Raw genomic sequence first — 124,872 nt, 5'->3', positions numbered from 1 at the left:
CGATTAATCGCATTGAAAAACCTGTATTAGTTTTCTTCGTATCAAATATGTTATTTAATTTGCATCTGTGTAATTCTATGATCACATGAAATTGTCACAGTGCCTATTTATCATTTTTTGAGGCGTGCTGGGTTGCTGTCAGAACTTTACCAACTAGAAGAGTTAGAAAATCTGACAGCACTTGAAGGCATCTTCAAAGTTAGGAGTTTGTCTGCAGAGTCTGCCCTCCGTGCACATCTTGTTTTCTTTTTCTTCTTTGGCAAAACAAACAAATGCAAATTGAATTTTAAGTAATTAACATCCTACACTAGTACAAGGATTGAACTTGACAGTAAACGTCCTGTTAATTAAGCAGTAACTGATTAGAAGTGTCAAAAACTGTCACTAGAATAAAGTCATAATAGATTATCTGCAAATAGTCATATTTAATACAAACATTACTTTGCTCAGTTGTACTACAGTACATTGTGGAAAAGTTTGCAGAAATTGCACAGTATTTGAGATTTAATGGCGAGGTAGCTTTAAAGTCGTTAACCACATCAGCAATAATAATCCTTGTTGATTCAATTATTTCCCCAAAAATATGAATCAAGAAGGGGGCCACATACATTTACTGTACAGAGGGAACTACTTTACTTACATCTTGGGGCATATTGACAGTTATTTATGCGCAGATGATTTTTTGGCCAGAGAGATGAACCAGCTGAAATTGAAAATTGTGGTTCGGTCATCTGGTCACAGCCCCCACAATTATCTGCAAACATTGACCACATCACTGAGTAAATGAATGAGAGACATAAGTATTGGTTAAGTAAACACAACGCCATGTGTTGTTTTTTCTTAAATAATGATGGTTCTGTGCCTGAGATTTTAAAATTAATGTCACAGTGGCTCCGTGTTTTAGATTTATTCCATAATAGTTGATTTTAAAGATGAGTGGGAAACTGGAAAAACACATGTCGGAAAACCAAAGGCTGGATTCCAGACATCTCCCGGGTCAGACCGCCATTTTGGAATATCCAACAAAAATAGTTAAATCATTATTAACTTGTATAATTAAGTAACTTTGACAGGTGATCTATGACTTTACTTCTTCACCAGAGTTTGAAGACAGCCCCTGAGCCATTATGTTTACATGAGGTGCTGTTTCCGAGCACAACGAGAGCTGCACAGACTTGTAGAGTGGTGGGGTCCGTTGCTGCTGGGTGCATCTGTAAACATGAGCTACTCATCACTCAAGTCCTCAGGATCATGGGCAGAGTTTTCTTATGAAACAAGATGTTTCGTGTGTTGATGGTGTTTGGCATGGGAAAGAAACCCGTCTGACGAGGAAAACCAGAGCCGTTTGTAACTGCTACTTTTCCTCTCTGGTTTCGTAGGATTTGAAGATGGTTGCGGCTGGTTGGTGACGGACATGTTTGGATTACTGACTGACCCACATATAAAAGTACATGTCCTGGCTTGGGCCACATGCCACCAAAGGGCTCCAAAATAAAACCTCAGACACATGTGCAGATTGTTGTTGGTTTCATTATAAATGTTCCCTTTTCTAATGAAATTGCACAAACTCTCCCCAACTTTAACATTGAGCAACTTCTTAGTATTGTTTGAGCAATCTGGATTAGTAGGATGGCAGCTGAGTGTGTGTCCTGGATTGTTTGTAGACTTTTGCAGGCAGTCTGGAGTTGTACTCAGTGAGGTAACAGTACCGCAAGGCGTGTTTAGACATGATGTCTGAGGATCCATCACAGTGACACCTGCACTATTATACTAAAGCTACACCTGTAAGAGTTTCCCAGTGATGTCTGTGAATAACACCCCTGCTATATTTTAAGGCTAAAGGGGAACTCAACTGATTTTTTTTTACACATCGCACAGTCTGTATACAGGTCAGACGGAGTGCCACTGTTGTCTGAAGCCGTACGTGGCTCCAGAGCAGAATCTGTGACATGGCTTCTGGTAATGTCACTTGAGTCATATGGTTGGGTGAGGCTGCGGACTATTGGCTTGAATCAAATATCTGACGTGTGTGCAGCTGCTCCTTGTTTTTGCCTGAGGCACTGCAGTGACTGGAGGTGACATTAGCAGTTATAGAGAATGAGGTTGTGACATAAGCCGTGAGTGTGCAAAGAAATGCATTGTGGGATTTTTTATGACACAGAGGCTAAGGTAGAACACAACTGGATCAATGTTTTTCCATCCGAATCATCATATTGTCTATCAAGTTGAATTATGCATAATGTACCCTCATGGAAACAAGGAAGATGTGTGTTTATGCTGTATGGATACTAATCACAGTTTAGCCAGTATAAATATTGACAACCCAGCAACCCCATAAATGTGGCAGGTGCCAAGAACGCAATGGCATCATTATAAACAGTTACAAAATGTTTTTTCAGCTTTTGGTATCAAGAACAGCATCTTAATGTGTGTTTAAATGACTGAACAATGAGTATTTTAGTTTTTACTACCCAGGACTTTAAATGTGCTTCCTTTGTGTGAGTGTATAAGGCACAATCAGAACTCAAGCATATACAATTAGTTGACCAACTGAAACACAATCAACAGCAAATTTAAAAGTCTATTAATCATTTTAGTCTATTATAAAACATAAATGTTCCATTGTATTTTTTTTTCTCACTAAGTGTGAGGATTTCTCCTCTTCTCTTTTTTAAAACGCTATAAAGGGATTTTTTTTTTTTGGTTTTGGACTCTTGGCCAGACAAAACACACAATTTAAAAACATTGGCTTTGGCCATTGGAATTTTAACTATACTATACCAAAAATATACCCAACCCAACAGATGAATCTATCATGAAAATAATATGTACTGTAGCTGCAGCCCCGCTTGAAACCTGGTTAGAGTGGATATATATTAGGATATGTCCTTGTTCACGTCTTGTTATTCCAGTTGCTTGATCACTTGCTTGCCAGCAGCAGCTTTATAACTCAAAGAAAGTAGGTTTAGCTCTCACCCTCCACCTGTCAGAAGTTTCACTGATGGTGGGAGCAGAGCTACGGGGCACAAGGAAGAGGGGGGAGGAAACAAATCGATGACAGATAGCAGGAGACTGAAAAACAGACAGTTAATCAGGTGGTACGCTCCTGTTGTTGATTTTGGACTGAAACTTGGCAGAGGGGCCCTGATGTTCGTCAGTGACGCTGTGAGGTGCAGGTTCGAATTACAGGATTAGGTGTATTTGGTAAATATGTGTTATGAATCCTGGGATAGTGAGGTAGCATAACAAGTGGTGTTTAGGGTTGGGGGATGGGAAAAGGGGGTCGGTGACGTTTTTTTGGGGGGGAGGGTAGGATTGTTTTTTTTTCCAGGCCTGTTGTCCCAAACTCTTGCTGAGTGTGATTCACTTTTATGCCTGGAGCCAGCCTCCAGGTGAAAAAGCAGTCATAAAATAGATTGGGCTGCTGACAGGATGTGATTTTTACTGGCACTTGTCCTCACTGTTGCTTCGTTCTTCTTTAACTCTCGTCTCTTGTTTTGTCCTTATTTGCTTCCCTGTGCTAAACCAAGCAACCAGGCTCATCTGTCATTGAACAATTAAACCCTTTGTTGAGAGAAGTGTTTTTTTAAAACCACTGACTGTAGCAGTTTCTCTGGGTTTGAAAGTACAGTTTATTGATCTATTCAGCTCAGATCTTTAGTGCTGGTGAATGAAAACTTGTCTGGGGTTAATTTTCAACGACCTTCCCCCTAAATGTTAAACCTCCTTCCCACCGAGAACCAGTTTGATGAATACCTGAACTGCTGCTCCTTCTCAGAGCTAGTCTCGACCTGTTTCATTAAGTCTACTATCTTGGGCAGATAAACTGTATACTTCAGTCACACAAGCATGTCCGATATCTTGTGGTATGCGTAAGCAGATTGCAAGGTGCTGATACCATCGAGAGGCCGTCTGCCTGTCATCATCCCTCTCTGGCTCCTCTCCAGACCGTCAGAAATGCAGCTGAGCTCAAACCTGCGTCCACATTCCTCTCAGTAAACAGGAACCCTGTCATTTTCAAGTGGCAACCATATCAGAAGACGGACATGGTGTTTGTAACTCATCCAACACCTCACATGGCTTTGACAGTGTTTTACTCTTGCTCAAACAGCATGGTTAGATGGTACATGGTACATAGTGTACATTCCTAGCTCTGTAGCCCCTGTGGCTCAATCACCAGCTCTGGCCAGTGGTTACAGTGTTACTGATGGTATGGTCCACATACATCCAGCCAGTGTGGAAATATGCGGGAGGAAAGTGACATATTTGAAGTATGCAGCAACTGGCCCATCTCACTCAAAATTCCCTGAAGTTTTTGCAAGCCATGAAGACAAAGCGTGTCTTTTGTTTCAGCCCAGATGGTGATGTAAAGCCTATGAGTATATGATTGTGGGAGAGAGAGAAAAGATACAGAGATACAGAAAGTTAAGAGTGGAGAGAATGCCAGAAAATGTCACGGTTGGCATTTATAGTGGTAGCTATTGCGAGGGATGGCAGAGGAGATTAGATGTTGCCAAGGCCGCTGGACCAAGCGGCATGCTCAAGTCCACGCCGAATTAGCCCCTGATGCCTTCAAGCTGTTCTCAACACCGTGCTATCAGCTCCTTCATATCCCTCTCTCAGCAGCTCCCAGAGACTTGAGGAACCACAGCGCTGAGGCCTCGCTATAGAAGAATTTGGGGCACTCGATCCGGCAGGTGGGCGACTCTTATAAAAGTGACGCACAATAAAAGTGAACTCGATTCTGCCCTATAGCTGCCTTCGGATTTCACAGAGATCAGATATGGATTAAAGTGCCTTCAGGTCCAGGTGGTTCCGAAGGTGGAGGAGGATTAGCCAATCAGTGACCACAATGTGAAGACCATAACTGAGCAAAAGGGGCAGAGTGAAGCAAGAGGTAGAATCGGAGCTCGCTGAGGAAAAAAGTGGTTCTGTAATGTTTTAAAGCGGCCTTTCTCCCTGGACGACTTCCGCAGATTAGCTTCAGCGAATCAGATTCTCATGGCTTCCTCTGGCCCAATGTCCCCTCTTCTTCTTCTTCTTCATGGCCCCTGTGACACGAGAGTTTCCTTGATGGGTACACTCATTCTTCGATTCGCCCGATCAGCCCGGGATGCCGCGCACAAAAAGCCTCAGCCATTAGGCGCATTGATACTGGGTGACAGCCATGATAGATTCAGAGACTGTGGGGGTGGGAGGGAAGGAGCAGGAGCGCCTTTCCTTTGTTAATTCCCCAAGTTCTCCGATTCACATGGGGGAGATCAACTCCTTCTATCTACCCACAGTCTCTGGCACGGTTCCTGTGCAACGCTTTGGCTCTAACTGTGCTGAACACTGCAGGAGAACATTTAAACATTTGACTATCCAAATGATATTGATTTCATATAGGCCCGCACGGGGCTCTGTGCTGAGTTGAGTTTGGAATTCCCGAAAGAAAAAGCAAAACAGATTTTTATGGAGTTTTAACATTGCAGGGGATGTTGTCTGCGTTCAATCAGGGACGCAGTGGTCTGCCAGTGCAGAGGAGGCTTACACTGACTCTCTGGGGACTTTCAATTGATAAATGAGAGGGTTTTTTTTTTTTTTTTTTTGGTTTTGGCATCTTTCTACTTTGAGGAGGAGATCTTTGAGATATGTCATCCCAGTGTGGTTTTGAGCACTCTACCTATAAACACATTTACTCTGCTTTTCTTTTAAAGAAAGACAGCTATTTTCTCACTGGACACACTCTGGTGGGATTAAACTAAGTACATTTACTCAAGTAGGGTTTGGATGAACTTGAACTTTATCAGAGCATTTCTATTACCTGCTACTTTATACTTAATATACTGTATCATATATCACATTTACCCTTATGGGTGATGATGCTTTCACCTGCAGAATTCCACATGAAGTACCAAAAACATTTTTACAGGTAATCTTTTTCATTTTCTTTGCTCGTTAACTTGGTAAACAGATGTGGCATGGGTCAGAATTTCAAAGTGAAATTTAGGAACAGATCATTTACCATGAATTTATTTTCTTCTCTCTGAAGTCTGGTGTATGTTGTTTGAAGTCTGAAGTCTGCACTCGTCTGTTTATCTAACATCTTTAGTTACATTATAGAGCATTTTCCATCATGACCACTACAAAAACTTCATCTTGAAGTAATTTGAACAAGTTACATTTTCCAGTGTGGTTTAACAGTTTGACCTTGTTTTAATAGAAGTCACCTGGTGTCATGAAATTTCAAAAATCAGGCGGCATCTCCTTGATCTAGACTGGCGATGCTTTATTTTAAATTTGCAAATGTATCTTCAAAAAGCTGAAGCAGTCAGAATTTTTTTTTTAGGACAATTAATAATTACTTAGAGATTTTTTGCAGTGCAAAACAAAACAGCGTCCATCATAACCCCCTTCTGTACTTTAAGCTAATAATACTTCTGTACTAATATTTTCACACTGCAGTGTTTATACTTTTCCTTCAGCAGGGGGTCTGATGATTTCTTCCAGCCACTACACAGCTGACAGAGTCGACCAACAGGCAAAGCTCTTAGAAAACAATTCACATTAACAAGCTCATGTGTTTACACACGGAGAGAGAGTGAGTAAAGGAAATGCAGGAGAGGAGAACAGTCGGTCCATTGTGTCCGTCCACATGCATCGTTTTATATCAGCACATGGTTTGCCTGAAGAAACAAGCAGCAAACTATTAAGAACAAAACAATCAGTCAAATCTTGGTATAAACCAAAGGAGATGGCTCTTTATAGAGATTCTGACCCAGTGGTCTGGTTTCTTGGAGGACTGACACAGAGGGGTCTTTAAGCTCCTCTGGCACCCGGCTCTGAATGGGACTCATTCTGCCAGTAATGAGAGCTGGGTTTTTTTTTTTTTTTTGGAAAGCCGGAGTTCCGACACTGGTGTGGTCTGATGTGAAGGTGACACTCTCCTCATCTGCTGATTCACAGGCTGGTGACAGCTGTAGCCACAGGTGACAGGAGGTGGCAGGTTCATGGGAAACAAGGGGGGGGGGGGGAGACAGGAAAAAAAAACATACAAGATCAATTTAGGAAGACAAAAGAGTCCGTGACAAGGACATTCACTCCATTGTAGCATTTATCAAGGCCTGGGTTTTATAAGACTGTTGCAATGTAGTCTTCGCAATAACACGTCTGATTCTTCCTTCACTGTTTCTCAAGTGAGCACCATGAGCTTGCATTTAGATGAAAACCTCAAACACATCATGTCAGAGCTCTTCTTATTCCCATAGGGTCAGATAAAGTATTTCCTTTCTTTCTTTAAACAGTCATCTTGACCTAATATGTACAAATATTAAAGGGGAACGAAGCAGGTTTGTCGCTTTTTTGCTGTTTTGGTCGCTTTTTTTTTCTCTACGGTGCTCCCCCTACAGTTGTGCATATTTTCACTGTCATAAAAACAAGTAATTGAACCATCACAATTACTCCGCAGCTGTTTAATTAAGATTCGATTTTTGCATAGTTCCTCTTTAAATTGAGTTTGAGTTCCTTTCCGTTTAGTTTTTGCCTGTATCTGTATAGCGTTGCATATAGTGTGGTTTCATCAGTGACCTTGCCAAAGTGAAACCTACAGGCTTGTTTTTAAGGAAATGCCACATATCAAAATAAACGCAGTATGCACTCAGGGGAACATTTGTATAAAAACACTACATTTCATCATCATGTTTTTCATTGGTGGGCTTTCTGATGAGGAACAAACAAAACAAAAAAAAAGATGTTAAGCAATCGTCAGCAGTGAGAGATTGCTACATCTTCAAATCTCTCTTTTGTTTCATGGTCTCAAATGAAGAAAAAAACAATGCAGGCATGCTAAGACATGATGTGTGACATTATAGAGGACAGGGATTGAGACACTTATAACCTGTTAGGTGTGCATCTGTCTGCTTTCAGCCTGAGGTCATGTCACGCAGTCAGTCGGAGTGGAGCAGGTTTCCAGAGAGCTCTGATGTAAATGGCTTCCCGGTCGCTCCTGAAATGTCACTCTTTATTCAATTCAATTCAATTCAAAAAAAACTTTATTCATCCCCAAGGGGCTTTAGTTTGGTACACCTCAAATATACACACATGCTGAATGAAGGATTGTGAGTAAATTTTAAAAAAGCGTCTGAAGAAATTAAAGTTGATAGATACGGCCTCATCTGTTGCTACACTGAATAAGTTTGAGTCGATGCTGAAAGGCCACGTCCACATGAAGGGATTATTTTAAGGTCTGAGCAGGTGGCGCTGAATGCAGAGAAAAAGTCTTAATATTTAGGAACCTGGAGGGAGTTGAAAGCGGGCGATGTGCTGACTGAGTGGAACACGGAGGCCGTCGCTGCCAGATCAGCTGCGGGATCAGCTGAGGGATCATGGGAGCTGAGCACGGAGGCTGTGCTCTGTGATCTTATTATTGTGCTTTGTGTTAGTCGGCACTCTAGTCCAGTCCTCGCCCGCCTGGCTCAGTCTAGTTAAGTAGCTCATCGTCCGAAACAGACACACACACACATACATATACAAACACGCCTTCAGCACTGTAGGGTTGAATCAGCAAGCTGTCTGGCCGGTTTGTTTATCTGACACACACAAAAACTTGCACGTCTAGAGCACTAGGTCTAGATCCCTCCCATATAATCGAGGGTGGCACACTTCATTCACACTCCCAGGGTCATATTCCCCCACAGTGTGCACTGTACAGACACACTCCAGGAGGTCAAAGGTCATGGGGTCGTATGTGGAACTGTATCAGATTTGCACAACATCAGAAAACACCAAACAAAGCACCCACCGCCTTTATTGTGATGAAATGACTTATATTCACATTAACCTGTGCCATATAGGGAGCAGAGAAGCTTTAAGAGAATATGCTGAATATGCCCTCATGTGAAGGAGTTCATGTTATTGTGCTGGCAGACACCTGTAGAAACACAAGAGATTCCATCACGATGAGACACGCATCGATGCAGGTGAATCACAATCAGGTGAAAGAGTTGCAGCAGGTGACGCAGCCGCAAGCACGAACACACACACACACACACACAGACAAACACACTCCCACACAAAGGAGGCACGAGCAGAGCGTTAGCCGCACCGTGTGCTGCTGATCACCTGATTCTCTAAGACTAAACGACTAACTCCAAACCACAAATTATGCAACATACCATGTTATGGTAATAGAAGATGATGTAAATTATACCTTTAAATGGCTTTTAACTGCCTTTTATGTGTTTGAAATAAAATGCAGGTTGTATTTCAGAAGTGAGAGGATCCTTATTCATAGCAGGATCAAACATGCTCTCACGTGTCTGACACCATGCACCGCCCCGACTACAAGTAAAAAGCTATAAGCAGCTTTGAGCTCGAGCCATTTCAACCAGAATGATCAAAATCCCAGGACATGTCTGCAAACAAAGCCGGCGATTCAGAGCGGTGGGTCTCGCTCCGCACCTCAACCCTGTCCCGCTCTGCTCTCGCCAAGCCTCAGATCCACCAGCAGCCTGGGGAATTGTACGTCTCACAAAGGGCCCCATTGTTACAATGCTGAGGTAACACCATAATTGTTACAATCTTCTCCATTCAGGTGAAAAACACGCCCACTTTTGACTCCCACTGGCATTTTGGGAGCATTTGCGGCTTCCAGTGATGTTGCATTAATCAGATATTAAGGGGAGGGAAAACGTGGGTGGCTCACACACCTGAGGCCTGAACGAGCTTTCTGTTTGTTTTTTTGCTGTAACAAGCCGAAGTCCAGACCACAAGCCGTGTAGAGGTGGAGTGACAGATTTAATAACATCCTGATATTTCCACAAGGCAGATCATTGACCTGTAGCAAAAGAACAGCCTAGTTGGAAAGGTGTAATCATTCCTTGCTGCTAATGAGAAGTCATTTTCCTCCTGGGGTATAGACTTGGCCAGAGAAGGATACATAAATAAACGTGCTGAAAAGAGTACATCTATATTCTCTTCATTTATTTACTTATTTATTTCATTCCTTCCCTTGACTGTGTCTTATCACGGGCCTTTGGATTTAATGATAGCGAGGTCAGCCCCCCCCCCCCCCCCCCCCCCCTTCTCCCCACGCGCCTGACACATCCCGGAGAGATAAATCACTGCTATAGGCCTGTGGCAGGGAGGGGCCACCGAGGAGGAAACAGTATAGAGGCCTGGGTGGTTCCAGCTGGTCGGCAGCCAACTCGCAGTTGAGTCTGATGAAGGCCCTGTGAGGAGCTTCCCTGCCTTTCATCCGTTTAGGAAACATCTGGAATCATCTGCCGGTCGAATGAAAAGTGTGCACGCGTGTGTCTGTGTCTGTGTCTGTATGTGTATGTGTATGTATGAGTGTGTGTGTGTCTTCCAGGAGGTTTGCCAGGAATGTTATCATTGTGTAAAGATTAACCTCGTTGTCCAGAAAATAAATTGAGGAAACTCACTGGTGAATTGCCAGTGGATGTTTGGGCTTCGACATCATCTCCAGTGAGCGAAATTCCTGATGAACATCAACAAGTATTACGATCAGTCTCCTCCTCACCCATTCATTCAGGGGCATGCCTCTGCACAACAGTGTCACTGAGAGGAAAACAGAACGTGCACACTTAATCATGCTGTTTTCTATAGCTTTTTTCACCTGTCAAAGACTGAGCAGCGAAGAGCGGTTAACAAGTGCGTGCTGCCGCTGCTCAACAGACTGGATATTGTATCCATGTGAGCAGGTGAGCAGACAAAGCCTGTGGTGGTGCGGCATGTTTCTCCATGCCCGAGCTAAGACATCACGTCTGGATTGTGTTGACAGAAGACAGACAGAGGCAGGGTCAGGAGTCACACCTGTCGATAAAACACCTCTTTCTCTGCGCACGGGTTGTCCTCACCTCCAAACACTGAATACACACACACACACACACACACACACACAGGGGTAGGCCCCCACCTGACCGACTTTACCTACAGTCTGCACACAAAAAAAGTCATATCCTTAACCCTTTGATTTACAGGCTGTTAACTGATGTGATAATGTCTAGAAATAGCCAAGAAATAGCAATTAATTGCGTAGTAATGTCAAGAAATATCGGTCAATTGCAAAAAATTCCCCCAAAATTCAAAGCATGAAAAGCATGTGTAATATTTTGCCTTTATGAAAAACATGACAATACTCTGAAATTGACTGATATTTCTAGGCTATCTCTTGACTTTTTCACGTAATTAACGGCCTGTAAATTAAAGAGTTACCATCCTTATCATCAGGGCTGTAACAAGCAGAATAAATGGCACATGGTGTTCACGTCAAGAAACTCAGGAATATAATAACGATAACTTTAATTATAGTACCTTTCAAAGTTGCTTTACAGTGAACAACAACAACAACAAAAATAATATGTCATGAAAATGATGAGGTATATTCAAAGTGTTACAGTGTTTTGCACACCAAAAAACATCATGTAAAAATATCATGGGAACATCTCTTCCTCTGTTTCCCTTGTTTTTCATGCATACAGTGTGTAAATGCCCTAAAAGATAACAGACGCTACTTTCAGACATCACAATCTAAATGTTTTTGCTGCTGAATTTTCCTGCGCTGTGTTTTTTAGTCACAGACTAGGTGTGTAGGGAAGAGCATTGCTGTGTTTGGACCGGGGAGAGGATGTTCAGGTCTGGCTGCTATGACACCAGGGGATGTGATTTTTGGGAGTATTGTGGAGGATGTTTTGCCTCCTGTGTGGTGACCCCTGACCCCCACCATCCTCCCCCCAACCTGCCTGACCTCTGGCTCTGTCCTATTGTAGCTCTTATCAAATAGCTGAATGTTGAACATACATTCAGTCCACTGGCCAGAACTGGCCGGGGCTGCTCCACCTAACATCAGAGCAGCCAGTTATTGTTTTGTGAGTCACTGTGCTGTATCTGTTCAATCAGCCTATATGTAGCCGGCTTCCGCTACCTCAACTCCCCCTCCTTTCCCCTCTCTCCAAATCATCACCTGTATGTCTTCCTGCTCCTCTGTCCTGTAAGTATTCGAGCTCCTGTGCACGGGTGTTTTGTCTGAGCTGTTTCACTCTCTCGCCTGCTAAGACAACATGGTGTCGTCCTGAGGGTGCAGCGTGGCCCCTGCTGATCACACTCTGCTGAGTTGCGCTCGTACCGCGTCTCATCTTCGCTAACGCACACTGACATGGCCCTTTGAAGTCATTAGGAGCAGCGTGGACCTGGGACCGGCCCAACAAAAGCAATCTGATCCTCGGCTGATGTGTCCAAGCACGCCTGCGGGCCCCGACAATGGACTAGGACAGCAGGGGCCCCCCTTTGCAACTTCTGTGTGTACCTAAGAATGGACCTGCACGTTGTTGGTGTAGAACTGGACATGTGAAAGATCTAACGGGGGAAGATGTTGTTATGTGACTGGAGAATGGCAGAGACAATGCAACTCTTTTGTGAGACTGCTTATGATTGTCGATTATTTATCCAGGTCAGAAACAAGAAAAAATGTTTATTTATGTATCAAATAATCACAATTTATGTCTTTAGTGTGAGCAGTAGGGTTTATTTCCCCCGTAGTTCGCATAGTAAAATAAGATTAATATGTCAGATTAGAGGCACCAAATTTCTTTATAAATATTAATACATCAGGGGCATACATTTCATCTGAATCCACCACTTCAGTTTGTATCATGACAGAAAATAAGAAAAAGTTGTCCGCAACATATGAAGTTTTGCCATGGCAAACATTTGCAACTTTTGTGAATTCAGCATCAAACTTCTTTTTTCCTTTATTGACAAGCAGATGTCTCAACTTACTGTAGCCTCCAATCTGCCCTGGACATAGGCTACAGTAAAGTCTTTGAGCAGCTCAAAGGATGTAGTATAACCTCTTCTCTTGTTATTACAACCAACTGAAGCTCTTGTAAAGCAGCAGTGACCTCCACCAGTCGCTCCTGGCTAGAAACCACATCCCGTTGCCCCCTTTATTCAAAAATAGCATGTGGCTAGAATACTCATTCACTTTGGTGGCCACTGGCACTGTAAAAAATATTATACCATTCGTATATTAAGAAAAAAATTCTTTATTAAGAATAAATTTGAAGATGCTGATACATTTTCAATTCATATGAATAATAAGAGGAGTTGTTCCAACATGCTACAAGAGATATTAGAGATACGAGATTTGGGGTGATGTTGTTTCAGGTTGTGGGTCCAAAGAAAATATTAATAACTCTGGTAAGGGATTCAATTTTTCTTAAGATGTGAAATATAAAGTTCAAACCACCTCTCCACTCCAAAAATGTTCAAACAGTCTCTCACATGGTCCAAAACAAACCAAAACAATTTACTCTTGAAAGTCGTTTGCATTCACAACTCATAAATCATTTTGATTCATATTTGCATAGCGTCACCTCAAGATGGTTCATATTTCAAAGCTAATATTTGAAATATGAGTCATCTTGAGGTAACGCTTTATTACTTTATTTTGGTGGGGATCAAAAGGTTGTCGTTGTTGTTTTTTTATCTTAAGGACAAAGTATTTTTTGAGTGAGGATACTCAGGTACAGTAACTGCCACGGTGTCCTGCATCTGCCCCATGTCACAAAATCTCTGCACATACACTTGTAAACATTATGCAAAGCTAACTGCAAGTATTTGCATACCGAGAAGGAGGAGCCTTGAGTCGCATGGCCAAACATAATGTTTGTTATCATGTCTTTTCCAGTCTTAGGCTCAAACCCTGGTGGATGTCTTGTTCTGGACTCAAGGTCTTGTGTACATCACTTCCCTTTTGGAGAGTATCAAGAAAATGACGCTCATTCTGTATTCTGTATGACTGTTTGTGCTCAAGGGCATACAAGAGCTTGTCTGTACAGCAAGAGGAGAGACTGCTCATCAGACTTTCAAGGCCTCCAGTACGTATTCAAAATTTGATATGAGTCCATGTTTCAATGATTAAACACCACTGGATAGGGTGAAGAGAGGATTCTGGAGGAGAAAGAATGAATTTCTCAACCATAATCAACATAGGCCAGAAGATATCTCTGTCTCTCTCTGTAATCTATCATCATTACACAATTAACATCTTTTTTCGCATGAGTGACACTGCATTCTTTAAGATTTCAAACCTGTAATTTATAAATAAACTATTTATCCTCCGTTCACATTTAGTAAACCATTGAAGCTGTGTGGTGTCTGTGATTGGCAGCTTGAAAACATGAGACTCCAGCTAAAGCTCTGGCCAGAAGACTGTATTTACTCTTACCCTGAATTATTCTGCAGGACACGGAGCACTTAAACCTGCTTCTTATATCTCCACCTCAAATGTGCCGGTGACTCCGGCCAAAAAGACCATATAGAGGATCTATGGCTTCCATTGCAAAACTTAAACACTGCCTCACTGTGCTCAGTTTCATGTCAGCTTCTCTCGTTGTTGTGTTGAGTGATGCCATGCCTTGGCACCACTCAACACCCCTGTCCTGAAGGGCAATTTTATTTCACACCTGCATAAAACACTTCCTTGTTTGTCTTCAAAGTTTACACCAATCACAGTGTGCAAATTACACACACCATCTACTGAAACAAAGCCCAAGAATTACCTCAGCGCAGAGCAACGCAGCATGTCCCATCCACTACATCTGGTTCACTTTAGCTTCAGCATCAACAAGTGCTTCCATTTCCACAGTGCTGCTGCTGCTGCATGCTTTCCCTTTCTCTCTCACACACATACACGCACACACACACGTACACGGAGGACATATGAATCATGGCGGATGATGTGCTACAAAGCTTTGCAGATCGCTCTGAAAGCACAGCACCCAATGTATATTTCATGAAGCATTAGACGCCGTATTATTCATGCCGGTCTCCTCTGCTGTTTTGTTTGGGAGACAGAGAGCTGAACAATAGATTCATGGCATAGTGATGGAGGATTAGAATACCTCGAGTCCATAAAAGCCCACAAGAACTCATTATTCACTGGAGCAGTCCATTCATAATTGTATTAAGTGATTTTCTCTAGAAGAATCCATGTTAATCATTCTCAAGAATTTCTTTACATAGAAAAATGACTCATGTTTTGGATGCGGGCAGAGCAGAGGTGGAGGGAACGGGAGGTTGGAAACAGTGGGTGTAGTTGTAGACTCTGAAAGATGCTGGGGCTTGATAAAAAACTTTTTTTTTGTAATGGAGGCAGTCCACGAGATTGAAAAAAAAAAAACATGAAGTTTCCTCCAGAGGCCATGATGTGTTGGATAATCATCTCTCAACATCAAAAACTCACTTTTGACTAACCGTTACTCAGACGCCGTGTATGTTCAGAAGAAAAGAACACATTCACTGAACCACCTTAACTCTGACCTAACCCCATCTATAAACCGGCTTCCACTACAGGCTCCCTGTCCCGGAACAACACTCCCTTTGTCCCCCCCCCCCCCCCCCCCCCCTGTGTGAGGAGTGGAAAACGAAGGAGACCGTGGTCCAATGCTGTAAATCATTTGGAACAGACGGGGTCACAGGTTTTGGTTGTAGTTTATTACAGCTAAGCTTACTGAGTATCAGCCCCATGAGCACTCTCGTCCAGAGCAGCTGCTGAACTGAATGCAGGTAGCTTGGCAGGCAGCAGGCGCTCGCTCCCGTGACATGTCAAAGGTATTTATTTGGACACACAAAATAGTTCCCTGTGGAGAATTTACAGCAAACTGGACTGCCACACTTCTCATACATTCCAGTGGATGAGTTGCTGATGACAAATCGTGCTCAGGGCACATTTTTTGGGGGGGAATATTTACATTTTCACATTTACACATATTTGTACTACTTAAAGCAGAAGTAAGCGATATATTTGTGTTAATATAAGTCTTAAATAGTTATATCTTCCGACAGCAATCACTTACATAGAGTGTTTGGACCGAAACACGGGTCTCTCAGTCACTCTGCTCTGCTCTGAGCCGAGGAGAAAACTTTTCTCGTATCCTACAGTTTTTATCCAATGAGGAGAGAGAACGGCATGCAGGGCTGTGTGTGCAGCCAAGGGATGCGCGTGAATGTGGTGACGTAGGGACGAGGACTGTTATGGTGCGTTCAAGGCAGCCCGTAACTCGTGTTTTTCCGACCTGTGAAGTCATACCAGTGCGATCTGGTAGGAGTTCACGGGTCGGACGTTACGAGTGGCCGTTATAGTGACTTTCACAGGTAAAACAGGTCGGAAAAACACGAGTGGGTTGCCTGGAACGCTACAAAATCGTAAGTTGTGACATGAAGCTGTAATTTACGGTTTCAAAAGCCTGCCTGGAACGCAGCATTAGCCAAAACGACCGGATCGCGACCGGAAGCAGAATATTTGTGTTAATATAAGTCTTAAATAGTTATATCTTCTGACAGCAATCACTTATATAGAGTGTTTGGTCCAAAACACGAGTCTGTCAGTCACTCTGCTCTGCTGTAAGCCGAGGAGAAAACTTTCCTTGTATCCTACAACCTTTATCCAATGAGGAGAGAGAACGGCATAAAGGGGGGGTCCTCTCTGTGTGCAGCCAAGGCATGCTCGTGCATGTGGTGATGTAGGGACGAGGGCGGGGACTGCTAACTCCATTGGCTGACAAGAAGTTAGCCAAACGACCGGATCGCTTACTTCTGCTTTGACCATCTCTAAAGCAGCTAGATGTGATATTTCTATGACCACATGATCACTTGTAAGTGAAAATGTTTGCTCTTAGTAGTGAATCCAGAGAAAATGATGACCTGACAGAGCTTGACAGCTGAGCGTTTTCCCTCTTCTGGCCTGGCTGCAACTGTATTGTTTTTATTCAGTCTAACTGCTCTGATTGTGTTGTTTTCACCTGTTCCCACACAAAAAACAACTTTAGAAGCCAGCTGTATCCACCCAGCACCAACGGATAATAAACATGCTACTGCTGAGCATCCAGCAGCTGAAAAGCCAGAGAGCTTATTTACTTTTACACATTAGTGTCACCCGCAGGCTCATCTTCTTTCAAAGCATTCATTATTTAATTTTTTATCCTTGAATGGTTTTAATTTGCTGCACAAGTTCTCCCTATGTGTCCATACATGTCTCAGTAGTTTCTGGTAATTACGTTTTTATCAGTTTTTTCATGCCGGCATCATGAGATAAGGAGGAATCACAGCAATCAGTACATTCCAGTGGATGTCAAATTCTTACACTATCACATATAAAAACATTTGTTTGTTGCTCTCAAATTCCCACATTTAAGTCACACTTTAGTTCCTGCTATAGCCTAGCTATATGAAACTGTGCATTACACTTTTGTGACATATGGCAGGTGTTTGTAAGGCATCTTAATCTTGATATAAAAAAAATAAAAAAAAGATGGACACCTGATGCAAAATGAGGGGGAAACATGAGATCCACAGTGGAAGGAGAAACATTAAGAAGCACAAGAGGCCGAGACAGAGAGGGAAATAATAAAAGCGAGCGGGGGAGACAAAGTGAGCAAATCCAATTTAGCCATATGTGATCCTATCTCCACAGCAACTCTTTTGTGTTTGCGGCGAGCAGTTTGTGAGCTTTGGCACCCACCGACTCGTCTCCCCCTGCTACAGCCCCTTCCCCAACTGCCATCCCTGCTGAAAGGACGAGCAGACAGACAGAAAGGGGACGCGATAAGGGGAAGAGATAAAATGCGAAGCGACGTGGGGAGAGAGGAGGAGAGCGGAGAGAGAAAGAAGGGAAGGGAGAGGAGAGGAGGAAAAATAAAGAACGAGAAGAGCGGAGCGGAGGGTAGGGAGGTGATGAAGTGAGTGGAGACTTGAGAGGGGAGTCGCAGGACATTCCTGAGCCAGCTGTGGGTTGGAGGGGGAATTCTCACTGAAAGTCTGACAAATAAAACAAGACACAGGCTATTTCAGTATTCCAGGCAAAAACCCCACTGGCACATCGCAGCGGAATGAGGGGGGAAAAGAGAGATCTTGGAAGGAAAAAGAGGCAGGCTAATGAGAGAACCAGCAGGCTGTACGGCCCGGTAAGGCAGGCCTGTAACCGCAGCAGTCCAGCGGTTAACCTTTCGCTGCCTCTCCCTCTCCTGGATCCAAAATGGAGGCAGAAAGTGACGGCAGCAGCAGCAGGAGCAGCAGCAGCAGCAGCATGAGGAACAGCGGTAGAGGTGGTGGTTGTTGGTTCCCCTCACAGCACACACATTCCTCTCGCACAGACAGGTGGTGGGGCTGTTTAATAAATACAGGATTTGATGGAGGGAGTCAGCGAAGGAGGCGGGCGGGGGCGTGAGGGGGGCAAAGGCCATGGTAGACTGTAAACAGCAGAGTTGGAGCAGCTACAATATGACTACTGCTCTTCGGGGGATACAGGACCTGGACTCTGCTCATAACTCCTTGTTAATGACTCACCCATTCGACTGCAGCGCCGTCGACTATCTAAACACTATTGTTCCTGTGGAATGACTGACTACAGATGGTTCACTTTATTAAGTGGTGCTCAAATATTAGCTACAGCCATAAGGTTCAAGGGTAAGTGCTTCAAATAGGGCATAAAAAAAAAAGATTTTCTCTTAATTCAGACCACACTTAGACCAGACCAAAACAGCATCTTTGGCACTACATTTTTTCAACTATTCAACAACCATACCCCTCCACATGAGTGCAGCTACTGATTCAATAAGCTCACTGTGGCTGCGATGAAAAGCAACCTCCTTAAAAGGTGTACAGAAAAGAAAAATGAATTTGCTTCCACTCTGGATCATAAAATTAGTGTAATAACTCATCTATCAGACGATGTAGCCCAAACTTTGTGAAAAATGCTATTTTCGAGTAAATCCGGGATGAAAGTGTGGTAGTTTTTGTCCGCATTGGATAATGCAGGCACACGGATTATACGTCACGCTGCTCACGATTCATCAGCCACTGATATTGGATCCGCCATCCGTCAATCAAACGTCTGAGACAACACACACACACCGAGCTCGGTCTCACCCCAAACACTGAATATCCCGCCCGCTCGATAACAACCAATCAAATTTGTTTTCCTTACTCGGGTAAACCCGTGCGGCAACTCGTGGAAACTCGTAGAAGGAGGCATGACAAACAGGACAAACGGCCATTTCTGAAGACCTTTAAACCTATTAGGCATTTAAAATGTAACACTTTGACAACTCTGCAATAAGTAAATCCTACCCACCCAACGACTAATAAAATGTAATCAATTTGAAATAGTAAAATATTTTCAGTTCATGAAGACACTGTAGGAAGGATGAGGACAGTGGATTAGGCGGGATGTGGACACATGAGGCCCAGACCACCACTGAATGTGATCAGATCTCAGAAGCGCCCTGAATGCATTTTGAGTGCATTCACATCTGTATAAAAGCTAACAACTTGTGATCGGATCGCCTGAGACGGACGTTAATACCAAGTCTGAGTGGGGTCCATAAGAGTGGCTGTTGCTATAGATGACACTAGCAAATTTCACTCTGGTTATTGCACTGCATTACATTTAGGTCTTACATAACACAAACGGCGGAGTGAGCTTCTACATGCTGTTTAAAGCAACCCTTCATGAAGAAGCGGCCTGTTTAAATGAAAGTTCTCCATTTCTTGTAAGTTAATATCACCTACGCCTTCAAGTCTCACAGTTACTCACTTTGAGAATCAGTCGGCGTTGTTTTCCAGTCGACTGATGCAAAAATAGCGTTTAATATTAATCATTCTGTGATCTAAATGCCAGGCAGCACAGTGAACCTGTGTTGAACTCACGACTGCTGCCAGGATGTCAGTTGGATAACCTGGACAGTTTCCTCAAGAGCCTGTAGGTGATGAATAACAGAAAGTGGAAATTTAAAAAAATGTAAAACATAATTAAAAAGACCACACAGTAGAAGAAAAGACATCTTAGCCAGGCATAATCAAACCCAAGTGTTTACAGTGCTGTAGTGCTGCATTGTGTTTATCTACCTTCGGTCTCTGTTTCATGCACATGCACGGACTTGCCTTTTCACCACAACTAACACAGAGCGTCAGTACGAGCGTTGGTGGAAGGGGCGGGGCTGACAGCCAGTCATAAAACATGAAAGACTGACTCACTTGGATGAACGCCACCACATATGTGACTGCACCTGTATGTCGATGACAGCTAGATTGACTTCTAAGAAACAAAACAATAATTTATGGCGGCAGATCAACGTGTACTGTTGCTGTGAGTGACACAGATCTGTGATTGATGTCATGCATTTCCTAGTTTTGGCCCAGACTTCAGACCAATCAGAGTGAATGGCACCGTTTCCTCTGAACTATTAGCAGCCTAAGCGCATTGAGGCTGTGTTGCGTTGCGTCACCACCGGTTGTTTGTCGCCTCGTCCTAACGTCCTACTCCCATCAGGGCCCCTGCGGCGATGGCAGCAGTGGTGGCTCTGAGGTATAGGAAGGTTGACACTTCCACCTCTGTCTTTTTAAGTGCTTTCTGTGTCGTGCAGCAGAAGGCCGGGGCTTTCCGCTGAGCAGCAGCACACCGCCGTAGCCGCCGAGGGACGGAGGATGGTGGCCATGTGTGTCAGCAGGCAGGCCACATCACTGCCAACCTCTCCACCAGAGTCCTTCTGATCTTCCCAACCAGCGTGCAAGCTTGACTTTTCCTTCCTCTCTAACCCCCCCACACACACTGCCTCCATCCCGTCCTTGCTGCCTCTTTACCACACAGATGAGATGGCAAGAGGGAAGAAGGATGATCATTTCATGTGTGGGGGGGGATCCCACATTCCCACATCCTGTAATTTTATCTTTTTGTCAAATGAGAAGACATAACTAATGGGAGCCCAAAACAGAAAAAGAAAAAGTTACAGCGGCAAAGAAGTCATCAGTAACAATGCTGCTATTTTGACAGCAGGCGCATGTGTGTGTGTGTGTGAGAGTGAAGAATAAAAGGAACACGCTGATAAACAGTTAATCAGTCCAGAGCAGTGTGCACACTTCCTCTACTCCAGACTGTGTGTCAAAAGCCACATCCTAGGGTTGAGTCACTCATTTTGGATGACAGTTGCTGGTAGACCGCTGCAACCGCATCCACTGTCCTCTTTTCCTCTGATTAGTACTCATCCCAAATCTCCCTTTCTCTCTCTCTCTCTCTCTCTTGCTTGGGTCAAAAGCACAAGAGACAAAAACACAGACAGCTCCACAGGCCCCCTTTCTTTTCTACAGCACGTCAGTTTGTGCGGTGATGTGTCCACTAAAGCGTTTTAAAAGAACATTATTGTGGATGGTGAACTTGCCTCATGGAAAACAGGCCCCGGAGCATCAGAGGAGTCCGGTCCCCGCTCCGTATCCCACATCACTGATGGAAATGATTAAGTATATTGGAGTGTAATTCCACCCCCCTCGGTCTGGCTCTTAAAATAGAGAAATAGAGAGGAGGGTGGCTGGCCCGGGCGGATGTCTGAATTCCTCTGATTGGAGCAGAGCAGCAACTTGTTATTAGGCTGATGTCGACCCGTGACCACAGCGGCAGGCCTGCCATGTGGGGGAGAGGGGCATGGCATCACTCACTCTAGAGGCCCCCCCTATCCTATGCAAGAGAAAAAACCCTTCATTGTAATTTTTTTTTTTTTGAGTGCGTTATTGATTTCAAAGACATTCTTTACATTCAAATGTAAACAAACGCACATATGCAAGCATGTACAGTCACTCAGATTACACAGATCATGAGCAGACTCCAACAACAGAGGAGGCACGGGCTTTTAACAGAGTCAGTGTTTTGGTTGGTTCAGTATTTCTAAACATGGATTTTACAGCACTGATTTATATGAAACACATGTGTCTGACGGCTCTTTCCACAACTGTGAGTGAGTGGCAGCGCTGTAACTAGCGCGATATTTATCATGCTAATAACCCACACACGTCTGGCACTGTGTAACCGCTCTGGTCTTTTGTGTTTCACTGAAGGCTGGTAGGAAATGAGGCATGAACGACTGAAAGATCTCAGAGGAAGCAGAGGTTGCGTTCTGCGCGTATACCACACAACCACCTGAAAGTCACAGCTTTCAGCTCTGTAATTTGGGCTGCTGCTAAAAGACAAGGCAATTGTTACAATAACACCAAAAAATGGTTGTTGGGAAGTGGGGAAAAAACGCGAAGAATTTACACTTCAGTACTTTTTTTTGTTTCTTTTTTTTTTTTTTTAAGTTGAGGCAGCTTTTGAGCTCAAGACATTGATCTGTCTCTATGAGGTAAACCACACAAGACTAAACAGTGACCACAGCCACATTTTCGGATGTTAAAACTCTTGTTTCGCGGACAAACAAACAGGATTATTCAACCGAGAGAAGGTGCTGAAAATAAGGATCTCATCAGGACCAACAGATGCACAAACTCAGGGTCGAGCTGAATTTGAATTGTGATGCTAGGCTACTTGTAAGAGTGTGAGAGCAACAGATGCAAGCAAACCACATAAGGCAGTGTTTTGTTTTTGAAGTGGCTTGGATTAGATCTTGAGGTTCATAAAGTTGAGTTATATCAATCTTGGTAATCGTTGTTCGTGCCATAAAATATTTCACTGATTTTGAAAGAACCTTGGCTCCAGAGGGCCTGGAAAAAAAATACATCACCACATATCATCTCACTTATAGAAAGAAGATCACAAGATGCAAGAAGTTAACTGCATAAAGTGCTTAATGAAAAAAATTACAGCCCCAAAAAAATATGGTGGCAGCATCCTGCATCACATGACAGGGGGATGTAGCTGTGAAGAAGCTGTCAACACAAGAGAGAAAAAGACTTTAACAGCTACTATATCATCTGATTTCATTTGAGAGTCCTGCAGTTGTTAAGTGTGGGTCTGTGAGCGCGTCACAAGTTCACGGCTGCAGCCACGGTTGTTACGCTGCCCTGAAGAGACCAACTTTGGCTGCTCTGTCAACGCTCCTGCAGCCTTATCACATGCCCCGACCGCAAAACTAGCAGCTGCCTTCCACCAAGTTCACACCACTAATTGGTGACATTAAAAAAAAGTTAAGTGTAAACTTTTTGTTGCTGAAAATAGCCACGTGGCCCGAGTCCGGAAGATGCTCGCTCAGATATGGAGGAAGAGCAGAAAATGACTCATGACCCTGAGATGCATTTCCGGTAAATTGGTGCAATCTGATATGACTAAGCTGTTATTCTATATATATATATATACTTATATAGAAAATCAACTTCACTATCTCAGCACTGCATGGATTTACATAATGTTTTGTGCTGCAGCAGGCCAACCCCTCCCTTGCACAGGCTTTCCACTTCAACTGAGATTATTTTTGATTTCCCAGAACTGAATAAATGTATTTGGACAGAGGCGTCATGTTAATTCTGGCTGCCGTCACAGATGTTGATTTTTCACTCTAACTTACCGTAACGCGAACTTCGAAATAACAGGTAACATTTCATCAGCGGGGGGAAAAGAGATGTGGAATTCAAATCCCCACCGTTGAAGCCAGGACCTAATAATAAAAAAGTCAACACTGTCAAACACAATTTTCTGAGATGTCAGATGAACTCAGTTTGACCAAGTGCACTTCTAGTGGGACGGTTTGATGATATTGTAGCAACGAGCTGCAATCACAGGGCTGTGTTTCTGACCTCTGTGCCGAGCAGCCAAGTCCCCCCCCCCCCACCCCGCCCCCTGCCAAGCAAGTGCAAGCAGATCCAGCTGGGTCCAAAGCCGACTCACAGCCCAGAATAGGACCTGCATTATGTGACAGATGTTTTTGATAGTTTAATTTTTTTTTCTTCCCTGCCAACCACGGCCCACGGCCCACTCTAAATTATACCCAAGAGGAAGACCTCTCCCTCCCGTCTCCCTTTTCACAAAATCCCCCTACCTCCATCCCAAATCCTGGCTCCAAAAAAAAAGTCAATTTAAGACAACTTCTCAGATTCATGGACTTGGCTCACCTCTATATACAGTACCCATCTACACGCCCTAGCTGGATCTTTCTTTCTTTTTTCTCCCAAGTCTCTAAAAAACACCCACCTCCCTGCTGCCTTTTCCCTCCCACTGACTGATCCTTAAGGAACAGCCAACAGTTAATCTGACAGGGAGCGTCGTCAGGGAACATCTTCTTTTTAATTATCAGGAAAAACTCAGACTGGCTTTTGGATAATGGATTCCAAATGGTGAGCTCGGGTAGGTGCGGGCGTAGGGAGTTGAAGGAGGTGGCCACAGTACAGAGGGAGCGCAAGATCAGGAGGAGGAAGAAGAAGAGGAGGAGAAGGAGGAGGAGTGAAGAGATATGACCCCTCTCAGGTTCTGACCTTTGGCTGCCCCTGCGATCATGTGCTTTGCAGCAGATTAAAACCAGATTGACTGTGTTAGCTCAGGAGATGACTGAGTGACAGAATAATCTCACTAACAGATTCGCATCACAGCTCAGTGAAGCTATCGTACCCCGCGGGGTCTATCTGTTTGAGCTCTTGATACCTCATGTGCTCCACAGATCACATGCACATGATATGACTGATAGTGCGGCACCTCTCCACGTGGATGGTTGGTAACACAGCGTGGATTGCTGGTCGCCTCTTCTCTGCCCCTTTACTCAGTCTAAGTCAGTCAGCCTCCCCTCAGCACCAAAAGCCCATCAGCATCTATCATCATAGAAATAGTTGAATGAGAGAGAACCATAATCTTTTATGTGCTGTCCTCCTCTCTATTCCCAGGACGCGCTGGGAGCTCGACAAAGACGGAGAGTTCTTACAGCCTCGAGGCTTAGCACTAGAGAAAAAATAATAGAATCACACAAAAAACAAAACACAACCTAATTATTATGGCTCCAAACACATCGCAAGTACACATACATTCACACACACGGACCACAGGACCACCCCTGAGAGCTGACCTGGCCGTGCCCCCTACCGCTCAGCGCTGGCGTGTGTCCAGAACAAACTGGGCCTCTCCGTGGGGAACGGCGGAGGCCTGAGGCCGTGCTGCTTAGCAGGCGCCGAGGGGGAGGCAGGCTGCCAGTGGTCAGTCCCCGCCGGAGCTTCTGGGAATGGTGTCACACTCGCACTAAACTCCCCCCTCCCCGTCTTCCTCCTCCTCCTCCTCCTCCTTCTCCTGCTCCTTCTCCTGTCCTGACACCAGCCAGCTCCTGGGTTCAGGACAGGGTGCAGAGGTCGAGAAAGAACAGCACTCCTACGAACCAGCAGCTGGACTCGCTGTCATGGATGAGCTCATTCTGGCCAACATCCAAACAAGAGGCGAGCCAGACCCCTGACGTCTGAGCTGCCTCCATGAAGTCACTCTGCGAGAGTTGCAGCGGCAGCAGCAGCAGCAGCAGCAGCAGCAGCAGCAACACTTTCCCCCTGCACACAGATAAAGTCTTGAGACTTGGTGAAGTTCAACCGAGGCCAGAGCAACATTAGGAGAACTGAAACTGCACGCTCCAGGTCTAAAGAAGTAAAAAGGATAGCATCGGTGTAAGAGATGGATTGGCAACAGAGAAAAAGCACTGAAACAACATCTGATTAGAAGAAAGTGCAAAGAGGCATGAAAAAGGCAGTCTTCAAGGATGAATTTAATCTCATCATACCCATAACCAGGTTACTGTGAAAACATAACAAATCTTATTTGACGAAAAAGACCCTGAAAACTCCTAAGTGGTGCTAAGTAAGTAGATACAGATACAGCACAGACGATGACATTTCCCAGAAGGCCATGAGGAGCTCTCAGCAGGCCTCTTGATATCAGTTTAACCCAAACAGACCAGCTGGACAACAACCTCTACATCTGCTGCCTTATGCAACAATAATGCAAAAAAAAAAAAAAAAAAAAACACACAAAAAGCATCCGCCCCTCACTGTGCACAGGACGCATACTGAGCAGCAGCATGCACAGTAAACACCGGCGCATTGTGTATATAGGAACATAAAAATACTACATAGTGAATGAGGAATCTGGGAGGTGCTGGAGCTGATAAGGGCTGTCAGACTCCTCCAGGACCACAGCGATATGGAGGATAATTGGAGGCTGCCTGCTCCTCTAACAAGGGTAGTCAGTCCTCAGAGAGTATATACCGAGGAAATGGTTTAATAGGACTAAATCACATCTTCTCTTGCAGAGCTGACTGCTGTGATAAGGGGGAGAGAACATACACCAAGTGCCAATTGTAAGAAGAAACAAAAAAAACAGCAAGGCCTTGAGACGTCGTGGGCCTCACCTCAGCTTTTACAGCACAGACAAAGCGACCTTCTGTCTCGCAGGGAGTGAAAGCAAAATAGCAAAAGAACACCAGGTTAACACCAGAGTATGACCTTTCATTCAATTAGCCAAATTATCCATAAGCATTTGTGTGTGTGCTGTTGATATAAAAACACACTGCCCATTAACCTGTGGTCTATAAAAAGGACACAGCCTGAGCAATTAACCCACATTCCCAAACTTATCCAGCTGCCTCCATTTCTAAATGACTATAATTCCAAACAACGTGGTAATTTCCTAGGCAGAGAGCGCATGCCTGGTGTGCTGCTGATTATGGCTTTTGGAAACTTATAAAGACGGTGGTTTCCTGAAGGGAGACCGCATCAGCTGTCATATTCATAATTATAGCATTTCTGCTATTTCAATCAATCATATAATTATCGTATCTCTGCTATTTCTATCAGCCATATAATTATCATATTCACTTATTTCTACCTAAACTTTATTCCTATAATATCTTTATAGTTTTCTTTAGAGTCGCAGATCCATGACGTGCAAGTCTCGGTACAGTGTGTGCTGCTTTTTCCTTTTCCACCTCGTTTTCAGCACGGGCTCTGCTCAGAGTAATCACACAGCTAATTTCCATACACACTCCTGAACCTCTGACAGTGTGGTGAAAGGCACGTCTGCCGCCATCTTCAAATAAACAGTGCAAGCAGCTACTGCTGAGCACACGCACACTCAGACTCAGGAAAATGAAAGTTGGTAATTTCCTGTCAGAGCTTCCCTTTTCAAATCACAAGCGTGATATGAGAGTGTAAAAGTAAAATGACTCAAATGACAAAAGTAACACTGATAACGTTTAACACAAATTTGAAAGACAGCGAGGAGTCTTGAACCCAAAGCCAATTTGGTTGTAACAGCTGCTCCACAGGGCCTCCACTCCATAAATTTAGGGCAATTAAGCACTGAGCTCCACTAATGAACCTGACAAACAAGCCGGAGGAGGGTCCGCATCCCTGCACCAGGTGTTGAGGCCGTACACAGGAAGTCCCAGCAGGAGTAACACCTGGGAATAATAAACTCTCCCAGCAGACAATAGCACTAATGGGTGGCACTAAAAACATGGTAAAAGCTTCAGTATTAGAAGTTTAATAGCAATTGGGGCAACTGTGCATTTCTTCAACATGACTGTTCTGCTGCATAAACACAAAAGTAACTAAGGATTCCTAGATTATTCATGTGCAACATTGGCCTCAGAGGTTCAATTATAAACCAGATGGATGAGATGGATGAATTAAAAAAGGTTACCCACAGGGCGTTTAGTGCAGCATTCGCTGTCGTCCGCCACAGTTGAGTCATTGACAGTGAAAAGGGAAGTGATTTTACAATATATGCTTCTGTGATGTTGATACCAATCAGCGGATCATGAGGAAAATTAGAAACACGCTGTTTTCTCTAAGCAATAACAGCGACGAGCGTTCAAACAGAGCCTGGCTTGATTCATGGCAAAAACACTGCACAAGCACACACATTGTCCTCCCACAGGCCCAGGGATATGGAGCACAATACGAAGGATGGACCATGAACAAAATCATGAGCTCTCAACGTTCATATGATACGGAAGCGCTGTAATGATCTGACATAACCAGCCGCAATAACAGCTCAGTCAATATGAGCATTAGGTGTTTTTGAGTTGAGGGTTGAGCCATTAAACAATATTAAATCAGCCACTGCTGTAGAAATCTACATGTCTAAACAACATTATTACCCCCTCCCCTCCTATAGCTGCTATGGGCACCACTTAATCTTCTAATAACCAGAACAGTGGAGAGTGCAAGGAGGTCTTTCCTAATATCACACCAAACTGAGTCAACGAGGGAGGAGACCCCCCCTCCCCTCCTCCTCCCTCCCTCCCTGCTTCACTCCTCTAAAAGGACACCATTGTATGTGAAGTATTGCCATGGCTACTGCCGGCGAACTGTAAGCCTTTTAGAATTATTAGCATTCCTCTCTACCCTGAGCACTGTAGCAAAGCTGCTCGCTTTACCATCAATCCGCCTTGAGAGAAACACACCATTTCTTTCATTAGCAACTACAGGAATTTCCATCTGGCTGGGAATTAATTAAAGTCGAATTATGAGACTGCGGCAATATTGGGCTACCCCAGACAAATTCAACAACACCCACCGAGGGTATACGAGTGAATGTGTTCTTGTTAGTGAGACTATAGCAAGAGACCCGGTGAAGACACTTGTTGGAGACATCATCTCAGCAGTTAGCAGCAGGATAGAGATAAGAAGACGATTCATAATATGATCCGTCCACATTGTTTTCTCGAGCAACATTTTTCCATGTACTAGGTGATGTTGTTGTGTAACAACTGCATGAGTCATCCTTGAACCAAAGTTTTCCAGAATGAGGCAAGTGAGAGTGACACATCAAGGCGTATAGTGTGGATTTCATATCACATGAGCTCAAAGTAAGCATAATTTCCTATTTCCTATTCTTTTCCCCTCAGTGTCATTGATCATCACAGAAAAAAACTGAAATTTCTAATCAAAATGATCAATTCTGAAAACAACAATAACAACTTATATTTTAAAACGACAAGTCAGTGGAGCCCCAGTTCAAACTCTCAGAATAAAAGTTGAAAGCTTGATGTTTAACAGCTGTTAAAAACAAACAGCCAGATGTTTAAAATGATGTGGCTGCGTGCAGTTAAAAGAGCTGCTCAAATGCAAAAAGTTATAAAAAAACAAAAATTGAGAAAAATGACAGATATTTTTTCTAATCAGTTTCATGAGGGTTGAAATACACTTCAGCTTCCAGGTTAAACCTAGTTAAATTAATCTGATTAGAAATAAAAAATGTAATGCAATATATACTGATTACAGGGCTGGGGGAGTTTCTGCAATGTATGATAAACGATCTGAAACCATTTATTGAAAAAAAAAAAAAAAAAAAAATGTAACAGTTGTATCTTTGTCAGAGTGAGACAGGGAATCTGGCTGAAACAATGTGGTCACTGTCGGATCCTAATGAGAGAGCCTGGACCAGGGAGGCTCCGCTATCAGTCCAGGGTCTCCTCTGGTCCCCCTGCACCTCCACTGATGCAGAAAAAGTAGGTCTGTATGGGAACCATGGGAAAGCAGGACCCCAGAGACATTCTATGGGTCTGGGCCAAACACAGCTACATGCGCCCATTTCCTTAGAGTGAACACATAGGAGAGTTTCAGTTTCAGTGTGTTTATTGTTCCAGGTACATGTTATACTGTAAGTAAAGCTCTAGTAAAACCGGCTCCAAGGTGTCTCTTTAGTGTCACCTGAAGAAAAGAAACTATCTCTAATATGATAATAATAACATATATTAAGAGTTCTCTGGAGGTTGCAAAACAAAGGAAAAAAATTTAAGGTATGAGGAACTTATTGTTTACTTCTGCATGCATGCAGGCTAGGATTAACTGATTGACAGGGTGCTGAATTTTTAATTTATCGCAGTGAGAGCTTTTGATGTGGTAGTACCTGTCAAAACTTTGGTGTAATGACAACAATGATAAGAGAAGGAAATCGCTGACATTTTCGTCCATTTATTGTCATGTAAAACTGTTGTTTGGAGATGAGTAGACCGTCTTCTTGAGAGCAGCATTCACAGTCTATTATTATTTATTTTTGCTGGGATTTTGTCCACCTACACGATTTCCTGCTGGTTTTCACGGCCACAGATGCTCAGGACACCTCGACAGGGCTCTGCTGATGAAACAGAGTGGATAAGGTTAACTGGAAGACGGTGGTGACACGCGAAGAATTTCCGGCATCAAGCGCTCGAGCTCTAACAGACGTCACTTACCTTGGCAACCGCCTGAGGCCTGGGGACTCCCAACCAGTCACAAAGCTGATTCCTGTGAGACCGAACTGTAGCAAGATCGCTCTCCCTGGAAAAAGACACAATAATGTATCACACATCCTGAATGAATTACCTGATGAGGAATATTCAACAACATCACATCCGCTGTGATTACTCACCAGTTAGTATCACTGAGCAGGGTCATGACATCATCCAGCACCTCTGCGTCGATGACATCGTCGTAGGTCAGCACCATCTCGTACATGTGACTCGCTGTGGTTTTTCTTATCTACAGGCAAAAGGAAAAACAAGTTCATTTGTTTGTGTCTTTGCTGTTGTGACAAAGAAATGTAAAAATACAATGACACCACAGCAGCTGGAGGTGTGAGGCTGAACACTGACACAGTGATGTAAGAAAAAATGCTAATGACAGCTTAACGTGCTCGCGATGACAATGCAAACATGTTAATGATTTGCAGCAACATTTACGATCCAATCCAATCTAACCAATTTTTTTTTTTTGTTGTTTTTTTAAAGTATTTTCTGGAGCTTTTTGCCTTTAATTGATAATACAGTCAGAGAGAGACAGGAAATGGGAACACAGTAAGGGGGAATGACACGCAGCAAAGGGGCAATTATGGGGCGCCTGAGCTACAGTATACAGTACAGTAACGGCCCATAATTCAGTTTGTTTAGCACTGTGCTGTACTGAGGAATAAATTCAAGACATAACAGCTCACATGAGGCATAAAACATTTGCTATTAGCACTAAACAAAGTGCAGGTGAAACCAACAGGCACATCTTTTGTTTAGCAGCCATTTGGTAATAAATCATTAAGACCAACTTTGTACTAAATTTCAAGGAAATCCATCAAATACTTGTTGTGATATTTAAGTCTGGACCACAGTGATGGACCAACAATCAAAGACATACATCACTGACATTTTAAGAGTGTGACTTTTGTAACATGAACCCGATTACTGCATTTTCTTTTTTAAATTCCGTAACAGTTCTCATACATCTTATACATCAAAATATATTGACTTTGTCTTGTGAACTCACCACGGGGAAGGAATGGCAGAGCATCATCAGCAACTGGGTCAAAACTTTCTTTCTCACTTCTCCCTGGAACTGGATCAGCCCACAGAAGCTGGGAAACACCAGTCAGCACAGTCCATCATGAATGCTTCATTTTGCCTCAGTGGTGTACTTAATGTTTACACGATAGTCAACGAGATGGGAGACTTACACAGCTATACAGGCGCGCAGCTTGGGAATAACTTTGGACTTCCTGAACTCTTTGCAAAGAGCCAAAAGATCCACACAGAACTGATGACTTGGAAAACAGAGACACAGTAAGACTCATAGTTCCTCATAGATGTCATCCACATTTTATTTTTAAAACAAAGCACTTACTTCTCTTGTGTGGCGAAGATTTCGAAGCAGCCGTTAGCGAGCATCGGACTCAGCATCTTGAGAAGAGCAATAGTCACCCTAAAAGAAAGAAGAAGAACAAAGGAAAGGGGTTTACTGACATGATTGTTCTTTTTTTATTTCTTCATAGCCTGTTGATCACTGCACAGAAGCATGGGGATGTAAACAGAGATGCTTGATGCTACATAAGTTACTATAAGTTTCCCACAGAAGCTCTTCTACATCCCATGAGCTTCACTGTGAAACCAGGGGACATTAATCTTAAGATCCTCGGGCAGTGGTCTTCTGTCTACTCCAGAGACCAGGTTAAAAACTAAAGGGGACAAAGCTTTTGCTGTGAGAGCCCCAAGGCTCTGGGATGACCTGCCCGAGGAAATAGGGTGGTTGGAGTCAGTGTCTTCTTTTAAATCACTACTTAATAAACATTTCTTTCGTTTAGAATTTCCTGGTTTTACCTGAGCTGCTGTTTTTTTTTCTGTTTCCCACTGTTATTTACCGGTTTGTTTCTATACAGTACAGCCCTGCCTGTTTTATTGTCATTTTAATGTCTAATTTCATCCCATGATCTTTGTTTCTTGTTTTAACTGTTATCCTAATTTTCTCTGATAAACACTTTGTACTCTTGTTTGATAAGTGCTCTATAAACAAAGATTATTATTTTTATTATTATTATGATATTAAGGAGACATTGCTTGGATGTTCTGTTAACCAGGGACCGGTAAGCTACTGTTAGCTAGCTCCACTGGCTAACACATTCATATGTCCTGTCAAACTATAGCCCTGGAGGTAAATAACTGACATCTATCCATTTACGAAGTAGGGTTTTAAAAAGATGTAAGTGTGTTACATTGTGTGTACCTGTCATTACGGAGGTTGTCTCTGAAGATGCTCAGCAAAGTATTTCCAAACTGTGTCAGGGTGGCATCATCTTCCTGGATCCCTCTCAGGTAGTCAAACAACGACTGGGAAGAAAAATGTGCCTGAACAGAGACAGCAGAGAGTGGTGGTTACTCATGGCGGTGACATGGGTGCGAAAGCGACTTTTTATCTGACACCGTCGCTGTCTGCAAGGAAGGAGATCTGCTTTTACATTTTGCTATTTCCTGTGTACTATCACTGCCATGTTGTAACATTTCACGCTCTCAAAATTGACGGTGTTCTCACAAACCTGAGGGGGCCTCGGAAAGATAAACAACAGATGATATCATCGGACTGCTGGAAAGAAAGTGTCAAACCTTGACATACTGTAGCAACACGATGTGCTGCAGATAAACAACATCACATAGAGACATTGCATGTGATTTCCTTACCAACGGTTCAGCAGAAAATAATCTGTTTTCTATTTGTGTTTCAGAGATTAAAGGTTATTAGAAGAACTAGCCAGCCAAAAACGATACCCGTAAATACTGTGAAACACCTGAGTGCTATAAATACTCGTTGGATAAGATTTTTTTTTCTCTCTATCTGTAACTTGGGACGGTTTCTGCCGTTTGGCCAAAGCAGGTCTGTACTGAATGCTCTCTGCGTTAAGGCTGGCCTTCAGGGCAGTTCCTGGAAAGTCGGTGGATGCTCCGTCTCTTTCTGGCCAGTGTGAGTATGCGCCTGTGGTGTGAGAATGGTAATCTTGGCCCACGTATCGATGCAGTCTTGGCTCAGTTTCCTGCATGCAACCCTGTGCAAACATATCAGTCCTTCCCGTCTCTGAGGATGTATCTGTGGCAAAGAAAGGCTGGGAGAGCAGGAGGTAAAAGGCAAGACGAGAGCCAGATCGTCTCAGAGGGAATATGTTTACGGCCTCCACTGGCAGATGAGTTCAACTTTAGCGGCCTCACTGCTGCTATTACAGGCTTTAAACTTATTATTCTTTATTATATCAACAAACAGTAGAAGTTAAAAATAACCCAAGCATCACCAATCTTTACAGCCAGGACCTACACATCTTTACAGGCAGGAATGATTGGTTTTAACAGGTTAGGTCATACAAGAGGCAGAGGAGGAGGTGGGGGAAGAACTTGATCGACCCCAGTTCGGGGCCCCAGGCTGAGCCTCTCGAGTCATGGTGATCAAAAGGTCAGGAGAGGAAAAGTAGTAGACACGCTTTAACGTTGTTATTTAGCACTGCGATGCAAATATTCAACTGATGGGAAAATCTCGCTCGCCAGTACCACGAGGGCCCCGTCTGATTAATTTGTTCTGCATAAGTCTGCATCAATGCTTGGAAAACCAGGTGGCTGCAGCAGAGTTGCAAGTTGAGACAGGGTGGAGATAAGACACACGGCCTGGTCTGTGACTTTCAGAAGTCAGCGAAAGTCAGGCCTTGAGCAGAAATGTTTTTTAACTTTGATGCAGGTCTGCAGAGGACGAGACTACATTAGACACAGAGCTCCTCCTGCTGGTGTAAACACCTCCTATTGCAACTAAGAACCAGCCAAAGCAGCACACACTCTCCCAACAAACAGTCAGGCCTAATTATGTGAGGAAATTAGATTTATACGACGAAATGGAGCAGTGCTGCATGATAAAACATGCCAGATTACAAATTAGCGAAGAAAAATGATACCCCTTCTCTAGTAAATCCATTTTCTGTAACTGTATACGAGTAGTAAAACGTTGAGACAGCATCTCTAAGAGCAATAAAACGCCAAAACTAACAATACTGTTAAGTGAACTCCATCTACACTCCCGTTGAAAATTTTACTCATTATGTAACTTTTAGTTTGCAGCCTGATGATATCATTGAATGTGGATATGGTTACGCTTTAACAAAAATCATTATGGTAGGAAATATATAAAATACAGATGAGTGTGAAATAAAAGGAGAAACATGATTAAGCATTTCTAACAAGCACGTCCTGAAGCTTCCTGTTGGTGTTCAGAGATTCTGTGACTGAAAAGGCCCAAAGTTTGACTCTTACGCAGAAATTCGACACAGGGTGAACCCATGGATTCTCTATGGAAAGCTTGTTTTTCTGTTTTTCCTTGTAATTTTCTCACTCATCTGTACATCATACTGCTCTGATTTGACAATGTCCTACTCCTCCCATCCCCATCATCAGTTGACCTACTGTGGATTCGGTGATTCCTCCCACAGACACAGTGAGTCCCAACAGGGTGTGGTACTGATACTGAGGCAGTCCGAGCAGCTGGGTGATACACTGGAAAGCTTGGGAGGGAGCGTTCCAGTCCAGACTGGTTGTGGTCTCACTGAAAGACAAACCAAGTCGTGTCGAAGATTTAGGTTTTCGTCCATTAAATTGCTCCACATCAAACATGTATATTCAATATACAGCGCTGTGCAATGATTTCAAGGGACTAAAAAGACTCTCATCCATCGTGCAGTACCATCAGGGAGGCACCTGATTGGTCACAATTCATTCTGCAGCATGACAATGTACCCAGATACAGAGGGAGAGTCATCAAGAACTGCATACAGCAACAAGAATAACAAAAACAAAAAAACTCTGCTGGTTGCTACAGATGGTCTAATCTGATTTCAACATGTTGGACACTGAGACGGCCTAGATTCACAGAAGTGTTCAAAGATGCTTGGAACCACCCAGTTGCCACGTTTCTTTTTTGTTTTCAACGCCTCATAAGAAGTCAGCAGAATAAAATATTTTCTTTATCACAGTACTGTATATTCACCAAACAAACGCTGGTTTAAAATCACAGGAACTGTTTTGTTAAAGTCAACCTAAACCAAAAATTGACTTTTTGAAACATGTCAATATAGTGTTTTGGCTTCTGCTAAAAGACATTTCAGCAGCAAAGTCGCTAATGCACGCCATAACTGAGCATTTTAGATTTGAAAATGCAGTTTCAAAGCCAGTGTCTAAAAAAGTTGGATTCAGTTTTTCAGCACCCAGTCAGGTTTAATACGTCGGGTGCAAGTCATGATGCATTGCACACTCAATAATATACTAATAATATTCATGGAACCTGGATTTTTCAATGAGGGAGAAATAGTAGACGTGTCTTTAGCCTCTTTGCGAGTTTTTTTTAAAGAACTTTTTTGTGGGAAAGCAATTTTAATCAAAAACTAGTCATAGCAGACCATTTTTTTTTACAAATTTTAAAATGTCTCTTTAGAGGGACTTTAAGGTCAGGGCAGGATTAACTCACACAGGGAAAATGCTGAGCAGCTCCTCTCTGTGGGGGATGTGAGGTACTGCGGGCTCTGTGCTGTGGAGGAGGCGCAGGAAGATGTTGCCAGCGTGGGCTCTGTATCGGTCAATCTTCTCGGCCGCCTGCTGAGCCAGGCAGCACATCGTCCGACTCACACTGCACACAGAATAGCAGAATATAGTGTTAAAGGGTTAGTTCAGAAAACCTTGCAGAGTTTCACAACACTAAATTCTAGGTGAGGAACAAGAAAGATCCATCAATCAATCTTGTATGATGAATATGCCCAAAGGCAACACTGGGTATAAATATTACCATGATTTAACTTTCACTGGTATCCATGCAACGTTTTTTTTTTTTGATCGTGTTCCTGCATTATAATTAAAAAACAACTTGATCCAAGTTGGACTAACTTCTTGTGTTACTGTGGCCACACCTCGAGACACTGAGGTGACACACAAAAGAAAAGATTACCTAAGCCTCAAACTGACACTAATTGACACTAACTTATTTTACAGTTTTTATGGTCAGCTGCTGGAGATGGGAAGAGTTAATGTGTAGAGTAGTGTTTGTAAGAAAAAAAAAGTTTTCAGATTTCAGCTCACAGGTCTGGCAAGAGGATCTCAGGAGCATCACTGGCCACCAGCACGGTCACATCCATCAGGCTGCTCATTGCTGCTTCTCTCACCCTGGACACAGCGACAGACAGAGAAGAACGGCATACCACGGCTTGAATCTACTTTACATTCACTTATCACAGAGTTATCACACTCGTTTATCTATTTAAAACAAAAAGTCTTGTAAAAAAAGGAACACGCTGGCACAGAGCCATACAGCACCATTTGAAGACTGTATTTCAAAATCACTGGATTTGACAGATTCATAATTAAATCAGCTTCATGGTTGCAGGGCACTATTAGTTTACGTGAATCATTCATCATGGACGCCCCACCCTGAAACAGGTGCAACAGGTGATGAAGGGTCATTTTGTGACATGTGAGGCAACGAGAAACTGAAGAGCGTTTATGTTTGAAAGAGGTACGTACTGTATGTCCCTGCATGGGTGTGATCTTAAAATTAGATTAGATTAGATTAGATTAAGTTTATTTGTCCCCCATGGGGAAATTTGTCTTCACAGACTGCACAATGAAGGACATACGTCACAAGACAGACAATGGTATACACAACAACATGCACAGCACCAGTGACAACATACAGTACATGACGACACAGTGAAACAGCAGACAGACAGATCAATATTGGACAGACAGATCAGCGGGGCCTGCTGTTCAGGGCCGCTATAGCTGCAGGGATCAGCTGCAGGGATCTGAACTTGAGGATTCCGTCAAATACACAAGAAAAGTGCAGTGTAAGAAAGGCAACATTGAACAGGAGTGATACGGGCATGTAAACAAGGAGGAACAATCCAGACAGCCTGAAAGAGGTAGCCCCTCCCATGTTCTGAGGACAAGTGACAGGCCGGGCGACATTCCTGGCGAGTCGGTAAGCATGGCCTAGGGCTACTTGTGAGACAGGCATGCATGTCATGTCTTCATGTCCCCGAGGTGGAGGGACAGAAAAACGCCAGGCGCCTCAGGCAGAGGAACATTCCTAATCCCTGGGGCAAATTAAAAGGGCACGTGTGCTTTTTTGTAGGCCAAGCATGAGCGTTTCCGTGTATATAACTTCACTCACCAGGCCCCGACATCCCCCCGTCCGTCTGTCGTGTAGTCGTTCATGCTCTCGAGCAGGGTGCCGTAAACGTCCGCTACATTCTCTGAGCACAGACTGGACTCAGGAGTACCGTCGGCACAAACACCGGCCTTCACACACACTCTGACGGAGAGAGGAGAACAGAGAAAAGTTTAAAGGTAGAACAAGGAAGTTATCACATGAACATGGGTAAGTTAAGTGAGATAAAATACATAAAGTTTGAGAAAAAACAAAAGGTTTTTCGAGAAACCAATGGACAGACATGTCAGTCAGGTCGTGCAGGTAAAGTCAGCCCAACTGTTTATTTTAGCGTTACAGCCCACACAACTACAACAAAAGTTAAGCTAGCAGACAGACAAGACAAAGAACAGGGGAGAGACAGAGGGGCCTTCATGACTTAGGCCTGAACCTTTAACAAATAACTACTAGAATTACCGGCTCATGGTTGTACGCCTCCGCCAACCAGACAAGTCATAATCTCCCCTTCCTGGGTTAGAGCAACGGCCAGACGGGTTTTTTGCTGAACATTATGATGATGCGGAGAAGTTCATCTTTGACCATTTGGATATAAATTGTCACCACTTTTTCTTTCTATCTATTCATTTCTGTCATAATTAGCATTTGAATCCATGATTTATGGTCTTGATGTATCATATTCAAGAGGCCAAAAAGATGTTTTGTGAGTTTACGGGGGAATTGACTTTTGACCTTGAGCCCAGATGGATACTCTTGCCAAATTTGAGGAAATCCCTTAAAAGTGATACTGAGATATTGTGTTCATGAAAATAGGACAGATGGATGACACAAAAACGTAACACCTGACCCTCGAGGTATAAAAATATGAATTTAGAAAAAACTGGAGACAAAAGGTGCAAAGATGAGAAGTCAGTGGAAATATATTGGAGTACTCACTGAGCAATTGCTCGGATGGCATCTCTCCTCGCCTCTGTAAAACTCCCTTCCTTCTGGCTGATGGAGCACATTTGCTTGAGGCCGTCAAGGATCTATCACACACACACACAAGCACACACACTTTATGCCTAAATACTGAGGCAGTGAGATGTCAAATGGCCTGAAAACGTGCATATAACCTCAAACCCACCTGCTTCAGTTTGCTATGGATCATAAATCCTGGCAGGCATCCGAGGGCCAGGGCCGAGCCACAGCGAGTGATCATCTGCGGACTGTTAAGCCCCTCAAGGTACTGAGATACCAGCGCATCTGCACATGACAAGCACAAACACCATGCAGAGATTAGTCTCCAATTATGGCGGAGAGAGTATAACTTGTTCAGCTGAAACCATATTCGTCCTACCTTGCATCTGTGAGTCAGCCTGGCCTGCCTGGGCCTGGTAGTATTCCTCACACAAGGCGGACAAGGCCGATATCGTTGAAACCTTCAGACGCAGGATGAAGTTCAGAGAATATCTTACTGAATGATGTAAACTGAATTTCGTAAGAAGGTATGAAAAGAAAAGGGAAATTTGCATTCTCACTGCTCCGTGGTATTGACTCAGTTTTGTGAGGAAACACTGAGCTTACCATGATGCCATCCCTCGCTCCAGTGGAGTGGAGATGAAGAGATTTTATGGTGTCATCAATAAGCCACTGCCAATCACCTGAAACACAGTGTCATGACATCAGATGTGAGGCGCTACACTTGGTGAAATGAAAAGCATACTGTAGTAGCGTTTAAAAATAATGTACTTACTGATCACAGGATCATTCTTAAAAGGCATTTTGGACAGGGACAGCTTTTCTATGAGGCAGCACACTGCAGAAAACAAAACAAAAACAAGCACATCAGCTGTCTTTCATCACCTTTCATCTGATTAAAAACCTTGACAGCTATTTTATATGTATTTTGTTTATAGACTTACTTGCTGGCCTCATGAGTTCTCCACCAAAACCCCTACAAAAAAAAGTTGGTAATTTGAATATGAGGCGGAAGAAAATATATTTAAATTTAAGAGAAAGTTCAATATAATCTGCCTACCTGTACTGTTTTCTGCCTTGGATCTGAAAGTGTGTCCACAGAGTCAAATCAGCAACATATGTGGATATTTGACACAGGTTATTCAATATATTTTTGTTTGTTTGTCTGCCTTGTTAGCTCCTTACCATCTGGTGAATGTTTTTTAATGCATCTACGCACTCTGAAGAAATCATGTCAGGCACAGTCCTACAGGACACCGAGAGGGAGAAGCAACAAATCAAGAATTAGTTTATTTCTTCTCATCATACACACAACATACACACAGCTCCTAAGGCTTCTGTTTCTATTCTAGCCCTTCACACATCACAACAGCAGCTTGATAGAAGCTGATCCTCACAGAGATTTGATATTTTTTCACTGAAAAATAAAACAACTTTTAAACCCTTTTTTCAAGTTGAACCTTTGCTCTCTTCCAAGCAAATATTCTTTTTCATCTGTGAGGTGCAGTGACCCTGAGGTGAAGACGGGCTCGTTTCAGCTTCATCCCCTCTGCCATTGCTGCACAATGATCCCCCCAATTAACCTGGTATCGATCCAGCTCTCCCTCCCTATGTGTGTTTATTTTATTTATATGTATTGGTTGCTTTTTTCTCTTTTTTTTTAATGCCTGTTTCTTATTGTGTTTGTACGTTGGGTGCCATAAGAGACTTGAAAACAAATTTCCCTATGGGGCAATAAAGGCTATCTATCTATCTATCTATCTATCTATCTATCTATCTATCTATCTATCTATCTATCTATCTATCTATCTATCTAGTGTAGCATGCAGAATGCTTTTTTAATCCAGATGTTTAGACAAGCCTTTGAGGAAGTGTTCAGCGTCTGGGTTTCAACCTTTGCTGGATAATTGTCTTTCAGAGAGATAAATGCTTTTCATTGACGCTGAAATGTAAAGCTGACACTAATACTAATACATAGAGACAAGGACATTCACAACTTGCTCAGGGTTCCTTTAAGTGCTTTGTAAAGTCAGACAGTGTCTACCTGTTACTCTGAAGGCCCAGCTTGTACAGGGCGTGTGTGATCTCTGCACATGCCAGGATAGCACCGTGGCGACTGTGGAGGTCGAGACCCACCGCCATGGGCAACAGCTGCGGCAAAACTGAAACCAACAAAGAGGGAACACATTACATATGTATCACCAGTGACCAATAATCAAATGTTCCAATCGATTTTCCTCAAGACTTTTCCCCGAAGCAAGTTCCTTTTATTAAAAGCTCGACATTGCAGGGGGAACAGGTAAGGTGACATAGCTTACTCGTTGATGCCATATAATCAGGCGCTTGAGGCGTCAGGTTATGAAGCGCTTTCGTGGCAAGCTCACGGATCACACTGCAAAGCACAGAAAAGAATTAGGTGTTTTGTTCAAGACATCAAAAAGAACTAAGACATCATAGTTCATAGTTGCTGGGACAACTCAGATACTTACCCATCCCAGTGATTGATCTTCATGGCTATCAAATGGTCAATCATAGCACTGGTGTACTCTGGGAAACTAGCTATGTAAACACTGTGAGAGCAGGAACAAAAAAACAAAACAGAATGAATTCCAGCGTTTGATACATCTCTGGAACAATTCAAAACTGAAGAAAATCAATTTCACTCAGCTCTCGTCATTTTCTACATCTTTATTTGATTTTCCCTGTTATGTGCAGTTCTGCAGCCATATCCTGAGGCTAGCATCTTTATCCCTGCTCACTGCTCAAATGTTTGTTCTGCTGCATTTCTGCCAAAGGTGAAAATTCTTGAAAGGGTTGAGAGGCTTTTCTGTGTTGCTTTGAATGGACACAGATCACTCCATACATACTCCCCAGAGGAAGGTGCTGCTGTTCATAAACAAACCAACCGAACTGAACATATGTCATAACAGGAGCGACGTGTGTGTTCTCTGAGGAAATCACAACCTTGAGCTGCAAATTCGACAAATGATATCAACACTAGATTTTGAAAGCGTTACACTGGCTTACTTACATTTAACACTTTCTCAATATTTTGTTATATTTGTTTAGGAACTGCTCATTTCAGGGAACCTCAATAACCCCTATTCATACATTCATCTGAGCTTTTCCATCTGAATTTTTCTCATTGCCCATATTTGGGACAGGAGCAAATCTTATATGCCAAATGCAGCTATGAATTCGATTAATTCCTGTGCTTGGAGACAGTTTCCTTGCAGGTGACAATACATGACACTGGAGCTAAGCTAAAATCAGTGCTATGTCAATGAGGAAGGATGGGACAGTACCATTTTAGTCTGCAAAACAAGTGTTGTATCTAAGTATTTGCCCAAGAGCAGCTTCTCTTGTGTATTTTACAATGAAGAAAACGTTATTGTAGATGAACCCTGAATACACTGTTGCTTACCTGATGTTCAGATAGCAGTGGTTGAGATTCCCAACAGCATAATAATCTGCTGCAGTTAAAATGTCAATGCCATGAGGGAAGGTTCCCTATTGAGACACAAGCAGGCCATAAAACAGAGCATTTTCAGAGCATTGTGCAATATCATAAATTTGCGTACAATTGTAGTCTGTATTGTTCAATACTGAGCAAAATGACTGTTGATGGAAGTGTAATTCAAGTAATGAAATGAGATTTTATCAGATTTTGGTTGAAAAATCAAGAGCCTTCTTGTGCCCTGAAACCTTGATGGGAGGCAACTTCTCGGCTTCAAAGGCTTTAGCTAACATGGCAAGTTTGTGCAAGACCTGGGTGTTTGGCAGCAAATAAACTTCAAATCACAGTAATAGTCATAATGCCCAAGTAGTCAATAATACTGCGGTCACAAACCTGTCTGCCGACATTCTCCTGGAAGGCAGCCTGGGACAGAATGAGACATAAAAGTGTGTCATTTAACAGTAAATCTTTAGTCAAGAGATCTTACGATATTAGCCAATCAGACTTACGGATGCGGCTCTGCGGCAGTTGACGTTGCGATCAAACACAGCGGTGATCAGCAAAGCACTGCAGAGACAAAGAAAAGGCATTGGTTGGAGAAGAGAGAGTGAACAATCTGATGAAAGATTTGTAGCAAAGCATTGTCCGCTGTATGCAACGTAGAAGGTTACACAATGTTAAATGAATAAACAACTTTTTTTTTAAAAAGAGTAAAATGAGCTTGTCTGCACTTTGTCATTTCATTTTTGACATAAACTTTTACATTATTCTGTGATTAACATTATATTTGAAACAGAGACATCAACATCTTAATAATTTGTCAAGCATCTCTGACTCAGATTTTAATATGATGTCAAAGTCTGGGTTACACCATCACTACAAGACAAATATGTTGTTGTGATGCATAGACACAGCAGGTAGACGCAGACACAATATGATTAACCATGACTCTCCTGCAATACGGGAAGTCGTGCGTAGAAATTACATTTTGATCTCAGCATCCATCCACTCTTCTTCACTGCCTCTTTTGAGTTTCAGAGCGGTGGGAACGTCAGTTGTTGAAGAGGGGCCAACGCACTAATACATCACGATGACAGCTTGCCATTAACCGCTGTTGGCTTTTGTTTGTTCTCCTCCCATGTTCCCTGCCTCCAAACTGCAAGAGTCAGGCCTGGAGCTTTACTAACTGCCCCGGTTTGGTTCTTTAGTAACTGCCCTTCCCCTGAAGGCTTAGAAACAAAAAACAGTCCTGATTGCGCTGTGGATGATGCCTTGGAGGTGATTCTGAATTATGTTTTTATCTTATACAATGAAGAGGTTGCCTACACTCACGTATCTGCATAACTGTACAACTGTATATATGCACATGCCCCGAGGTCATTCACAAAAGTGAGTTTTCTGTAAATGTCATCAAGCTGTGATGAACGGAGCAGGAATCAGCTTGTCTTGAGGGTTACTGCCAAGCTGCGACCGAAACCTACAGCAACAGGCGAAACCTGGCAATCCTGTAGACTAGGGAGAGGGAGGGTGTTGTCGCGACTGCTGGTGATAATGGTACTCGCAGGGGTTCAAACTGACTCTGCAGAGCTGGTCTGCACAGTCAGAGGCCGCAGGTCCGTACACGCAGGCAGAATTAAAAGAGAACAAGGAGGAGGCAAACCGTTAGCAGTGACAAAGACTGAGCGCACGTCACTGGATGGTATTGCACTGGTTGCTGCTGAAATGGGGTGGTATTATGATCCTCGTCATTACTTTTCAGGTTAGTCCTTGTTTTTGATCCTTGAAGAAAACCCTCTAAGCCACTTTTTATTATAACATTTAGCCCCAAAGGAACAACTGTAACATAGAGTCCCTTTGGTTACAGCAAAACTGCTGATCGACCCAAAAACATGTCAACAAGTCATACTCTTGAGATTTATTCCGATCATTTATAACCCTTTATCAGACATGCACCCATTTACATTAATTTAACAGCGTAAAGTCTGAATAAGCTGCTCAATTAAATGAAAGCTCTCTGTAAATATGCTGCCATTTTTGACAAAATCCACAAAGAACATTAATGTTAAAGGGACAACAAGGAGTTTTGGAAAGCAAAGTGTTTTCACACTACATTTCCCATGAGCCACCGAGTCCGTGCACACGGTGAAATTCTTGGACCGGCACAAGACGGACGAAAGCAAAAACATTTGCCGAGAATGTTTTCATTCATCAAGAATGAAAGTCGGAGGTTCGAAGACGATTAGATACCGTCGTAGTTCCGACCATAAACGGCGATTCGGCGGCGTTACTACCATGACCCGCCGGGCAGCATCCACGAAACCGAAAGCAGGAAATGCAGGGCGAGCCGACCACTAAATAATAATAACAGCATAACGATAAAGACAAAACAATATATTTATCGAAAATGGACCCTTTAACAAGTGTGGGTAACGTAGATTCATCCACATTAATATGAGACTCTTTTATAACCAAATACAAACTCCTTGTTGTCCCTTTAAAGTCATCTCTGAGCTTCCCCACTGGGATGGAGTTAAACAGGTGATGAGCAGGACCTGGTAATGCCATAGACAGTTTGATCGTGGTTTCCATTACAGCTGCATAACTGATTTAAGTATAATTCAGAATGACACCACAGCCAAGTGCAATATGCATGGAAGAGCCAGTGTAACTGTGGCACATCAGTCAACAGCATGAGCATGCACTGTTTAGCAGCAGTGAAAGTTTAACACAGTAGTGGAGATAATGATATCTAAAGATTGAGATGAAATGATTGTCACTTCTGAATTCCTTTAGTATTTAGTCACAACATGTGACGCTCACCTATAGATACCCAAGGTCTTTTGTAATTAATGTAAAGAGTGCACTGCAATTTTCTTCGGGGAAGAGGCACAAAAGCGACAGACAAGTATGTGCTCTGGTTGTGTGGGGACATGCATGGCACAGAAAAACTGGTTTGAGGCGGTGAATAACTGCTTAGAGGCAAAACCTGCAGCTTCTATGCAAATTTTATTGATATTGAAATTCACATTGAGCTGCCGACTAAAAATCTTACGGATTACTCAAAGTTGATTTATCATTTTCTGTACAGCGAAGGAATATACACCCATTAAGAACAGCCACAGCCTCTGTTTCTGTTGACAACAGACAGTGTAACAGTGTTGCTCAGGTTGTTGACAGTGGCAACTTTCTCTTAACTCTGCAGATAACTATGTAATATACTGTCACAATGTACAGTACACAAATGAGACAAGCAGAACTAGGACTAAGGACAATTTAAAAGACTACAAAAAAGACTACAAAAAGGGCAGATAATTACTTTGTAGATGACTCTTGACATCTATTTTAATGCTTCTGTGGCGAATACAAACTTATTATTAATAAAAAATACATCATTTGGGCCCAGTGAGGGAACTCTCAGAACAGTAAAACAGTTCTTCACAGATATTAAATGCTATTTTTGTGGTTTTGCAGCAACTTCAAGCTGTGCACAAAATGCCTGTCTCCTGGCTATTCCAAATGTAAATAAAACATCAGTTGTTTTGTTTCATCTTCCTATCCAAACTCAAGAGGCGTGCTGCTCTGTTTCCACTTTCACAGCAGCCTCAACTTCATTTCCACAGCCAGAAGTACTAAACTTTGGTGTTCCTGTGTGATCATCATTATATTTCATTTAATGGTGAGATACACTTTGTGATGTCAGGCTTTAGTAATAAAATTTAAGTAAAGTAGTAAAGTAAAAGAGCTTTACCTTGCAATCTGAGTGACGTATGGCTTAAGTTCCTTGGGTTCATAAGCCCTGGCAAAGGACCAGCACACATAGCAGGCAGCGTCACGCACAGTGGTACCAACACTGCAGGCTCCCCTCTTCTCCTCGTAGGTCAGAGACTTGATGATGAGTGGCACAACTGCAAGCAGACAACAGAAACAAGACAGTGGTTTATTTAAAAAAAAAAAAAAGACAGAAATCAGAGAATGAAAACTATGTCCAAAACACCTGTTACATATCCTGTTTGCAACCTTGGTGCTAGGAAGAGTTAAAATGTCACGATTTCAACTTCACACCTGGCTGACAGCCCATATCCATAGGCCAGGAACAACTCACTGAGTTACTGCATGATTGCTGAATTCACTGTTTATTTTACAATGATAAAGAATGTATAGGTTATTTTAAATTAAGTTTTTACTTTTCCATAAACTGATGAGCCTCCAAATGTGGTCACATTATTATTCATTTTATAGTTACAACCTCCAAAATGCACCTTATTAAGAAATAAACAAAGAAACATTTTGTGTTGGTTTTTTGCCTGAAAAAGAAAAAAAGACTGAAAGCAGCAGGAGCAAATTGTGGTACTTCTATCTTTAATCGGGTCAGAAAACACAATATGCTTGGCATAACAAGTCTGTTGTTTTCTTTGTGCACTGCTCACCTAAAAGTGAGGTAAAACTTAACTAGAGCAACAGTAATTGTACCTGGAAGTATGCAAATATTATGTCGATCTTGCCAGCTTGCGCGTGAACTTCACTTGAAACTTGATGCGTTCATGTAAATTAGCATATTTTTTTCAGCAACAGCAGAATGAGGCCTGTGTGGTCATTTCCACAAAAGAGAGCGATGGAGCGGGGAAGAGGAAGCCCCCCAACTCAGCACCATCATGTAAATCATCGCTTTAGGCTTGACTAATATCAGGTGCATCAATGTTGCCTCAGGGCCCTGCTGTTTGGGCTGAAGCCCCACCCACTGGTGAGACAACACCTCAGAGAGAGAAACTCACCACACAACTAACATCACCAAATACAGCAGACACATGCACCATCACACACTTTCACACATACACTCTGAACTCTGAACACATATTGGAAGAAAGTGTCCCGAAGCCAGCGCTGTGGAGCGGCTCTCTGCAGGCCACATACCCAGGAGAGGACACGCTCGCTACAACCAGAGCAGGTAATTTTTTTCTCCTTTTTTTCCAATATCCTGCTTTTGTTTATAAACAACCAACACTGGATTACGTTTAATTATGTTTATCTATATCCAGCACTCTGTCAAACCCTGTGTTTTTAGAAAAGATTGTCTAAGTGCTGTAAAGCTGCTGTTTGTTTACTGTGTCTAAGCTGTTTTTAAGTAGGTATGAGCTTTGCATGCACCTGTTTCCTATGCATCTACCTAGCCCCTGCTTGCACTGCCAAGACTGATGCACTGACGGTTGTATGTATTACTTCGAGTGCCTGGTCTCTGTAGATTAACTTTTAAGAAAAGTTTAAAAGAGTTAGTTAAATAACTGACTTTTTTCTTTGTAACACATACAGACTGGTGTGTAAATAAAAAAAACAGCTTAGGATCCAAGCGCATATTTGCGAAGAAAAAAAAAACAGTTATTTCTGTGTTATATTCATGGTGAGGAGGATAAATGTTTAAAAGTCATTTTCTAATGAATTACACTTCTTAAGAAGGGAGTGGCTTTGCGTGCTACAACAGTTTGGCAGAAACTCGAGTGACAACTTCTTGCGACAGCGCATGACAAGCAGGTTCCTCAACACCTACCAGCACTTAACTCACAGCTTTAGGTGATATTTCATTTCAAAAGGTGAGCCGGGCGTGCTTCAGATGCCACTTGCTTCGCCCATTTTAGCTGCTACTTTACATAAAAATTTGTTAAAATAATTACTTTTTTTGGGATTTCCATAGCCTGTGAGCTCATCAAATGATGAATGGGGAAACTGAGTGCATCCCGCAGGTGTAGTCATGGGAAGCAGGTGGCTGGTGGTTCCCACGCCGACAGCATAGGAGTTTAGTAAGGTTGAGGGAGAGAGGAGCAAGTCTCTGCATGCCCTCCAGGTCTGTGTTAGTAAGTGCCTACTCTGCCCAGCACCTACCTACCTGCCGGGTGCTTAGGCAGTTTTCTAACAGGATAGATGAGTGGGGCGATTTCAGGATGACAGACAGGTGAGCACACAGGCCAGGCTGAGGTCTTGCAGGGTGCTGCCAATCAATCAAACGCCACACGGATGCAACTGCACCTATGCAAACATGCAGGTGGTTTTTTGCATACAGGAAAAGGTTTTCTTATTTACCCATTTCTGTATTTCGACGTGAAGTAACAGTTGTAGAAATACATTAGCCCGAGGGTGCAGTGTTTTGTGCAGCGGGAGATTTTTCTGGCCGAGCAGCTAGAGAAACACCGAGAGAAAAAAAAACCTTCCAGTGACAACCGCTCTTCACCTGAACCAGTCAAGCAACTTTATCAGCCTCATTACTCAATAAGAATCTGGCACAAAAGTTGCAATGATTCACAAGTTTCTGTTATTTCCCTAAGTGCAACATTCCCCAACAGCCTTCAGAAAAGATGTAAATCTAAACCACTAATGCTTCAACTGTGATGTGCTGTATTTTTCTTTCAGGACACGTGCGTCAGTGTGTCAACATGCAGACTGCTCAGGAACGAAAGCCCAAAAGGCCCCACTATATTCCCCGTCCGCCAGGCAAGCCCTTCAAATACCAGTGCTTCCAATGTCCTTTCACCTGCAACGAGAAGTCCCACCTCTTCAACCACATGAAATACAACTTGTGTAAGAACTCGATTTCCCTGATGTCACAGAAAACCGGACAAACAGCTCGACAGGTCAAGGCCGTGGTGAAGGGAGTTGCTGTCAAACCTAAGGACTGTCCTAGCCCCGTGAAAGCCCCGGCTCAGGACAGCAGTCCTGAGAACCAGGGAGCTGAGGAGGACAAGACCACAGAGAGCGAAGAAGACACGGATCATGTTGACGTTGAGCGCGACAGTCCGGTCAAAATGGAAATCAAGGAGAGAGAGAGCAAGGAGAGCAACGAGGCCAAGTCTCTGCCGCCGCGCCCATCTGCCTTCTCCCCTGTCACACCCAACCGTGACGGAGCAGATGTCTTCAAGTCATCTGTGCAGCAGTCGGAGGACTCGCAAACTCCTGCTCCTACTTTCACTCACCCGGGCTTCCCATGGGGTGCAATTTCATCCTCCATTCCCATAAAGCCATTACCCCCTCCCATGGTTCCTGAATACTCGAGTTATCTCCTGCCAGACCGGCCCCTCTATCCGCCATACTACCTCCCAGGAAACCCCCACGCCAACGACTCAAACGCTCCTCCTTTCCGTCCGGAGTTTCTGGATCCCCAGAGGCCTGTGGTGCCACAACCCATAGCCCCACCTCACGCTCCCCTCTTTCCTCCATACGCATACAGATACTGCCATCCTCTTCACCCGCCCCACCCTTTGCATTATGCCATGTACAGACCGCACGAGCTCCCCATGCCGATTCCAGGACCCAGATATGTTCCTTTGGATTTGTACGGCCAGGCCCTTGGGCCAAAGGACTTTGACTTATACTCGTTTTCCCGTCCCAGACCCAACAGCCTCAATACGTCTCCGCAGGAGCAGAGCAACCATGGGCAGAGTGGAGATAAAGCAACCAGGCTAAGCCCCAAGGCGGGTTGTTCAGCCTTGGGGTCCCCCGACAGACCCAGCCATGCACACACCGTACAGAGAGACACAGCGGTCCAGCCCTACACCACCACGAGTGAGCCACAGACAACCACTCAACAGGGACACACAGACACAGCTATGCAACTCATCACACATGATTCAAGACAGGAGAAGTGTGCTGAAAGCTTGCTGCAGTTAAGAGCTCAACGTGTGGATGGAGGGTAAGCAGAATGTACCACATTTATTGCTGTTTTTTATTTTCTCAAAAATATTTTGGCTCAAGTGAGCTGCAAAAACTGGATTTGCAATAATGGTTAAGAGTGCTTAAATTTTAATTTTGGTTTGTCCGTTTCAGGTCATCTGACAGCAGCAGTTATTCCTCCATGTCTGTCTCCGAAATGTGTCCTGAAACTACATCAGAACAAGAGGATGAGGACAGCAGAGAAGATCTGGCTCCACTAAACCTCTCGACAAGAAAGGAGGATAAAGAAAACAGTCCATCCGACCACAGACTGAGGTGCTCAGACACCGAGACATTAAAAGCCGATGAGTTGCCTCTGAATCTCAGCCTCCGAACATCTCACAGCAGCCCCGAAGATCTCCAGCAGGGGACGGACGCTGAGCTAGATGAGGAGCCATGTGACCAGAGGCAGACTGCAGCACTGGCACTCTGTCAGCTAGCCACGGCCAGCTCTGCTGCCTCTGCATGTGATTTCAGCGCTGCAGACAGACCTTCAAAGGATTCCACAGACACAGCCGCTTCAAGTCCTGACTCACCAGAGAAAATCAAACACACATCCAAAGCGAAGGCAACTGGCGTGAAAAGGGCAAACAGTGGCCCGGCTGAAAATGACTGCCAAGGACCGAAGAAGAGAGCAAAAGCACCAGGAAAGGTTCTGAGACGGCGGCCTCGCTGACGCCAACAAATGGCTTCTGACTGTTATAAACAGCAGGAAGAGGGACAGAATATCTCCCACATTTTTCACTGCAAGCCTAAATATGAAAGGATCAAATTAGATAATACAAATGTTAAAATTTTAATTAAGCACTGAAAGATTTGTTTATACTTGCAGGAGAAAATGTGTTGTGTTTAAAGACCTGCCATGAGGTCAATTGTAAAAACAAACAACAAAAATGCAAAGACTTGTTGTCAAAAGTTTGTTAATATGTATTTTTCTCACATTTGATTGGAAAAGGAAAAAGTAATTTTTGAAAGTATTCTTAATATTTAAATCTGGACATATTTTGTAATATAGAAAGTTGTGTAAATAAATGCACTATGAATGTAAACAGTTTGAATAAAGAAGGTACAAAAACTGACCTCCTTGCTAGCCTTGATTATAAATATTTCAACACATATAATTGGTCACATACCATCTGTTAATCTGGAAGGCAGGAGCAGGCCTCTCCTACCAAGCTCTGCCAGTGCCAGGCAGCCTCCATGCCAAGCATTGTCTGTTTCCTGGAAGCTTTAAAAACAAGACACGGATCAAAGACATAGAACAGGTTTCTGAGATAGGGGACCAATTGAATAACTGAGCCTGTGACATGACAGGTATTCTGAAAAAAACACAGTGTTAAAAATAAGAAATGGCAGAACCTGGTGGTAGAAAAACAAGACAATATGCATCTAGCATGAACCTACCTGAAACAGTCCAGCAATGATCCAACAACCTCATCAGCCAGCTCCTTGGGAAGCCTCCCCGTCACCCTCCCAATGCTGAAGGTTTAAATTAAACAACATTAACCACTCTGGAGTTGTTGGTATGAATAATACAAATATAAGAAGCAACAATCAATCAAACTTGCTATGTGAGGACAGATTGTTACCCCTTTGCTGCAGACCAGCGCACAATGTTTTCCTTGTCTTTCAGCCCCACCAGCAGATGCTCTGTAAAATGCCAAATTAGCAAATTTTGGTTTCTTGAGAAGAGGTATTGTGAGAACAGTTTAAACTGGGCGCAGGCTGCAACTCACCGATAACCGTCTCTACTTCTTCAGGTATGTCATAGTCCTCTTCGTGTTCTTGCGTGTCCATGTCAGGGGTCACGGCGTCGGTAGCTGCAGCAGACTGGGACATGGAGAGGTTTGCTGCGAGGGAGCGGCTGCCTCTCTGGTACCTGAAAAACAAGCACATAAACTTTTTAGGTAACTGAACTCAGTGCTCTGAATCACATCTCACCAGGGACAAATGTGTTCTGACACATTACACAACAAACAGATAACAAACAGAGAAAAGAATGGCAAAATGAATGGAGGGCATTGGGTAAAGTATGTTCCTCTTGATTCTTGATGTCAGAGATACCCATACTTTTAGGTATTAACACATTTAAGTTTCATGTAAACACAAAATGAACTGATTTATACTTTTATTTCATCTAACCTCCAAGCAGCCAATCGTGGCTTCAGAAAGGTGAGACCGAGCCTTTGGATAAGTTTGATGCTAAGCTTCCTCAGCATGGCCTGGCTGCTCTCTAACAGGCTTTTCTGCTCCAGACACTGCAGTATTGTAGGCGCTGCGAAACAAATCAAAACATAATCATCACATAACTTCATTGGTAATATAAATAAATAACTGTATTCATTTGGGAACATAACACAGAGATGGAGATTTGCAGATTACTGGTGCACAAAAAAACAAATGATCCTAACTTGCGATGGATGATTCACATGCCAGCTCCAACTAGACGGTCTCTACAGAAACTCCCACATGTAGCCATAAATGTGAACTGAATAAATTATCAAAGAGCTGCGCATTTTCATTCACAGCAAGACTCTGCACGATTATTCTAGGTGCGTGGTGCATTTAAATATCTCCCCTTGACACTGGACATTTGGATTTGTGAACATAAATCACTTTGTTACCACAGGCAAGAACAACTGAACTGAAAATTGTGTAGATTCTACTGATGCCACTGTGCTGCTACGGTCCTCATCATTTATATCATCATTATAGGCTATGAAGTTGACAATTTAAAGAGAGTAAAAGAAAACCCCCAAACAAGGAACAAAAAGTAACATACCATACTGTAGGAGGTCATCTCGTTTTCCATGTTTGAAAAGTTTTGCCTAGGGGACACAAATCAATGTAACAAATTAAAACAATAATATTTGAGAAGGCATCACAGATTTAAAAACGGTACTTCACAAAACAATATACATTATTCTCAGAAATCAAAGTTCATAGTAAAGCCACGCCTAGGACTAAGTAGAAAGGGACACTCTCTAAATACGTTATTTAAGTTTATTGTGAGCCAATAATATGAATGTATTGTATTTGCTTAAGGGCTGTGATACATGTTATTACCTGGTAGGAAATAATTTGAAAATACCTCCTACCACTGATCCATTAAGATTTGCAATGAAAACACATGTAAAATACCCTCAACCCCGTTCTCATTTGCAAAGAAACCATTTAATCTTAAAGCTGTCGATCAAACACTAGAGTCTCCCACACTCGTAGCAGGTGCATTACACACCTGCCAAAACCACAGCAGGCACTTGGTGAAACATACCAGTCATGTCAGCTCTTGTAAACTATCCTCTGCAGGCTTTAATAAACTGTGCGTACACATGACAGAGGGATCAATCAAACAATGTAGAGGGGTGTGCACGAAAAACCAACAGCGTATGGACAGAAGGTGTGTGTGTTTACCAGTGACTGCAAAGTCCCATCCAGCACCATAATGTCTCTCATTGATTGGTCACTGGTCTGGGATATAGTGGTGAGGTTCCAGTCCAAAAAGTCTCCGAGGCGCTTCTGCTTCACATCAGGGCGTGTCATGAACCTGTAGAGTCATGTTCAATATGACAAGAAAGAAATAAAAGGTTTCATCTAGATAAACAAATCATGTAAGCAGTAAGCACCATGCAGGGATATTCTAAGCACAACTCTGTCCTCTATTGGTTGGAAAACTAATTACAGGACAGATTATAACATACAGTACATGGTTTTCTGTTTATAATGAGTTGTGTTTTTATTATGGAAATGTCAAAATGTGGAAATTAGTCTTTTAGAGTCCATGATGGACATATTCTTTACAGAAAACATATATAGTGGATATTTAACCTTGATGTCTTCAGCAAGAATAGCCCAGATTCACAGATTATAATGTTAGTTTGTTTGGTTTTCCTTGAAAATAAATGGCTCATTTGCACAATACAGCAAAAAATGAGGGTGGGTAATTCGTAATATTTATTCTATGTTTTCAGTTTCCATTTTAAAGAATACCTGAACTAAATAATCTTATAGTTTAAACTACAGATATGTCACATCTAACATATGTTTACAACAGTTAATGCAATGATAACTGTAACAAACAAACGGCAGCTTTACTTTCTCCACTCTTGTAATAGAACAAAGTATCCTGATGCACACAACGGAAACACTTGCAGTAACTACATCCACATTCATTCCCATGTGTAGTAGAGCTCCTAGTACCGTAGTTGTAATTACATTTTTTTTTTTACTAGTTTCTTCATTTCCATTTGTAAAGCATGTCACATGTATGTTATCAAAATATATCAGTAGATGTTAGTTGTTGAGTTTTGGACGGTTCAAAACAATTACTGAAGAAAGGGTATTATATTATTGTTTCACTATTTCAAACTGAGAAACTTCTATTTTTTGATTTGTGCACTTACTTTGATACCAGAACAGACGCAACATCCCTGGGTGTATCACTGACAGTTAGATAAGACTGCAAACAAACAGAAATACTGTTACTCATCCTGTATGACAAGCACCACCATACACAATAGAATAATGCAAATATATCAGGGCTAAATAAAATGTTCGTATTACACCACTGAGCCTGATAACAAAACACATGCCATTTCAGGGAATAAGACCTAGAGACTTACTGATCTCTTCAACGCAAAACAGCTTAACCAAATCAAATAATTTCTTCTACTTATCTCACCTTTGCAATAGCGAGAATGCGGTCCATAGTGGACTCTCGGGCCACGCCGCCATCTGACTCCAGGTTGCCATCCAGGCGAGAAAGGTCAAAGGGTATGAGGCAGGTCATGGACAGCCACAACAGCAACATGTAGCGAGTTTCCCATGTCTGGAATGGGTACATGATTTAAAAAAATATGCTGCTTGTAAATCCAAAAAAACAAAGACAATACACACACCTCACAGATTGCTGAGTAGGACAGGAGGACTATAATTTTTTACCCATGAAGGGTCTCACCTCTGAGTCTTTGGGATCCTGTCTGGACAGTAGATCCAGGACTGGCTGGACATCAGCTACCTCATGAGGAAAAAGCTGCATGAAGATCTTATAGCCCCTTACCTGGTGAGAAAAATATAAATGAATGTAATACACCAAGAATTAGTGAGTAAGTCAGGCAACTTTGCTGAGTAAGTAAATATGAGTGCTGCTGTTTTTACTCTGAGCAGTGTAGTGAATTTTCCAATTGTCAGCAAAAATACTGCTTTAAGTACCTTGCAGATGATGTAGAGAAACTTAAAGCTCAGATGAACCAGTGGAGGGGGAGACTTCTCACTCCTCACAAGATCCAGTAACGCGTTCAACAACCATTCTAGTGTAAAATTGAAACATGCAGAGTGTGAGCATTTCACATTTGATTATATTTGTATACATCCGTCAAATGAATTAACAGCACTAGTATAAATAGGTTTCAGAGTATCTATCATAATGTACCTAAGTGTGGGTCCAGCAGGTGAGGCTGCTCCTGATATCTGTTCATTATCACTGTGGGATGAAATGGAGCAAAAACATGAAACCAAACCATGCAGAACACTGATTGAAGTTTATTAAAGGGACTCTGTGGAAACTTGTCTCACCCAGGAACCTCTGTGTGGCGGACTCTGTGGTCACCAGGTCCCCGTGGACCTCCGGCAGGCCGGAGATGAGAGCTCGGGTCTCGACACTTTCACTGAAGCCGCTCAACACACAAGCAACAACGTCGGGCTCTCCTCCTCCTCCTTCCCCGCCGTTGTCTGTGTCAGACAGTGCCATTTTCTTTTTTTAAAGTACCTTAATCTGCAGAGAGCCTCGTCTTCGTGGAGGCTAAAACGTTGGCGTTTGTTGTTGCTGCGAGTTATGGTGCAGGTAGCTAGCCAGTATTAGCAAAGTGAAGGAGGGGTGTGGATGAGAATTAGCCAGGGAAAAGAAGGAATTGACGACAAATAAAGCTACGACACAAAGTTAGTCCAGAAATCACTGGCGTGGGAAAGTATTATATTCAAACAGAAACAATTTCACGATACAAAACCGAGACACTTTGCCCTGTTTTAGTGATGCTCCTGTTGTTGTGCTGCTATCTGTGCTCCCGCTGAAGTGTTGAGCTTCTGTCACGCGCCCCGCCCCGCCCCGGTACGGCAAGCGAGAAGTGACATTTGGAGTCCATTGCTGTGAATAAGCAAATTTCTTTGAATGCCGTAAAATGCTGTCGTATTGTTCTTCTCAAACTGTTCTCAAAGCAACAGTAATCATGCATAGCGGATTGTTTACACCAAATTTTATTCCAATTGTTTTGTTTTGTTTTCCCCAAAAGCTATTTGAATGAAATGGTGCTTGTTTTGTGAATCATTTTAGCATGGCCTGTACCACTCTCTGTATTACTATAGTATAGCCTACTATTAGTAAAGTTATTAAAAATGTTTGTGCAAAGAAATCTGCATGACATTAAGCATCACAACCATAGACTAGATCACAACATCTCAAGACTATTGGTGCTGACAGCAACAGACGTTTTGCATATGTTTTTAGTAGTTAGATTCACTAGTAGGCTACTATGTTTTCAGACTGGATAGACACACCAAATAAAGTAGGTCAGGGCAATTGCTTTGGATCATATCAGGATTTATTGTTGGTTAAACTGTGGCCCTGATAAGCAAATATTGCAATGATACAGTAACAGTTCGTATGTGTCAGTCTGACATCAACAGTCAGGCTAGATGAAGTATGTTCTGGTCAAAGGTGTTATGCACAAGAAACCGTAAACAAGGAGGATTTTGTAACATAAGGGTTTTAAACTGACCTCAATATTCTGTTTGAGCATCATAGAGATAGAGATATTCCTCTCCCACTCTCGTAAAATGAAAAACCAATGAGTTTTAGGTTGGTCCAAAGGTGAGTAACTGGTGTGTGGTAAAGTCCTTCCTTCGTTACACGCATGTTATGGTTTAGGTTTGATTGTCAGTAACCTGCACACAAGCCATGGTAAAAAATATAAAATTTTAAATCATTCTTAAATTATACAATTAAAGACATTAACTGGAATGTACACATTTTGCTTTTCTTTCATTTTGAAAAAGTAGTTAGTGCAGGTGTAGCAGTAAGGGTAGAATTAATTTTTGTTTTACTTAATCTGTATTTTCTACACAGTAGCGATAGACATTGCAGTGTCATGTCTCTTCAACAATTACACATGCTAGTTTCAGTCAAATTAGCATTTATCAATATGCATAATTCTTGACTTGCGTTTAAGACTTTTGAAGCTTTCTTCAAGTGAGTGCAGCTATTTCAGTAAGTTTTTCATGATGCTTATTGAGGAGCCTCTGTAGCCACCGCCAAAGTGGTTCCAGTGATTCAGGTAGTGGAAAAGTTGGTAAAGCTGGTTTCTCTTTTCAAAACCAGGAGCTTTGGGAATCTTTTCATGGTAAGCAGAGTAAAAAGAGCTGTTGAAGCCACCAAACATCCCTGCAATACCCAGCTCGTACTCTGCATGGCCGTAAAAGGAAGCAGGGTCAAAGATGACAGGCCCTTCAGCACACTGGGCGACATTCCCGCCCCATAGGTCTCCATGGAGGAGAGCGGGGACAATCTCCACATCGGTGAAAAACTGGGGGATCTTCAGCTGTAAATAAAAAAATGAAAAAAACAAAAAAAGACACACTGTCAGATTATTTATACAATCATAAAGACATGTTATGTGTACAGTTTTGTTTCTACTGCAGGGCAAAGTAGGAGTGGACCTGTAGCTTGGCCCATAGCTCTCTGGCCTCCCTGTCTCCATAAGATTTCTCCGCCATGTTAAGCTGATGCTGCAGTCTCTGCTGGGAGTAAAATGTCACCCAGTCATCCTGCCACTCATTGTTCTGGAGAGGAAAGTATGAATGTCAGAGAAGTGCAACTATATATAATATAATATAATATAATATAATATAATCACAAATATACAATATGATATAATATACCTGGGCTAGATACCCGCAACATGTTGGTACACTGAAGCCAAATTTTTCAACAGGAGCCACATCTGACTGCCCAGCTCCTTTTCCTGTGTAATGTAAAAACAAGAATAGTTAGTGGCAGTGACAAAAGGATAAGGATTTTGGTGAATTTGTTTAGAATTGCATGTACATAGGTAGCGGAATAGAGGTGAATTACCCACAGTCTGCTGCTCTTTATTACATTTTTCCAACTCTCTCTTGTTGTGAAGATGTAGATCTGCCAGCTGCTCTCCTAGTTGCTTTGAGTACCTATACATTAGATTGGGAAACAAGGCACATTGACTTAAATAGTCTGCTATATTTTTCCCTTTGTTCATGCTGATGCAGCACTAAACAAATTGTATAAGAGAGCTCTTACTTGCTCAGACCTCTCATGTCCAGGTGCTCCATCACAAACACACATCCTGCTGAGTCAAGTTTAATCACTTTCACAGGCTTGGGGACTTTGACAGTCTCTGTCTTTAAAATGGCTTCCAAACTGGCCATCTCCCCATCAAACATCAGCTTGGCCTGTAGAAAACAAAGCAGGTGTGTTCACAAAATAAAAGATTATGAAAATGGTGAGCGTGTGCACAAACTTTATCCAGCAGCTTCAGAGGGCGTAGCCATTCACTGTGCTTTTCCATACAAACTAACAGCACATAGCGGCTCAAACATGAGCTAAAAAGACGTTAACATAATAAAACAGCTCATATTTTCATAGCAATACCTCGCTCTTGTGGTTTATCTTCACAAATACTCTGCCAGTGTCAGTATCATAACTCTGGCCCTCGCTGATACATCCACCTCCTGAGTGACCAGTTGACTTCAGCATGGATGTCCCCAACTCTTTCTTTAACTTCGCTTCCATGGTTGTTTTCCCGAAATGAATTATAGTAGAAATATACAGTGGGGTCAGCTAATTCCAACAGCGCAGCGTAACTGCGTTGTCAGAGGTTTTGGGGGGCGTTTTCGATGCCTTCTGTCGACTCGTGTGTGTGAAGCAGCGATGACCCTTATTATGGTGGTGTTCGTGTTTTTCTTCCGCTTTGTTCACGCTGATATAACGACAGCCAATCAGAAAGAAGATCGGAATGATTGACGTCTACTTTGTCCAATCGCTGCGACGCACCACGGTCGTTTGAGCGTCGCCATGGTGCCAAGTCTTCTCTGCTACCTCGGCTACATCGGGCTACATGCTAGTACCACAGGCTTTGCGCTATGCTGGTGCTGGAAAACCGAAATGACCAGAAATGAAACGTGTTTGCTTCTTGGGGCAACTGGCGTAGGAAAAACGTTGTTACTGAAACGTCTACTAAATATCCTTTGCTCTCAGCTGAATGTTTTGAACTTGAGTTGGAGAAAAGCATACAAGTACTGTGAACAGCTAATTTAGCCTGGTGAGCTGGTTAACAAGCTAGTCAACGATGTGTCCATTTATCCGTAACTGTTACAGTCGTTTTGAAAGCTACAGTTTAGTGGTGTTGAAATGTATTGCATTGTAAATACACGTCTTTCCGCTGTTAAGCCTGTTTCCATCGCTTTGAATGGTTTGGGCAATATATAGGAACACCTGTCAAAAAAAAGCAATGCATCTTTACTCAATATACTTCTTCAGCTATATCGGTTGATACCCTCGTGGGTTGTGGACAGTCATATGTGTGTGTAAGAGATTGGTACTTAAAGTATTATTTTGCAGTTATCTAAATTGGAAAATACTGTTTACAAAAAGTGTCACTTTTATATCAGACTGAATTCAATGTGCACAGTTAAAGATGTAGGCTATTCAGTTAAACTACTTGGGTTTCACTTAAACACACAGCAACAGCTCCCATGCAATCTTTTCCTTAATGATTTTGTTTACAGATTAGTTTGCATGGTTTAGGTGAACTGGGGTCACCTCCTTCTACTCTGCCTACAGTAAGTGATGATGAAAGATAGTTTTAATAATACACAGTTTGAAGGCTCGATTTTGTGAGTGTAATACCTCTTATCCCTGTACACCTGCACAGGTAGGAACCAACCTGACAGACCTGACACTGAAGAGGAAGAAGGTGACAGTGAGAGAACTGGGAGGTTGCATGGGCCCTATATGGCCCAGTTACTTCAAAGACTGCTCTTCTGTCATTGTATGTTTTTTGTATACATGTGACATCTGCAACATTAGATTAAGTAAATAAGTTGAGTGTTCATGATCTGACTGAATGTTTTTTCTTTGTGTTTTTCACAGTTTATGGTGGACTCAGCCAACATCGCTCAGGTGTCCTCCTCTTGTATCCAGCTGCTGTCAGTTCTCTCTGCTCAGCCTTTGCACAGTGCCTCTGCACTTATACTTTTCAACAAAAGGTAACACTCACTGATCCCTACATTCACCTGCCATACATGTATGCACAATGTGTCAGAAGTTTGAACACTGCATGTATCTGGTCTCATTCTGTCATTCTTAACATGTGTATACTATTTTCTTCTCATTATTTCTTTCTTTGGTTCACCCTTTTCCAGTGACGTACCATGCACTATGAGCCTTACAGAGATGAAGTCACTGTTCAGGATGGATGACATCATTGCATCTGCAACTCAGCCAGTCACAACACTGGAAATCAGTGCCCGAACTGGACAGGGACTACAGGAGGTGCTCAGTTGGCTGGAGTCCATTACAGTCAAATGACCCGGCTTACAGTATGTTTGTTACTGAAAAAGACTGTTTACACACCAGTTTACACAAGGATGTAAATATGTGCCATGCTGGGGTCACTGAAAAAATGGAAAGACGCACGAGAAGAGAAAATGTAGCACTTTTGGTACTATATAAAATATAGTGACTCCTCATCAAGGCAAATGGAGAAGGTGATGTGTTGGTGGTATCACAGCAGGATGGGATGGTTCTGAGGTGACCATTTATGACATTGATTAAATCAACACTACTGTAGGTCAATTTTACTAATATAATTCAAGATAAACAAACAGTGAACTGCAGAAATTCACAACTGTTTTTTAACAACTTGTAAAGGGTTAAGAACAAATGTTATAACATTGGTTGCTGTAAATGCATGCAGCATTGCAGTAATGTGTTCCCACCAGCAGGGGGCATGCGGTGCATAACAAATATTGAAACTGTTACTAGGTGTGTGCCTATGTTGTGATGATTTCATATCTAATATATTGCCATCAAGGGAAATTCAAAGCAATAAAATCAACTCAAGCAGTGTTATAATACCCTTGTATTTGATGAGAGTCAATGGTTCACAAGCAATGAATAAAACTCATAATTTGTACATTTTCTAATGATGCCTTGCTCATAGTGAATTTTGATGTACAGTCCTCCAAAACTGGAATTTAATTCACTTAATCCCAGCAATTCATTTCACCATTGTAAAATTGTTCATACATGAATGTTTCTCATTAATTCTGGTCCAACAGAAGCACCACAAAGTTCATGTTATTGTTTGATGTAGCAAGTATCCTTGTTTTCAGGTATATGACAGAAGCAGCAGCCAGCAAAGCCAATCATACAAACAGTTGAGTGAGCAGATTTGTTGACTAACTGAAAAGCTGCAACACATTTGCTGGGTTATTATGGATGTGTAGAGACAACAAAGTATTATCAAACTGTGCTTTTGTGTGGTTCTCTATCTGAATTACATGAGCAATAGGTTATGGCCGTAATAAGTTTAACATGACACTAATATTTGATGATACAAAGGTGTTATCTCTTTTATACCGTTACTGCTTTTGTGACTGGTGGCGGAGCAGGAGAGGCTGTTATAGTGAAGAACAGAACCAGCTTGCATCAACCTAAGGGTTATTGTATTATACCACAATAAAAAAACAATCAGGAATAAGGTTTTCATACAAGTCCTTGGGGCTACAGTTCGGTCTGCGGTTAGAAAGATATTTCAAGAGCATAACCTAATGGCATTCCCCTTTTACTAAGATGTTCCCCTCCGGTTTAGTTGGTCCTCATAGGAAAGGGTTCTGGCTGCTCTGTGCAGCCTGTGATCCCTGAGTGCTGGCTGAGGAGAAGGGCAACAAGGGCTCAGGGAGGGTCCCTGGCAGGTCCAGGCCAGGCTGGGTGGGGTGAGTCAGTGACGAAGGAAGGCTGGCAGGCTGGTGGCTCATGGGCAGAGGCAGGGAGGCGCTGTACGGAAGAGTAGTGCTTTGAGGAGCCAAAGAGGTGGAGCCGGAGCCCATTTGGTTCAGAGTTAGTTTGGGCTGGTCAGCTTGGAATGGATTGGTGACTGAGGGAGCAGTCAGGCCTGGGCAGAAAGAAACAGAATCAAATTATTCAAATCGGATTAATCTTCTCTTGAGACTGCATTTAGAACTGGATAAATCAAACACTTGTTAACATTTGGACCACTTGATGCTTTTTTTTCTCCCTAAAGTAAGCTGAACATAGCACTAGAGTCGCAAGGAGAGAGGAATCATGTGAATTTTGGTCATTTCTCCATTCATATGTTCCTTTTCAGCCACGCCCTCCTAAGTTTTGGATGCCAACAAAGAGTGTTTTTCAAGAAAAAAATGTTTGGAACTGATTTGCACCATACTTAGTGCAGTTATGGGGCGTGGAGAGGGGAAGAATCCATTAAATGTTGGTATGGATACAGTTAAAAGCCCCAGATCTTCGGGCTTGATGACATAAAACACATTTTTTTGTCGATGTCTCAGGCATTACTGTGAAATTGTAAAAAATAAAATAAAAAAAAGAAGAAGAAACCCTGACATATTTATAATGCTGAATTATATGGACTTGGAGTTTGGTGCTGATCCAGATAATAATCTGGACCTGGTGGAAGAAAATGCTGAATCCGCATTTTTCACTCTCAGAGCTGAACTTGTGGCTGAGGTTGCACTCAACAGCGCATGTGGAACCAGCAGCATTTAGGAAAGCTTACGTCAGTATGTCATTTTAAATGCAGCTACTAAAATTAAACACTGGCAATAATGGTTGCAACAAAGTGAGACAATTCATACAACTAGAGCTGTGTCGGATTCATGAAGCTGTAGAGTTGTATGAATGTTATAATGCTGACTCAGTCTCAGACTACTTCCTGCTTCCTTTCATTTTTCTCAGACATGTAAGATTGTTTGACCTTGGCAGAAGTATGTGCTCTACTGAGTGCCATTATAGTTACTGACTGTTAGATACTGACTATATTACCACTGATTTCTAAGCAAGTAGATTTTTTATTCCACACAGAAAGAGAGTGGTTGCGTCAGAGGGTAGGAATTAATTTCTAATCCTTAACTTTGACAGAACGTGGTTGAGAGTACTATCCACATCATTTACATGTAGCTGGCTTCAATATGCAAAACACCAGAGTGATTTAAATCTAAGGTTGTACCTGGGAAAACAAAGTGAGGGTTGCCTCTCTAGTAAATAATACAATGAATACCTGATAAAAAGGGGTTCTTGTTCTTGGCTTGGGGATTTACAGGGATCAAGCTGTCCAGGTTTACCAAGGACGCTCCTGTGGGGCCCAGGAAAGACTCAGGTGTCCGGCATGTACGAGGGCTGGGGGCAGCCAGGCCTTCCCCGAGACCTGACAGGTCAAAGAGCTCAGGACTGCCCTCCCCTCTGCCATTGACATTCATCTGACCTCCATCCATGGCCTCATCAAACAGATCCCCATCTAAACAGCAAGAAGAAAATCAGAGATCACAAGTATATGGAATACACAATGTGACGGTAAGACAAGGAGAAGTTGTGTTTACCTGAGGGGCTTCCAGTTCGGGCAAAAGGTTCCCTGGCAGCTCCATCGGCTGATGTTCTCTCGGATGTTGGTGCTGAGAATGGATCCACTAAACCATTAAAAATCCATTAAAAGCAACAGAAATGCAATGTAATTTAATCATTGTGGGGAATTTCGTTCAAAATATTTAGTGTGTGCAATATATCACAGACTTACCTGTGTTTGCAGGGAAGGCCCATACACGGTTGGCTGCATTGAGGTCGGAGACGCTGTTCGGCTGGCCATCCCAGAGGCCAGCAGCAGGGGGCTCCCATGGTGGGGGAGGGCTGTTGGAGGGTGGTGGGACCATCCACGAATCATCTCCTCTTGAGTTGACAGCGCCGTCTTCTTTAATTACCGATAGCAGAGACATAGAGAGAGTCATCTTATCATCATAGCACGAGTGAAGAAAAAATTGTATAAGTCCATTAGATGTGTATTATTCCCAGCTGGCGCTTAAACACTTGAGTTTTGTCAAGGCTCACCCAGGGAGTCCCAGGGGTCCGAGCCCCCTGGTTGAGCCATTGCTTGGTGTGCAGTGTTATTCCAGCGATGGTCGACACCAGAAGGCATATCCGAGGGCACTGCAAAAACATCTACCAGGTCCATGAAGGCCGTCTGTCCACATCAACAAGAAAGAAGTTCATTAGATTGCTTCGGCACTCACCGACTCACATCCTTTGTGACAGCACAATAGCTAACATAACATATTCATGACCATTGTAAAAACACAGGGTTGAAATCTTTACAGCATAACTGAGGGTAGAGCTATGAAACCGAATCAGACTGATCATCATCATCACAGAGGATTACGGTTGATTTAGTTGTGATCATTGGGCAATAAACTTGTGTTCTTAAATTTATTCTTGTTCTCCATCATCCCCCCATTGAGGTATTCCATACCCCAATATTTCATACCCCGCCTTTTTTCTCCATCTGAAGTTTGCTCTCCTCCAAAGCTTTCTGGAGCATCGACTCATCTCCTTGGCGATGGAGTTGCTCCTGTCGACAGATACAGTCACATGGTCGCCTTTGGGTATGACAGCTTCCGGCAAAAATCACATACTGCCACATAATATATTTATGACTCACACAGGCACAAATGCTACTGTAGCTGGTACTTTGTTTAGTTTTTTTTGCCCGGCCGACATACTGTATGACCCACAGATAGATATGTGCAATATGCTCAGACCAGAATATTCTCCAGTCAAAGAGAGGAGAGCATCACTGTGCTCTCTAACAGAGCGGCTCTATTGTGCTACGGTTTACTGACATAGTGAGAGAGAGAAAAGGGAGGGAAAAGACAATGAGACAGCGTGAGACAGGAAGAGAAAGGGTACAATGGTTGTCTGCTGTAATACAACAAAGTTATAGATATACAACTTTTTTTTAAAAAGGAAACAAGGGTTGAAATAGGTTAAATGTTAAGAAAAGGTTAATATGAGGACATGTCGAGTTCCTACTACACACTACATCCATCTGAACTATAATAACCTTTATGGTGACCAACATTTGAGATATTAAGAAGTCAATACCTGAAGCAGTCCTACCTGCTGGTGCTCCTCCTTGCTCAGGTTCAGGGCTAGCTGGAGCTGGGCTTCCTCGTCCAGATCCACTGCGACAGGTGCAGGTTGGACTGGCTGCGCGGGTGTTTGACGGGGACAGAATTGCATAATTAGTATCTGTTAGTAATTTATCAGGCAAGTGGAAATCCCACAGTTGCATGCAACAATCTACAGGTGTCCCAAGTAGAGTAAAGGGGGTCAGCCAATCCCTTTGCCCTTCCATGACACCAAACCAGAAGAGTTGAGAGTGGCTGAGCGGGAGTCTCACCTACCACAAGACTAAGAGAAAGAGATCTAGTGGTTAGTGAAACAGAGAGGGATGAAGTGATTAGGCTCTGACAAAGCTGCATGTTGGTTTTGCTGTTTAAAAGTGAGAGAGTGAAGGACAGTGAGTAGTTACATGCAGTTGTTTCTTAGATGGAGAGAAACTGGGCCGTGACATTGGTTTTAGTGCACAGACCGACAGCAGATGTGCACGAGTGTAAAGGATGCAGAGGAAGGATCATCCCTTGTTGTCCCAGTGTACTTATACCTTCTGTGCCTCCTCCTTGCTGAGGCTCATAGCGATCTGGAGCTGGGTCTGCTCGTCAATGTCCACAGGGGGAGGTGGCTAAGGTCAAGCAGGAAGGATTAGGAGGGGGGAAAGACTAATCAAAGGGAAAGGTAAAATCACGCTTGAATTTGTTGAAATTATTCATTGAGAGATTATTGTGAGAAGAGAAGAGTTTAGCAGATTTGATATACAGATCTCAATTTGATCATCAAAGCACAGCTGGTTTATTTGATTACAGAGGTGGAAACTATCATGCTAGGCAATGATAATGAATTTCCATAACAGCCGAGCAGGAGTTGCAGAGGGCAACGGCTGCCCTTGCCATGGAGACTGGGGCGGGCTGTGGCTGCTCAGGAGTGGATCAATGCACACATCCTGTCTGGCTTCTCACTATTTCACTCACAGTGTCCTCACTCTCCAGCACCGCTCGCACTGATTGGTCAAAGTGCCATTATTGACCGCATCAGAGACAGAGTTGATGCTATCACTTTCTGTTAGAGGTTCTGGGAAATGGCGGCAGTCGGTTGCACTTCGCCATCATGACGGACAGTGTCCAAGCATGTGTGCAAGAGGCTTTTTGATGACTTACTGCCAAATTACCACATAACATGTCAGCAGCAGGGCAGCTAAGGAGCCTCTTTCTGTCAGGCGCATGTGCTGTAAAGACAAGAGCTTGTGTGTGTGTGTGTGTGTGTTATCTCTCTTAGAGGTACCTTTTCACTTTCTTCTCGGCTCATAGCCAGGGCCAGCTGCAGCTGCAGCTCCTCCTCTCCACTGGTCGCGGGCCGAGCTTGCTCCAGGTCAGGAGCGAGGCGAGGAGAGGAGGCTACAGACACAGAGGAAGGGTGTTTACTGAGGAAGGGGGAGCAGTAGGATGCAAACAGAAAACGGATGGAAATAGAGGGCGAAGGAGACGGAAAGCAAAGAGAGAAACACTTTAGACTGATATTTAACATCCAAAAACGAGCTGGCACTGTTGCTGCATGTTAATTTTTTTCCATTGCCTGTTGTTTAGGGCCTTTGCTGGCATCGCTTGCCACGGTCTGCCTAACTCTGCCTGCACTGAGAACAATGGCAAGCCTGTGTGGAGCGTTAGGGTGGTGGAGGGGAAGAGGAATGGATGGGTTGGAGTGGGGCCCACCTTATTACCCCAAATCCTCTGGATAGGATTCTGGTCCAGGTTTGGGGAGGGTGGTGGTGGTGGTGTTGCAGTGTGTGTGGGGGGGGGAGGCCTTAGTTGGCAGTATACCAGTCTGGGTGCCAGGCTGTGGGTCATGGGGCTAAAACAGCGCAGGAGGCCACACGTTGGCGAAGTCAGATCTCAGACACCAATCATTTCCACTATGCTGCTCTTCAATATCCCCGTCTCAGCTGGATTGTTTGTTGGCAATTAGCTGCCGACCCACACGCATCAGCACTAACACTTTGACTGCGTGCTGATGTCTTTTTTAGCCTCTAAAACGGCCCAGAGCAGAGCGAGAAGCTGTGCAGTTTTGCCGTTATTGCAAAAACTGGAATTGCTGCATCCACTCAAGGCAATGGCACGCATACGTGTACATAATGCACACCACCAACACAAACGTTTGCACAATAACTCACCTTTCAAGTATTTAACCACCTGCAACACACCTGTAGAGCACTCGTTCTCTGTCAAACCGCGAACCATTCCTCTCCAGATAAAGATCAAGTGATTTTAACGACTCGCTATGATCACTAGTGTGAAAGTGTTGTAATTATCATGAAATCAATTTATCAGATATATTTTTCTGTGTATTACAAGGCAGGCTTGTATTGTGGTATCACTGAGGCCCAGATCAAAAGCTCAGAGGTTGTAAACGGCCAAATGTTTCTGATGGCACACATTCCAGCCCAGAAAACTATGCAAGAAACGTCTCTGAAGTGGAAACTGTATTGGTATTGGTGGAAAAAGAGGGGGCTTTTGTGGGATTGGTGGTAATAAAACAGTCAGATATGACCTGTGGGTATAACTTTGTTGACACTATCAAACAAACCACAGACATCAAAGTGTATGAGAATAAGTAGTGCCTTCATGAAAGCGCAGCTCTGCTACTGACTTAACACTTTTTATAATAAACACCACAGACCACACAAGTGCCAAAACACCCCACACCCCACATTCACACTTACATTTTACAAACGCTGCACACACAGCTACTTGATGCCTTTTTCCACAGTATGTTTTCAGACGTGCTTAGTTACCACCTACACACTCAACACAGGGATTGCCCGGCACTTACACTATCTCACAACTAAACCACCTGATCGCCACCTGAGCGGCAGGACAGATGATGGAGTCATCACAAGTTAACTTTACGGTTAACAGGTGCGGTTTCACCTTAGACTGAAACGAGCCCAAACAGGGGCCTCCTCTCTTTTGTAAATCCAGTTTAGCTGACGTGACTGTAAACAGGAGAATGAGCGGAATGCAGATATTCAACTGACAATAGAGGCCAAAGCAACTTCTATTTAACCACAAAGAACCGGCAATTAATTCTCATGAAGGCTTAAATGGTGGTTTTAAAATAGAATCCATGTCGGACTGGTCGACAAAGTAGAAAGATATTACTGACAGCGTCTCATAAACGCTCCCTTTTCTGTCATCAAAATCTTGATGAAAATCTCAAGGTGACTAAAACTGAGTGTTTCATAATTGTGGCGCTGTTGCTGAAGCCCATCTGAATGCATCTCATGTGACCAGGTAAACTGGTGACCTGTCATGTGACTGACTCCTGACAAATGACAGGTCACATACCACAACAAACATTCAGGTATCTCTCCGATCACGGTGCGCTTTGAAGGACAAACGTGATCTTGAATTTGGAGATGGGAGAAAGGGTGTATTATTAAGCATCACATCAGTGAGGTGTAGGGATGTCACGATTATACATTTTCTTGGTATGATTATTGTCAGAGAAACGATCACGGTGTTACGATTATCACGATTATTATGCATTAATTCATTTTACAACACTATGAATGTGTAAAATCAAATATAGTCAAAATATAATTATATTACTCATTGTTTACACAAAATATTTCAAGTATCTATTAATATATGACCAATTATTTATCCCCCAGGGGAAGTGTTTGAAATAAATTGTCATATATACCAAATGTTTACGTTTATTTTATCGTTTTTTGTTGTTTTTTAAATACAAATGACACGCTTACATTTAATTTCCTACCAATTCAATGTTACGTTAGTTAAATGGACCAGTATCTGAGCATTTACCTTTATTTTGCTGCACATCTGCCGATATGGTTCCGACATAATCTTTTTTCGGAAGTGACTGTATTCAGGAATCTTTACGATTAATTAATTGTGGCTTTTAATACCACGGTTAAAGCAGAAGTAAGCGGAATGTTTGTGTTAATATAAGTCTTAAATAGTTATATCTTCCGACAGCAATCACTTATATAGAGTGTTTGGTCTGAAACACGGGTCTGTCAGTCACTCTGCTCTGCTGTAAGCTGAGGAGAAAACTTTCCTTGTATCCTACAACCTTTATCCAATGAGGAGAGAGAACGGCATAAAGGGGCGGTCCTCTCTGTGTGTGCAGCCAAGGGATGCGCGTGAATGTGGTGACGTAGGGACGAGGGCGGGGACTGCTAACTCCATCTGCTGACAGGAAGTTAGCCAAAACGACCGGATCGCTTACTTCTGCTTTAATTGTGAAAACAAGTAATTGTGACATCCCTAGTGAGGTGTTCCCTGCTACTCACAGTGAGAGGACGGCGAGCTCCTGCACCTCCTCATATCCTCCCCTTGGAGCCCCGCCGAGCTGCTGCGCCCCGGGTAAGGAGGAGGCAACGATCCAGAGCTCACGCTGCTGGTGACCCCCGTCATGCGCGTCTTGGTCTTCAAGGCCTGGCTCCTCTCCCTCTTCAGCTTCTCCTCGTCCCTCAGCAGAGACACCAGCTGCTTGGCCTTCTCTCTGACGTTGATACCCTGGTCACGTCCGTCCCGATCTATGTACTGGAAGTCTCTCAGAGTCTGGATGGTGTGTATGTTCTCCTTGCACTCCCGAGCCACGCGCTCTGAGCCCGTTTTGATAAGGTAGTCCAGCAGGGTCAGCGCCTTGTAAACATGGCGCCAGTTTTTACCGTGGTCATTGAGCCGCTTCCAGATCATACCCATCACCTCGGTGAAAGCCACAACATTGAAGGTGAGGTCCGCGATTTCAGACATGAGCGAGCTGGGAGGCCCCCAGTGGTCGTTGGAGGTGGCCTCCCGGACCTTGATCTCGGCCTCCGTGTAGTTGTTGACCATGTTTTTCATCTGGCGGCGCAGCGATGAGGTCTGCATGATGGCGGTGGTGTTTTACAGGATCTTGAAGGATAGTCTAACAGCAGCAGGCCAGCCCGCTGTGTCGCCTTAGGCAAGGTAGCCCGTCTGAGATCAGTTCAACGGAAAAATGCAGTGAAGTCTCCCTCTTCTTCTCAAATCAGTGACGTCCACAAATGTGTTCCTGCTGGAGAGAGACACACAAATTAGATGTACAAAAAAGTTTGATTATGCTTTAGTAATTAATGGAGAGGGCTTTCTCTCCTCAGTGTTGCTTCTTCCTTTACTAATAGTTAGTACACCTCCACTCTCACACATCATAAGGTCAGTAACTGTTTTTGGAGTGAAAGAGGAACAACAAAGCACCTCCAAGTGATTTGAAACCCAACACCTGGGCTCTGTTTTCCATCTGAGTGAGTGCGCACAGTAACCAATAAGCAGCCTGTCCACTCTTTCATATGTTCAATTCTGCAAAAAAGAAATCTGTATTTTGAATAGCAAATATATGTTCAAGGCCCAGAAAATACACTATATCCCAACCTGCCCATGTAGAAGATCAGTGTTATCAGAGATGGGAGGGGCTCCACCTCTCTCTCCTGTTTCTCTGACCTGATTACATCACCGCAGCAGCAGCAGCAGAAGCAGCAGCAACACGGGCTTCAAAGCATTTGAAACACTCACAAAACTGTAAGAAAACTGCTCAACTCCTACACAGATACGCACACGGTGATCCACCAGAATCACAGGCAGTTTCCTGTTCCTGTTTGTCTTTTTTTCTTTAATAATTCAAGATACTGAATATTAGACGTTGGACGTTGAACTGTTTTTGTCCTATGTTGTCAGAGAAGCGAGTCAATAACTGAGCTCTGAGGTAGATGATCAATCCCTTCACTTAAGAGTCAAATCCTCCATCATGAGTAAGCATTTCCAAAATATAAAAAAAACAAAAGGGGGGCATGAGAGGAAGGATGTGCTGTAAAACGGTTTATTGATCCTTTGAGGGAGTGATATATTGAATACAATAAAACTGCTTTATGACAGATCTAAGGATGAGAGAGTGACAAACTAAAAGGATTTTGAGCTCTTTAAACATCTCAGCAGGCTCTGTGAATAGAAAGAGGTTTGCCTGAAATATCTGACACACTGTGACAAAGCTTCAGTGCTGTAAGGGTGCTGGAAATAGATTATTAAGTGGTAGTGAGAGTCAAAATATTTGTGGCACCAGCTGACCACAGGTTAAATATCAAGTGGCAGCCAATGCAGGCTCCAGTTCATCCCATTAACTCATGCTACTTCCTGATTCCTGGTGTTTCTTCCGCTGCAGACCGTTTGTGTGGGGAATAACTCGAAAGTTACTGGGTTTTTTTAGGGTTTTTTTTTTTTTAAATGCTGGCCTTTCCTGGCACTATCCTGTAAATGAAAAGTCAGCATAGAGAGAGAGAGAGAGAGAGAGAGAGAGAGGTTCGGACTGAGCTAATGACAGAGGGAGCGCAGTGCTGTAACAGGAAGATCAAAGAGTTTGGGGTGGAAATTAAACTCTCCCTCTGGCAAGATTTCTAATCCAGCCTTGATATGCCTCCATTACTGTAGCACTTACACTTGTAGTTGAAGATAAAACTCTTTCTTTCTGACACATCCGGCACCTTGATTAAAGAGTAACACATTATTATCACATAGCTAAGTCAGATTAATAGTAGTGGGGTGAGGGAGGCAGCACCCACTCCCCACCAGCTACCACCACACACATTAATACTCTCTTTATCAAACACAGTCCCTCACTATCTTTCCTGAGGAAATAGATTAGGTTCAATTGTGACCTTGACATGGTGACACATTTTAGTAGATTATTAGAGCACTCTGAAATCTGCTTTGTAGAATTCAGATCATCTGTGAAACATACATCCCTGCCCTGACATATAATGTGCAAGATCATTTCCTAACACTGTAGCCTACCTCTCTATAAGTGAAAGCTTCTCCCAGACCAGGCCTATAAACAGGCTCCTCGCCCAGGTATGTTTAACTCCGTGTCAAGAAACAGACATCTGGATGTTATAATAAAGCGGGGCCCGCAGGATTCAAGGTTTTTTCTCTGACCTGTCCCTTCCCTTATATATAGGCTTCTTTTTTCTTTTTTTCTTTTGGCACAAACCGGGACGACCGGGCCCATTATTATTATCACGTTGCGTCAAATGGGACGATCCGGTAGGTGAAGAATGTGTGACCGTTTCCGACTTTAAAAGTTAAAACAGATATTTAAAAAAACAAAACAACAACAAGGAAACATTCAATCTCAACCAGCCGCTTCGCTGCTTCCACTTTCGCTCTTACCTTCATGACATAGCGCCTTCAGTGGGGTCCCAACTTAGGGGAGGCTTCGGCTGGAAGGAGAAACGCCTCCGCGACTCGGCATGTCCCGGACGGCTGTCGGACAGAGGAGAAAAAACTATAGTGAAGGAAGAGCTTGAACGCAGCGCGGAGAGGAAACCGAGTGTCCTCAGAATGAATCCGAGACAACAACACACAAAAAAAAACGAGGCGGTGCCGATTTGTTATCAAACTAAGTTGTGTGTGTGTGCATATCGCTGCTCCAGGCACTGGGCTTGCAGATGGCACAGCCCCCCCTATCCACTGAAAAAAAAACACACACACACTCACATAAAAATGGATGGAGAGAGAGAGAGAGAAGGGGGGGAGAGAGGGAGGCCTGCTCGGTGCATGCAGAGTCAGACTTAACCCTTTCACTGCCTGATAAAAAAAAAAAAAGCATCTGTGTGCTGCTGACTGGGAGCAGGTGATCACAGCGCACTGAGCTATCACACACACACACACACACACATTCATACAACACAATACAAATGCAGCATGTGGTGTTAACAGAGGCACAGACATAGCAGCACAGCTTGCTTTTCGTCCCATCAAATCTGCTAATACACTATATCCTAAAAGAACAGCAGTGAGCCTATCACATTTCAGGTCACTAAAACAAACCCATCATGCAAGAAATATAATATCTAAACATTAGAGAAACTCCAGCCCACACCCCTCACAGGCACACAATTGTGGTGCTCTTACACTTTTTGCACTAGATAGATACCATAAAATATAAGACTGGTTTAAGCTCGCCACTATGACTATGACCTAGTAGAAAGGCTGTGCTGTAACAATGTCCTGCAGAGTGAGTGAATGTGTTATCCCAGAGGGATCCTACAAAGAACCACATTTCCTTTTCAGCTTCATCATTGCATCTCTGCTCTTTACTTATTTATCACCACTAATGGGTTGTTGTCTGAAGTCACATCCTTTTATACGTCTTCTGCTCTATGTATTTACACTGGCTATCATTCCATAGCACTTGTTCCAAATAAAGTAACCCCTCAGTCTCGTAGTGTATAGGCCTATAAATTTGCACGTGAAGATACAGGAGAGTCAGTATATCACTATTGAGTGAATAATGATTATCCAAGTGAGTGTGAAGCAGTAGGACAGAGCAGTCGCCCTCATGGCTGGTTGACTGAGCAGGATATACAGGAAATACCAGCTCCACCTTGAAACAACAAAGGCAAGAAAGACTCTTGGAGACGACAAAAGGGTAAAGTGTAAAGAAATCAAAAGTTCATCAGGCAAACTAGCTCTGTTGAAGGTATTTTGGGGGAATTTCTCTATGACGAGAGGCTTGATAAAGTTTATTCTGGCTGTATGTTCACTTGTCGGGGCTCCTTGTTTCGTTTTTATGTGTCTCTCACCGATCACAACTCAACTTCATGTACCTCCTCCGGCACTCCTCCTCTCTGTCTTGCCACCCTATGTCTTTATTTCTCCTGAAAACAGATGCCTGAACAGCCTTTGTTTCCCAACAAAGGCCTGATGAGGTCAGCGCAGGGGGGACATGCGGGCAAGGTCTGGGAAAACAGAGGGGGAGGTGAAATGACTGATAAATAACACCAGCCTACTACTGCACTGCAATGACGTCACACAGGAGAGGAAATCTTACTTAAGTGTGGGTATGTGTGTGTATGTGGGTGTGGGTGTGGGTGTTTATGAGAGCAAGAGAAAGAAGGAAAGAGATTTTTCTCTCAGGTTTTCATATTTGATGTTAATGATTGTTACAACAAAATAAAAATAAAATAGTGTGTACTCACAGATCAGCTTCTATGCTATAGGATCACTCAAGGAAACCTAAACTTTCAAATATGGAATCTGCTCCCCTTTGCTGCCATCTAGTGGCATTTTGTTTGTGCTCTCCTCTGGCTTCTGACACTAATGTTTAAGTTTGTTATCAATTTAATTGTGTCTTTGTAAAGGTGGCTTCACTTCATAATCATCTCCCAACAATAAGTTTATGTAAATAGGTTCTTCACAAGGACAGTGGTGCAGTGAGGGGTGAAGACGCCTGTGGAATCACATAGATGACTTGGTTGTGTCTCATACTGTGCTGAGGTGGTTTCAGTGAATCACACATCTAATGCTATACGTGACTACTTCATGGGCTCATGATGTGGTTCAATCATCTCCATAAGTACAGAACAAGCCGTATGAAAATGGCCCTTCTACATTCATGAATACACAAGTGACAGCCAGTATGACTACAGGTAGTTTGGCAGTAACAGCAATAGGCTACATAACTGTGCCTTGTTGCACCAAGGTAAATCATAGTTTGTTGACACTGAGTGAGTTATATAAGAGAAATACAACGCCCTCCCTTTTGAAGCAATCCAAAAAGAGATATCTGAAAGGATCTGTGCTGCATAAAAATGGTATAGCCTAGATCTTCCACTGAGTGTATGAAAATCCTTAGTATTAAACCATGTTTTACAGCTAAGGGTACTGACATTTTGAGACACATGCAGTTCAAATATTGTGTTTCTAAGCAATTCTCACAATGTTCTTCAAATATCAAAGTAACCTTACAATGTTTAATGTGTTTTTTGTTGTTGAGCTGTTAAAATGTTCACAAAATTAAGGTAAAGAAGAAAGAGGGTAGCAGTATTTGTATTAGATAGTATAGTGTATTAATCTCCAAAATTAGTATCCATGTAGTGCAGATACGCAGGCTACATAGGGACAACAATATTAATCTGTGTTTGATGTTTACTGCTGACAAGTTAATCGACTTTGACTACAGGCACAAATAATTTATGAAGGCCTTTTTCTGCTTTATAGACACGTCTCGTTTTAGACAGTATTCCAATGCCTGATTATGTTTGAGTGCTGTAAAAAAGAACATTGATTTGTCTTCCATCAATAAATAATAATCAATTTTGAGGTAAAGATTTGTTATTGCTCCTCTGTTATATTTCCCATAACAATGTGGTTTTTGGCTGCAGCGCTGAACTGCGCTTTATTTGAGAGGAGACTGCACTCTCCATGGCAATCAGCCCAGCCTCTCTCTCTACGACTGCACATCAAGAAGAAGAAACTGTTATGTGGGCTGCCCATTCAGAGCGGCCTTGGTTTGTGAAAAGGATGGAGGAGGGGAAAAAAAGCTGCAGTTCTTTAATATGTTCTGACTCCTATAATGAAGTGACAAAAGTATTTGTGCTAGTGCTCAGTTCAGTACTTTCGAGTCAGGTAAGGTGTGATGTGTCCTTGAGCTGCCACTGTTCGCTTGTTAAAATGTTTTTTCTAAAGTAAGTCTATACCCACCCACTGAAATGTTCTTTTGTTTGTCTTTCTATAGAAAAAGATCATGATTTATACGGATAGATGTATAGTGGAGCCTCAACTAATTTAAGAATGTGTTGCCATACAGTGAATAAAAGTATGAGCTTACAGCTGCTGAAGCTGCTGCTGCTGTTGCTGCTGCAGAGGACTCATCATCAAGCTTCATGAATCATACAGCAGTGAGATAGAGCTGAACACTCGGAGCAAGTCGTGATCTGCTGAAAAACAACGGGGATTATATGCAAGTGCTTCTCACACCAGAATCATGAATAACACAATGCCAAATGCACAGTTATGTCAGATGGTGCAGTGCATATTTTCTAGTGACTTCTCTTATTAAAAAACGGAGCGAAGGTTACATAAATATCAGAAAAACATACAAAGTACAGCTGGAAAAAAAACCCTACTGAATAACAACCGTCATAATGGAAAAGCTCTCAGAGAAGCGGATGAACAAAATTAATTTGAGGCTCACACTTAACACCCACAGTGTCCAGGGATTTGGGCAATTACTGAGCAATGTCCACCAGTTCATTCATCCATTTGTCCCTAATGAGACAAGAGACACTTGCACGTGAAGGTGCTGAAAACAGACAAGTACCTTCTAATTACGCTTTAGCAGACTTGAGTGCATTTTTACAAGGATTTGCCTCAGAACAAAGTGATCAAAAGCATAATTTAACTCGGTTTTTGAATCGGTCTAAGCACATTTGAAAGGCTGCAGCATGCCAAGTGAGGAGGCCTGAGCTCGTTTCTTCAAGGGAAAATGACAAACTGCTTAAAGTGCAGATAGATGTGGTCCGATTTTTTTTTTTTTTGGAGAGCTTCTTGGTGCTTCTATAAAAGGAATATGTTCTGGATGAGGCTCTGTGACGCAGAGACTGCGCTCGGTGTGGGAGTATAAGAGTGGACGCTCGGCTCTGTTTCGGTGCACACATGGAGATGCAGCAGGACTGGTGAGAATATCGACAGCCTCTCCCACTCGGTGCCCGGAGTCGCTTGAAAGAACATAGAGATGAACACAACTGCGAAGTTATTTCTTCACGTTGATGGCATCTTAGAAATGTTCAACTCCCTCACCGGCCATCACCACCAATCACACGTTACGCACCTAGTCCTGCAGAGCACAAACCTTAACCCGGCACTCCAGCACGGCAAAGTCTCAAACATATCAAAGACAAGCATGGGCATCATCAAATCGGTCAGAGAGCGCTGGAGACAGCAGGATAAGAAGGTGGCTGCGAGAAGATCCTCAAGTTCTGGACATCGACAAATATCGACTGATCGACCCGCGAAGAGATCCGTGGACCATCTGGAGTTGGGTCTCACCAAGCCCAGGAACTGCTACAGAGTAGTTGTGCTTGGCGCACCCAGAGTAGGCAAAACCAACATCCTCCACAGGTTCTTGGGTAAAGAATTTGAGGAGAACTACGAACCGACAACTGAAGACTTTCACAGAAAACTGTTCCACATCGGAGGAGAGGCGTACCAGGTGGATCTCCTGGACGCATCAAGTGAGAGGGACTTCCCTGCAAAACGGAGGTTGTCCATACTGACAGGTGAGCTATTCTGCGCATGACTTAACTTTTGTGTAACATCACACCTTAAAACGATTATTAAGATAATGACTGTGTCTTTAAATCTGCTCTCTTCCAGGTGACATATTTCTGCTCGTCTTCAGTTTGGATGACAGTGACTCTTTAAGAGAAGTCTGTGAGCTGCTGAACGAGATCAAAGATGCCAAGGCAAAGTTACTGAAATTAAAAAATCCCGTGAGCGTGCCGGTAGTGGTATGCGGGAATAAAGCGGACTTGGGGGCGCAGAGAGCCGTCAGCCGGTCGGAGGCGGTAGAAACCCTCGGTGAGGGGGTCTCATTCTTCGAAACCTCGGCTAAAGACGGTACTGGACTGGAGAGTATGTTCAGAGCACTTGCCTCTGTGGGCGGACTGCCCGACGAGACCAGTCCGTCTCAGCATCAGATCGTATCCATCCCCACCTACCAGTCGCTGTGCATCGGCCAGCAAGGCAGCAGAGGGAGCCGGAAGCATGGACCGACCGCTGCGCCCTGTGCCGCCGTGGAGCCTCTGGCGCGCCGCCCGAGTTTCAGCAGCGACCTGCAGCTGGTGCTTGGATCAAGTACCAAAAACAACAAACCAGAGAAGTGTCAGATTCAATGAATTGTGAGCTTTCTCGACAAACCAATTGTAGTAGTATGCTGCAATGTCTTATTATGTAAGGAGTTATACTCTGTAGCACTGGCTGGACCAGTGCGTTCATATTTTTATTATAATTATTATATCAATGATGAGTCTGTGTACATTATACTACAATAAAACTGATTATTTATAATTGTCATGTGCATTGTGGTCGTCTGTTTAAAAAGCATGATCTGCTTAGCAAACGCTATTCTTCCTGTAGTCAAAACGTATAACATGGAGACGATACATGAATACACATTCACACTGGACAATATAGACATGAAACAACAAATAATAGACAATATAGACATAGACATGAAACAATACATACACTAACAAATAAATATAGATATAGACATGAAACAATAAATATAGACATATAGAGATGTCATGTAGTTTCATTCATAAAACAGGTGATGGAGATACTATTAGATGATGGCCATCAACGTAAGCAATCAATTGATTTCAAGTGATGATGCAAGTGATGTGTGGGAGGGATGTGACTCAAGCACCGACCTGAAACGTCATCAAGCATCCGTTATCAAAGAGACTGTTCACATATAAGTGCGCCCACGGCACCAAGGACAGAGGTGTCAGTGCCTGTTAACCGGCACCAGGAGTCCACGCACACGCACGCACGCACACGCATCACCATGGTATTTTGAGGAAACAAAGAGTTAGAGCATCATTTATTATTAAAGAAGAGGGGAGGTGGGCGAGAGCTGTGCTGTGAAATCAGCACCATGGAGAGAGACCGAGAGATTTTTAAACTCAGCACTACTCACCGCTGCTCTGCCACGTTTAATTTATGCCCCACAAGCACTCCTCATTAAAGAGTGATCCAATGAGTAATACGAGTCCAAATTAAAGAGAGACGTTTGGGTTATGCCTCATTATCAGTCATTCCCTCTACTCTGGGCTAAATGACAAAGTTCTGACACATTTAATGTTCATTGATTTAAACTGTTAATTTCCTGAGAAATTTCACTCCATTGAAACACAGTAATGTAAATGTATTATTCAAGAATTATTGTAAACTTTATTTTTCTTGATGCAGAGACAAATGGGAATTGTGGAGTCATCCAGTCATCTCCATGCCATGTATTTGTTCTGCTCATGCACTTCAGTGACTGAGCATAACAAATACATGGCATCTCTGGAGACAGGTGACAAACAATAAACCTGGAAACTCAGTTCTTAAATCAATATTTCTGAACCTTTGAGTTTGTCCACTCCACTGAAGTCTACTTTCTTTGCAGCCTAATAAAACAGATTTTTCCATGGAAATTATTAAGATGTACCTACTGCTGGAGATTTTATTTTCCACTTATGTATGAGGATTAATGAATCAATTGGTGTTGTAAAAGACAGTGGGAGTATTTTTCCAAGAATGTATTCAGGCTACAGTCAGAGACCAGGGCATTGATATTAATTCAGATGCTGTGCCATCTACTCTATAATATGTGTTAACTAGCTTACTATATTGGAAATGGACATGAGATTTTAGCAAAGTATCTTCTCCCTGCTCCCTTCCAACCAATGAAAGAAATGTTGTGATCATGATGTGCCATGATATTGTCAAATTGTGTAATTTCTTTGGTTGGAATAAATAAAAAAAAAGAAAGAAAGAAAGAAAGAAAGAAAGAAAGAAAGAAAGAAAGAGATTTTAGCAAATTCCCTGTCTGGCTTATTGTAATCCAAGTGTCTGTCAGTGCTGAACAGGATTTGCACCGTAAGTATGGATTGTCATGGAGGAGGTAGAGCGATCTATTTAGCAACTGTATCAAAAAGGCAGTAAAACTTCAATATGGGGATAAACAGAACCCAAAGGAACTCATCAACTCAGAATGATGTCTAATTCACCACAAGGGTTATAATGTAATAAATGTTTCAATGATGGTAAAATGACTTAATGAGAAATGTTTCAGTGCCAGAGCCATAATTAAACTGTAAGGTTGTGGTAGTTTTAATTGTAATGACAGATTAACATCAGGGAGACAAAGGGAAGGAAACAATTTCCAAAATGGGAAGTCTTAAATAAGAAATTTAAATGTTGTAGCATTATACATGAATAACACCGACAATAAATATTTGTCATCAGTCATATAGAAAACAGAGGAAAAATAGACTTTCTGGCTAACTGGTCCCTTTCAATTAAACGAATAAATTCAATTTTATGTTTTTATGTGTCCTGCCAGCCTTACCGACAAACAAGCTTTCTCCACAGTCTCTGCTCTGTTAACATGAGTGTGTGTGTCATTATGAGTTAAAGCTGGTCTGTGTTTTGTCCATCAGCACTGTGGTGCCTTTGCGTCCTCTGGATGATTTGTGTTTCCAGCTCCAACAGTAGAGCTGGCAGGATGCTGTCCAGTAAGGCCAGTCCATCCCAGGAGCAGCGCAGACCTCTGACAAGAAGAAATAGAGACATTTAGAATAGTTAGAGTTGCAACAATTTGTCAGATTGACTGAAACTGAATCTGTAAGATTCTGATTATTGATTCATAATTTTTGTCCTTTTTCAAACATTCCAGATGACAGCAGAGTAAGACTAGCTATCTTAATCATCTTGTATATCTGAATAGTACCACAGAAGCCATACAGCCACAAATGGGGAATCATCATTCATTTCATTCTCTTTGTATACAAGTATAATAAAATTGTAATTGTAAGTCACCTGTCATCAAGAATCAGCTGTCCATTCTGCAGCAACTCTTGGACATCAGTGGATGTACCAAAGACTTCATGGAGGCCAAGCTGTGGGCTAAACATCTCCCAATGCTGTTAAATACGAGAAAACATATCACATTTTTCGCATTCAATTCACTGAATACTGAATATTATCTAAAGCGGTGCATGAAAAGAGAAGATTACATAGAAACTGGGCTGAATAGAATGTTTTCCATTAGAGCAAAACAAAGGTATAAAGGATTTATTGTGTGTTTCACCTTGTGATTAATGCCGTCAGTCATTCTCATCCCCATTACCAACACCTCCTCCAATCTGTCAAACAAAGACAACACTTTCAAAAACCCACCTCAGGGACAGTTAGGACGACGAGACAGAGTGAGTAAATGGGCAGAATGGATAAGTGTGATGATCGGGTTTCACAAGGACAGAAAATCTGAAAGAACATGCACGTGTATAACGACCTCTAACACCATGTTTCTTCACACTGTATTAAACTGGCTGATGCTCAACTGTTACATTTCACATTGACAGAGAATAATTTTGGGACTGAATGGTGCAGCTGCCCTCTTGTGCAACAGCTCACAGTTCAAGACGGCTGAGCTGAATCCTCCTCCGCGTCCCATGTCCCCGCTGCTGAACTTCACGGATCCACACGTCAGGCTCCAGAGTCTGGGTCCGCGCCTCCCGAGCGACACCCCCCTCCCTCAGAGGAACAAACCGCCCATGTGCTCCTGTTACACAAAGACAAACATGTTAAAATATGTTCCACATGTGCACAATCCATCACCCATCAATCACTGTTTTCATTCCAGAGAATAGATCACCTGGGCCGATGCCGATGTATTGTCTTCCCTTCCAGTAGCCGATATTGTGATGACTCACCGCATTCTGTAATACACAATGAAAAGTGTTATCGTGTTGTCGTGATTGTTGCTCTCAGACGTGTCCATGAGTCAGTGCAGTGTAAAACAAAGCAGACATCTGCCTAGCTGATGAAGTAGAGAGTTCATCAGGAACAAAAAAGAAAAGCAGAGTGACTTCATACACATTAATATTACAGGCTACAGCTTATTAGATTTTCCCTAGGCACAGAACTACATCTTCAGCAATCAGTGACTTGCTTCAACCTGAATCCACCTCACTGGAAACTGTAAAAAATGAATGAATGAATACAGTTAAAATAAAACACCTAAATAGATTGTGAGACTTAAGATGTTAGCTCAAACCAATATGAAGGTTTGTGTAGTAGTCACCACAGATGCAGAAGGATGTTTTGTTTACTTCAGCACATGAACTGTAAACAGGCTGTTGTCAATCATTGTTTTTTCTGAATCCATTATGCAGATGATGGTAATTTGAAAAGTTGCATGGGTGGCTGACTCTGCTACTGACAGAGAGAATTTCCCTACAGAGAGTTTACTGCTAAATGTAAATATAGTAGAGATCTGGGACAGGTTCTAAGGTCAGACCCAGCTTTCAACTGTGTCTTATAAATATATACTTTAATAGACTTTTTTGTTTGAAAATGATTTTTATAATATTTATGGCTCTTCCGGCTGAGGACTTACATTTCTTGCAAAGTTTGACACCTCATACTGCAGAAATCCATTTTGCTGGAGAGTCCTCCTGGCACACCTGTACATCTCCGCCATCACATCATCAGCCGGCACAGTCATTTCCCCACGCTGCACCTGTTTAAAAAGTTGCGTGCCCCGCTCCAGGGTCAGCTGGTACAGAGACACATGGTCGTCACAAGTCTTTAGCAGCTCGGACAACTCTTTCTCCCAGGATTCAATGGTCTGCCCTGGGCGTCCAAACATGACATCCACCGACACCCTCCCTGGACACAGCCTCTGAGCCTCTTCAATGGTTTTCAGAGCCTGGTGAGAACTGTGGTCTCTTCCCAAAATCTTCAAGTCATCATCCTGCAAAGACTAAAGGGATTGACAATGTGACATAAAAGCTGCAACTACACTGTGTATCATCCAATAAAATGTTGATGATGTTATTCACCTGGACTCCAATAGAGAAACGGTTCACCCCAGCGTGGAGGTAATCCTCCAACTTTGACTTTCCCTCAGGTGTAGGGTTGACCTCCAGCGTGACCTCAGCCTCATCTGGAAGAGTCACATGGCTGGAAACAGTTTCAAGGATCTTGGCTATGGTGGACGGGTGAGCCAGGCTGGGGGTCCCGCCACCAAAGAATACAGAGGTGATGCTGCAAATTGATACAAAGAAAGATGGACAAATGTAGCTGTTGAAAGGTGCAGTCACAAACTGATGATGTGTCTAAAATAAGACAATATAAGAAAAAAGTAATAATTCACCATACCGGGAAACCTGACTAAGCTGCAGCAAAGTCTCAGTTTCCAGCTGGAGGCAGCCAGTCATGATGTGGTTATTGTTCTCTCTGGGTATATACTTATTGAAGTTGCAGTAGGAACACCTCCTGAGACAATAAGGCCACTGTGAAATGGGAGAGGAAGATAATTTAGGGCAATCTGCGTCTTAAAATATGCCCTAGAATGAAAATAAATCTAATTCAGTTTATGATTATGCATTTGCAGATGTGTTTGCATCTGTGCATAGAAATGTTTCATCAGTTGAATTGACCAAAAAGCCAGCTCACGTGTACATAGAGAGACGCCTGCTTCGTGAGATGTGGCGAGCCTGCCCATTCAGACGTATCTCCAATTATTTCCCCGCCAGAGATGACGCGCAGACCGGGAGAGAGAGCACGTCTGGCACGGGGAAATGTGTGTTTGATCATTCTGGTGACGCGATGCATCTCGGTCATCTGACGGCGGGTTTAATAAGTTTGTTGTCCTTGACTTGACGACATAGATCCTCACAGCAGCAGCAGCAGCAGCAGCAGCACGCGCCCGGCTCCATCATGTCACATTTACAATGACACCATGTCTGAGTAAACTGTAAAGTGCAGTGGGGTCATTTCAAGTGTGTGTTTGGCACCACGTCGCTCCAAACAGGAAACACGTGAACGTGGTTTCCTCTTTATTAGTTTCTAGGTTTGACCACATAGAGGCGCTGTTTCATTGTAAGAATCACACACCAACAAGGACAAACTGCCACAGGTTTATATTTCTTTATTTAATGCTGAATAACTTATCTGAAATCACAAAACTGTTTAAGTATTGAATTTGGGAGGAGGCATACATTTCTGTATTCTAAATCTCACTGAAGATATAGGACAGTGTATGGATTTAAAAGAAAGAAAGAAAGAAAGAAAGAAAGAAAGAAAGAAAAGCACTTGTTTTTTTACATGGTCCCTGCACTTTTCATTCACAAAGTACCAGATCTCAAGTTGATGTGTTGTCAAGGCCAGATCACCATAGATGTTATCTCAAGGCGCTTTTCAAATAGATCATGTCTATGTAGCTAACAACCCAACAATTCCCAGCATGAGTGAGGACATGGTAAGACAAATTTTGCTTCTGGTTTAAGGAGAACCAGACTCAATGTTGGGTTGTGTTGAAAAAATATTAGAGATGCAATGCAAGCAGTGCCTTGAGGCATCCTCCTCGAGTGTTCAATTTATTCAAGAGCTCTCCAAAATGGCTGAAATGTATTCAAGAGATAATATTTTTAAAGAAATGTTAGTAGCCTAGCTTTTTTCTGATTGTTTATCTGAACCGTTCATGTAGCCTACTTCAGCCTTGAATTGTATTCATGCAGAAGTCCATCACTCTGTACAGTACTCTGTGCTGCCATAGTTGAACGTGGACATGTGAATAGTCAGTTAATTTTGCATGTGGCTGAATTAAACACCCACTGTGGTATTTGTTGTTGCAGTGACAACACATAAAGACACTAATCTATATTTTGAATATTATTTGTGCTGTACTGATGCACTAATTTAATGAGCTATTGATTTCCCCTGAACCCAGAGGATAAAACGTGGTCTGGTGGGCTGACAGTGAAATACCCTTGTTGGGTCACCTTTAAAATTAGCATATCAATTTTAGCAAGCCACGCCATTTGAGTGTTACTAAAAGCATTCATACATCAGGGGTATAGCTAATTAAACCTCTTCATCATTTCCAGGGGAAAGCCACTGCAGCACTGTGAGTGGACAAACAGTGTGTCACCTTCAAATAATTGCCTCTGTTCATCACTGATTAACTTTGCAGGTTTGAGTATGTTGTTTACATGATATGTGCCAAAAAAAGAACTATTCTTGTCATGTGATATGTTTTGTATTAGAATATATACAATTTTATAGAGCAATTAATCTAAGCATTTCATTAAAGATGTCAATAAATGTGAAAGAGCTCATTACCAGCTTCCAACCCAGAGGGCATTTTCCACTTAATATCAAATCTGGTGCCCAAATACCTCATCAGCAAAGAGAGGGAGAGAGAGAGAGAGAGAGAGAGAGAGAGAGAGAGAGAGAGAGAGAGAGAGAGAGAGAGAGAGAGAGAGAGAGAGAGAGAGAGAGAGAGAGAGAGAGATTGGGAAAGAGAATCAGGATGTATTGAATGCATGCAACAGTGATGAGGATGAGTCCAGTCCAGTGAGAAGCTGGAAAACTTTGAGATCATCTAAAATAAAATAGATAAGATAAACAGCGAATCTGTGGTGCAAATGGAGAAGAGAAAGAAAGGTAAGCTCACTTCATGTGTACAGAAAGTAAACATGGACATTTCTGCTTTACTTGAAATCAAGCAGCATAATTACAAGACAAGGGTTGGTAGTTATGTTGCTTGTGTTCAAAATTTCTAAAACAATTACACATGGACTTTATCACACTTGAGTACATAATGAATGTGTTAGTGAAACTCTTTGTATGTAATAGGTTTAATTCAGTTAAACTTCTCCTTTTTTACAGGCTCTACTACAGAACTGAGGCTTATGGTGGTTGGCAGCAGTGGACCTTCTCAGTTCCTACTGTCCAACACCATACTTGGGAGAGAGGAGTTTCCTAAAGATACCTCCTGCATGCCTTACAGCACAAAGATCACTGGAGAGCTGGCTGGTCGACGAGTGGCTGTGGTCAATGGACCAAACTTGTACAATAAGGATATGTCTCGAGTCAAGAGGAGGATGGAGTTGAGAAGGTCTAAGTGCTTATGTATCCCTGGTCCCCATGCATTTCTTGTCGCCTTTGACATTGAGAAAACCTCCCCCGATGATGTAAAGTCCTACCGGCTGATAAAGGAACGCTTTGGAAAGCACTGTCTGAGGCACTGCATGGTCCTCCTGGCCTATGAAGGAAACCTGGAGGCAGCTGTCTTGGAAAACAAAGTGCAGAAGACTGACTGGCACCTCAGAGAACTTATCGAGAAGTACGGCGGACGCTTTCACATCTTCAGCAAGAACTGGAGAGATCGCAGCCGGGACAGAGCGCTTCTGCAGAAGATAGAGTTAATGGTGGCCTCGTTAGGAGGGGGGTACTTCTCCAGCAAAACTTTCCAGAAGGCAGAGGACTACGTGAAGAAGGAGGAAAAGAGGCTCAGGAAGCGGAGGACAGCAGAGATAGAGAAGGCATGGACCGACATGGAGAAGAATTGCGTAACGGACGAGCTGTATCACCAGAAGGACACCTACACCGCCAATGTTGGTGCTGAGATCAGAGCCAAGGCGGAAATGGACAATGGATGGCTCAGAACCTCCCTGGCCAGAGGGCTTGGGACGGGAGTTGTGGTGGGAGCCATCGTGGGAGCACTGTTTGGATCCATTGAAGGGCCAGGAGGGATGGTGCTGTATGGGATCATTGGCGGTGCAGTGGGAGGATCAGGCGGAGGAACGGCCCAGGTCGCCATAAAGCACATAGAGGACAGAGTGGCTCCGAATGCCAGACTCAACTTCAACTCAATCTTTATCAATCGCTTCTTCGCAGCCCCTCGACAATGACAGTTTGGCATCGACTCTACACCTGTTTTTCAAGTTGTGCTATATCATGTCTCATGTCTAACTATTGGCTATGTACCTTTAAAGCTCATGCAGAGTATACGTTTCCCTTCAGGCAGAAACCCAAACTTGTTTTATCATACATACTATCTCTTCTGTCCTTCTGATTAAATACACGCCATAGATTAAGGAGATGATTAGTGTCCATAGACAATAAATCACTCAGCAGATTTAAACTGTAACTGAATACATTTTAAATAAATGCCATTTTGACTACTTACAGCACAGTTGTTTTGCATATAATATTACGCTACTTTAAGCCTCCAACATTTCCTGGAGTCTTGTCGTGGGTAGGTTTAAGTGTCAGATAACATTCTGGGTGGAGTCGCAACTGAGAGTGCCATTGTGTGAAGCTCTGCCCCTTTCCTGGACAACACACACACACACACCTTAGTACACCTGCTCAGTGTCAAACATTAACATTGTTTCACATTATTGCCCTGAAACTCTGAAACTCAGCAGTGCAGGCTCACCACAAGGCTCTCTGGATAAGTTCAACTGGGAAAGGTAAGACTACACTTGACTCTTTGAGTTTTTCTACACTGCTCTTTTCTGTTTTACTTCTGTGAGATTTTCTGATGGAAATCTGACGTGACTCATTCCTGAACATGTTGCGTAAGCTGTGATTGTTTCTGAGTAAAATGTAGTCATAACTCAGGCATTAGCTACACATCTAATAAGAAAACAGTTCTAAACAGTCAGAGGCAAGGTTGCGGCTCCCAGGTGATGTAACAAAAGATTTGGTTGCTACCTGTTTGACTACATACTTGACATCACATCTTTTACATAGCTGCTTCCCTTCTCTGTTCCTCAATCACAAAGAAGTCATTTTCAATTCAAATGTCTGTGGCAATGAAAATAATATAGATATTGTGACAGAGAATAATCATATGGCTGGGCTTCACAGAATTTAAGTGTTTGATCAAATGTTAGATCAGTAAAAGAAAATTAAGTAAGTAAAACAAATGGTGTACCATTGTAGGAATGCTGTAACGTTCAACAACATGACATTGACTTGGCCTGTCTGTCTGAGTACTGCTTAACTCATCTGAAAATGTATTTTTACATTTTACAAAATAATATTCAAACAGCAAGTGGTACTTACAATTACTTTTTGTTACATTATCAGTAAAGAATAAAATGTTAACAATGCGTGGCTACAGTAGTTTCTGTTTCTTTAAGTTTCTACTCTGCCACGGGCCAGAGGGAATTATTGAACTTTTTACTCCATTCAAATGACTAAATTGTGTGGTTTCCAAAGATTTTTGGCTTGTTCTCCCAAAGGGACATTTTCCTATTTTTGGCAGAGGTTATTTTATTCATCTTCATTGGCCATCTCTTGTCCCCTCACATTTAGCTTGTGACTCTTTGGAGAAACCTGATTCCTTGGCAAGCACTTCAACCACTTGGCAACCAAATTTTATGTGAAGTAGCCTATAGTTAAAACTAGCCCCAAACAGGTAGTTCATCAGTACCAACAGACTGATAAGATCATGGCCGCTTCTTCCACTAGAGCTCATATATAGGGCTATTAAACATAATCAGTGTTCAGGTTTGTCATTAGCATTAGTTTTATAACATTCAAGCAGCATCTTATGGTAAAACATTATTATTTCCATTGAAGAAAAGGTAATCACATGAGAATTAATTGCATTAAACAGAGCCCCGGCTTACTTTTGTCTGTGATATCTCTGTTGTCATTGATAGAAATGAAAAACAACATCATTAACAATGTATATAAAAAAGAAGCTTTTCTTCATATTTCTTGACTTTGCTTTCATGTCATTGTCAGTGTCAGAGAATGGCCTCTACCATCAGCCTCCTCCCTGAGAAGCACTTTTTGTGCACTCTGTGTACGGACATCTTCACCAGCCCAGTTACCATACCGTGTGGACACAGCTTCTGCTTGTCCTGCCTCTGCCACTACTGGGCACGACACCAGTCAAAATACTGCCCCCACTGTAAGAGAGTGTTTACTGACAGGCCTGACCTCAGTGTCAACCGCATTCTGGCAGAAATCACTGACAAATACAGGAAGACTCGACCAGAGAAGCCACCAGATGAGGACATGGTACTTGCTATGTTTGTATTTGACATCAATATAGTGACACACATTAGTGATAATAAATCTAATATATTTGTGTGTATGCCTCTGTTACTGTTGCATATGTACAGGTTATAGATGTTGAGCAAATGATTCAGGAGCGGCTGCAGAAGATAGATAGGTTGAAATATTCTCTCGAGATTCAAAAGGTGCGTTGAAAACCTCTATAAGCTTCAAAAATCTTCAAAAATTCAAAAATTGTGTATTCTTAACAATGAATCCAACGTGTCCAATCAGAGCTCTTACCTCAGAGAGGTTCGGGAGAGCCACAAGGTCTTCTCTGCGCTGGTAAATGCCATGGAGAAGAGTCACAAAGCGGTCGTTGCTGAAATTGAGGAGAGAGAGAGACGTGAGGAGAAGAGAGTAGATACGCTGGTGAAAGAGCTGGAGCAGGAGATCGAGATGCTGAGGAAGGAGGCGGCCGAATCTGATCCTCAGATTCTTGAACCCAGCGATCAAAGTGATGATACAAAGAAGGATACCTTGGTAAGCATCTTTGTGATACAGCAGACAACAAGGTAGCAATAGTGAACCACTGATCAGTCAAATGTGAACATCTTTTTTTTCCAATGTCACACAGAACATTGTTTCCTCTAATTCCCTCTCTGACCTGAAGGACTGGTCTAAGGTTACCATAGAAACTGACCCTTGTATTGGGGTCACCAGACGAGCACTGTCGGACATGATAAATAAGATGAAAGTAGAAGTCAACAGGCTCTCCAAATCAGGTGAATAATATGTTTCTTAAAGGACGTATCTCATGTACTGCATTAGCATAAATCAGATACATTTGAGACTACATTTATTTTTCCCATTTGGTTCTTTCTTCACAGAACTTAAAAGAACAGAGAAATACACAGGTAAGGATTTCTTCTTTCAGCATGACCAATTACAAATCAGTCAATACTGCAAACCTAAACAAAAATTGAGGTGGTAGTGTCTATATATGTCCACATTGTTTAACTTGTTCTTGCTCCTTCCTAGTGGATGTCAATCTGAGTGCAAAGACAGCCCACCCCGTCCTCTATGTCTCAGATGACAGAAAACAGGTGAGACACACGGACAAGCTTCAGGAGGTGCCGGAAAACCCCAAGAGGTTCGACCGTGTGGCAAACGTGGTGGCCAAAGAGAGCTTTGGCAGTGGGAGGTGCTACTGGGAGGTGGATGTCGGGGAGAAGATCGAGTGGAACATGGGTGTCGTCAGACAGTCCATGAACCGGAAGGGCAAGTTCACCGTCTGCCCTGCAAATGGTTTCTGGACTATAGGCGTGAAGGCTGGAGGCCAATACGTGGCCCACACCTCTCCCGTGACCCTGTTGGCTGTGGAACAGAGGCCCAGGAAGGTGGGTGTGTTCCTGGACTACACAGAGGGCCGCGTATCCTTCTTCTGCGCAGAATCGGGAGTCCACATTTATACCTTCACAGACACCTTCAACGACAGGCTTCATCCATTCTTCAGTCCTGGACGCATGCACGGTGGAAAAAATGCTGCTCCCCTTATCATCTGTTCTAGTTTTTGCAGCATCTGAACATTAATCTCACTACATGATTAAAAAATCTCAGTTGCTTTGTTATCATTATATTTTTAATGTGAATCCAGTATGGTATATATTGTATATTGATTAATTTAAGAATCTAAATCTACAATGAACATTTCTCCATTGGATCACTTCACAAGAGGTTGCACAAGGACTCTCTCTACACTTGAAAACTTCAATGAAACGTATAAACAGATTGAAATGGGTACAAGGCACTCATAAACGAACAAGCGAGTCCAAAGTCGAAAAAAGAGGAGAAAATGGGTTGCTGAGCTGTATGGATGCAAGGGGGTGCAGGGCTGGGACAGAGGTTGACGAGGAACAGGGAGGGAGGGCACGGACAAACAGCAGGGCATTGTGCTCGTACACCAGGCACTGGGAGACACACTCAAACACATTCACGCATTCACACAATAACACGACGTGCACACAAGCGCATGCTTCTGCCCACTGCCACGCAGACTTGCGCTGGCATCTCGGAGGGCAGCCCCATTTTCCAGTCCAGTCCGAGGTGTCGAAGCCGATCGACCCCCCTCTACTTAAGACCACCTGACCTCTCAGATAGAGCATCCCCTGCCCTCCAGCCTTCCTGTGGACTTAACTGACACCTCAGGGCCATCATTCACAGCTGTGGGCAGCCACAGTTGATCTGCATAAGCAAAGGACCGGTAACACTAACCTGTGGACGGAGGGGAGCAGTGAGATATAATTCAACTGAGGTAAATATCCTTACCAACAATTTTTTTTTTATGTGGTACACACTGTACATTTGTGTGATGAGTTGGTTTCCATTTAATGAATGTTCCCTGTAACTGTTCTATTATGTACTTAGATGTGTCATTATCCAATATCCCTAATGATAGTCTCTCTGTGACTATCATGGAGGTGTGTGGGATGTTAACAAGAGCTTTTGCGTCACTACAATGTTTGTTGTATTTCCCTGAAATTAATCCTCCTAACACATTGATCAGCCATAACATTGAAGCAGGTTACTATTTTTATTGTTGTGGCTGATTGGTGTATATTCCTGTCCTGTTTTAGGAGTTAATAATGAATCATTAGCAATTTGATTTGAAATTTAATTTGTAGTTTCAATTATTTCCTACAGCTCCAAAAATAAACAAACAAACACAGTCACAACATTAAAACTGTGTTCCCTGTTTTGATGTTGTGTCTAATTGGTGAGGGCCAAGCCATTAGTTGTACACAGGAAAAGGTTTAATGGGCCTTCGAGGGAAACAGAGGAACTATGGCTTCATTTCCATTAATTAATGCGCAATGTTCTGTAACAGTAGGAGAATGTAGGTCAGCCTGAATGGTTTATTCTGGATTCATATGATACATTATTATCTGCCTACTCACATGACAGACTGTAATGTTCCTTATGTCAAATCTAGTAAGGAAGGATCCCCTAAAATAGATTAGTGCTTTTCTGATAACTAGTAGAACCTCCCTTTTAGTCTTTCTATGAGAAACACTTGTTGAACGGATCTTGTGCAGGGAGGATTTGATTCACATTAAGTGGTAAAATATGGATACTGAGAGCTGTGATAAATAGAGGATACAGGTCCTACTGGCCCACTCCACAAGCCTTCATGAAAGCTGCTTGTGTTCAGAGTCTCCTCATGTTTTTCTGAGATAATCCACTCACCCGGCAAGGCGTAGCTCGACACCCACAGCTGTGTCAAAGAGGGCTATTCTCTGTGGTCCTTACTGGAATCCACTAGACATGGGCCTCACAGCCTGTTTCCAAATATTTATGATAAATATATGTTCTATTAGTCTTTTCATATGTTGCTGATGTAATGCTATAATGCTGTGTTACAAGTTACAGATATTTTTGTGTTTGTAAATGTTGCATTGGTTATCATATGCTTAGTAAAAATGAATTTAAATTGAAACTAATAGTTTTTCTCTGTATTTCAGGATACCCTGTCTTGTCTCACCCAAGCTGAACTCATCAACATCATCGTGGAGCACGGCATTTCCATAGACTGTCACATTTCTTTGTGGGACTATACGTGGGCCCATTACAACAGAGAGAGACTGATAATATAACCAAGACAAATCCAACTGATTCAAACAACATCTTTCACCATGGCAACCACGGGTATGCAGTTGCTGGGCCTAATAATGTCCCTTGTGGGCTGGGTGGGCGGGTTAGTAGTCTGTGCCATCCCCCTGTGGAGGGTCACTGCCTTCATCGGTAACAACATAGTGACAGCTCAGATCATTTGGGAGGGCCTCTGGATGAATTGCATTGTGCAGAACACAGGTCAGATCCAGTGTAAGGTGTATGACAGCTTACTGGCTCTGCCCAGTGACATGCAGGCTGCCAGGGGCCTCACCGTGTTCTCCATCCTGCTCTGTGGTCTGGCTCTGGCTCTGGGCGTCCTCGGAGTCAAATGCACTAAGTGCATTGGTGTGAACAGCCTGAAGGCCCGTATCGCTCGCATCTCTGGAGCCCTCTTTGCCATCGCAGGGTTCCTCTACCTTGTACCTGTCTGCTGGACTGCCCACTCCATCATCAGGGATTTCTATGACCCACACGTGGCGGCTCCACACAAGCGTGAGCTTGGCCCCGCCCTTTACATCGGCTGGGCGGCTTCAGCCTTGCTCCTTATTGGTGGATCTCTGCTCTATGCTGGGTCAAGTCCACCCGGCATCCCAGGCTCTCCCACCTTCAGCAGTGGAGAAAGTAGTCCTCGCAGGGCACCTGCCACACAAGTCAAAGGTTATGTTTAAGTTCCCAAAATGTCTGAATGCCTTCAAGTCTCACAAATCCACCCCAAACGATGACAAACCTCTTTTATCTCCTTTTGATTTTGCTCCTTGTAATTATTTTATATTTAATGTTATTCCAGTTTGCTTTTTTCTTTGAAAAAGCCACAGGAGGCTGTTTAGGGAAAATTGAACTCATTTTATTATTTCATACCTGATATGTTCAAATAACATTCTTCTCTGTCTGTCAGTGTAAATTGAAATAAAATCTTTGGTTGTCCAAACCTCTACTGAAGGAATCTGTGTGTGTCCATATTTTTACAATTAGAGATATCTATAAGCACTTTAAAATGAGAGAAAGAGAAAAGACAAATATTTTGTTTGGGTCATTTGTGTAAATGCTACTATGTGTTCTGCTGAGAAGAACAATAGAACAATGGGGATGTGTGTAGATTTGCTTGTGGTGCCATATTGTTCAGAAGTGTGTTTGTGGCTGTCCATCTCCTATCTTCCATCTCCTCTTTGCTCAGCTACCCTGTGCCAGGAACATAGAAACACTTTTATTTTATTTTTATTCTCTCTCATAGCATAAATATCCTGCGACTCCCTCTATCAACGGGTAGCCTACAGTAAACCAGACTCTTTGTAGAGTTAATCTCTGTCAGAATCACAACAGACAAATATATCAATGATTGGGGTTGAAGTATCAATGACATTTTATGAAATTAAAACACATCAGCCTTCTGAATGTGTGAGCCCAGTGCTGTATATGCACATGCCTCCCAGTCAGTGTCACTGCACGAGCATGTAATGTGGGTTGTTATAGGCCAAAGTTGAAAAAAACTCTTTATTCACAAGCATTGTTGTCATCCCTCAGATTCTGTGCTCATTGACTTTGAAGCGCAATGAATTAAAACCATTGAGAGTCCTGGAGTCTGATTACTCCAGAACTCTTTCTTTCCTAGGATAAATTACCTACACTGTAATAACAGCACTGAAAACATGCCCTAGCATTTTCTTTCTGCGTGCTGTGAAGAGTAAATTTGATCAAAGCTGCAAGGGCATGCATTACCCCATCAGTTTTTTTTTCTGTCCGTGACAGCAGAGCACAGAGCGACACAATGCCACTTTACAGACCACTACAGCAGCACAATAACAATGGGTACCAGTGTCCCAAGTGCCAGGTAGTGACTCATTCATGACCTAAGTAGGCCTATACTAATGTTGGTAGAGTAATGTTGTGAATACAGTAAGACAATATGCACTATTTTACTGTACAGCTGTAATGGGCAAAACAGAGTGAGACAAGTGCACCATTTATATAATAATCAATGCAGTGTCTTAAAATAACTTAAAAGCATGCTACAAGCATATTTTTTTTTATAGCAAATAACAATTCCACCTACAAGGGTATTAATGAATCAATTGATAATAGCCTACTTTACAAAAATATTGAAGACACCTCAACAAGATAATTTTCACCTGGTATCTATTTTCTTTAGGTTTTGATAAAGACTTATTCTACAAGACACAAGAATGAAGGATAGACATTTAATATCTACAGCTAGGCTACTTAATTCAGATTAATTTGTGACTGTATCTAAACAGTAGGGGAGAGTGGGGTACGCTGAGCACAGGGGCAAGTTGAGCCACCCCATGTTGCTAGGATAAGAAAAATTGAGCATGTGACCAATTATTTAGGAGGAAAGCATCATTTCATGGAGTCTGTGAAGGTAGGAACCACATGAATAAAGTGATTGACATTTATGTCCAAAAAAACACTTTTATTTTATTTTTTAGGCTACTCATTTTTCAAAGTGAATTTAGTCTGTCATAAGTCATGTTTACATTCATTCTGTTTGCTTTTAGTGAGGCACAACAGCCTGAAACTATATTGTCTTGGTGTATGATCCTGAATAAAAAAGTGGCTCATCTTGCCCCACTCTGTTTAGTTTAGGCCTAAACTGAGGGGTGTTTGGGGCTCTTGGTGGTCTGAATCCTGCTTTGCTGAAGGCTATCGAAATTAAAGGACAGGCAAGATTGTAGTACAGTACAATTGTAAAGATAGTTTCTGCAGACCTTACTTACCGTTTCATTGACCCGTCGTTAGAGGGAGAAAATCCCTCGGTGGTGTGTTGCCGTCGTCGTCGTCTCTGTACCGGAAGCAGGAAGTAGGAAGGGCCACACAGCTGTGCTCCGTGGCTAACAGAGAAGCTAACAGGCTAAACCTCAGCAGCAGCCAGCAAAGCGGTGGAAACAACCAGGACCCGTTCAACCAAACAAGACTCCTCGACAGCGACTTGGACACTTCGAGAGCAACATGGGGAAAGGTGGAGGCACATTTGAGAGGCTGCTCGGTAAGTTACCCTCAGGTTTTTTTTTACCAATTGTGTGTGTCTTTTAGTGTGAGTGTGCCAAAGTGCGATGTTTTTCCAGGCAGCGTATTGTTTTGACAGACGCTGGGGCTGTGGCTCTGAGGCCAGCTAATTTTAGCCTGCTAACAATTTCGCTGCTATTGTTTGGAGGCCCAGTTTGGCTCCCAACAATTTTAGCGACCCGGCTAAGTAGCGACTACAGTCCGATTTGCCCTTTATTTATGTTTCGCTATCACTTCTCTTTACACCCGTTTCTCTTCTGGTATATTTGAGCTGACAGTCTGTAGACTCTCAATATGAATACAACGTTACCACAACATTAGCGGTAGTCAGTAATTCATAGAAACATTGACTATTACTAGTATTATTTTTGATCTGACCGGTCTGCCAAGGACAGCCAAAATTAACACTGTCATTTATGACCGTAGTGTTGTCGTAGGTTTTTTTTCTTTCAAGTCCACAACAGGTTGATTAGCTGGTTGCTTATCTCTTCCTTGTATAGATTAACGTTGCACTGAATTGGCATTGGCAGTCTTACCATCAAAATACACACGGTAAAATTAACGTTAATTGGCGATGGGTATTATTACTTTACCATCGCACTATCCAAGAATTAAAAAACAACAACAACAACTGTGTCATGCCACGCAGTTACATGTAGGTGGTTTCATGCTTGATGTTGTAAATACACAGTTACTGGACATCAGATTATGGAAAATGTTAATGTAATTGCAGACAGAGAGTTATTTATCTCAAACGTCCTGGTTGTGGTTGACACAGATGGACAGATAAACCTGCTCGGGGGGCACCAGGGGGTAGAAATGAGGTGCTGGTGCCCCATAAACCCTCAGATGATGATAAACCACTTGCTTACACAATGTAGTTCTTGAAACTGGTTAAATGTCATCACAATGTCTGAAGATTGTGTACGAAGCAGAAGTCCACCTGCCCAAGTTGAGACTGCGCCATAGCTGGCCATATTTCCATATTGCCAAAGATAGAAGTCAAATAGTCAAATTTCCACAGACTTTCAGCTGTCCAGGTTGTTGTGGCTTTCCATGCAAAATCAAATGTCACAACTCTCGAGAATCAGGCCTTTGACAATGTTAGTGCTGTTTCTGTCATTAGATTAAGCCTGTTTGTTCTTATGCCACTAAATATTATCAAACAGTTCTGGGAGACACAAGATCAAGAGAACACGTGTAGATGAAGAGAAATCCACTACATACAGTGCATAATGCATGAGTATTATGTATTATAAACATCATTCTAATAATGCAGCAGCTTTTCAAATGAGAGTAATTGTAAGACTGCATTGGGTCTTTCCAGGTTTTCCTTCCTTGCAATGCAATGTTATTTTCAATGACAGGCTAGATTGGTGTAGCAGATATTAACCAGGCAACATAGCAGTATTAAATCTTTATCATTCTGTATTAATTGCAGATAAAGCCACCAGTCAGCTGCTGCTGGAGACTGACTGGGAATCCATTCTGCAGATCTGTGATCTGATTCGACAAGGAGACACACAGTAAGTGATTCTGCATATTTCAGTAGCTCACCTTATTGCTCGGACTTTCTATTGAGCTTAAGTTGCTTTTGTCCCTGCAGAGCTAAATATGCTATTGGAGCCATTAAGAAGAAGCTTAATGACAAGAACCCACATGTGGCCCTGTATGCACTGGAGGTAAGACATGTACGGCTAGAAAATGTGACTGATGAAAATAATTACAGAGAATTCACTAGAAACTACAGTTCTGTTGTATAATTGACTTGTATTAAAGTGCCGTTTTATCTCTGTGAAATGTGTAGTTGGTGTAGTGAATAATAACATGGTCTCTCCCTTCAGGTCCTTGAGTCAGTGGTGAAGAACTGTGGCCAGACAGTGCATGATGAGGTGGCAAGTAAACAGACTATGGAGGAACTGAAGGATCTGCTCAAGGTCATAGATTATTATTTTTTTTTTTATCTATTTAAAAATGTGCACTCCTACTGTGACTTGAAATGTGTTTTCTGTTTTGAAGTTGGAACATTTCAGTTCTTTCACAGCATGAATTTTGACTTCAGTTGTGTTTGGTGCTTTGCTTTTCCTAATGGACCATAATTTGCTGACAAACGACTGGAGAGCAATCGCAGCATCTATAGAATCATTAATAATGTATTATTAATTAACCCAGTGAACATTATATGTGAAAATAGTGGAAATCCCCAGCACTTCATTACAGCTTAGGGTATCATGCACAAAGGAAACTAAATTTTAATTCCTATCCTTTTCTGTCGAGTTTGAATATATATCAACATCTTAGACCGTGTGAGTTCCCTTACCATGTTTTGTCTGGTACGTTTATCACCTTTCTCGCTGCTCTCATGACTGGATAACTGTTCACCGATGTCGAGCAGCTGGCTGCATTACAGCATGAGCTAGCAATATTTGATTGGACCCCGGCTGTACCATGTGACGCAGGCTCCTGCAGCCCATGCTGCTTTCCACTTCCTGATGATGTCATTGCCTTGTGACTAGAAGGTTTTTCAGACCAAAGCAAAGGGACTTCCCTCCCAACTTCTTGTTTATCACAGGCAACCTTGTTTGATCTGACTCAGTCATACCCATGACTGAAAAAAAGACTTGAGGTTGTAAAGACACAGTTGCTTGACTCTGTGTGGTTCCTTTACCACCAGAAACAGACAGAACCAAACGTCAGAAACAAGATTCTGTACCTGATCCAGGCCTGGGCTCACGCCTTCCGCAACGAACCAAAATACAAGGTGGTTCAAGACACCTACCAGATAATGAAAGTGGAAGGTAAGTGGACACATACACACACAATACACTGTGTTTTGGTTTTATTTTTGTAGTGTCACTCTGACCTGAAAAGAAATCTGAAGGTCTTGTAAACAGAATAACCCAGAGAGAGAGATATATTTGAACACTCACAAAACTGCAGTTAAAATAAAAAATAAAACACGTGAAATCTTTTATGTTTACTTCATTACACTTGGAGCAATTTTAAACTGCTCCTGTGGCTGGCTCTTGTAATGTAATGTAATGTAATGTAATGTAATGTAATGTAATGCAATTCTTTAATTTGTACTAACCAGCAGTTATTACATTCTTAATGCAGTGGCTCATTTTTCAAGATTTCTGAAGATTATGAAAAGACTTTAAAACCATTCAAGTCAAACCCCCTGCACCTCTTTGTAGAGAAAAAGTTACAAAGATCTTGACTGTTTTTGGTTGCCTGCTGTAGACTGTAACGTTATATAATGTTTGTTTCTTACTTTTAACTATTTGGGCTATCAAAAGACATTTCACATTTATAAACTACAAGTGAGACTGGTATGATGGAATTATCTTGGTCCATGTTGTTGGATCACCCACGTATATGTATATAATACAATGAAACTACAGACAAATAGATGTACAGTTAATATAATTTCAGTATTTTCTAGTCTTATTTTTATTTGGTGAACACTGTGACATGCTGTATGCTTGAGGTCTGTATTTTTTTCTCTCTCCACAGGTCATGTGTTCCCAGAGTTTAAGGAGAGTGATGCAATGTTTGCAGCTGAGAGAGTAAGAGATTTTGTTTTTCTTGTTTTTCTTTGTTCGAGTTTGCTTTATTAAATGAGTGTAGTCTCTAGAAGCAGTGTGAATGTATTTTAATGACCTATAAAGAAAAACTGTATGTCCACTGAGCTCCAGTGATTTATACTTCTTTAACTGTGTCATCATGTCTACACTGTAGTAATATCTGCTGTCTGTTTATTGTCTAGGCCCCTGACTGGGTTGATGCCGAGGAGTGCCACCGGTGCAGAGTCCAGTTTGGAGTTATGACAAGAAAGGTAGACCGGGCTTTCTTTTTAACTAGGCCACTTGTAGATTATGTGGTTTCCTTCATTCAGTTACAGCTGTGTGAGTCTGCAGCGCATGTGCGGAAGTTGGTCTCGATTTCTGTTCTGTGCTTTTCCAGCACCACTGTCGAGCCTGTGGCCAGATTTTCTGTGGCAAGTGTTCGTCTAAGTACTCCACCATCCCAAAGTTTGGAATCGAGAAGGAAGTGCGTGTGTGCGAGCCCTGCTTTGAGCTGCTGAACAAGTGAGTCCAGTCAGTGATAACTGTGAAGTACTGTGGCCCCGGATGGTACCACTATATCTGTCTCCACCAGTGTAGTGAAATACTTCCTTCCCCGAAGTGTCACATTTCTGGTTAATACTGTTATATTGAGGGTGAAACATTTAGTGCACTGCAATGTCCATGTCCAAGTGTATGGTGCTTCATAATTGGTTAACCTTTTTTTGTTCATGACTTGAACTCCAATTTGTTGTGTCGTGTTGATTTTCTTCTGATTTTGTTGATTCTACTCTTCCTTTGTCATGTTTTACGGTTTGTGTATTAATGTCTATTCATGCGACCCTGTGATCATTTTAAAGTAATATAATATGTTGTTAAGATGAGATAATCCTTTATTTGTCCCACAGTGGAGAAATGTACAAGGTTGCAGCAGCAGACAACAGCAAAGAAATGTAAATATATATATATATATATATACACACATTCCAATCCAATTATGTTTTGTGCTGAGAGCAGCTCTTGTTGTGGAGTCTGACAGCTGCACTGTGATAACGCTCCTTCACACCACAATATACAGTATGTTGTGGGTGACCTTGAAAAAGTCAATGTATGATATAAACTGCCCTGACTTAAGAAAAGACATTGCAATTAAAATGATTCTAGCTTGCTTCTGCTCTGAACAGCGCTGCAAGATTTGATGGTATTTTACAGAATAAATAGCCATGATACAGTGATGATGAGTGTCTCTGACTTTTGACCAAGTTTGGATGCAGATTTAAAACTAGGAGGCATGTCGTTATTACAATTTACTGCATTCCTTGTTTGCTTTCTTGTAATTGCTCCGTTTTTGGAGAGTACTTGGTGTTTTTTCACAGAATGCTCTCATCTAATTTAAAAGGTTGTTTGTCCTCCCTGATCCCTTTTCCTCACCAGCCACCCCTCCCTCTCTCCTCCTCTTAGGAAAGCTGAAGGCAAAGCACCGGCCGCAGGTCCCGCTGAGCTGCCCCCCGAATACCTGACCAGTCCTCTGTCCCAACAGTCGCAGGTAATTGTTTTAAAACTATAGGTAGAAAAATAAGGTAGCCGAGTAAACGTCTGTGTTAGTGACTCTCCATAGGAAAACACACATGCCTGAATGCACTTTAATAATCCACATAAAACACTGTGCTCTATATTATTACATCTGTGGGTTTGTTTTCTCATCTTCGCTCCCTGAGTCTCACCATTGCATGTCTCTCTCACCAGATGCCACCCAAGAGAGATGAGGCAGCACTGCAGGAGGAGGAGGAGCTGCAGCTGGCCATTGCCCTCTCCCAAAGTGAGGCTGAGGAGAAGGAGCGGATGGTGAGTCTCACAGCCGAACCTTTACTCTTTACTTTTTTTTTTTTTTTTTAAGCCTTTATTATAGAGAAAACTAACCCATAGCTATGTGTGCACTTACAGAGGCAAAAGAATTCATACACGATGTATCCCAAAGCTGATCCCACTCCAGTGACCTCCTCAGCACCGCCAGTCAGCACCCTCTACACTTCTCCTGTGGTAAGACTTCTATCTGGCCAAAGCTGACAGTTGTTTTATTTTACAGGTTGCACAATTTTTTATTGATGAATATGAACTATGTCTCTCTCTAGAACTCCTCTGCTCCATCAGCAGAAGATGTAGACCCTGAGGTATGTATGTTGTCCTTTAGTATAGTACCTTTGTTTTTATGTTAGACATATACATATGCTACATTGCACTGCCACTTACAATACTGATCTGTCTGTGTCACAATATTTCAGCTGGCCCGTTACCTGAACAGAACATACTGGGAGAAGAAACAGGAAGAGGCTCGCAAAAGCCCCACCCCCTCTGCCCCTGCTCCTGTGCCATTGGCTGAGCCGCTTCCACCCATCAGCCAGCCTGTTGAAACCCATGTCCCCGTCCAGCCAGTCAGCATAGTGGAGGTATATTGAAATATTGTGGAGTAGATGTATTGTGTGTGTTTTATCTGTGTTTGTCGACCCTAGAGTGTTGTGTCTTTAAGTCTGTTACTGTGTGTTGTCTTTTTTTTAAAGCTACTTCATGCTCTTTGAAAATTTGAAAAATAAAGTTGAGTTGAACAGAACAGGAAAAGGCAAACTACAAATGACTCTCTGCTCTTTGCTTCCCCGTCGCCTCCGTCTTCAGCAGCAGTACCAGAACGGGGAGTCGGAGGAGAACCACGAGCAGTTCCTCAAAGCTCTGCAGAACGCCGTCACCACCTTCCTTAACCGCATGAAGAGCAACCACATGCGTGGGCGCAGCATCACCAACGACAGCGCCGTGCTGTCCCTCTTCCAGTCCATCAACAACATGCACCCACAGCTGCTCGACATCCTCAACCAGCTAGATGAGAAACGACGTGAGTGCTATCTAGCTGTCTGTCTGTCAGCATGGGTGCACCTGCGCGTTTCTGTCCCTCTTTGTCTCATCTCATTGTCTTTGTCGCTGGCAGTGTATTATGAAGGGCTGCAGGACAAGTTGGCTCAGGTGCGCGACGCTCGGGCAGCACTCAACGCCCTTCGTGACGAGCACAGAGAGAAGCTGCGCCGCGCTGCAGAGGAAGCGGAGAGACAGAGGCAGATCCAGCTGGCACAAAAACTGGAGATCATGAGGCAGAAGAAACAGGTAATGAGAAAAAGCTCTCCAGTTAGAATGCACAGAAAAGTGATGCATTATTCATGACCATGCACACTCACAAGTGTTGTGTTTTTGAATGTCAGGAGTACCTGGAGATGCAAAGACAACTGGCAATCCAACGCCTGCAGGAGCAGGAGAAGGAGAGGCAGATGCGCCTGGAGCAGCAGAAGCACACAATCCAGATGAGAGCCCAGATGCCTGCTTTCTCTCTCCCCTATGCCCAGGTACTCACTCTGCATTGACTTCACCTCATGGGTTCCTCTGATCTCAACATACTTTAATAATCAGCTGTCAGAATAAACAACAGCTGCCTACAGCCCCGGAAAGTCTTCCAGAATAAACCTCTAATGTGTGTGTGTGTGTGTGTGTGTGTGTCGTTCGTTACGCAGATGCAGTCTTTGCCCCCCAACGTGGCAGGAGGGGTGGTGTACCAGCCTGGCGCTCCACCCAGCTACCCGGGCACCTTCAGCCCCGCTGGTTCTGTGGAGGGCTCGCCTATGCATAACATCTATATGAACCAGCCTGGGCAGACTGCACCACCACAGTACCAGGCCATGCCAGGTGCTGTCACAGGTGAGGACGTCAACCAGGAAGATAAACTTAACAAATCCTCTTAATAGCTCCAGAAAAAGAGACTCTGCATAACACTTACAGGGCTCCAGACTGGCCCTAAAACGAGGCATCTTGCCCATTAAATTTGGGAGTGTGCAAGTAAAGTTTTCATCTACTCGTGCATGTGCAACCAGGAAATTTGCTTAAAAAAGGTGGTGAAACTTGGAAGGGGCAACTCAAAGAATCTGGAATCAGTCATTACAGGTGGCAGGCCAATGTGTGTGAGAATCATGAATGAAAAGCAGGGTTTTTCCTGCATTCAAAATTGCGTGGCGGCCGCCTCCAGCTAATTTTGTGCCGCCCCCAAAGGAAATGTGAATATTTACTTTGCAAGTTAATTTACAGTGCATCCCTAAATGTTCAGTTTGTGCTCCTAACATTTTAAGTTAGGGGTCACTATGCTCCTAAAATTTTAAGTTAGGGGTCACTATGCTCCTAAGATTTTATGTTAGGGGTCACTATGCTCCTAAGATTTTAAGTTAGGAGCCACTGTGATCCTAGTAGAAAAGGTTAGACTGGAGCCCTGATTCATTCATGATACTTGTATGTTTATTCAACTATCTTCTTGTTCTTCCTCCAGATCCCAACATGGTTAATGCGTACATGTACCAGGCTGCAGGCACCAATGGGCAGCCTGTTCCTCCTCCCAATCAGGCTCCACCCAACACTAGTCCACCCTACTCCAACTATCAGCCCACACCCACACAGGGTTACCAGGTATGTTTGACTCCCATGTTCAGTTTCTCATCATGACACATGGCACTGTTTGAATATTTCACTTTTAGAGAGCTAACCACTACTCTTTGTCCTGGGTTTTAGCAGAATGTGGTCTCTCAGGCCCAAAGTATGCCCCCCATGTCCCAGGCCGCGCCCACTAATGGTATGGGTTACATGAGCTACCAGCCATACAGCATGCAGAACATGATTTCAGCCTTGCCAGGACAAGACCCCAACATGCCCCCCCAACAGCAGTACATGCCAGGCCAGCAGCCCATGTACCAGCAGGTCGGTGGTTTTTCATTATTTCTAAGTAAAACGCACTGCGGTAAATTAGCTAAGCTATTTTAATCATTCATTGGTGTATTTTTACTCCTCCCTGCATCCAGGTTATTTCAGTCTTCACTAATATCCCTATTTTTTACCTTCTCATCTCACTCTTGTCAGGTTGCTCCCCCTGGTGGCCCGCAGCAGCAGCAGCAGGCGCAGCAGCAGAACCCTCAGGCTGTGCCGGGCAGCACGGAGGCACAGCTCATCTCCTTTGACTGAAAGCCCCAAGCGCTGCGTCTGCGAGGTCTCTCACACACTACGCCCTCTTTCCTTCCTTCGGCCTCTCCCTTCCCCTCTCTGGACTCTGATGAGGATGCCCTCCGGAAACACACAAACACTCACACACACCTCCTACCTTCCACCTAGCTGTGATGTTGTGGCAACGTGAAATAATCGTGATAATGTTGCAGAACTGTCGCTCTCCTTGCCTCTCCCCCACTGAAGAATGGGAAAGTGAGGTGAAGCTACAAGAGAGGGCACCATAACCCACACCTCCCTCTTTCTTCCTCTTTCCAGCTGATATGTATGTAGTATTTCCTTATTAAATGAATAACTGAAGCTCAGAAATAGTCAGTGGTATTAAAGTAAAAAAAAAAAAAAAAAAAGAATAAGAAAATATGATAATAATTGAGGAGAAAAAAATGACATAACCATCCTTTGCCTCATATTTTTCTAAAGCAAAATTTGCATGTTAAATTTGAATTATTTTCTGGAATTGAAGTTGATTACAGCAACCTGTCTTAACAGTTTGGGGAGAGATTGAGGGACATCTGTAAGTGCTGTAATGCGAGGTGATGAGTGTATGGAAAGAGAGAAAGCACAGTCAATAGTCTGAAATAAATGGCACTAATTCACATCTCCATCAGGTTCCTAGCTTGACATTCCAGTTGTAGGTTTCAGTTCCATCGGCTCTCATGTAAACAGGTGCATATAAACTAAGGTCGTCAGTCTCGTTTGGCATATTGTTTTTCCGTGCACCGCTTGGGGTCATTGAGTTTCATTCATGTAGTTTCTGAGACAAAAAGACAAGTGGCAGGGATAACGCTTTGTGGGAAAAGTGTTATAATATTAGCAAGGTGGTAGTTCCTAACTAAACATACTGTCAGAGATGAATTCATTGAAATCATACAACTAGAGACCATAAAAAGCTGTACTAAAGCAGCCCAGTAACTCTAAAAGCATCCTTTTCCCTTACCATTTAAAATTTTTTTTTTGAATGACTTGGTTGTAACTGTCACAGATAAGGATATCTATATAATAAGTACAAGTGAAGTTGGCAGTCTTTTCTCAAGTGTACTTGGCTCTCCAGAAATGTGGAAATGCTTGCAGGGTGAACATGATGTCCTGCATGTATGTATCACACACCCAAATCAGTGATTTCTGTAACCTTTCAGTTGCCATGTGTGGATTTCTTTATTCCATCATACTGATCTGTCTGACTTAAAAGTAATTTTAAAATTATATTTAATAAATATCTGGTTCTTACTGTCAACTTGCCTGATCTTGTTTTTTTCCCTTTTGTTTTAATTGTTCAATCAAAATTAAAAAAAATTGAAGGTACATTGTTTCATATAAGAACATTTAAAATCTCCATTGTGCAGTTTGGCCTTTTTTATTTATCTTTTCTGAAGATGAGGCATTTGTAGAATTCTTCCATTTCGACCTGGAAATGAAACATTACAGGTGTAAAAATATGTTTTATACCCATAACCAAGTAACTACTCTAAACTACATTATGTGACTCACTATTCTCTCCATACGCAGCCCATTCCCAAAGGCCAGCTGTCTCAGTACGTCGATGTCTGGGAGACCCCACTCTGGATTTCTGTGGGACATGATTAGACCAGTCAGTCTCTTTATATCACACCAGCAAAACCACCAACCCATATTCTTATTTTACTACAGTAAAATGAATCCTACTTACATTTTTCGAAGCTCTGCATCCAGTTCTTCATTACAACTTGGCGTGATGGTGCCATTAATAGCATATACCTGAAATATATTTATGATTTAGAAATCTTAAAAAGCCCTACTATATGTTAACTCCTCCTAATAACATTGTTACTGTTGACACATACCCCATATGTTATCAAAAGGCCATTTTGTCGAAGCATCTGACCCGCTCCATTGAAAACACCCTTAGAAAATATAAGCAACACACAAAAAAAGGAAACCAGAGAACCATTAGCTCATCTGAACATTTTTGTACAGATAACTTATATATTATAAATGAACCAGTGCAGGACAACATTATTTTTCTGAACCTTTAAGATTATCATGTAGTAGTTTTTGAATGAGCAGACTTACCTGTGCTGTTTTGAAGGAGCTGTACTGCAGTAAGTTGATGGCTACAACAACATCACAGGAGTTACGAGAAAGGCCAGCCCATTTCTCCCATGGTTCACTGGCATCCAGGTGGACAGGTTGCAACACTTTCTTTGCTTGGGTTGCAGCAATGTATGCCTTGATACTGTACACATAAGTCATTGCAGATTTATTGTCATCTCTTTATTTTTCGCTGTCACACCCATAATATTACTGAGCTATTACCCAGAAATCTTACTGTAACACGGTTGACGGGGTCACTACTGTAGCTCGTTATTTGGATCATTAACAGATTGCTCAACGTGTCTGATGCAAAGAACTACTGGCTACAAGACACAAACCTTTCCCGAGACTCCTCTTTGATGTCTGATGGCTGCCAGGTGACAAAGGGCAACTTCTGGGCAAAGCGTATAACATGCTGCCCAGTTCCAGAGCCGAGCTCCAAGGCAAACAGCTCCCTGTGGGACTGGTCCTCCAGTAAATCGTCAAGCACTGTACACAGATCCTCCCAGTTCCTCTCTGCCTGAGGAGACAGCAGCATGGTCTAAGAGAAAGAAGAAGACGGACATGTCACCCTGTCATCTTGTGCTGTCAACCTGTACATTGATTTATCTAAATCAGTAGATTCCTCTCACCGTCACATGTGCTGCTTGCCCAAAGCTAGCTGGAGAATGTCATATTGGTGGAGGGTGGATGTGGTGGATGACCGTAACAAACAGCAGCAGATGGTTGCACAGATTACCTTGGTTAAGAGGATTCCCTCTGTGCTCCTCCCAGTGTCCAGCACTGGTAAAGTACAGGTAGGGAACAGGACATACTGACATCAGTTTAGATCAAAGAATAAAATTGTAGCAAAATATTATGTACCAACTAGTACAATTATTACCCATATATCACCAGAATGTGTAGGTTTTATATCACATGGGAGTGACTGCATACACACTCTGTGACTGAATAGTAATGTAAAGCTAGGTACAAAGACCAGAAAGATTAAGAAAAACATCACTGATGTCAAATGTACAACTAATAAAAGGAGAAAAATAGATTGTTTGTATCTTCTGTTGTACTTAGTTCATTGTTGAACATGAATGAAGATTTCTATAATAAATAAATGAATAAAAATAAAAGGAGAAAAATCTGTTCTCTCTTCAGAGCCTTTAGTTTAACACTAAAATAATTAATTTTTTGTGTGCCTTGGTAATCTTTTGGTTATGGTATATGACCTTTTACAGTCTATGTATATGACCCAGTGAACACTAAACTGAGGACAAGTTAAAATAATTCCTTTTGACAAATTCCTTCTTTCATCTTTTACTTCAGTGGATTATTTTCTTAAAATAGTGTTCTTTTATTGTAACATAATATAAATGTATAGCATATCATAGTTAGTGCGAGTAATGTACGTTTCTATCTCGCGTTCTCGTTTGTTTATTTATTTATTTACGTACGTTGCGTGTCCCTCACCGGCCACCGTAACGTCACTAACAGTTCACGCAGGGCATTGTGGGTAGGTCAGGCGCCATGTGCTTTTGAGGCAGAGAGGGGCTGCTGCTGGAAGGAGACCTGGTGCGACTCACTGACTCCAACTCGGCTCGTTTCTTTCAGGGACTTGAGGACAACCGGCTCCGGCTTCAACGTTGAGCATCATGTACTGCACCGGACGCTGCCTCCGCACCGCGCTGCGGGCCGCGAGGACCTCTCACCGGTACGTAACGTAAAACGTGACGTCCTGTCATGTAACACCGGCGGGCTGCAGCGGTAACGGTGCTGCAGTCCCACTCAGGCTGCCGGACCTTCAAGGGCAGACACCCGCTCAGTGCTACGGGTGATTCTCGCTGTTAAACGCACATTTAGCGTTGTAGCATGTGTTAAATAACAATGGTGTAGTTTCGTGTGGCGTTAAAAAGGGAAATAACCTTCGCGTTTAACGGGGTTGTGTAGGTTAGCTCGCGTTAGCACCACCGCCGGTTAATGCTTCCTATCAGGCTTGTAAAGTTATAAAAACACATGTGTGGCCCAGTGATGGCTGTCTGTGGAAAGATCTTGTCCTCCATCTCAGCTTTTTTTTATTTTGATAATTAATTGTAAGAAATGCATGAATGGCAGCAGCTACATTGCACCCCCTCCCATTCAATAAGCAGCTCTCCTGTCAGCCAAGGTCACACTCCAGCGCCTGTTAAATTACGTTTTTATTGGTCATATGAAGGCGAGCTGCACCCCCTACACTGTCCGTGTACTGGTGTGCACATGTGACCACTAATAAGAGGTTAAACAGACTGTGGTTACACTTTATCTGCACTTGGTAAAGATGTCAGTGCATTATGAACCAGCCAGTTGAAGTCACCAGTTGTGCATCATGAACTGTAATACAGCCATTAGAGTCACTAATTTGGATTGGTAATCTGCACCCAACGCCAAGACCTCTTATCTAATTGCAAGGCTGTGTCACCATCTCTGGAAAAGCCTGAACAGCGTTGTCCAGTGAAGACACAAAGTTAGGATGTATTCTGACGATGTCCCAGATGTGATCCTCACTCCACCTTTGGCTAATCAAGGTCCCTCTTTCCAGGCAACAGCTCCAGCAGCAAACGCCAGCCCTGTGTGCCCTCAGACTCCTGCGGACCAGTCCAGCCGCCCACTCCGACGCCATCGCCACCCCTCCACTAGACGGAGCACCCAAACAGTATTCCCCCAAAATCCAGCAGCTCGTCAGTGACATATCCAGCCTCACTTTATTAGAGGTGTCGGACCTCAACGAGCTCCTCAAGGTTTGTTCAGAGCTAGTGACACTTTGAGTCTAAACAATAACACGTCGTCTTGATCCACCTGTTTTGTCACGAGTGTTAATTTCTTTCACTTTTTCTGTTTCGTAGAAAACTCTGAACATTCAGGATGTTGGAATGATGCCAATGGGGGCGATGGCTGCGTCAGGTTTACCTGCAGCTCAGGTAAGAGTTATTCCACACAGAGTAATGATGATATAACAGGAACAATCCACAATATAATGTCATTTTCTGTCAATTTCTCCCAAGACCATTTACTTCATTCATTCAATAGTGTCTTAAAAATACTGTTGAGTATTAAAATGCGCAAATGAACACTCTTCTTTTTCCATGTGTTGAACCAGGCTGCAGAAGAGGAGGAGGCGCCAGTCAAGAAGGAGAAGACTCACTTCACAGTAAAATTGACAGAACTAAAGGCAGCGGAAAAAGTCAAACTTATAAAAGAAGTGAAGAACTGCATCCAAGGCTTGAATCTGGTGCAGGTGAGTCTCATCATTAGTCCTCAATCCTGATCTTGTTAATTTTAAGATTCAGAAGGGTGTGAAGCATTCAGTTTTCATTGTTTTTTTAATGAGCATCATGTGTTAATGACAGCTGACATACTGTATCTAGAGCAACTGTATCTACTATAAGAGGTTTAACAAAACGCAAATTTACTCGAAGTAATTTAGAAAATATCCCAGTGTTGGAGAGTGACAGAGGACAGTTAAACCAACTTCTTAATGTAACTAAGTTTTTTTCTTTTTCCTCTGTTCCAGTCTAAGAAACTAGTGGAGTCTCTTCCCCAGGAAATCCGGGCGAATGTATCCAAAGAAGAGGCAGAGAAACTGAAAGCGGCCCTGGAGGCAGCAGGTGGCACCGTGGTGCTAGAGTAGATCTCTGTGCACAACACGTGCGCACCGGTTCTCCAAGATTTTGCTGCTCATGCACTTCGTCCTTCATTCTATTATTTCTTCTTTTTTTTTTACACGACAAAGAGGAGAGGATCCTGGGAGAAAAGGAAAGAAATGGCCTCTGACATGAATACTGTCTCTTAACAGCGTCAAGTGGGGCGGTACAACTCTGACTGAACTTTCCAGGCACACAGCCTCCACAAACGGCCGCCCCGCTGTTTGCTCGTCCGTGTGTCTGTCCGATACTTGTGTAGCAAACAAGCTACAGAAATACTGGCCTGTGTGCCAAGTAAGTCAGTTGATCAGTCTGTGTGAGTGTGTGTGTGTGTGTGTGTTTAACTTTTCACAGAAAAGAAGATTATGCTGTAGGGACTCAGTTACTATCCCTACATTGACAAACACCAGATACTGTATCTAGTCGAGGGGATGGCCAAGTCCTTACATTGCTCATAGCATTGTTAATAATGTGATTAAAGTTGAGATCTCCATGTTTTCTTTCTTATGTGTTCTTATTGATCTTATGCAAAATGTTGGATATGGAAACTGTAAAACTGAGAAGAATGAAAGAAAGATTCAATTAATGTGTGTTGTGTTACTTGAAAGACCGCATACATTTTCTTATTGTAACTGTCGGACATACGTATCTGCAGGAGGTCGTGTCCTGTTGTACTGCTTCTGACCAGTAGAGTTCACACGATTTCTCTTTTTGCTTCAGACAGGATGAGAGTGGCTCAGTGGCACAGCATTTTGATACTGACAAGTCATAATTATGCCAGTATGTGATATCTTGCATACAACATATTGAATTTGACACAGTGTATGTTATTAGCAAATAGCCTTGACTGTAAATCCAATAGTTTTAGAAGAGCACAGTTAACTCAGATCCATATTTCAAGTGAACCCTGTTCATTTCAGTACTGTTAAGATTTTGAAGGCAGCACATTAAGCTCAAATTCTTTCACTCTTAACACCAGTGTTTTTCTGACAAATGTCTAACAGAGTCTGAGATAAAAAAAAAAATACTGTTTACTTGTCTGACGGAGATCTGAAGTCAATGACCTCAACTGGTTTTAAGGTCCACTTGTGTCCTCCACAAACTACAGGCCTTTGTCTCCCAGTGTGTCATGACGAATAAGACAACACCTGACATCAGTGAATTTTATTGTTGACGCCTGAACTTTTCCAACTGTGACCTGTTCAGACATCTTTTGTGAAAATATCTAATTATTTGGGAATTCTTTTCTCGAACACCTGAGTGAGGTGTAAAGTTAATGTTTCGTGTTTGTGTTACATTTAGACTTATTTAATTTTGACTGCAGACTCTGCAAACTGTATTTCACTTGAAGAAACCACTGTCTGCAGACTGCCACCAGGGGGCGTATGTAGTCAGGAGTTCAGGCTGGTTTTAACCATAGACTGTAGGTTTTAACACAAACACCAAGGAGTGACTTGAATTTTCAGATAAAATCATGGTGTTTGTTTATCACTTCTTCAAACTAATGTCACGGTCAGGACAAGGACCTCAGCAAACTGATTCAGCCACTCAGACTGTCCATTACCTGTATTTTTTCACATGCTGTCTGTAGTAGTTGTATGTAATATGTAGTTCAGGATCTTCCAGAGGAAACTTGTGGCCTATGGTGTATTCACAGGGATGGGAGACATTTAAAAAAAAAAACTTTGATTTTGCTGTGGTACTATCAGTTAGCGGTTGTGTTTCCTACTCTATTAAGTTTGAGTAATAGGATTAATAGGCTCTCATAGGCACTGTATGGGTTGGGTTTCATTGGAAGTCTATTAGAATAAACCCAGAGCTCATTTTACACAGATGTTTTTATATCTATGTTCACTGACAATGTTGGAATGAGTTTATCTTTGGTGCCCCATAATAGTCCCTGCAGTCCTCTTTAGAGGGTTGTGTCAGGGTGTACACTAACATACAATGAGACGAAGGAAGGACAGGTATTTAGTTTGAATAGTGTCTATATTAGGTCACTGTATATTTATTTGCTGTGATTAATAGTCAGTGAATATGAGCCTCAGCCTGTCCTTGAAGATTTCTCCTCAGAAATAAAATCATTTGTTGGAGGTTCTGTGGCTGTAAATGTCAGAAGACCAAAAAAAAGAAGAAAAAAAAAAGAAGCAGAGCATCACTCTCAACATCCTCCACATTGCCGTTCTCTTTTTGAGCCTACATTGCAGGTTTTTTGCCTAAATCATAAGGCTCCTGAGAAAAGTGTAGGATGATAGATGGATGGATGGATGGGATTGAGGAGGAGATGACTTGCAGCAAAGCTCTCAAGCTTGATTTGAAACTGGAGGTGGATATGTGGTTCGTGTATCACTCAGCTCCCTGGAGAGAGCGTGGCGGCTGAAACCTGAAGAAGGTTCAGACGAGATCTGAGTGAAGCATTGGACGTTCCACTGAGGAGCCTGTCCAAGTGCTTTGTCAAAAGATGTCCTGCAAGGAAGATAGGTTTTCTAGAATAACATTCATGGGTAAAATACAAGAGAGAGCATACCTATTACATTGAAAATGAATAATAAAACAAATGTGGGATCGAAAAAACAGAAAACGAACTGGAAATTACATTTTAAGAATGAAAAATGGATGCAGATGGAAATGCTCGGGTTCAAAATGTCAAATACAAAATATGAATGATCAGAAATGTTAATGGAAGCAGAAATATCAAGTAGAATAAATTATTCCATCAATCAATTAAATTAAAATGGAAATTCTGTTAAATGAAATGTAAAAAGAAAGAAAGAAAGAAAAGAAAGCACCTTGAGAAAATGTAAATTCTATTCAATTATTTTGTGTGAGGAAGAGCAGAGCAGCATCATGGACAGCAGGGGGAGCATACATATCAGTTGTTAGACCATGTTATTATTCACACCTGTCCTTTATCATGGTCCAAGAAAAAGGCCCTTTGTGTCTCTTAAAAAAAACACACACTCAACACTGGGCAGACAGAGAGGAGTAACAGGCGGACTGTGGTGATGAAACACAAAGAGGAAGCATTGCAGACAGCTGTGAAAACTTTGTAAACACCTTAATTTCCCGCAATTCAGTCCTGCTGAGAGTAACATACAGTAAAACTGCCCCTGGAGGATGCTGCATGCAACCAACAGGAGAACCTCTTCACCCTGGTTACCTGCATCATGGAGGAAAACACATTCAATCCAAATTGAGTCATAAATAAAAGATTTAGGCATACAACCATTTCTGAGACAAAACCCGGTGCGATCTCTGCATGTAAATCAGTAGAGGAAACCACAGAATATCAAATTAGGTAACTCAGTTTTCAGGGTCATTATTCTTTGCAATAAATAAGAATCAGACAACCAACCACAATGTGACTATCCAGTAGGGACATAAAATGTGACAGATTTACCTTTCAACAAAAAGGTGTTTGTGCAAACATGAAAACGTGTATATAAACTGAAAAAACTGTAAAATGTGTTTTATACTACACTCTATTACAGGTCAAATGTTCCATTTTGGTTGAAACAGTTTCAGAGATGATCCATTTGGGAGGTTAGCCTACATGTTGTTGAATTAGTGCATTTCTGTTATTGTGTCCATTTACATCCATTAGGCTGAACAACAGAAACACTTCTCTTGTATAATGCAATGCAGTTTAACAGCAGCAGCAACCTACAGACTCCAAAATAACCATAAAGTTGAATCAACCCCAACAAACGAAACAAACTGCCACCTGAGTGTGTGTGCAATAACAAAACTATCACTGGCTGCTGTTACAACGTGCGTCTGGTCTGGTGTGTATGTATCAGATCCTGCTGTTCTGAGTGTTTGCTCACGTCTTTGCTCTGACACGGAGCGGGTGTCCAGTTGCTGTCAGCACAAGCGGTGCAGTGCCAGGCTGCCCACTCATTCCACTCATCTGAAAATCATGTCTCGACTATGAAACAAAACAGATGCTGCAGAAACTAGAGGGAAAGGGGGGGGATTTATTCACAACTGTGAAGACATGTTGGACCCTGAGACTGAATTTTAATGTGAATACTGCAGCTGAGAAGTATTCGATTGCACTTATTTGTGACCTCTGTTCTGTGTTAACTGTATCCTGGGATGCTCACAATGGTCTCACAATCGCTTAACGTACAGCAGCCGCCAAAGCTGACTTACTATTCTAATAATGGTCGCTTCCTCCCACACACCAGCCGCACCCTTTTTGTTGGCACAGAAACATGGTGTAAGTATGAAGGGTCTGTGGTTACGTGACTGGACTAGATCAGCCATATGGTCTTCCCTAACTGTCCAGCTGGTTATTAGAAACAGAAAGGCGTTTTGTGCATTTAAGCGAAACAGTGACCACTCATCACCGGAAGCAATTAGTACAGTCACCCTGAGAGCTCAACACACTGACTTGAGAAAACACATGGAAAGCAACAAATGAGCTACAAATTCAGGAAACAACATCACACATGCACTGCAAAGACAAATATGCCAATGAGCTAGAAAAACTCAGGGACACAAAAAAGTTCTTGATTTTCACATTATTCCTCGATTAAAAAGAAAGGATAATTTTATATAAAATCTAGGTTATATATCTAGTAATTGAAACAAAGTTTGGATTGAACAGAAGAACACAGCAAGGAACCTGCAAGTCTCCCACTTTTGACACAAGAACGAGTTTTTCAGGTGGTTACACAAGCGTATACTTTTGTAGAACAATTTTAATTGTCATAAAGTTATTAAATTACATTATATAAACCAAAGTGAGCAAGTGACAGAGACATTTTCTCCTGAAAAAAAAAAGATATTCAGTCTTGAGAAGTCCAACTCGACTGAAACAAGAAGACCAGTAAAAATGTTACAAGACCAAGACCTTAAAGGGACAGTATGTGAGATTTACCCCCATCTAGCGGTGCGGTTGCATGTCGGCACGTATTCTTGCTGTTGCGTTTACGTAAACTCGGGCAGAAGTCAGAAAAACAACACACGCTGCATGTATCAGGATAAACAAGCCTCTATGTAAACAAACGGTCCGCCAGCACGAGGCAAAACAATACAGGCGTGACAATATGTTGTCATGGTGATGTCGTATTGTTTACCTGACCCACGTTTTACCGGCTTTCTCTCGTCGAGTAAAATAACATCCAGTTGGTTTGCCGACGGCGTCACTCACGGCATCATTCAGGTGTCTGACTGCACCTGAAGGCAACACCAGTGCCTCCGTCCTTCCTCACACTAGCTACACGGTGGTGACAGTTTTAACAGGCGCTGTCTGGAAAACTTTCTCCCCGAGCCGAGAAGCTCCGGCGGCCCGAGTTTGAGGTTACTTACAGCCACGGTGACACTGAACGTAAAACATGGCGATTCAACATGGCAGAGAAGGTTCGGTGAACCCCCCCCTGTATGTTTGTAACGACTTGTAACATCTCATTCTAAGGTACGAGAAAGCGCTCGTTTGTATGCGGGCGCGATTCCACTTCAGTGAAATACGTATTTATGAAAGCGATATTTGATTTTTGTCAATAAAAAGCCAATAAAGTCCCATACTGTCCCTTTAAAAATGATATACTAGTACAATACTACTACTAATTCTACTAGTTTGTGTCCATGTGTTGAGGTCAGGGCTCTCAGACACTTTCCATGTTGTTTTACCAACAACATCCATTATCTCATCAGTAATTTGGTATTGTTTCTTCTGGAACAGTTGCATGTTTAAAGCAGAAGTAAGCGATATATTTGTGTTAATATAAGTCTTAATAGTTATATCTTCCGACAGCAATCACTTAGCTACATAGAGTGTTTGGACCGAAACACGGGTCTGTCAGTCACTCTGCTCTGCTCTGAGCCGAGGAGAAAACATTTCTCGTATCCTACAGTTTTTATCCAATGAGGAGAGAGAACGGCATGCAGGGCTGTGTGTGCAGCCAAGGGATGCGCCTGAATGTGGTGACGTAGGGACGAGGACTGTTATGGTGCGTTCAAGGCAACCCGTAACTCGTGTTTTTCCGACCTGTGAAGTCGTACCAGTTTGATCTGGTACGAGTTCACGGGTCGGAAGTTACGAGTGGCCGTTATAGTGCCCTTTCACCGGTAAAACAGGTCGGAAAAACACGAGTGGGTTGCCTGGAACGCTACAAAATCGTAAGTTGTGACATGAAGCTGTAATTTACGGTTTCAAAAGCCTGCCTGGAACGCAGCATTAGCCAAAACGACTGGATCGCTTACTTCTGCTTTAACACCCCCACTGAATTTGATTAAGGTGAATGATCAAGCTAATTTATTTCTAATTTACCCACCACTGATGCACAATTTTACTTTTGGGAAATTAGGAAAATGATCCACTTGGGCCTCATTGACCCATCTGGGGTGCTTTTCACATGCCTCTGGATAAATGTTAATTAAATGATGTGTTTTTTTGAAGTTTCTCAATAATGTTCAGAATAGCTTGCTGTTCTATTGCAGTGATATGACATTTAACCCAATCTCCTGAGATTGTTGACTCACCACCTCGGCAGCGATGTTCCTGAATTACTTTCATCCTGTCAGTCAATAGGCTTGTTTGGTTGCTTTAAAGTTCATAAAATGACAGAAGCACTTTTAGCACTGTTCCACTGATTCAATTGTGTATTCCCTACTGATATTACCCAGCTACTGAATTGATTTCCTTTAATTCAGCTCTCCGACTGCATGTTTGTGTTGAGGTTTAAAATAGGCCGCTGACATTACCGCTTCGATTGTGAACATAATTTCAAGTTTATATCTGAACCAATTTCATTGGCTTGGAGCACATTGCCACCTAATAACAACAGGACAAACATAAAGCCTACATAGTGTATGCAGCTGCAGAAGGTGTTGCTCTCACTAAAGGTGTGACTGATCCTCTTTGCTGCTTATGTGGTCATTTCCAGAGGTTGTTACAGACGCAGCAGGAGGTGAATGAGGTGAGAACACTCAAGATGAGGAGAGGAGGTTATCTGGCTCTCTACAGAGCATCCCTCTACCAGCAGGTGGAAAACACACACACACACACACACACACACACACACACACACACACACACACACACACACACACACACACACACACACACACACACACACACACACACACACACACACACACACACACACACACACACACACACACACACACACACTCAATTATTCAACTCTTCCATGCTGCACCTTTGTGATATAATATTCTTCTTTCCCCTATAGACAACATACTCTCCATCACAATTTGCCATTCGTAAGCGAGGGAGAAAAGAAGGAACAAAGGGCTCCTCATTTTCTTTGAGAAGATCCAGAATAGATGACAGTTTTTCCATTTTAGTTGTTATATTCTTGTTACTTCAGTAATGTTTTTCTCCATCGTGGTTTTCGCACAGTAAATGTCCAACGAGTTTAGTGGGCATGTTGAGATCTTTAGATAACGATGGAGATTTTTGTGCTTCTTAAATTGTCTACTTTGACTCCTCTCTCTTGTACTTCAAATTATTAATGTAGCCTAGAATATAAAGGGTTTTAGTTGTTCACCAAAAAATCACAACCTGCAGTTTTGTGTGTATTTAAAGGCTGTCATTGTATTGCTGCCGGATTGCACACCGGAAAGCTTAAATTTGCCCTAAAACCGATGTAAAAGTTATTTTCTCTGGACTAGAATCATAAATAAATCAACGAGAATGTTGTAACTCTGCAGACATGTTGCTCTTCCTTAGGGTTAGGTTAGGTTAAAAACAACAACATCGTTGTGCACAGTTGTAGGCTCACAGTTAGATTTAGAATTGACTTCACTAACCAAAGAAGGCAGGCATACATTTTTATGCACACTGTTCAAGTTTAATGGGCCAATTTTCAGTGAATTCATATGCAAGATAATCACCATGAGGGTTACTCATTGAGACAATTAATCTTTCATCACTTGTCTGTGCAGAATCACATCAGGAGCTTAGGAGGAAGTTAAGTGTATTTGAAAAGATGGAAACACATCCACTCAGCACACTGCCACATGACTTTCACCACTTATGCTCATGTGCTGGATGGACTATGTAGCTACTTGAAAGGATGGAAAGATTCACAAAGGACGTTTCATTTTCCATCACAAAGGAAAAATGCAAAAAGAAAAGCTTTAAGATGCACTTCAAATTAAAAAATATCAGTAAACACCTGCTACAACACACGGACCCTAAAGTCAAGAGCATGCATCTTTTGGCACATGAGCCAATCGGTTCTCTTGCATACTCTCCATCCTGCTGTTTGTTTTCTACAGTGAAACTTTTTTTATTAGTTAAAACTGGCTTCTATGGGGCGTCGTGTGGAGCAGTGGGTAGAGCAGGTGCCCAATATGCAGAGGCTTGTCCTCGCTGTGGTTGACCCCAGTTCGAATCCTGCATCGGGCGTCCCTATACTGCATGTCATTCCCCCTCTCTCTGCTCTCTGCCTCCCCATTTCCTGTCTCTCTCAACTATACTATCAAACAAAGGCCAAAAATACAATGTCGAGAATACACTCCAAGAATGCGTGCAATGTCAGTCGCACTCAACTCCTATTTGATGGACCAAAGAAGAAACTTCGACTTTATTCTCGACATTGTATTTCAACTTTATTCTCAACATTTCGACTATAATGCATAATGAAAACAAACCGACAGCGTCATCACTCACTTCCCGGTCACAGTTTTTGCAGTGATTGACCTGACTCCCCTTTGTGTCACTTTTTCAGAGTAACACACCTTTTCTTGTGTTACGAGCAGGTGCGACAATCCTGCTTCAGCCACGTGATGTTGTTAAAACAACATTAATGAACTCTAAATGTGAGCTGCTGTGTTCAGTACGTGCTGTCATGTGATTCCTCTGCACACTCCATGGCCATCTAACTTTTGCTGGGCAGCAAGGTTGGGGTTACTGTATAACATGTATGGTTTATTCATGAAGTATGGGGTGAATTACACAGCTTGACGTCTCTTACACTGTTAAAAAACATGAAGACGTGATGCTTTGCTTTACTTCTCTTACTTCTTTTAAGTGTCTCAAAATTCATCAAGAATTGATTATATGATATATTGAAAGATGCTTAATAATCTTGTAAACAGTATCCTGTGAAAATAGAGACTTTGAAATTTAATACCAAGTCTTGCTCTAGGTAATTAGGCTTTTTTAATTCTAGGCCCTTATTGCCCTCTGGGTGACAGTGTTACACTGAACAATAAAGTGCTGTGTATTTGTTTGTTTGTACTGATGCAACTTGAACATATTTCTGAGAGTTTTCGGTGACCCCACCGCAAAAGTAAGATTGTATGTTTTTAGAGTTTGTGAGGGATTTTACTTTTTCTTTTGATTCTTTATGTTTTTATTCCTAATTTTACTAGATTTTTCTCACACTTTTCCTTGTACAGTGATGCACAATCCATCATCCTCTGCCTTTGAAAGACACTTGATATTTTTCCATCTTCCACGGTTTACCTAACTGTCTACACCGATGTCAGCATTTGACCGATGAGGGCTGCCTTCGGGGTTTGGATGCTCAGCCTGTGATATAAAAGTAAAGAAAAACAGGCGGATCGACTTGCTGCCCTCAGTCCAACGTGTTGAATGACAGATATCATTAATGTGTGTGGGCAGGAATGTATGCAAATCAGCTGTTTTGATAGATAGCGTTACTGTGTTGTGTGGTCCTGCGGTTGATGGACAAGTTACATAACCCTGTTAAACCTGCGCAAAAAAAGTTGTCTAATGGCAAGACTGTTATCATCAGCGGTAGTCATGGAGCTTACGGAGAGAGCAGCATGATGACACAGGTGGGTAATGACAGATAATGCACCATATAAGAACCATACATCTGTGCCCACCTCCTTCTTTTTCAGCATGCGTCCTGTTTTACTCTGGAGAGAAGAACAGAGGAAGGTTGAGGAAAATTGAAGTTTCCACTTTATCATGCACTCTATCACCGGCAGAATATACAGACTGACCACTGTGCTGGAAAACATCCATTGGAGATATAGTTAATGAGGTTAATGATACACACACACACACACACACACACACACACACACACTCACACACATGTATTGCTTCTTTCTCTTACTCCTCTGTCTATCTTTGTGCGAAAGAGGAGCAACTGACTTCAAACTTTGGTTTGAAGCTGGGAACTAACAGATTGAATATCTTGGAGCTGTCCTGACAACAGAGGCAAAATTTGAGATTCTTACACCAGATGCTGTGGTTTCATATCTAAAAACAAATAAAAAAAAGTAATTTATACATTTCATTTTTACCTGATAGGGATGCTCACTGTGTATGTAGCCAATGTGACGAAACAGGCTTTGATACACTTCTTTTTTTCATGTCAACCCAGCTATCCCCTTGAAGTCATCTGAAAGGGTTTCAGTCTCTGTGTAGGTTTTATCAAGTGGAGCACATTTCCCTCTGACAGAGAAACTTGGCCTGTGCAAATACAAGACTAGAGAGAGTGCTGATAACTGTTTGATGAAAAACATGCAAAGGACAAGCATTCAATTTCATGGTGTGGAGCCGGGAGCATTAACAAGGTTTCTGTTCCACCATAATAATAGTAAACACTGATAACATACTTGCCTCCTAATGGAAATTTAAGACCAAAATAACTTCAGACTTTTGTATTTGACAGGATTAATGCATTCAACTGATGTGGGTTGTTATGGCTTTTATGGTTTTACTGTTACTTGCCCAGCTGAACTGAATTAGACACACTGCTAAAATATGGAGGATGTTCAGTTTTATCCTTGAATCAAGATTAGGTAGGGCAATGTAATGTGCCTCCTTCAGCAGATTTTGATATAAATGTGCAACCCAGAGTGAACGAACACAGTATCATATAGAGGGAGTATAGAAGGCCATTTTCTTTTCCAATTTGAACTCCCCTGCAGCCTTTAAATAAAAACACATGCTGAGAAACTATTGTTTACTCAAACAGTGACCCTGTCCTCAGCTGTTCCTATCTCTCTGTGTTTATTAAACATTATGTTTTGAAGTTTAAAAAAAAAAAAAATTGGGGAGCATCTTATGTGATTGTACGTTTTCTGGCACAGCTTGGGTTTGTTAAACCCTTATCCCACAGCATAGGCATACAGCTGTTAACAATTTAATGTAATACAGATGACTTTAATTGCATTACATTTCCACATTCTCATGTGTGTGTGATGAGAGCCAGTGGGATAGCAGACATCCCAGTGATTCATGTTGCCATAATTTAATTTACAGTGGTGGACATTTGCATGGAGCAATGTACCTGACCACTGCTTTTTTTTCTTCTTTTTTCCAGTTGGTGTCTCTGCTCCATCATCTTGGTAAAGTGGTGAGCGATGTCTACCTGTCACCTCCTGCAAGCAGCTGAGGAAATCCCTTATTCCTTCATCCCCACTGCTGTCAGCTCACTGATCCCCTCTGTATTGCTTGGCTTCACCAGAGCCCTCTTCAGTTTTCCTTCTGGACATGAGATGCCGCATCTTACTCACAACAGGTGATGATGCTTCAGTAATCTCTGTCTGTGTTTGGATCCCTCTGAATTACAAATTATTCTCTCATTGGTTTGTACACCTCTTAAACCTTTACCTGAGCAGTGACTGTCAAATGATAGTATCATTAGGCACTGCAGACCAGTCAAGATCTGGATTTCTATGCATTTTAAAGTGTTTTTTTTATAGGGCTGCAGTCAGGGGAAGACTCCAAATAAGGGGTGTAGATGGTGGTGTCTGTTTTTCAGTCAAAACAAGAAAGACAAGGGGCAAGGAATTGATTAAACTCTGTGTTTGCCCCTCCCATAGCTGCCTCCAGTCTAAACTGCATTTACTGAGAATGTACATGTGGTGGGCTTTTATAAATATATAATATACATTTTAAAAAGCCCAGTATAAAGCTCCAAAATACATCTACATGTTGCCAAAAAGGCCTCTGATGTGTGGTCCTTATCAAAGGCCTCTGTAGTTTATTTTTTTCCCTGTTACCAAACACTGGAAGAAATGTGCTTTAAATCTTTAATAAGAAATGAGAGAAAACATATTGAGGCATTTTAATATCTCAAAAACATTGTAACAACAGAGCAGATCATTCTGTGACTGTCTGCAGTCTGTAGCCTGACATCTCTCTCAGGTGTAAGGAGCACATCTATCAACAAGCTACAGTCGCTCAGTAAAGCTGTGAAAAATCTGGCCTTCGACCATCCCGGAGTGAAAACTGATTGGATCATTATAAGGAGGCTGCCATTTTGTGGTCAAAAAGCTCACAAAAACACACACACCAGCTGATGCAGGTGCAGATGCAACAGGAAACAGCAAATTGAAAGCAAAGTGAGGAAGAGCTGGATCAGATAAACAAACAAAATTGTAATCTGATCAATATGTGCTGGTTCTGCTGGTACCTGGTGCTCATACATATTGATAAATCATATTTACAAAAAATATTTATCCGACCAGATACAACTTGTTGATAAATATTTAAGTGTTTACTCCTTCAGAATTAGTTCAGAACCTTCAATGAACGGAAACATTTGGATGAATATCGCTGTTAGCCCGACACATGGCTGCCTTCTGTCTGTGACTCTCTTGAATGCTTTAATTTTCTTGTTTGGTGCTTTTTTTTTTACTTTATATATAAAGCTTGGTTATGAAAAGGACCAGGGGGGTTAAATTAGTATCAATACTCCCTTGACAAACACACATGAACAAATGCAGACACACATTTCTTGTTGTACTACTGAGTGTTGTACTCAACGGATGTGTGCTTCGTTGCTTGTGCACCTTCTGATGATTAAATTTACATCAGCTGGAAAACATTTAGCAACCCCATGGAGCTAATGTTAGCCTAATAGCTAGCTACTTAAAGCTGATAATTTGGTGGCAACAGTTGTGGAACCAATCGTAAACTCACTGGCCAGAAATGAGAAGCCTGCGTTTGTCTGCATCTGTCTGGAATTAAGGATTTATTTTCTTGTTATCAAGGAGCCAGTGTTTAAAGAATTCCAATAGGAAACTTGTCAGTGGGAGCAACAGTATAACAAAAGTCAACTGAAGTCCATTGTCACATCAAGAGGCGAGGAGCAGGCCAATGTCCCATCATAACCGTCTGCCTCATTATCCAGCTGTCTTTGCAGCTAGAGAGATGATTTTCATTTGCCTTTTTTAATCTCTATGTCTGCAGGTGCTCCTCTGCCAGTTAGCACAGACTCGGTCTTGACAGGTTGACTCTCAGGGTCTAACACAGCAGGCGCTGCCACACCACTTATCCCGAGTGTTTTTAATGAGCTTTGCAAGACAGAATGTGTGCAACATGGGAGCCAAATCCATGAAATTATATTTAAACAGGAAAATAACCAAAATCGCAGTTCCCAGGTTTTTCATTTGACAATAGCAATATGCCTCTCTTCCTCTCTCTTGAGGTATTTTGTTGCCTGTTTCTCAGTGGGTGGCAACAGGGCCGATCTCCTTGGTCTGGACCGGCGACAGCGCTGGGGGAATGAGCGATGGTTTCACATTATGGAAAAGTTTGTGGTATGGAGAGTGGGAGCCAGGGTTTTCTCTCGAGGTTTTACTGTGGATCTAAGCCTACATGCCTCATCCCCTCTGTGCTCCAACGTCCAGCCCTCTGCAGCCAGCCAGAACAGTGATCTTCACACAAACAAGAGCTAAAGCCAAGGGGGAGGATGTCACAAAGACATTATATTATAAGGACAAGGGTGAGTCTTGTGAGTGGCAGACCAGAGCATCAGCTATTTTTTTTTCTGTCCTGCTACACATCAGTGGTTTTTACTATAGCCTATGCATCTGAGCACAGTGTGTTACGCAGCTATATGTGTAAATTTAAACACTTTTCTTCATAAACAGGGATTGGCCCAAACTTTACATTTATCTCTGTGTTCTCTATTTGAATTACATTTTTTCTAATTGCGAAGCAGAGGTAACAAGCTCTTTAAATCTGACAGCAAAATTGCAGTGCGCACTCAGAGTCAGTGTGGCCAGCTGAACAGAGAGCAAAGCAAGAGGCTGATGCTCGTTGCTACAGCCGCTAATGATAATGATTAAGTTGTAAAAAAAAAAAGAAAAAAAGAAGCAGGACAAAGCCATTTTTGTGGTTAAAATTCAGAATTAAACAAATCATACAGGAGAGAAACACTTGGGTCATTTGTCCAGGACATTAGGAATAAAAAATAAGTATAGATTTTAGTTCACCGTGGTTTTGTCATCCAGGCTCCTCAAAAAGGTCAGACATGACTCCGACATCCAAAATAACAACAGCCACACTGATGGAGACGTGTTATGTCATATCCAAATGCTCAAGGTCCACTTTCCCTGTCAGAGCAATTTAGCTTTAGCCTTAATTTCAGTCAATTTTGGATTGAGCAGCAGGAAGTGAACTTACAAAACGAAAGTGATGGCTGGACTGTGTGGGTTTGCATTTGTCACAGCATGTAATAACATCAGTGGACATAACAGAAGCTATTAGTGGTCCGAGGTAATCGTAATGCTTATCATCCCAATATAGCCAGACACTGAGTCAGTATCACTGAACCCTGTTACCTTTGGCTTTCCCGTAACAGAGGCACAGCTATAGGCCTACATCGATAGACAGTAAAAAGGAGAATTAAATGTAATGTTGTAATTCACTTGGTTTTGTCCAAAATTTCTCTTGAGGTTTGTTGGAAAATATGCAACTGAGTTCACTCATGCAGATCTGCAGCTCATCTGAAGGAGGTCACTGCTGGAGGTTTATCTTGTGCCTATTTGTTGTCTCTTGTTTTTCCCCCTGCGGGCTGCCATTATGTTAAGATTCACATTAGGCTAAAGCTCAGACAAATCACATACATTTTCTAAGCTGTCTTGAAAAGGCAGTTTTTATTAGTAGAAAGTTTCCTCGCAGAAATTTTGAATAGACAGAGACAATCAGACAAACACGTGATCCTCTCTCTTTCTGACCACTGGCATGAAGGGGATGTCAACATCATAGATGTTCCCAATGCTCTGATTTACAACACCTGTGTGTCAGCCTGTTCTCAAAGGTTGTCTTTGTGATATTACTATCTGTTATCACGTAAAGGTACGTGTGTATGTGTGTGTGTGTGTGTGTGTGTGTGGTCTGGTTGTGTGTTTCACAGAGGCATCATATAAATGTATGGGGAAAAGAGGGGCCAGAAGTTGATAAACTGCAGAGATATCAGACAAGTCCCTAATTAATGAATTGGTCTCAGCTGTGGCTCTGGCCTGAGGCTCAGAGGTTGAGTTTGAGGGGGTTACTTACCACAACGATAGACAGACTCCAGGCAGAGGCAAGGCAAGGCAACAGCGCCAAGAAAGAGGGTGATTTTCTGCCTCGGCGATAGGACTGCCACCTTCCATGGAGAAAAATAATATTGTGACATAATGAAACAAAGGAAGAATCTGAGGGTTAGTGAACAAAATTACCCAGGGGGTCACATTATGATTTACCACCTGGCCCGTCACCAGGGCAGTGGTGGTAAATCTTTTCTATTTTGAAACCGTAAATTACAGCTTCATGTCACAACTTACGATTTTGTAGCGTTCCAGGCAACCCACTCATGTTTTTCCGACCTGTTTTACCTGTGAAAGTCACCATAACGGCCACTCGTAACTTCCGACCCGTGAACTCGTACCAGATCGAACTGGTATGACTTCACAGGTCGGAAAAACACGAGTTACGGGCTGCCTTGAACGCACCATAACAGTCCTCGTCCCTACGTCACCACATTCACGCGCATCCCTTGGCTGCACACACAGCCCTGCATGCCGTTCTCTCTCCTCATTGGATAAAAACTGTAGGATACGAGAAAAGTTTTCTCCTCGGCTCAGAGCAGAGCAGAGTGACTGACAGACCCGTGTT

At 42.5% G+C, this 124,872-nt stretch overlaps 13 protein-coding genes across 29 annotated transcripts; 8 read left to right on the top strand and 5 right to left on the bottom strand.

Moving 5' to 3' along the window:
• Positions 1–29,419: 29,419 nt before the first annotated feature.
• On the bottom strand, positions 29,420–56,133 carry tbcd (tubulin folding cofactor D). Of its 2 annotated transcripts, none has more exons than XM_083977515.1 (40): positions 56,095–56,133; positions 54,896–55,463; positions 54,753–54,803; positions 54,533–54,630; positions 54,279–54,380; positions 54,003–54,149; positions 53,725–53,780; positions 52,736–52,868; positions 52,104–52,149; positions 51,464–51,596; positions 51,058–51,200; positions 50,911–50,971; positions 50,726–50,800; positions 50,455–50,549; positions 45,375–45,531; positions 42,136–42,193; positions 42,020–42,049; positions 41,594–41,679; positions 40,659–40,739; positions 40,488–40,561; positions 40,214–40,331; positions 39,355–39,415; positions 39,230–39,252; positions 39,114–39,145; positions 38,945–39,007; positions 38,776–38,852; positions 38,549–38,630; positions 38,336–38,454; positions 38,146–38,237; positions 37,216–37,356; positions 36,126–36,209; positions 35,521–35,679; positions 34,464–34,602; positions 32,257–32,378; positions 31,381–31,458; positions 31,214–31,300; positions 31,027–31,114; positions 30,143–30,252; positions 29,967–30,051; positions 29,420–29,869 (listed from the first exon to the last, which is right to left on the bottom strand). In XM_083977515.1, exons 2-40 carry the CDS (start codon positions 55,068–55,070, stop codon positions 29,846–29,848), a joined length of 3,585 nt encoding a protein of 1,194 aa, XP_083833641.1. In that variant the 5' UTR covers positions 55,071–55,463; positions 56,095–56,133; the 3' UTR covers positions 29,420–29,845. The 2 variants fall into 2 exon arrangements, with proteins under 2 accessions (XP_083833641.1, XP_083833642.1); XM_083977516.1 differs by having other exon boundaries at positions 29,420–29,866.
• znf750 (zinc finger protein 750) lies at positions 46,534–49,997 on the top strand (the record flags this gene model as incomplete). The annotated part of the gene is made up of 3 exons (XM_083976714.1): positions 46,534–46,571; positions 48,026–49,301; positions 49,436–49,997. The coding sequence occupies exons 2-3, from the start codon at positions 48,049–48,051 to the stop codon at positions 49,995–49,997; spliced, it is 1,815 nt and encodes a 604-aa protein (XP_083832840.1). The 5' UTR covers positions 46,534–46,571; positions 48,026–48,048.
• On the bottom strand, positions 55,900–58,270 carry fn3krp (fructosamine 3 kinase related protein). 2 transcript variants are annotated; one of them, XM_083977518.1, is made up of 7 exons: positions 57,999–58,270; positions 57,648–57,799; positions 57,447–57,538; positions 57,254–57,336; positions 57,032–57,154; positions 56,777–56,913; positions 55,900–56,260 (listed from the first exon to the last, which is right to left on the bottom strand). In XM_083977518.1, the coding sequence occupies exons 1-7, from the start codon at positions 58,137–58,139 to the stop codon at positions 56,233–56,235; spliced, it is 756 nt and encodes a 251-aa protein (XP_083833644.1). In that variant the 5' UTR covers positions 58,140–58,270; the 3' UTR covers positions 55,900–56,232. The 2 variants fall into 2 exon arrangements, with proteins under 2 accessions (XP_083833644.1, XP_083833643.1); XM_083977517.1 differs by having other exon boundaries at positions 55,900–56,913.
• Positions 58,271–58,453: 183 nt separating this feature from the next.
• Positions 58,454–61,194, top strand: arl16 (ADP-ribosylation factor-like 16). The gene is made up of 5 exons (XM_083977501.1): positions 58,454–58,588; positions 59,134–59,188; positions 59,281–59,397; positions 59,499–59,614; positions 59,771–61,194. Exons 1-5 carry the CDS (start codon positions 58,512–58,514, stop codon positions 59,934–59,936), a joined length of 531 nt encoding a protein of 176 aa, XP_083833627.1. The 5' UTR covers positions 58,454–58,511; the 3' UTR covers positions 59,937–61,194.
• A 21-nt stretch (positions 61,195–61,215) lies between these two features.
• On the bottom strand, positions 61,216–72,013 carry epn3a (epsin 3a). Of its 4 annotated transcripts, none has more exons than XM_083977497.1 (10): positions 71,753–72,013; positions 68,863–69,611; positions 65,832–65,944; positions 64,536–64,640; positions 63,919–64,002; positions 63,486–63,618; positions 63,178–63,348; positions 62,984–63,070; positions 62,665–62,901; positions 61,216–61,524 (listed from the first exon to the last, which is right to left on the bottom strand). In XM_083977497.1, exons 2-10 carry the CDS (start codon positions 69,443–69,445, stop codon positions 61,229–61,231), a joined length of 1,809 nt encoding a protein of 602 aa, XP_083833623.1. In that variant the 5' UTR covers positions 69,446–69,611; positions 71,753–72,013; the 3' UTR covers positions 61,216–61,228. The 4 variants fall into 4 exon arrangements, with proteins under 4 accessions (XP_083833623.1, XP_083833626.1, XP_083833624.1 ...); XM_083977500.1 differs by having other exon boundaries at positions 62,984–63,055; XM_083977498.1 differs by having other exon boundaries at positions 63,178–63,345.
• Positions 72,014–76,089: 4,076 nt separating this feature from the next.
• On the top strand, positions 76,090–77,262 carry rasd2a (RASD family member 2a; the record flags this gene model as incomplete). Its single annotated transcript, XM_083978162.1, has 2 exons — positions 76,090–76,644; positions 76,742–77,262. Exons 1-2 carry the CDS (start codon positions 76,101–76,103, stop codon positions 77,260–77,262), a joined length of 1,065 nt encoding a protein of 354 aa, XP_083834288.1. The 5' UTR covers positions 76,090–76,100.
• A 1,980-nt stretch (positions 77,263–79,242) lies between these two features.
• rsad1 (radical S-adenosyl methionine domain containing 1) lies at positions 79,243–91,899 on the bottom strand. The gene is made up of 11 exons (XM_083977115.1): positions 91,850–91,899; positions 88,250–88,328; positions 82,601–82,899; positions 82,304–82,437; positions 81,985–82,189; positions 81,540–81,905; positions 80,796–80,859; positions 80,555–80,702; positions 80,229–80,283; positions 79,958–80,061; positions 79,243–79,688 (listed from the first exon to the last, which is right to left on the bottom strand). The coding sequence occupies exons 3-11, from the start codon at positions 82,766–82,768 to the stop codon at positions 79,550–79,552; spliced, it is 1,383 nt and encodes a 460-aa protein (XP_083833241.1). The 5' UTR covers positions 82,769–82,899; positions 88,250–88,328; positions 91,850–91,899; the 3' UTR covers positions 79,243–79,549.
• LOC310989373 (GTPase IMAP family member 9) lies at positions 84,574–85,876 on the top strand (the record flags this gene model as incomplete). The annotated part of the gene is made up of 2 exons (XM_083976410.1): positions 84,574–84,592; positions 84,818–85,876. The coding sequence occupies 2 exons, from the start codon at positions 84,574–84,576 to the stop codon at positions 85,840–85,842; spliced, it is 1,044 nt and encodes a 347-aa protein (XP_083832536.1). The 3' UTR covers positions 85,843–85,876.
• Positions 86,810–89,532, top strand: btr02 (bloodthirsty-related gene family, member 2; the record flags this gene model as incomplete). Its single annotated transcript, XM_083977116.1, has 6 exons — positions 86,810–87,970; positions 88,075–88,152; positions 88,241–88,489; positions 88,584–88,731; positions 88,837–88,863; positions 88,988–89,532. Exons 1-6 carry the CDS (start codon positions 87,701–87,703, stop codon positions 89,530–89,532), a joined length of 1,317 nt encoding a protein of 438 aa, XP_083833242.1. The 5' UTR covers positions 86,810–87,700.
• Positions 89,794–92,432, top strand: cldnk (claudin k). Its single transcript, XM_083977117.1, has 2 exons — positions 89,794–90,260; positions 91,468–92,432. Exon 2 carries the CDS (start codon positions 91,639–91,641, stop codon positions 92,284–92,286), a length of 648 nt encoding a protein of 215 aa, XP_083833243.1. The 5' UTR covers positions 89,794–90,260; positions 91,468–91,638; the 3' UTR covers positions 92,287–92,432.
• Positions 92,433–94,422: 1,990 nt separating this feature from the next.
• hgs (hepatocyte growth factor-regulated tyrosine kinase substrate) lies at positions 94,423–104,518 on the top strand. Of its 12 annotated transcripts, none has more exons than XM_083977108.1 (21): positions 94,423–94,619; positions 96,081–96,165; positions 96,246–96,321; positions 96,484–96,576; positions 97,320–97,437; positions 98,156–98,208; positions 98,409–98,477; positions 98,606–98,730; positions 99,114–99,158; positions 99,640–99,751; positions 99,952–100,050; positions 100,150–100,245; positions 100,338–100,376; positions 100,488–100,652; positions 100,876–101,089; positions 101,183–101,355; positions 101,451–101,591; positions 101,757–101,940; positions 102,560–102,696; positions 102,799–102,984; positions 103,144–104,518. In XM_083977108.1, exons 1-21 carry the CDS (start codon positions 94,583–94,585, stop codon positions 103,243–103,245), a joined length of 2,349 nt encoding a protein of 782 aa, XP_083833234.1. In that variant the 5' UTR covers positions 94,423–94,582; the 3' UTR covers positions 103,246–104,518. The 12 variants fall into 12 exon arrangements, with proteins under 12 accessions (XP_083833234.1, XP_083833235.1, XP_083833233.1 ...); XM_083977109.1 differs by having other exon boundaries at positions 97,314–97,437; positions 99,667–99,751; XM_083977107.1 differs by having other exon boundaries at positions 97,314–97,437; positions 102,802–102,984.
• A 120-nt stretch (positions 104,519–104,638) lies between these two features.
• Positions 104,639–105,892, bottom strand: LOC310989856 (methyltransferase-like 26 B; the record flags this gene model as incomplete). The annotated part of the gene is made up of 6 exons (XM_083977008.1): positions 104,639–104,689; positions 104,773–104,851; positions 104,951–105,018; positions 105,105–105,164; positions 105,334–105,496; positions 105,693–105,892. 6 exons carry the CDS (start codon positions 105,890–105,892, stop codon positions 104,639–104,641), a joined length of 621 nt encoding a protein of 206 aa, XP_083833134.1.
• Positions 105,893–106,870: 978 nt separating this feature from the next.
• Positions 106,871–109,604, top strand: mrpl12 (mitochondrial ribosomal protein L12). Its single transcript, XM_083976966.1, has 5 exons — positions 106,871–107,056; positions 107,921–108,119; positions 108,225–108,299; positions 108,479–108,616; positions 108,893–109,604. The coding sequence occupies exons 1-5, from the start codon at positions 106,998–107,000 to the stop codon at positions 109,007–109,009; spliced, it is 588 nt and encodes a 195-aa protein (XP_083833092.1). The 5' UTR covers positions 106,871–106,997; the 3' UTR covers positions 109,010–109,604.
• The last annotated feature ends 15,268 nt before the right edge of the window (positions 109,605–124,872 follow it).

Source organism: Trachurus trachurus, assembly GCF_905171665.1.
Source record: "Trachurus trachurus genome assembly, chromosome: 8".
NCBI classification, from domain to species: Eukaryota; Metazoa; Chordata; class Actinopteri; order Carangiformes; family Carangidae; genus Trachurus; species Trachurus trachurus.
The sequence above is the reverse complement of the archived record's forward strand: the minus strand, read 5'-3'. Positions and strand labels throughout refer to the sequence as shown.

Coding starts and splice junctions, on each gene's coding strand:
- tbcd (XM_083977515.1), bottom strand. CDS start 55,070: ATGGCACTGTCTGACACAGACAACGGCGGGGAAGGAGGAGGAGGAGAG. Junction 50,801..50,910: donor CGCTGGTCTGCAGCAAAGGG/GTAACAATCTGT, acceptor TTAAACCTTCAG/CATTGGGAGGGTGACGGGGA. Junction 39,008..39,113: donor AGAACTCATGAGGCCAGCAA/GTAAGTCTATAA, acceptor TGTTTTCTGCAG/TGTGCTGCCTCATAGAAAAG.
- fn3krp (XM_083977517.1), bottom strand. CDS start 58,139: ATGGAAGCGAAGTTAAAGAAAGAGTTGGGGACATCCATGCTGAAGTCA. Junction 57,800..57,998: donor AGATAAACCACAAGAGCGAG/GTATTGCTATGA, acceptor TGTTTTCTACAG/GCCAAGCTGATGTTTGATGG. Junction 56,914..57,031: donor AGCTATGGGCCAAGCTACAG/GTCCACTCCTAC, acceptor TTTTATTTACAG/CTGAAGATCCCCCAGTTTTT.
- arl16 (XM_083977501.1), top strand. CDS start 58,512: ATGACCAGAAATGAAACGTGTTTGCTTCTTGGGGCAACTGGCGTAGGA. Junction 59,398..59,498: donor AAGACTGCTCTTCTGTCATT/GTATGTTTTTTG, acceptor TGTTTTTCACAG/TTTATGGTGGACTCAGCCAA. Junction 59,615..59,770: donor CTTATACTTTTCAACAAAAG/GTAACACTCACT, acceptor ACCCTTTTCCAG/TGACGTACCATGCACTATGA.
- epn3a (XM_083977497.1), bottom strand. CDS start 69,445: ATGCAGACCTCATCGCTGCGCCGCCAGATGAAAAACATGGTCAACAAC. Junction 65,945..68,862: donor GAGCTCGCCGTCCTCTCACT/GTGAGTAGCAGG, acceptor CTGTGTCTGTAG/CCTCCTCTCCTCGCCTCGCT. Junction 63,071..63,177: donor GGCCTTCCCTGCAAACACAG/GTAAGTCTGTGA, acceptor TTAATGGTTTAG/TGGATCCATTCTCAGCACCA.
- rsad1 (XM_083977115.1), bottom strand. CDS start 82,768: ATGACCGAGATGCATCGCGTCACCAGAATGATCAAACACACATTTCCC. Junction 80,860..81,539: donor TGTCAAACTTTGCAAGAAAT/GTAAGTCCTCAG, acceptor TGTGTATTACAG/AATGCGGTGAGTCATCACAA. Junction 80,062..80,228: donor CTGACGGCATTAATCACAAG/GTGAAACACACA, acceptor CGTATTTAACAG/CATTGGGAGATGTTTAGCCC.
- cldnk (XM_083977117.1), top strand. CDS start 91,639: ATGGCAACCACGGGTATGCAGTTGCTGGGCCTAATAATGTCCCTTGTG.
- hgs (XM_083977103.1), top strand. CDS start 94,583: ATGGGGAAAGGTGGAGGCACATTTGAGAGGCTGCTCG. Junction 98,731..99,113: donor TGCTTTGAGCTGCTGAACAA/GTGAGTCCAGTC, acceptor TTTGTCCCACAG/TGGAGAAATGTACAAGGTTG. Junction 100,051..100,149: donor CTGAGGAGAAGGAGCGGATG/GTGAGTCTCACA, acceptor GTGCACTTACAG/AGGCAAAAGAATTCATACAC.
- mrpl12 (XM_083976966.1), top strand. CDS start 106,998: ATGTACTGCACCGGACGCTGCCTCCGCACCGCGCTGCGGGCCGCGAGG. Junction 108,120..108,224: donor ACCTCAACGAGCTCCTCAAG/GTTTGTTCAGAG, acceptor TCTGTTTCGTAG/AAAACTCTGAACATTCAGGA. Junction 108,300..108,478: donor CAGGTTTACCTGCAGCTCAG/GTAAGAGTTATT, acceptor GTGTTGAACCAG/GCTGCAGAAGAGGAGGAGGC.